This window comes from Adelges cooleyi, unplaced genomic scaffold (genome assembly GCF_023614345.1).
Source record: "Adelges cooleyi isolate 19-005CV unplaced genomic scaffold, UGA_ACOO_1.1 ACOO_flye_CR_arks_rails_tigmint_CR_PRNA_9, whole genome shotgun sequence".
In the NCBI taxonomy this organism is placed as follows: domain Eukaryota; kingdom Metazoa; phylum Arthropoda; class Insecta; order Hemiptera; family Adelgidae; genus Adelges; species Adelges cooleyi.
The window spans coordinates 14377769-14520651 of NW_026096579.1; the positions used below are offsets into that span (position 1 = coordinate 14377769).

Consider the following 142883-nt stretch of genomic DNA (forward strand, 5'->3'; position numbering starts at 1 on the left):
GGATTTTTAAACCATCACTGCTCATTAACGTTTTAAACAAATCTTTTATAGAAATCAATGGTCGTACTAGTAGTATTAGTAGAGCCAACTACAAGTAATTCAGAAAGTAAGAAACCAAGTGTCTTAATGTAACCATGTACTTTAATTTACATAAACAGCAAAATTATATATAGCTTTGAATACTAATTCGATTGTGCTCGGAAAAATCTGGCTAAGTTTAAAATTTGGTATAGTTTTTCGAAATATTTATTTAATCATATATTTTAGCTGAGCATAAATCATGAAATTAAACAAAATATTAATTTAGACAGTAATGAAAATACTCAACATATCACAGTAAGTACAGCACATTATATCAATGTTGGACGATTACCGACCAATTTATGTGTCGTTACCTCTAGTAAATCAGGTCCAGTAGTTCTGGACAGAAAATAAAAGCATCATTTATAAACTATGGTTAAGTTTCTAAGTTAAAAATAACTTTGCGTCAAAGTTTGAATTGTTAATTATTTGGATGAAATCCAGAAAAGTGACACTACTCCACTTATAATCGATAAACCTGAAATTCAACAAATTAATAATAGTGCTCTATTATGACGTTATACGGACATGGTAGGTAAAAATAATACAGTCTGTAATGATATAAATTATTTCATTATTATATTAAAGCCATTTATTTTATACTTAAAATATATGAAGAGTGAAAGTGTCAAACGTTCCAAGTGCCAAAGTATAAAAATTGAACTTTATAACTTGATTTGTATTTTATTCATTACCGGAAACACTTTAACATATTTTTGAGTTTTTAATATGATTGTTTATTTTATAAATAACTATTTTTCACTTGACAAATTTACAAAATTGTTTCCGGTAATGAATACAAATCAAATTATAAAGTACAATTTTTATAATTTGGCACTTGGAACGTTTGACACTTTCACTCTTCATATCAAATATACTTTTAATCATTATATTTTTTCCTTTGTGTAGTTTTAAATTGTAATACTTTTATTAATTTTAAATGTACATAGTAGTATTATACTACTATGTACTGTAAGTATATAATTGTTAAAAATTACCAACACTTTCTTCAGGTATATTAAAATGTATTATCTTCAGGTTTATGAGGTCCAACATTTTGCAATATTCCAAAAACAATAGCCTGCTGTTAATTTAGCTATATTTTTTTTTCAGGTAACAAGTGCTGTGTTAGCTTACTGTAGTGTGGCGATAATAATATTATTCCAGTGAAAACTAATATCACTACAATATTATAGTAAGTGATATTTTAGTTTTGTTTTAATCATCGTTTATAAATTGCCGTCACGTATTCGAGATACAAGATATTCTTCGTCCCCTTTTATTTTATATAACGGGATGCTGGAATGAATAAAGCAAATTCATTATTTCCTTAATATTGTATAATTATTAAAGTCTTGTTTTTACTTTTTTTTTGCTATAAATATGTTTACTCGAAAAAGGTGCTAAGAGATATTAATCATTCGCCATGGCCTATAATCATAAAAAATAATGATGGGTGTGGGCAATATTAAAAAAATTTGAATGTTATCATTTATCATAGTGCCATGAAAATTATTTCCCATGACATAAAAATGATGCCCAGGTCAGGCTATAATATTTTGGAAATCAACGTTCTTAAACATAAACAGCTGTTTTAAGTATTTCAACAATTTGTAATATTCTTAGAAAATATACTTTAATTTTGGAATACAGTACACTCGAAAAAAGTGTTAAGAAAATGTTTTTTTGCCGTTAGATTTCCTACTTGTACTTCTTATTGTAATAACTAGGCCATTTAGTTTTGAATCATATTTAAAAAAATAAAATAAAACATATCATCCCATTTTAAAATCAAAAGTTGATATAAAAAAAAAATAATTTGGCAGGGGGAATACTTACAAATTTGTGGAAAATTAAAATCAAATTATATAAAAAAAAACTGTGAAAAAAAAATATTAAATATTAAAACATAATCACCTTGTACATTGAAAGATCCCAAACGTTTGTTGTTCCTCTGGATCATAATTGACCATAATTAATTTATTTTTATTTTTTATGCAGAACATATTGTATACTGCAATTAGTTGTACATTTGGCAGAAGTTCGACTGAAGTTAATAACAAGCTTATTTAAAGTATAAAGTACCCCTGTTTTTTTTTTACCTTAATGTATATTATTTATAATTATAATTGAAATAACGATTTCAATAAAACGATAGGTTAGGATAGTTTTCATATAAAAAAAAAAGTGTTTTTTTCATTTGTAAACAACTGGAAAAGCTTTTCATCTCTATATTAGAGTTTTAAAAAAACTACACCGTTGGATGATAATAACGTTGTTTTATGTTGTACGGTGTATAACTGTATTTACTTATACTCTTTTAACAGTGTAATGTGTCTTTTTCTTGTCTCGGCTCGAGTGATTTATTTAATATATATATTTTTTTTCTTCTGCTTTGTGTTATAATAATATAACGGCGCTTGGCGGCACGGTAAACACTGATAAAATTAACTTAACAAGAAATAAATCCGAGCAAAACTTGGACGCATTTTTTTAATTTCCAGCGATTTTAACGTTATCGCTATTTAGTCGGTGTGAATTTAATTTAAAAAACGCCGAGTGTACCACCAACTGAGGGAATGTGAAGTTCCTTGAGACTATCGGAATTAAAAAGTTGTCCGTGTGATAGTGTGATAGGGTAGCCTCTCGTAAGGAGGAGATAAGGCGGTAAATCAAGCTGTAGCTCTTGGCCGCCCCGCAGATGTTCATCTCTCTCAGGTCGACAAAAGAAAACTATTTAAACCGTGTACATATACAAGACAACGGGTGGGATGCAAAGGAGGAACTTTTTTTCAGCCAGCCGCACTGACCGGCCAGGAAACAACATGTTTGCCGGGCTGAAATTCTTTTATGTAGGGTAGTTATAAATCCTCCCCTATAAACCACCGGCCCTGCCCGTAATTGAATCTCTTTTGTTGTCAGCCGGGCGATGGATACACGTCTATAAATATAGAGAATGAGAAAAAAAATTAATATAAGTTATTAGAGAGGTTAAAGGGAAATAATATAACGTACCTAAATACACGGTTTAGACTTTTCCTTTTGTCAGGGACTCTGACCGTTTTGTAATCATTTTTTTTCATTCCTTCCTTCCTTTTCATAACGATAACTTAAGTCTCTCTCCCCACTTTCTATGCACTCATACACCACAATACAACAACAGCCATAATCTGTTCATATTATATACTAAACACAAAACAAAACCTTACTTGTATGATCCGCGGCTATTATGCTGTTAATCGTATAAGCGCGTGCGTTCTTTATATTTTTCAGAAACACTTGAGCTATATATTTCAAAAAAAAAAAACTATATAAAATCAACATCGACTTATTTTTAGTTTCAGCTATCGAGGGATACACTCGACCAACAGCCGACGTTAAGTAAAATCATTTAAACATCTGTTTTAGTTGAAACGCACACATTTTAATCTTATAGTAAAATAAAAAAAAAAAAGCCAATTTAACTAAAAAATAAAAGCCAAAATATTATTATTATAAAAATATTATTACATGAAAAATATGTATATTACATAAAAATGAATTTGTTTCCCTTTTTTTTTTGTGACATTAATTTTATTTAAGTATTAACTTTTTGGGTAAAATATATATTTTTTCTTAACACTATATTGTAACAGATATTAAAAATAGTACATAGGTCAATTTAAGCAATGCTGCAAAACCACTTTGTTTCATGCAACATTATTCTTATAAATGTTGCAACAATGTTCTTATAAATAAAGCTTATAAATGTAACGTCTGATTTTTAATTATTTTGTGGAAAAATATTTTACATTAAGACTAACATGCAAATTGTGTAAATCGTTTACAAATGAGTACAATAATATGCATAAGCCTAACTTTAATTCCTTACCTTATGATTAAATATTAATCTTATTTTTTTATAGATAGCTCGGTGTTTAGATCTAAATAGATGCGGCACACGACCAATGGGTCCATCTTAGTTTAAGTCTCAAGTATTCAGAAGGTTCAATGGATCTGTAAAGCTCAAACTTTTCACTAAGCACCCAAAATATTTCTGATGTGTGTACAATATATAGAAATCTGGATAGTGTTAAAAAAGTTATCGTTGGTTCAGTAACATGAATATTAAGTCTTTCTTAAAATGTATGCCCAATTCTGTAATAGTCAATGCTCAACCCAAGAAATAAATACTTGATTGGCGACCTGACCTAACCTTGGCTGACAGGTATTTTAGTTAAAAACATAATTTCCAATGTGGACACTTAATGTTATAGTAATATGTATTATTTTACACTATAAAAACTCTACCAACAGCCCTCTCTCATAATTTATACTACACCGGGAAACGTTTAAATTACCATTTTGTAAACGAGCCTATATTATAATGCTCTGGCATGCGTTAGATTTGTTTTAATGGCGAGACGTCTTACAGAGGATTTAATGGATACGGTGCGGATGACAGAGGAGCAATAAGCTATGTGATATCACTAGGCAATGTAGTTAAAGAAAGCAATTACTGTTAATTTGTTTAGCCTTACTGGACGACGAGATGAACGGTAAATAATTATTCAACTCTGAAGAGAGAGAGAGAGAGAGAGAGACCATCGGGGTGGTAGTTAAATTTGAATATGGTAATGTGGGCTGGAATTGCATAACGACAAGAAATGTACACAGGTGAAAAAATCAAAACGTTCTAACCGTTTTAACGTCTCTGAGTACTTGAGAAAGGCATACATGTTCAATCCACGGCAAATCCCCTGATTGTGTGCTAGTAGACTTTCTAAAAGCCTCAAACTTATATGTAGGTAAACTTTTTTAATGTTTTGTCTAATAAAGTACGATTTTGGTTTCAAGTTACTTATTGTTTTCACTTCTTTTGACAATTTGCGTTTATTTAAGCATTGTTTGAAATATATTCAAAACATTCATTGAAATGTTGTTATGAGAATAATTGTATGTTAATACAATATTTTGCACTTATGAATTGGTCAAAATAATCTCAGTTTTAGAGTGGCTGTTTGGGGTGCAGTAAAATAACTTGGTTTCCATTAACTCATTAACTATTTGATATTTAAAATGTTTGTTGCAGTTGGTCCAGTGCCACCAAACCAAAGTAATTACAAATTCATCCAATAGAACTTATGTCTAGTTTTCAAGAAGAAGTTCTAACCGAGAAGTTTAACCTAACCGATTTCTTTACGTTGCAAGTCTATAAATAAAAAATTGAACCCATACAGCACTTAAGGCTAAAAGTGGTACAATTTTATTAACCCTTGAAATAATGTCTTTCACGTTGCAGCCAAATTGGTTTTTGTTGAAAATTTCGTGTAAGCAAACACAGTTTATTTACTGGAATTTGACAGCCTACTGCTATCCGTTAACCATTTCTTGCAATGCATGAATACTTAACAATTGTCCAGCAGATAGCACCACCGTGTATGTATTCTTAATGTAAAAACATCTTACCAAAATGCCACTATAAGTATACAGAATAACACACTGAGTGTAATATTATTCGAATAATGTGTGAATGTAAATTTCAATACTTCAATGGTTTCTAATGTATAATGTAAAACATCACAGAAAAGTCTATTCAATGGAAGTGTAATAAAACATTTGTTTTAACAATTGAGACACTTACCAAACCAAGGGCCTAGGTTGGCTTTTTTTTTGCAAAATCAAAAATAATATATATTGACATCAAATAATAAAACCAATACCCTCTCGGCCGTCGCTCAGAAGCTAACAGTATATCAATATGGAATGAACACAGTGTGGTCTCTGTCGAGTCGAACATATCGGTTAGGTTATGTTAGCTGGAGGTAAAGTAAAGTAATATTGATTTTTGATATTCTCCTGTACTTGAAATTTCTGTTTTTTTTTTATCTTAATGATTTGTATTCTATATATAGCGCCTGGAATCTGTGAACTGTGGTGGAATATAAGATTTTGATTTGCAGCCGCTGCCGTGAAATTGTTTAACTCAATACGGACTTACGGTCGGTTATGAATGGTTATAATAATATATTATATAGCTGTTTTGTCGGTGACAGAGGCTATAGAATTATTTACCAGGGTATCTGTTGACGTTGTCCATTATTCGGGATAAGTGAACCGGCATTAACGGATGTGACACTGCTGGCCTGCGGTCGAATCGATCAGAGATTGTGTCATGTCTTCTGGATAGGTCGCATCCCTCTACGTGACCAGGTTTCCGTCATAAGTATAAGACCATTGTCTTTGGGTATCCTAAAAATCACTCTTAAGCCCGGTCAAGTTTATTTATTGTTTTCCACCGACACTCTGGTAAGTTTATGTCGATGATCGTTATGCGAAAAACTTCTGCGCGTTTACCGTAATCGGATAACGATTTCCTTTGTTTTCAACCAATTTTTTTTTTATGTACAACAAAAACACAAGACTTTCTATAGTTCTCGAAACGTGTATGATGTTTCCGGTGCGGAAATGTTTTCTGTTATTTCTCGGTGTACATATATATACTTATTTATATTGCTTCCTTTAAGAGCAAGCTACGGTTCGCAGAGGAAATTTGTTTTTTCAATCTCGAAATGGGAATAAAAAGACGTGTCTGTCCGTATGTGAGCTCTCTAGTCTAAAAGTTGTAAAAGTTTTGTCTTTTTTTGCTGTTATCTGTCCTACTCACCTCATACCATAGATATAATCTATCTATAAACTAGATTACTAACTATTGATAAGAATTGGAGTCGACATGGGCTATTTTTGTGGGGCTTATGTATGTATAAAAATTAAAATAATATTAACATATCTTAGATTCGGTGCTATCAACTTAATTATTGTTATAAACATTGATAACAGTTATCAACATGTGATAAGGTTCTAATTGCCACAAAGATGGCGGAAAATGGTAACTTCAATTATCTCTATTGACAACAATAGATAACAAGCGATAACAAATAAATAGTGATGAAAATTTACAGTTATAAGTTAAGTAGATAACTAAGAATCACAGATAGACATATATATATATATGTATATTAAACACACATAAATCCCACAAAAAAGGCGGACGTCGACTTCTATTCTTATCAATAGTTAGCAATTTAGTTTATTATTATATTATAACTATATTGGTCATACCAGCTTTTGAGTCAAAAGTTTTGACCTATCAGTTTCATTTTAAAACCGGGTTCTTGATTAGTTATTTTTTTAAAAATAAATTAAATGTAACTTTTAAAGGAACTATTAGTTCTATGTATTATAATACTGGTTGAACCGTGGCCAAGTGATAGTAAAAAAAAACTACAACGCATGTCTATAATATTTTGTTCTTGTCACTAGACTAGAAGGAGAACGACATTTCTGCATTATTATATAATACATATATATATATATATAAATACTATTCCCTTGTGGTTTTTTTCTTAGTATTACAATACGATATGATTGGATATTTGCATCAACACGTCAAATAACATAGTGAAACGTGATGTTACATAAAAAAAAATCAATAACTCGGTTATTTTTACACAATTTTTTTTTATTATTATTAAAATGTGAAATGTAATTTTTTTTAACTGCACGAGTGCATGTGTATTGTGTGATTTAAAAAACTTCTTTTGCACCGACAAATTTAATCATATTTATATAATACACATTTTTTTCGTAAGCTGCTGAAAATTGTTTTATGAAATTCACTTACTGTCAGTAGAGTAACACAATGATCAATAATCGTGCTGGCATGTTAGATAAGCGTTATCCATTGAGAACTTGCCCAGGTCTGGTCTGGTACACCAAGAGTATCAATTAAGATGTTGTTGATAATTTTTATTAATCTATAAAATGGTATTGTGTAAAAAATTGCTTGCTGGGCGACTATCTAATTTGATTTTCAATAATAATTTCAGTATAACATAATATATTTTACTTTATATAGGTACTGTGGTAACTACCACAGTATATAACCATTACCATGATTTTTACTATAGTAAATAATGTACTGGTAAAAAAAAAATAAAGAGTTTTACTTATTAAAATTTTTCCAATAAACAGTTTTTCGTGACCGTTTATTTGTGACGATAAAAATAACATATTTTATAAATAAAACGACTGTTTCACGGTAAGTAGGTATAATAATAATAATAATAATTATCGATAACAACATTTATAATTGATATGGTAAAATATGTAATAACATGTTAAAAATGATAATGTTAATAAAAATTACATACCATAATATTATATTATACTTGATATTTACACATGTTACAAATTATATTGTTTTGATTATAAATACATGATTATACAAAACTATAATAATTTAAATGACCGACTTTAATAACAATAATAATAAAAGCCAACACACTCATTGACTAGAGAAGGTAACGCTATAGGAGAAATAAGAGTTTATGTACAAACATTGTTTTTATAATCAATGGTATACAAAATCTTAAAATTAATAAGTTTGATCTTAAAAATATCACAAATCAAAAACTTTATTAGTGATATAACTTAGTATATTATTATAGCTGTTTTCGTTAATAAATAACTTATAAGTTTAAAAAAAAAACACAATAAATTGTAGTTTATTACAAAAAAAATGTGTTTTCAGTTTTATCTTTGAGCAACATTTTTTTTTTTTTTTTGTTAGAAAACAATTATTGTTCAAAATAACGTTGTAAAATTCAAGAAAATTGAGTAGCATAATTTTTTTTAGAGACACTATGACAGGGTTGTTGGTTAAACGTGGAAATTGGCCGATATTGAAAACAATCTTAACTTGAATTACAATACCGTTAAAACAATTTATAGAAAAGAAAAAAAAATAACCAACCAAATGCTTTTGCCTGACATAAACGTACAATAAAATATAATATAACCATTTTGAATGAAACGCCAATTTTGTTTTATTGCCAACGATTTTTTTTGTCTAGACGTTAAGTACTGTGCTTGCTATGATTAGCGAGCAATAAAAAAAAACATTAACTTTAATACAAAATGTGTTATTCTCGTGAACGGTAAAATAACAACACTGTGATATGATTGAACATCCGTCAAACAATACTTTCTAGTTTTTTTAAACAATTTTTTTTTAACAAAACACCCTACAACCGTGGGCGGAGATTTGAGGGGGGGGGGCTTGAGATTCTAAAAATCTTAAAAAAAACCTTAAAACTTAAAACTAGCGATACGTTAATTTTGATTTCAACAAATCTCCCACTTACAAATGAACGCAGGTATTTTTAAAAGCACTAATTTTAAGTTTTAAGATTTTTTAGTATTCCAAGCCCACCCCCAACTTTCCTCCCACGTCTAGAAATAAAACACTGAGTTGACAATTAAAAGTATGTACATAAAAATTACATTTTATATGTATACATTATACAAACATACTTAATTATAAAGATTTACGTATTATTACTACTAGTTAGGTTTTATTAAGTTATGTTTTTTTTTTTATTGCCAGATATTCAACTGATCCCCTGGCGATCACCAGCAATGCAAACCCGGATATTATTGTCAGTGTTTGACCAAACGACCAACTTTGCACTCTAGTTGACCCGGAAGTGCTGGCCCGGTGACTACTGCTCTTGGTCTCCATCTCGATGTCGTTCATCCGTCTTCGAGTCTTGTCTATCGTCTTGCCTTCACCTGTCGACATGCACGCACAAAAATAATAATATATTATACAACACACATGCCCTATTATTATTGCATGTTAATTGAAACTATAATAATCATAGAACAAACAAAAAGTGTACATTCCGCCAATAGAGACAATCGAAGTTACCATTTTCTGCCATCTTTGTGGGAGTGATAACCTTATCACATGTTTATAACAATTACAAGATAAGTTGATAACACAGAATCACAGATATATATATATATATATATGTATTATTTTATACACACATAAATCCCACAAAAATGGCCGACGTCGACATCAATTCTTATCACTAGTTAGCAATCTAGTTTATTATAAATACAATATATATATATATTTATATATTTATATGTATATATTGTATATATACAATATATATATATATATATATATATATATATATTTATATATGTGCTATTATACAGAATAAACAGAAGGGAATCTTAGAGTTTATCAAAAAACCATCAGACGTATCGAGAATAGACAGTGATGCTAGAACGCAGATATTTGGTTTTTTTTTTAATTTTATGTGATCCATGTCTACACTGTTGATTTATTGAATGTCCTATAACAATTTCGTCGCCATTGTCCACGTTTGTCGAATGGCAACAGTAGAAATTATCTAGTTTCTCTTTTGTTTGTTCTGTGCTTTTAGAGATAACAGTTATTATTTCACCCTTCTGTATATTCTGTTTCAAAAAAAAAATAAAAATAAAGGTACTGTAAATTGTATTTCTAATAATTAGAAACCTCTATAATTAATTTGGAAAAGAGTAAATTTGATCGAGGGCTTTGTAATTATGGTCGAACAGAATATTGTGTTTTGTGTGAACGCATACGACACGGAAAAGGTTTAAAATTACCTTTGAAGCCATCCGGTTAGTAGTGCAGCGTTTTGCATATTATCTTTCTAATATATTATGTATTTAGGTGTTGTGGAGTTTTATCTAGCGGACGGCTTTAAATAAAATTAACGTCTAAAAAACAAGGTAAAAACTTTATGCAGGGACGATGTAAAAACAGAAAACGGTTGGAGTTTGACAAAAAAGCCATTTCCGCTTAACAGTCGCGTGCCTTTACGACGCTACCGGTAAGAATATATTCTTAAAAAAAAACAAAAGAGGTGTTCGAAATAAGTGTCGAACACCGAAAACGATCGACAAATCCGGTTTTGATCTTTTTTTTTATCGCCTCGCGTTCACCCTTTCATCCGGTCCGCGCTTTTTTATTGGGTTTTTTTTTTTTGCATAAACGTTTCCCATTCAACTCGAACCACCGCATCCCTTAAGGTGTATCTATATCTATACAAAAAAAATATCATATGGCAACAAATTGGGTCGTGGGAGTTAATGAAAATTCCATCGCAGTGTTATTTTACACATTACAGTTGCCATTCCGGTATGTCACACTAGGTACGTGCACTATTGTAATAATATTGTATGCCGGTAGCACATTTAAAATGGGAAAAAAATAGCAGGAACAACTCCGGCGATTTAATTTAATTTCCCTGTACTATATATTATGCGTAGGAATCCGATTTCCTTATATAGGTACAATAACAGTAAATACTATGATAATAACAATAATTATTAGGTATACATTAACGATAATGTTGTTATATAGAAAGAGTTTTTCCGTACAAAAAACGTCGTTACACCGAAAGTGTGCTATTCAAATTAAAACGCCCTTTTTTTTTATTGCCGGAAAGGGTAATAATAGCCAATGACCGTTATTTAGGTTGGTACCTATTTTTTTTAGAACGGGTTTTCCCATATTATACGGTTCGAGAATTCTATGAAAACCAGCCGACTTTTATATACTTTTAGTTTTTGCCAAAGTAAGTTTAAAACATTGTGTTGCAGTTAGTCTAATAGTTTCTAAAAAATAAAGAAAAAACTATAACAATTTGTTATTTGAACGCTCTAAAAGAGTATCAGCTCTGAAATGGTTCTGTAATAATAATACAATGCTTTACTCAAATCTAAAACTTCAATAAATTGTATGATACACTAAAGACCATTTTAATAACAAGTATTAATTATTTAGTCACCGAATTATTATATAGCTTTATTATGTCAGAGATAAAGTTGGTATTGTAAACATACCAAAGGTGGTTTCCAAAAACATTATGTTAGTTCCTTAAAACGGTATTGAATTAGTGTGAGATGAATAATTTCAAAATATTTATGAACTTTATAATAGAATATGTTAATAAGATGCGCTTTGTGTAAAAATCTCATTATTGTAAGAAAATGTATTATGAATCTCATTGTAGCATTGAGGGATTATAACAAAAATCTATCAACAGATGTATCACAATAGTCGGTAACAATATAATTTCATAATGGACTTGCAGTTCTGTGAAATGGAAAAAATAATTAGAATTTATTCAAAAAGTTGTATTCTCTGTGAAATGTGTGCAATACACATCTATATCGCATACAAACGGTTAAAGTTTCCATTGAAGTACTCAATATATTTTTGAACAAACTTCTTAATTTAATTTGTAATGTTCAAATAATATTTTAAAAGCTTGATATGAAGTTCAAAAAGTTATTAGCCTACGTTTTTTTAATACAACTTCTTGGTGCAATATATTTAATATTTGAGATTACTCGAAGTCATTAGAGTATTAAAGTTTAAAAAAAAAATAACGATTTGGCCAACACAAGTATTTAATCTAATAATTAAAACTTAATGGTTTGCCAAAGAATTAATTTACAACAGTAATGCAATCCGGGCAATATCGCTTTGATAAGACAAAAAATCATCTTTAAAATCCAAATAACTATAATATTATTTTATATTACATTTAACTTGAACGCTGGAAATTTTAATAAAATTTGAAGCAGTCAGCAATTGAATTATACAAAACAAATGGAAATAATGGATCTCGAGGGTGTCAATTTTTTATTTGATATAATTTTAATATATTTCATTAAGCTGAAATCCATTCACAAATATTTTGTAAGTAAAAAAAAATGTTGTTTGCCATTACCTTCTGCATCTTTATATTTCTTCCATTTTGTCAAAAGCGGCTTCACTATATAAAGATAAAAAAAATGATTCATTTAAAATATTGTAATAATTAAAATAAGAAATCACAATAAGATAAAGTAATGGTTTGGTGCGCAAAACCCTTTTTTGTTTACAATAAACTGTTTATTAAATATACATAAAAGCCCAATGAACATACAAATTAACAATTAAAAAATAAGAGCAATAATGTAAAATTAATTAAATAATATAACGGGATTTTTCATAAAAAAAAATTCTTTTCGAATATTATTGTAATATCATTTTACTCTGACTGAGGTTCCAATACAAAAAAAAAGGATAATTTTTTTAATTATAGTAATAATTATCATAATTTTTATGATAAATTCGAAAATGCATATCAAACATAGTTTATAGTGCTGATATTTTTAAAATATTGCTAAAATTACAATACAAAAGCTTTTTTACATGATTTTAATAGCATTGCTACGTCTAATACATTATTATTGAAAATTGTGAACCGTTAAATTGTTATTATACATCATTTTTAGTGATTCATTTTTATCCCGTTTAGATTTTTATTGAGGTACATTTATATACAAATGTTATTTATATTCACCTTAATAAACATATTAATTTCTCCAATACACAGAAAAACATAGAATCATGGGTATGTCTTCCCCCTCTCATCCCTTTCTTTCCCTCCCTGATCTATTCAATAGTCATCTCCTAACCTAACCTTAACCGTTTAATCCAAATTTAACCTAAACCCGGCTGATCTCTTATCGACTGCATAATATTATCAGTAGCCATTATTAGCTGCTCCTTATCACTATTATCAGGAGCTGTTGTCAGATGTCTCTTATCACTGTGATAACTTAACACGACCAATCATAACAGAACATCCATAATCGACGTATGCAATCAAATAAATCATACCCTGTTAATTTCAAAGAAACCCAATTTGACTCACCCGTTGTACTCTGGGCGTTCATGGTGCTTGTGGTAGCCGTAGTTGTAGTGGTAGTGACCGTGGTAGTGGTAGCAGCAGTGGTGGTAGTAGACGTGGTGGTCGTAGTCGGCGGAATCGTCGGTAATATTATTTCTGTAACTCAACGAGCACAATTAAAGAAAATACAAAAAAAACCGTACCTGTAATTTAGCAGAAATTCATTTCATTAGCTATGCGGCTACTATAGGGGACTCGAGAATGGGTTAAAGTAAAATAAATGAAATGTTTAATTAAAGAGAAGAGAACAAGGCGGAAAGTTCGATTCTTTTATATTACTCTCTCGGTATACGTGACTGTTTTAATCAAAGTTCCTCTCCCTCTTCCCATTGCTGTCCATTGTCGAACTATTCAAGACGCCTTTGTTTAAGCTGGGCGAATCCACCATGCATGGAGTGGCGAATGAATGCCAATTTTATTTCAGACTTTAAATAAACTGTGTTCACAAAGAACGGTGTCTGTATATTGTATTTAAACCGTTGATTCGGCATAAGGTATTTAACAAAGTATATCGACCAAATATTTTTGTTGTACCCTATATTATGACAACTTTGTTTTGTACAATCATTATTTACCACACAAAACGTTTGATTTGAATTAAATGCAATAATTTCAATGTTATATTACATTAAATAAGGTCACCGTGAGCTTGATATAGCTCAAAATATCCATATTATTTCAATATTGTGGATGGATAAACTGGAGAGGAGCGTCAGGTGTTTTATGTGACAGGAGGATGCTAACAGTGTTATATGGGTCGAAATGTTGGGCAGTAGACAAGAAAATTGAACAGAGAACGAGTGTGGCAGAGCTGAGAATACTAAGATGGATGAGTGGAGTGACTATAGAAGATGAGAAGATGAGAGAGAATAGGTTGAGATGTTTGGGCATGTTATGAGAAGAGGCAGAGGCAGTGAGAATATGAATGTTATGAAGATGAATGTAAAAAGTTTATTTGGTTTATGGTACCATTTACAACCACTAAAATATAATAAATTCATAAATGCATAGTTAATTGCCAAATAACCTATGCATACATATAAGCGAATGTCTTATCCCGAAATCTAATAAGGCCCAAAACTTGAGATTTAGTCGGCAGACTCTTTAGTGGCTGCGTAGACATTCGCTAAGAAACGATTTTCCAAAATCAACCCCTTAGGGTATGAAATGGGGGTTTAAAGTCTTACACCTATTTTAACTAAATATAATTGCTTACCAAATTGTCCATACCGAAGATAATGCAGATAATTCCTCGAGAAAGGACAAGAAGGCTTAATGGTTGGTGGGATGGAAATGGGATTGCGAACAGGTGTGAAAGGGATATAAAATGATAAATATACATTTTATAGCACACATAGTTAATAAGACTCCTATTATAGTAGCTAATTCTCAATTGATTTAAATATTTGTATTTTATTTGTACATGCATCTCAGTAGCCAATTGGAATCAGACATACAATTGGGAAATCGATAAATTCACCCCTAACATACATAAATAACGACTAAAAAAAGTCCAGATCAAAAGAGTCAGAAATCAGCTCAATCAAGGTATTACTTGCATATTATACTTTAATTTTAATAAACGGATTTACAAGTGTGTAGTTTTATTATATTAACTTATATTCTACATGTATTCAGAATGCAAGTTAAATTACTAGTATGTTCATTTCGAATCTCATGCAATAGTTAAATGTAATAATATAATTTGCATTATTGTTCAAGTTGTACGTTTTCTAAATAGAACTTTTGTGTAAACATTGGAGACCGTACATGTTCTTATACTTAATAAATAATAAAATTTAATATCAAACAAACAACACAGGGTATCTATATATTTTGTGTAAATAAGTTACTTTGAAAATATGAATACGCAATCTAACAAATAAAAAATACTTTTGCTCGAATATTATTTTTGATGTATTTTAAATAATTATTGTATTCCAAGAACCTAAGATTGAGATTACAAACTGGAAATTATTTTGGGAAATTATTACACAGGTATTTTGTCACCGTCACAAAGTTCCTTTTTACAGGTATTCTCGGTTATTGATTTCACATGTTTTCAATAAAATATAGTAAGAAATGAAATGTACAACGAGTCATTATGTAATCAGTAAGCAGGCTTATAGTGTTTATTTTATGAAGTTAGTTTAAGTATAACTCTTGAATTGTTTACTTAAAAAACAACGCCCGATAAGAACAGCTGAATGGTATATTATTTAACCAAGAAAAGGGAATAGTGATTCAAATTTCCCCAGAAAACAAATATTTATTTTACAATTTTTATCCGCAAGTAGTCGTAAAACTGGATAAAGTCTAAATTAAGTGCATCAAGTAATAAGAATAAATCACGTCATAAATGTTCGGCCATTTTTTATTTAGTATACAACTACGAGTATGGTAAAATGACTTGGATTTGAAACTCTCATCATCATAAATAAAATACAACTTTTTTTCTCTGAAATGACAGAAAAAAATTAATTAAAATGCTATCACGTCAGTGCGTCGATTGAGTGAAGGCGTTGGTGTAGAAAGATTATTTATCTACTACGGTTTTAGTTACAGAAAAACGTATATTTATATATTATTATAAACATCATACCGAAAAACGTCTTATGTGGTTACCAATGAGAATTCATAGAAGTTTTCCAAAACATAAATCACCGGGAATTTAAGTTTTGCTTACATAATAATATATACCCGAAAGAGACCGAGCCGAGTAATAAAGAAAATGGTTCTTGATACACCAAATTACTTCAAATTTGTGATCTAAATAAATTCGTATGTTTTCTTTCAAAGGAAGGTCGGTATGTTTAAGAATTTGGCAATTAATTAAAGTAATTTCCTTTTTTTTACACAGTAACAATCTAATACAGCAACACACGTTAGCTATTTCACGATAGTTTTTATTTATTGCTTATCAGATTTAATTCCAGGTGAATCTGATAAGCTTTATATAAAAAGTCTAGGACTGTTGCAACGGTGTCCATTGATTTCCAGACGCTGGCGTCGCTCATTGACCGCCGTACTTTCGTTTAATTATATCATAGAGTATAATATATTATATACAATATTAACTCAATGATTGTACTTAAGCCAACGTGCCTCGAATGAAAATGTGTGTAACGTTTAAGATTTAGGATAGCATTATTCGCTAATTACAATGTGATCCATCTGATGTAAGACACTCGTTTTCTCAGGGAAAATTTGAATATTTTAGACATCATTTTTTCCTAGGTACATATGTTACTATAACTTTCAATACGCTTCATATCTTATATGTAAAACAAGTATGGATCTATTTTTTTTAAAATTGGAACATATTTTTTTAATTCTATTAAATTAGCATAAACAATTTAAAAAAATTTTAGCGTTTGAATTTTTTGTTCTCATTAATTTGTTCGTTTGCTATGACTTTGCAAATCATGTTGGCACAATAAAATGTTTTGAGATAATGATAGACACTGATGTTCAAATGTTGTAAAAATCTAATCAATATTGATCTTAAATTCAAATCCTTACAATGGCATAGCAAACGAAGAAATTGATAAAAATTCAAAATTCAAACCATAACATTTTTTTAAAACAATTTTTTGTTTACATATTAATGGAATTAAAAACATATGTTCTTATTTGAAAAAACCAAGTCCATACTTCTTTTACGTGTAAGGGAATGGGGGGTAAAAATGTTCTAAGTATTGATAAATTTGTGTATCCATATTTTCTCAGGAAACGAGTGCACTAATTTCGTAAAAATTAAGTAAAAATGCTACTTTACTTTTACATGATGCACATTAAAATGTTAGGTTAGTCGATGATAGCATTGTCATATCACAGACAGGCGTTGTTTAGATGGATCACTCTGTATAATAATAGCACACCTATGGTGAAACATTTATAATAATTTTCCACCCTCAGTCGCGTCGGTTTACTATTATGAAATTACTCATGCCCAGAAGGTGTGTGCGTGCAAGGGCATTATGATAATGGTGCAAGCTCTGCCGAATAGATATTACCAGCACCTGTGTGTGATAACGCCATGTGTCGACGGCGGCCACGGGTCACGCGTCATTTATCCTCGTATATAAAGTACACCGGTTGAGTCTTTCTTCGTGTGGACATTGTACAAAAATAGCAAAGGGAAAAAAACAATTTTAACTGGAAGTTTTCGTTTTGTAAGGACATTCGAATCGAACTAATTTCCAGTGCACCTCTCTTTCCCTCTCACAGGTCTTATTGCTGACCCTTTTCTCTTTTAAACACAATGTGCATGTGCATGTGCATTACCAGCATAGATACATATTATATTAACTTGGATTGTGTTTACAATATTTTAGTGTGGTTTGAGACAAAACTTAGTGTAAGGTCTATTCAGTGTCTTAGCCGAAATTGTTTGGTCATCTTTGAGCCTATCTTTAATTTAACTACGTTTTTATAACCAACACATTTCAAAAGTAAAATGTATGTACATTTTTACAATCCTTTGTTGGATTATTAACAGTGTCTTACTATTTTTAACTGAGCGTAAAACAGCTTAATACATTTTTCTTAAATCCGTATAACATAGTTTCCAGAATGAAATTTTAATTATAATAAGCAAATAGTATGAACATTTATAAACAAAAAAAATGACTGCTTTAAATTAAGAGGTTAGAGGGTAATCAAAGGGTTTGTAAAAAAAGGCATTGAAAACAATTTTAATACCAAGTTTTTACACTATATTTTAAGAAAATTTGACACGAATATCAAATCATTAAGTATGGAGTATGGACCAAATTATCGGCTTGATTGTTGAACGATTTCTTACAAATATTGCCTTGCAGTGACCATCATTATTTTAAAATTGTACTTTAAGAGATACTACTGTTTTGTAAGGTTTTACCTGCCATACAGTTATATATTACCGTTAGTTATAAGTTGTTTTAACGTTTCGTCGTAGATTTTGTTTCTTCGAAACATCAATAATTTACTCTAGACGACGCGGTGCGGTAGCAAAGACCCAAACGAGTTCACGTTAATTGCAAAAGGGTATAAGTACTTGGAATTCTATGTTACTGCTATTACGGTTTAGTTTATCTGTTTAAAAATAAACGAGAACCGTTGGGAAGCAAAAGTTTGCCGGCTTTACCATCCTTATCCTCGTCCGATTGAAAACGTGCATGTAAGCTTTTGGCCCAGAAATTAAGTTTACCACCGCCCGTCGGTAACTTTGGCAGCTCGTTCAGGTACATAGACATATCATGTTTTCACATCTAATACAAATATTATTTTGCCCCAGGCTTCAGCAATATAAAAAAAAAATAGTTTTTTGTAAGCTTAAATTCAAGCAAGCAAAACTATATACTGAATTTAAATTGAACAACCACATATGTAATTTTCTACATTCTTGGTAGGTCTGCTTTGATACGCTGTCCAATAGTTTACCATATATTGATATTGCCTAGTAGTACACCGAGAATGGGGGATGGGATACAAGTCTTGTCTTCGACTTACCGTATACTCGTATTGATCCGTTTGCAAATCCCATGGAGTTGGTGGCCGAACACTTGTAAGTGCCTAGATCGTTGCGGTCTAAGAACTGTACCGTGAGCAACAGTCGTGTCTTGTAGCCGGTTTTGATTTCCTCTATGTAATACTTGGGTCTGGAAGAAAAAAAAAGTCATCCAGTTTAATTGTAAAAGTACATATTTTCAAAAATAAACCAAAGGCTCAACCATAATCATACAGATATTAATGATTTTCAAAGATTTTCTATCATGTATTTTTCATTTATGGCAGTATGATATATATATATTTAATACAATACATCATACGTTGCCGGTACAAGTAATATAATAAGGCACGTACATGTTGTTCACGACACTAAATTGGCACAACATGGACATGTTAATTATATTATTAAACACGGATGCTCTATATAAAAGTAAACATATGTAGTTGAAAAGTTTTCTACAACTTTAGTAATAATGTGTGCAAGTAAAATGAGCCTTCGTGTTGACGCAGTTCCTTCGCCATTATCTACATTAACTAGCAAAGCTGAAAGCTATGTATACTACAAAGGCAGACATTGTGATACTGGAAAGCACTACGATAACCAAGTGAATTATTTACGGATCGGACATTGTGAGTATCCAAATAAAAACTTCCATGCTCTGTCACGAAGCACATATGTTATAATATGTAATATTTTTGTTATATATGTGTTTTTTTAAAACATTTTGTAAATTATATTCTAGATAATATCATAGAATTTGTTTAAAGTAAAATTTGATTTTTAATCGTTCAATCGTTCCTTTTATTGGCTCCTAACCTTTAGGGCCATTTTGTGCTTACCGGGCTTCGGAGAACCGAGTTCAAGTATGAAACAATCAAGTTTGACGCCATATTAACTGTATCATTGGAATGCATAGTGAAACGTTTAAAGGGGATATGCAAGGTACAACTATTGGAATATACATATTGAATTCCGCAAAGACTTCTTGACATGTAAGATTACTAGAGTATCAGCTATCGATGAAACATTATACTATAGTAATTAGTTTGCTCATTAGACCAAAGGACGACGATTCTGTTTTAATTGATTGTCAATATACATAGCTTGTATATTGACTATTCCGGGAATTTTATAGTTTGTAATGTACATTGAGGATTATATATTTGCCTATCAAGTAGCCTACAAAGTACAAAATTCATGTGAAACTATAATATGTGTACACATATTATATGTATAAATATTATATATGTATATACTATTAATATGTTAGGGTGATCTTTATTTTTGACTTTATGTTATATCCCTTTTCAAATAAGTGAAACAAACACTCTAAAGGTTTACGGTTCTTAATTTAATCTCGACTAAATCTAACTTCACTGCAAGGTTTACTTCAAGAATATAGTTGTGGAAAACACATTTAGAAAAACCATTTTGGATCATAGCCGAACTTAAGGCAAAGTTCTTGCTCTCAAACATGGAAAAAAGGGATTCTAATACAAATCTTGAAAAAATTGATTATTTGTTTACCTAGCACCAACCTTATTTTTGCAAAAACCCATAGGACCCACCTTAATGTATATAGTAGGGTACTATATTTAAATTTTATAAGTTTACCAATGACATATTTTAAATTGGAGGTTTTTTAATACAATCTGTTCAAATGCTTAAAAAGTTCAAAGAAATAAGGAGAATGTTAAGATTGGAATTCGACAAAAGGATCCATGTTTAGAGCATGATGTTTTATATATGACCATATTTTAGGTTGCCACAGCAACATAGTACGTGGCAAGTTTAAGCGGCGTTGCTCAAAGTATTATAATACCAGCAAAGGCTTCACTCGTGTCGATCAAGTCTCGGGAAGATAGATTATGGTTGCTGATTGTAATTTAACCGAACCAAAATATAAATAATTCAAAGGCGACGCGACTTAAATTTAATTCATTTCAGCTGCTGTGAAATTGGAAAATTCTGCGCCAAAACTGCCAAGTCGTCCACTCACATAATGCGAACTTTATATACATATGTATACATACCTACTCAAAACAAATGTTTTATTTGTTAACCAGTTAATTTTGGGTTGAATGAAAAAAATGTAAAAATTTCAATACATTTAAAAGTGACTAAGAGCTGTTTGTCTGTTTCCTTAAGAGGACGCTACCCACCCGTAATTTATCCACGAAAAATGGTTTTGCGGGGGACAAGAATGTGAGGGTGGTATTTAGAGTAGCCGTATACAATTATTACAATGGATAGAGAAGAACTTTATCTAAGGGGTAGCATTTTTAGTTTTGTGATAACTTAAGCACAATCAAATATCTTCATTCGTAAATATTCATTATTTTTTCCTTTTTTAATTTGCTTATAAAAAAATATTAAGTATAGATATCGAAAAAATTAAAACGTTACCCCATGGATAAATTTCTTCTCTATACATTTTGAAAATTTAATAAATTTACTTTTAATACTGGCCTCACATACTTGTCCCGCGCAAAGCAGTTTTGATGGGAAAAAAATTGTAATTTATCCTATAGACGTGACTGTGATGGTCTGACAAAAAAAATAACATTCAACAAAGTATCCTCGTTACTGTATTAATAAGTATACATTATAGTTCAAACTCTAATTTAAGATTTTTCAACAAATTGCCAATATTTTACTCCTTAGAAATGGTCCTCTTAAAACGCTTGAAGATGATATCTTTTTTTTCTTTTAACTATGTATATATTTTTTTCTACTTTTTAGCGATAATATTTTTGAAGTAGGCTCGTTAGAAATAGGACAAAAAATAATTGCTTCCTTATTAGTTTATTAACTTAAAAAAAAAACAGATTTTTAATTTTTAAATAAACATTTAAGTAGTTAATCGAAAACATTTTCTTTATTAACTTTTCTGGAGTTTCTTTCAACATATTTTCAACAAGCTCACTTCGAATATTGTAACTTAAAAAGAGTAAACAATTAAAAAAGATATTATCAACTTTATACGTGTCAATCGAATGGATAAGACAAAATAGCTTTGAGACACCTTTAAATATTATGCGATCAAGTTCAAATTTTGAAATTTCCTTTCTTTAACACTAAAATTAACGATTTTTCGGGACCTAAAAAAATTGGTTTTTCTTTGGTTCGGTCTAATGTATATACAGGGTAATTTTTTATACAGTGAGCCACTCAATATTTCATTGGGTTTAACTTTAACATGGATATGTTATTGGAGGTGAGAAGGGGAGATAAAAGATTAATTAAGAGATGGTCCAGATGGATAATGAGATGGTCCAGTTGGAACTAAAAAAAACTTAAAAACTGAGATAGAACTGAGATGAGGTATGAGATTAGAGATAAGAGATTAAATTTGAAAGATGGTCCAGTTGGATGCTGAGATGGTTCAGCTAGATGCTAGAGGCGAGGAGAGGGTGATGAGAGATTAGAGATAAAATAATTTTTTAAGACGAGTCTGCAACCACAAAAGATCATTTTCATGTCTTGTTAAAGTACCGAATAAAAAATTTAACATCCCCATCACCATCCCATCTTTTATCTCTTATCAGATAACAGCGTAATGCTTTATTTGTAACACTTTTTTCGGTTATGTGCCTGAGCAAAGACAGTGAAAATGTCAAAAATAGAGGTAAGCGATTAGTGTCAAGAGACGGTCCAGCTGGATGCTGGAGGCGAGGAGGGGGAGGTAAAAGATTATAGTTAAGAGATTAGAGATGAAAATAGAGATAACGGACCCGGCTGTATATTATATGTACGTTTTATATAGAATACGAATGTATACGGGTGTGTAATAACGGATACATATTATATATAAAAAAAACGTTTTCTGATAAAAAAACCGACAGGGGTGCATTCGCACAGTGCGGCGGTGTGACGATGGCGGCTGCGGAAACCGCTTGAAGAAGAATGATGACGGTCGACCACCTTCTCCTCCCTCTGCCCCTCGCCCGCTTCAGTGCACTTCGACATAGCAATTGTCGTGCTTTGGGGGCCCTAAGTATGTAAACCACGCACAAACGCGCATACACACACACGGACAAACGAAATGGAGAGAACCTTCGGGTCGGACTGTCACTATGTTTAATGGCGTGAAAATATGCGCGACCGACGACAAAGCCAACGCCATCGTCTGTGTGTGTGGTGTATGTATAATATTTTATTATGCCACTGTGTTTCCGCCAAAATCGCACAATATTTCCAGTGGATTTTAATTACAACGACAAACGGCGGCGGGGCAATCGTTTGGCCGTTTGATAATGGCCGTTTCTCATTTTGTACACTATATACCAACGACTTCCCCTCTGACCGCCCCTATCGCCCGGATCTTCGTTGAAATTATTTCTATAATAATATATTATACTACTCATGTAAAACATTAACAATACAACATGTGTGTGTGTATTCCTATTATATTGTACTATATTGCATGCATCGATTGGCGGCCGTATAAATATACAGGGCGCTTCACCAGTGAAGTATTTACAATTTTCTTCTGGAAAAAAAAAAAATCGCGTAAATCTTGCCCACGGATCTGTTTATTTTTGGCCGATTTCAATATTGCAAAACATACAAGTTCTTTGACAGCTTAAATAGGTTGTGTAGGAAAGAGTTTTTTTGATTTTTTTATGTAAAAAAAAATGGGTTTTAATACTGAAAAAATTGCAGATTTAATTTATTTTATTTGCAAAAAACTGAAATTTTCAAATAGAAATCTGCACCAAAAATTCAGGTTGTGGCTGCTGTTTAGCAATAATGGTCAAACTGTCGCTTTTTTGGGGGGTTTGTGGAAGTTTATAAAATTTAACTATTCTTAAATTGATTCAATGAGACTTGGATGGACCTTCGCTTCGCCCCATCCATCACAGCTACTTTCAGCTATTGTTTATAAGTGGTTTTTTTCTATGTTTTCTGTGATCCGAGTTTCTGTTACTTTGCATGTACCAAATAATTAATTTAGATACTAATTCCCGTGTCTGTGTAATACAAATGAGGTATACAAGGGCAACCCCAGGCCTAGATTTAACGGTCTGCCGATTCGTTAACGACAAAAACAATGGTAATAACGACTATCGAGATTATTATCGTTTCATACAGCGTATACAGTACATTATATTATACCGTTGAAGGATGATTGGACGACGGGGGATGATTTTTTTTTTTTTTGGTTGGTATTATATTTGTGCTATCCATGCGGAATGCACCGCGTTTGCCATTGAAACGATACTAATCCGCTCAGCCGAATTATCTGCATTGTATATACATACATGCACACGTGTTATACTTAACCTATACTTACCTAACTATATATATATATATATATATATATATATCTATACCGATGCCAGAGAGAAAACAGCAGCTGATGCTCGGATGGCTTAACGATTGTGGCAGATAAAAAAATGATATATGTATCGTACAACGTCCTAATACAATATGATTTCCGGCGGTTTTATGTTGACACGGTATGACTCTTAAGGCGCGAGGTGTATGTTAACTCCTCTACACTCTTCGATTAAGACGTTGGACTCGTATAATATAATTCGGTGTACCAATATTGTGTTTTTATTTTTTCTGATTGGATAAATAATTCCTGCTGTCGAGCGGTGTGTCTGTCCTAATTGTCCCAAGACGTGATCCGACTCGACTATTAAACATCTAATGTTATTAAATAACAAGCTGAGGGGGGGGGGACAGTAAAAATGTCCATCTTTGCCTCGGTTTCAGCGCAGCACCGGGGTACAGTATTATACTAGTATACAAACGCCAAGTCTACAGAACGTTTATTTGTTTTAACGCTATTTTATTGTTATTTTTACCCCCCTCAAAACACCAAATTCTAAACAGAAGATTTTCTTAATTAAAAATGTGGAGTACCGCTACTGCAGTAGTGGGTTTTCCACGAACATTATTATATTGGCGGAAAAGCTTCTTTCCCAGTTGAGTCCGATATATATTTATATATATATATCGATATATATATTTTAACCGTCAAATGCTAATAGATGTCGGACGCTAATAATAATTTTTTTCAAAGATTTAAACAATACAATTACCAACGGGTTACATTTTTGGGAAGGAATGTAAAGGAATTTTTTGAACCAAACTACTTAATGAATAGTGTGGTTGACGTCCAAATATAGTGCATTATTGAACACTCAAAAGCAACACGAGAAGATAACAATTACTATTATCAATATCTGTTGAAGACTATTGACAGATTTCAGTACTTACCCTCCAAGAATCATCTCTCCTTTAGTGTTGGACCAGTAATTGACGGAGTTCGGAAACGATTCTACAAAACATTCCAGACGAACGTTTGTACGCAGAGGTGCGCCCAAAAGCTGATTCGTAACTCTGATTATTGGAGCAACTATAAAAATTGTATAAAATACAAAATATATAATTATAATATACTGTTTGATAAAAAAAAATAATGATAATAATAAAGCCATACGGGGCGTTAAGTAGTGTGTTTAAAATGCTAGGGGTATTTAAAACCATAAACCCGATAAATTATTATCAGGTATTATTATTTTTGGAGATCAAAGCATGTAAAAATATAATTTTTTAGCAAAAGGTATGCTGTATATTATTTGTTTTACAGTAAAAATTTGTCTACCAAATTATATTTTTACATGCTTCAATCTCCCAAAATAATGCTTTTTTAACATGCATTTTCTGTTTTGTTAATCATTTTAATTTGTATTAGTCAAATCAAATTTTAATAATTAATTTTTGCATTTCAAAAGTTGGTTATCATAAAAAAATATTTTTTTCCTAGCACATATGTCATATTTAATTGAAATATAATTCATATGAAGTTATAAAAACTTTATTTTAGACATTTAATTAAAAACTGTTATTAATAAGAACATTTTTTAAAGATTACGATTATTTATCAGATGTATAAAAGCACTATCACAATGATTTAAAAGATAAGCGTACAATTTATATAAATTTCTGTCAGACCAATTTTTTTTACATATCTTAAACGCCAACTAGTTACATTTTCTTTAACAATAATTTTCTATAGTAGAATTTATCCCTTAAATATTAATATTATATTTAGCGTTATAACCAATACAAAATTGACTAATATTATTTAAAAACAATATTGTAAATAATGATTATTCTATGAAAAAAAAATACATGTATTTCCATGTTATTAACCTGAGCGTTTTGGTGTTGTTTTTATGTGATAAATACATTTATTTTATTTGCATAAAAATTGAATATAATTTTACTAATTTTCCTATTACAACGGGCAAACCACCAATATTCTCAATAGGGTTTCTTCGGTATATCTAATAAACACATCGAAGCATTTGGGGTTTTGTCACCCCCCCCCCCCCCCAAAGGGTCTACAACCGGAAATACTCACAGTTAATGTTCAACGTGATCCTCTTGCTAACAGCCGGTGGTACATCGTTGGATGCTATACACAAATAATGACCCATTTGGCTGCGATCGACTCTGTTGAGTAACAGCGGTTCACCACGTACCTTTTCCACTGTCGAGCACAATAAATTACCAAATATTATATTAAACACCGAAATGGAATATCAAGAATACATTATAAATTTCAATGTCTAACACAATTATCTACTGACTATTGTCTATATTGTATGGACAGTCTCTCATATTCCATTTATATTATTAAGAATTTAAATGTTATGTAGAAATAATTATTGTACATGCAAGCTAATAACTTATGATTGTTTGTAGCCTAATTTAATTATTCAATAAAAACAACTATTTACTATAAAAAAGAACTCTACGAACAGAATACTATGTATTGTGCCGCAAATCATATTAAGTTTGTTTTACCAGCGAAATATGTAATTTAACAGACATAGTGTTAAATTGAAAGTTGTCAAAAATGTGATATTCTACAAGCTTTCGGATGGCTTATGATGGATTAAGAACATACTCATTTAATCGACAGTTGTCATATTTGTATTGCGTAAAATTTAAGAAATTTTTTTTCAATACGAATAATTCACATTCTAAAAGTATCCTAAAGTAATTATTATTTACAGGCATACTAACATATATATATTTTTCATTACTGCAATATGTGTACATATGAAAAATAATTAAAGTAAATCTAGACAATTCAGAACAATTATTTTACAGTTGGTATTAATAAAATTGGAAATTGGCAAAATTAACTGGTAAAATAAAATCATTGTTAGTTTACAAAAAAAAATTAGTTTTCAGCATTTAAACGCCATTGGTCCGCCATTTTAGATGTAAATACTAACTATAACTCTAAAAACTCTCTCATTTTTAACATGCTTATATTAGCTTCACTTGTATGTATGTTTGTTTGTATGTAACTATTTAAGTATAGTTTAAAAAAACTAAAAAACACGCTTAAATAGTAAAATAAACTAAAAAGTAGAAAATAATTTTCATTATAGAAATCAATTAATACTATTTATTTTTTATTAATTAATTTCTATATTGAAAATTATTTTCTACTTTTTAGGTTATTTTACTATTTAAGCGTGTTTTTTAGTTTTTTTTAACTATATTTATTGTAAAAGATATACAATTTTGGAAATATTTATAAAAATATTATTATGCAGTTTTTTTATTATTTTTAAGGTATTGTTGGTATTTCTTTAATAGTTTTATTTTCATACACTATTTCATAATCATCTTATTTTCCCAATTTAAGACTCTAAAACCACTTCAGACAAAATAAAATGATTTATGGCAGATAAATTGTATAATGTAGAAATATAATAAAAACATACGATAAAAAATTAACTAATCATAAAATGTACTCTCATGGCTAAATTTCTAAGATGGCTAAGATCTTGCTAAAGTTTGTCTATACCTACTGGCTAATTTAAAGTATTTATAAATAAGATTTTATAGCGTTAAACAAAAATCGAGCTCTTGTCGTTTCATTATTACTTATTATAATGTAAAGGTCTTTTAGCTGAAGTTCTCAATATTTTAACAATACACCCATTTGTAGATTATACCATACTGAATCCGCATGTGTAAACACCACCTCAGCATATTAACTTAACCGTTAATCGGATCCATTGTCAAAATGAACAATATGCATAACGAACAACAATTAATACACTACATCGGTCATGGTCTGTCACACATGTTGACTGAACAAACAAAATTTGGACTGACGGTCCGCGCTAAAATGATTGCAGCTGTGTCATTTAAGGTAATGAGACTGAAGGGCTTTTGACATAGAAAATAACACAAGTCCTTTTAAAATATATGTTGTCCAATTTTATAGCGGAAACCGTGTGTTCTTTGACATTAAAAAGTGTGTCAACGGCCATAATTCAAAATTTAGTTACCTAGGCCAAGGCTAATTTTCATACAAGACTAAGCAGTCCAACCCTATTGTGGGTTTAGCCATTTTTGTTTTATTATTATCAATTTTAAATGAAACGCTGTCATATTCCAATTACCCATGATCTTCTTTGCTTTGTTCTTGAGGGCTATTTTTTGTCCATCTTCTCTTCTCCAAGTTATCTTTGGCGCCGGATTACCTTTTGCCTTGCAGCCCAACGTGGCGTTTTCGCCTTCTTTTATCGTGACATCTGATATAGTCTCTTCGTCTTTGATATCTGGAGGAACTATGCAAAACAAAACAAAAGCACAGAATAATATTAAGATACGTGTAGTAATAACAAATATTAATACCGTTGTACACAATATGGGGTTGAGACGTTTATTTGTAATCAAGAAATCCAATCGCCTGGGCAATTTTGATTTTTTGCCCCACTAAAGGGATTCGAGGTTAAACCTGAACTCGGCTAAAACCGTTTATAAAAATAACTTGCTTTGTCGTACACGTGCAGGGCATTGGCACACACACATCAAGGTTGTGTTATAATCCTAGCCCGTGGGTGACCCCCAAGCACAACATGATCTCTCCTTCGATATCCATTTCCCTTGCATTTATCACTTTGTACAATATCGTTTTACACGATACACATTTGTTTTCGGGTTGTGTCCATAATATATTAACACCAGTTATATAGTATTTTGGTATACATAGCTAATATTCATATATTTAATGTTTATAATACCTTTTACGTCTACACATCCGATTTGTTTCTTCATGACTTGTGTGTTTATCTGGCACATATAACAACCTTTGTCCGACCTCTGTAGTTGCCGGATCTTTAATCTCCAAAATGTATTATTGTCCACGTCGATATCGATTCTTCGATTTTCGGTTACCACTCGCTCGTGTAAGCTGAGAATAGTTTGATCCTCGGCTTTTAACCAGCCAACCTAGAATATAATAATACGCAATGAAATAGCAACATCTTTAATACAAAGTCAGTACAGAATTTTAATCATCTATTGGTGTATCTACAAACACATAAAATCCCAGACTTTTGAAACAATTTCTAATTTGTAAGACCATAGTGTACCAAAGTTTAAACTTTAGTAAAAAGATATTTTTTTGTTTTGTTAACTTTATTTAAATTAAAGTTTATTAACTTCTATGAATGTAAAATGAATTATGAAAAAGTCGGTTCGAATGATTGTTAAAAGTTCATTAACATTACCATATTTTATTTGTGGAATGTATAAAAACTGTATTAGGAAGACACAAATTCATATGTCTTCAATTGTTACAAAAGCATACAGACATATCTGTATATCTTATATTTTGTCACTTTGAGTTATACCAATTTTAAAACATATCAGTGAGTTACACCAAAATTAACAAAAAGTGTCTAATCAAGTTACTTTGTCTTATTTTATTTTATTATAGAAGGTATTTAGTATGATATAATGGTGTTTAGATAAATATAAATATTTCATTTCTTATGTTATACTTTACTAGCACTGAAATTATTTATAGGTAGTTAAAATATGAGTTATTTTTAAACTTGTGGCGAAATTCATCATTAGTACTGGTATAATAATTATATGTATTGAGATGATAAAATCGTGTAAAAGTGTATTTAAGAGTTGGTTCAAGAAGACAAATTGAAGAGTTAAGAAAAATAGAACACAAGTTTTAACAATAAAAATCACTATAATGAATCATTTTCTTGATATATTTTATCCTAAACGAACTTATTCGTTTAATATTTTAATGAACTCAAAGAAGATAATTGTTTCCTTATATTATATTATACAGTTTTATTGGCTAAAAATAAATATTATATCATTCATTTATTTGATTTATTATAATAGAAAAAACATAGTTCAAAAAGGAAATTTTGTTTCAGAAAAGTATTGAATACGTGTTGGTTTTTTTTCAAAGATGCTTTAATTCTATTTTTTTGAAAAATATTTTTATACATGGCAACAGTTTCGTTGTATCCCGAACATTATAGGGCTTTGTGGATGAACTGACAAGTGACAAATTATGTTGCTATACTAAGCAAGTGTTTGAAAGATATATTGCTGTATTTATTTACTATTAAATATTACATATTATTTTTTTGTGAAAACACTCTTATACAATATTTATTATTGTCACAGTAAACTCTTAAGATTGTATTCAACCATTAAATGCATATATGCCATGCTAACATCATAAACTATTAATTACAGTACATGTGTGCCCCGGTGATCAAGGATGGTTTCTTAGTCACAATACATTACATTACAAAGTCCTTAAGAAATTGTTTCAAATAACCAAACGCTGATCTAATGTAATATGTCAATAATTAGTCTTCTAAAAAAAAGCGCTTTTGTGTGAGTTCATTTATGTAAGTTTACATTTTTTCAATGTTTGAAAATAACTTATAAAGTAAATTTACATTCGAGTTAATCAATAATTTTATTGACATAAAAACAATTACAGCACTAGCACGATAAAAATATTATAAAATAAATTGTTTTCCGTTTAATGTTTGTACTGAAAGCTTGTCATTACTAAAAAAATATTATACCTATTTATTTTTTTGTAGTGTTATGCCTTTTTAAAACCGTGTGCCCAGGCGACATCTGGTTTAATTAACGATAGGATGTGTGTGTAATTGTGTATATATTTTTATAGTTATTTCAATATGTGATTATTCAAAATGTGAGTAAGCGAGGTGGTAATTAAAATTGACCGTGAAAAAAAAATTGGTAATTTTCAATATAATGATTCATAACAATCAATTAGCATATTAAAGTGTTTTTTTTTCAAAACAATAATATGTTTTGAGGATACAAATTATTTTGTTCGTGTTTTCTGTTTGTCACAGCCAATTGCACGTCACTAACATTGATTGAAAGTAAATACTAAATATTTAAACAGGAAATGCCAATGATTGTCACAACGCATATTTCATGGGATAAATACTCTTGGTAAAAAAAAAATACAACATTGTTCAATCAACGATTACGTTGGTTAGTATCGATTTCAACAGACCACACCCGCTTGTTTCCTACAATGGCACTGCTGGACCGACATGTTTTAATTGTGTTGCTGCTATCGTTATGTGTATTTATAACAGTAAGTGGAAATAATTTACAAGAGTTAAAATAGTTTTACAATTTTAATATACTTTGTTTTGTTGTCAATTTCATTCTATGGCTGTTTTTGTAACCGACAATTAAAATTTTTTATCCACATATGGCTTGTTCTAAAATTGGCTTTACATTATTAGTGGTATTGAAACAAACGTTGAATATGGCCAGCCATTGATTATGATAGCCATTGTTTTGAAATAAACATCTTCAGATGGGTAATTTAGAAACCAAGCAAAATTTCCATTATCAGTTTACATCAGTTATAATCTTGTTATTTGTGATAACAGTGTATTGGTATTATGATAACAGCCGTTGTTGATTGATAATGATAAGGTTTTCATATTTTATACGGTGACATATGTATTTTGCTCTCATCCTACAGCCGTTTGAAACCCCACTATTATTTTTGGGACACCCTGTATTATGATGTTTGGTTCATGTGCAGTGTAATTTGAATTTTATTCATTAGTGAATCCTTCGATGACCGTAAACTATATAATATTTAATTGTAATAATGGACAATTTGTTTGTATTCCTTAGGAAATTTCGAATGCGCCTTTGGAAAAACGGTGTTCTGGGAAAAGTTACAAGCAAAAATGCGCTCCAAAGTCGTCTTGCTACAAATGTGTAGAGGAAAAACAATGTTGTCAACCACAGCCTCAAAAGTGTTACTATGAACCGTCTTATGAACGGTCTTGTGAACCGTCTTGTGAACGGTCTTGTGAACCGTCTTGTGAACGGTCTTGTGAACCGTGTTGTGAACGGTCTTACAAAAAACCGTGTTATAGTAAATGTAAATAACTTTTAACGAAATAAAAAATCTATATATCAATTATATTTATATGAAACATCTTGGCAAATCGAGATAAATTGTAAATCTGTATATACACACTTCAACGATAATAACAATTATGGATTCCCTAACGAAACCAGCGCATAGCAAAATGTGCTTTTGACATTTTAGACAATAATAGTAATCAGAATGCCTTTGGCTTAGAAACGAAATTGTTGTACGGTATATATTAATAGCTATGCGACAACTATGAAACGGCGCAATAAATAGGCAATATAGCTACAAGAATGAGTGGCGTTAACCGTTTTAACAATATTATCTTACCTTGTGTTCGCCAATGTTTTTCACTGAACACACCAGAACTGCTTCCCGGCCCAAAGCCACTGTCACGTTACTCATTGCACTCAGGAATTCCGGTTCTACCGTGTCCTTTTGGGTTTCTAAAACAAAAATTTCAAACAAAACATAATATTAATAATAACGTTGCATAACGTGTGTAGTCAGCTTATTAGAAATATTAATGTTTACTAAACGTTTCCTCGAGGTTTGTTGCAAATAATTTCAAACATAGTACTTATACTAGGCTATTGCTTATGCTGTATTTGGAGTGATATACCGCTATATTTATTATGAAAATATTTTGTAAAAGCCTCATCTCGTAAAATGTTATAGAAATAACTTAACAAAATAATATTTTGTAAACAATAATTTACAAAATAAATAATAATAATGTGTGTTTGAAAAGTTAATATGTAATTTTTCACCATAGGCGGCAGACACACTCATATGCTTAAAAAACAAATCATTTTGGGATGACATAAAATAAAATTTTTTTTTTTTTAAAGTGTATACTGCACATTCAATTGGATGTTCAATATAGTACCCGGTATACGATTTTTATATATGTAATTGTGTGCAACGATACGGTTGGGTTACATTCATGTCGAATGTCTAATAGGGCAAGTGTGTAGTACTTCCGGAGGCATAGCACTTTACAGATGATTTAACAACCGAGCAAGCAGCAGGACTACTATAGTACAATATTATGCTCTTACGGGTTAACCATTTCAGCCTATACAGACAATCCGTACAGACTGATTACTGCTGTTTAAAATTGTACTATTGAATAAATGCTGATAATATGGTATTGTACAGTGTTAGTGACCAAACAAAAAACAGATCTTATCATTTATAACTTCTTATATGAGATTCCCACGTTGTGAAATACAAACAAAACACAAACATATGAAACCAAAAGAGAAAACCCAAAACCGAGGGTGGAGGTGTTTCCTGGATAAAGAAGAAGTCCAGAAGACATTATTAACTGTTTTAGTTAAAAAGCTTCAAAAACAGTAATCCAAAACTGGGGATTGGAAATCACCATGTTCAAGAGGGGGGTGGAGGTTGAATATTTTAAAGTGTTTGTATTTGTTTAAAACTTTACCTAAACAAGCCAACGGCGGTCATGTCGAGCACGGTTAGGTGGTGCTGATAATTCTCGTGTGTTTGTTGTTGTCGTTGTTGATGATGATAATATTATTATTATCATATTGTTAAATACTATTAGCCGACACGATGTGATGGTCGACGATTAGTATATGTACTGGGGTTGTCCGAACGGATGGGATTGGGACTGACTAATTCGGGGCGTTTAGTCTAAAGCGACGTGGGACCTTTTTCGGTTAGCGGTTTTGGCCGGTTGATAAAGAGTAATAATTCCAGCGGCCGCAGCATCGTCCATTAGTTTTACTACCGCGTAAAACAAAACCGAGGGCTTGGAAACAACAACAAAAAAAAAATACTGCCCCAAAGATATATATTTTTAACGCCAGTCAACGTCCACGTACCGGCACAAAAATGACCCTGCAAATGGACGGTCGCCCCGAATTACCAGCACACACACAAGAGTCATAAAATATGAACGCGCCAGGTTTTCGCATCACTTGGTAAACCACACTGTGTGACGTGTGTATAGTGTATAATAATAATAAAAATATACATAAAAAACCCACCGTAATCGACCGACTACCACAATCGTCGCCAAACACAAAATATAGCACCACGCTGTCACGTCAAGGAATAAGTATAAGCTATATAGAGACACACATTAAACGAAACCAGATAGTGCACTCTAAAAAAATATAAATAAGAACTTCAAAAATCTCAGGTCGGTGTGACCAAAGAAATTGTATCAATTTCTTATTGAACATTGCACATCTGTGCAATGTTGTCACCACGTTAGTGATAAGAAACAGCTTATTACGGATGGTTATAAGAGACAGCCGATCACATATATATATACCGAAAATGGTAACTTGAATTATCTCTATTGGTGGCATGTACACTTAACAATTTAGTTTATTATATATATATATATATATATATGTACACACATAAATTCCGCAAAAACGGCAGACGTCGGCCTCCATTCTATTCACTAATTAGCAATCTAGTTTATTATATATATGCAACCGATAAAAGAATACTGATAAGAGACAGATGATAAGTGATCAGTGATAACATATCAGTGTAAAAGAAACGTTTGATAACAACTCCTGATAAAAGAATCGTGATAAAAGACAGCTGATAAATGAGATCAGGTAGGTTTTATTTAGATTTGGGCTAAATATAGTTAGTTAAACATAAATGGTTTAGATTACAAAGAAGGAGAAGATTTTTGGAAAGATCATGGAGGGGAGGGGGGAAACATATTATTTTATGTTTTTTTCTTGTGTATCTTTATTATTTTTTAGGCGATGGAGTATCATAACACATTATAACTATCGCCAAAATTAGTATTAATATTCCATATCAATTTACTCAAGTAAAGTCGTTCAATTGTCCATACAAAAATAACGACAACTTTTAATCATTGCCTACGGTAAACATCTATTTTTTATACTATACTGCGTGTACAGTATATTATAATTTTGTATACAAGCAATACCACTGTTATAGAAATAACTTCTTTTTTATTTTGTTACTTCAGATACAATTACAATAAATAATAGCGAAATAACCGATTAAAGTATATTGTAAAGGTGTTTTCTTTTTACGGTTCATTCGCTTGTTGGTAAATTCATCCATTTTTTTTTCACTCTGTTCCCTTCGAATTCCTTTATATAGCAAACGACGTGTTATTTACTACAGGAAGTTCCAGAAAGTTATGATTTATGATCCACCGACCGAACATAGCCCTTTCCCCTTTTTCATGGAAAGCAATGGCTTGTTTTTTTTTTGGTCGAATGGGTTGATTTTTATGAGGCACTTACTTGTTCTTTGTACACAATTACATCATCCGTCACTTTGCCCCAAAATATCGTATAAAAATAAATTGAATAGTACCAAAAACACCAGACACAAGACGAGAAAACGAATTGAAACGATTTCAAATTTAAAGTAAATAATAAAAAATAATGGAGACCATGATTTAGCATGTATTACCGAGTAGGATAACACCGAATTTTTGTCATAATAATCACAATCTAAAACACAATAGGTTATGTCAAGTCAGCAAAGTAAGCAAGTCGCCTATTCAATCAGTTAAAATAAAATAACAACAAATACACGTTTTCTGAAAACATAATTATTTTATAGATTATTATAAATTATTAAAGTTGTAATAGATAAATAAAGTTATTGAAAATTGCAACCATTAATTTGATAATAAATCGTTTGATTTTTTAATATTTTCTTGCACAAAAAAAAATTATTTTAAATTAATACGTTTTATCAATATAAATGTATCTTTATAAAATGTAAGATTTCCTTTATTCGTTGTGTAAATACTTGAAAATATTATATTGGCCGTTAGAAATACCATTAACGGTCCTTATAATGTAATATGTATTTATTATTAGCGACCAATAAAAAACTTCAGATAGGTACAATATCAATACTGTATATCAAACTATTTATTTAACATACATATTGTTGTTATTTTAGTTAAATTCAAATGATTTGTTGACTAACTATATGTTAAGAGTTTATTTGTTAACAGTTATTGAAACCGACTTTTGTGTTTTTAAAATAAAAATATTTCCAAATGGAACTATTACTGTTGTCTATTGATGAATTGCACCGAGCAAAATCAGTCGTACCACCACCTCGGGACGGGTTCAGGATTACCAACGGAAACGGCTGCATACAATGCGCTGCACAGCGGTTAGGTATAAGATTATAGAACATAAATAAAGGTTTTAAATGCCATTTATTTAAAACTTTCCGACCGTATCGTTGTTCGCAATCTATTAAAACCCGCTTTTCGCATCCAAAGTCGACTGTGGTGGCAGCCGTACACCATCAACAGTTTGACCTACATAATAATATATAACACATCCGGTTAGTCACCACACACAGAAGACATACATAGATAATACGGTAGTCACACTAACGAGGACGTATGTAGAAAGTATATTATATTATTTTACTTAGGTGTACCCCTGTGTGCTCGTCATGCCTTTATCTTGTTGTTGCTGGTTTTTTTTTGCTTAACGTCTCGCAGTGACTTTCTTTCCTTAAGCCAAAGGCGAGCTCGTTAAAATCGTCTTTTACAAGAGTTTCGCCGTCGTAATTGTTGATTATTTTCCTCCCTTTCATGATATCACTGACGAATTACACAACGTTTTTATTGTCTTTTTTTATCCATCCTTTATCCGTTACTACTCAGAGGGTGGCCATAGTAGTTTTAATGTGACGCGAACAGTGGGTTTAATGCCAGTCGGTCGTTAGAAGAAAAAAAATACTATACCGTTCAGTATATCGCGTGGTGATAAGACATCAATGATTACGGTATCTCTAAAAAAAACGATTGTATTTTAAGATAAGGGGTAAAAAATGATTTTATCATAGAGAGGTACCAATCGCTTATCAATGACGACTTTTTTTCCTTTTGTGTGGCCATACTGGTTTTAGTCCTTCCGTTTACATCACTATCGCATACAATCTAGTATATAATGTTAGTTCATCTATATAGATATATATGTGAGTGTGTTTATACGAGGCACGGGCTATATTGGAAACTTTCAAACCAGTTGTTTTTTTGCGTTTCTGTGAAATATTTGTTTTACTTTAATCAGGAGACATAATATTGAAAATATATCAATAATATATTTTCCAAAAACGCATCAGTCCTATAAAACATTCCTATAAACTACATGTGGCTAATGTATTAGGAAACCGTACCCATTGAGTTATCATCTAGACGGTCTCAAGTCGTCTATCGACTTCCGGATGTCTATTTTACTTGAAGAGACATAAGTATTTCCAAAGAAATAGACCGCCTCAAAGCGACTCAGACCTTCCCAGGAACTCTTTATCAATTTTAATAATAAAACATAACTTCTTGTTCGAAAAGAATTAAAAAAAAGAAATAGGCAAAACGGACATGCTGACATTAATATGATTGATGTTCGTGTACATTACTCGACTTTTGCATTTAAACAATAATAACTTGACCAATCAAATACTTTTTGGGTTCAACAGGTACGATCGGACTGCTTAATATGTAAAACATTCGAGACGCTTATTTATAATAAGAGCCGAAATTCAAATTTTGTTTTTTTCAGGAGACACGAAAAACTAGTTTTCTAGGTACACTTTTTTGTTAACGAAAACTTTATAATTTCGCCTGATTTATTACCATTTAACGGGTTGATTTAATTTTTAAAATATTAATTCAAAATTTTAATTTAGCCTAAAGTTGTAAAATTGAGCCTTTGTTCTTCTTTGGTTTCTATAATAACACTTTTTACAACATTTTTCCAGTAAAAATAAAATTATGTTTTCTTATTAAAGTATGCATACTGGGCCAATATTCTACCGCAATATTAAATTTAAAAAAAAGAAAATTTTTATAAGAAAAACCACGTTTTGCAAAAAAAGCCGAATTGGGCCCTTGTTCTAATAAGTGTCACGTTTATCCTGAAAATCTACTTTTAGAATGAATGCATCTAGATTATATAATATGTATAAGGTTTATTAAAAAAAAAAACAATTTCACAAATAAACAAAGTGGTTGTAGTGAAATTCGACACACTTTGTGCATGTTATTAAAGGGGCAGTTTTAGAAACTTAATTTTTATTCAACAATATAATTTTATGCAAAAGAGGTCTGGAGTGTACGTTAAGTGCTCGCTCGAATCGTAAACCCATATTTAATGTTAACAACACTGAACGCTTCTGAACGAGGCAATAAAAACACTTTACAATCATTAATAACGGTCCATTAATGAAAAATTTCTCTTCCCTTCCGCAATATGTACGGAATTCGTGATTTATGGACAAAAAACAAATACATATTATTGTATAACATCCGAAATACCAAATATTGAACGCAAAATAATTATATGGGCCGTTTATTGTGACCACTTTTACATAATAAACTTCATATGTTTGCCAACGGCTGTCGTATTCCAAAAATATTTATTTTTACCACAACACTACACTATTTAGCCGGTTTCACCAACATTTGTTAAGAATTTATAACTTATTGTTAATTATACTTATCAACCATTTAGTGAAAATTGGGTTTCATCGAGATTTGTGTTATAATATTATTATGTCTTGCCTGTCCTAAGTCTAACAATGAAAATAATTCGTGATTTGTAAAACAATTCGCGTTAAAAGAAAGTAAAATAAAATGCCAAACAATACCAAAGTACAAACTATCAAATTAAATAATACTATCACTTATCAGTTACCTATCACATATCTTAATAACCAATGAGAACGTTGGAATCTAGGTAACCGCATTGGTAACCCAACTTACGTTTTGTTAACTTAACAAATAAAATTTAACAGTAATAATGTTATGGTGAAACTTATTTTATTTAACCAGGTGTTGAACTTAAATGAATTGTCAGCTAACATTGTGTTAAGATTGTATTTAACAATAGTTGGTAAAACCGGTATATGTATTATTATCTTGTTATACTGAAAATGCTCTTAGTTATACCATTGGGTATAACCATTAACTCAATGGTTATACGTTAAATATTTTTTTTTCTTGTAAGTGTTTAGTATTTTTATTGTGAGAATTTCTCATAACGTCGGTTGTTAAAATAAAAACCTGTAAATATTTTTTATTCACAAATAAAATAATAATTATTAAATATAATCGTAAAATGTAAAATAATACAAAAGGTAAATTTGTGTGTGCAAAAAAAAGTCGTCAAACAAGTTTTTATAGGCTAAGCAAATTAAAAAAAAAAAATGTTTTATTTTCTAGAGTTTTTTGTTGCAATTATATGTTTTCATGAAATGTTGTAAGAGAAAAAGTCATGAAGATACTGAGGAAAACAGCTGAGTCTTAAGATATAAAAGAAAAGTGTTACAAATTTTGACAACCAACAAAATTTAGCTTAGCTAAAAGCTTCAGCTCATAATAAAGAGGTATTTTTTAAAATGTTTTATTAATTAATTCTCTGATGTTAAAAAAAAATTCCCTTTTCAAAACTTTAATCGATATTTGGGTCGTTCAATGTAAAATATAAAACACTGATGTATTGTTTTTCATACACATTAATTTACAAAAAGCTCAATTCAATTATAAGGAGATAATTCACTTTTGCAATGAACGATACGTAATAATATTATATAAAGCGTTTTTTAATGCCCAGTGTTGTTTTTTTGATATAATATAATTGTGTATGATTTATCATTATTCTGTCCATATGAGTTATATTACATGCATTAGAAGTTAGGAACGATAAAATCTACATAGATTATGCAAAATAATAGATTGCCATAATATATTGTGGACAAACCGCTTCCACATTTGTGATTAGCAATTGGTTTTAAATTGAATTACTATAAATTACCTATTAATAGTACCCCTCAGTGGTTGTGAAACTTTAGCCAATACCGACGGCAAACTAATTTCATTTTCACACGGATATTGAATAATAATATTATTATTAATTTCCAATCGGTTTGGCGTCAGAGCCGCTCATGTGTAAAAACTATGAAACATTATACCAAATAACAATTTTCTTAAAAAAAAAATGTAGAAAAGCTAAATAAAGAAAAAGTTTCCATCCCTTCTATGAGAAAGGGTTTAGTTAGGATGTGTATTTTGGTTTGTCAACGTTTACAAATTTGAAACCAATTCGACCATTATTAAAAAACAGTTAGAGCGCTGTAATTTTAAGTTGAAGAATATTATGTGATTTGTTTGGGTGTTTTTTTTTAAATTTATTATGGGAAGAGGTGAATTTTAAAAAAATGTCTCCCAAAAAGTATCTTTTGGGTACGATTTTGGTATATAGTTGAAAAAGTATATAATAATAATAAAAAAACAACATTGTAAAATCAATACCTTCTCAGCTCTTATAATGTACTTTTTTTTTATATAGCCTTTTTTTAATGAAATATTCAGCTCAGCAATTAAAATAATTATTTGTACTCGTATATTATATATTACAGTGTTAATCTATAATAAAATACTGTGCATATTAATGGCGCTTGGCTCAAAATCCACGCCTACTAGATAATTGAATTATTAGTTATTATTAAGCATATTAGTGTATATTTATTGAATCTAGCTGCACAACACGATCAGGGTGTTGGAATGGAGTCAATGGAAATTTAACCGAATTGGATAAACGTGGAAAAGACATTATCAATTGAATATTCGAGTCACGTGGCGTCATTGGCGTGCTCATCTCTGCTAACCACTATCTATTCACACACACCGACGAAGACGCGTTAAGTATTTTGCACCTGAGAACACAACATTTAAAGTAGTTCTCCTATTCATATTAACCATCATCGCACATATTGTATTCACGGGACGTGCAACCGGCAGGTAATTTTCCTATTAGCTTTGGATAACTAAGCGTTTTATATGCATTATACACGGTCGTTGCCGGAATACAGTATTAACAAGAGCGAGTGCCGTCTTCGAGACTGACGGTGTGTGTGTGTGTGTGTGTAATCTGTATAATATAATTTAATCTTTGTTTTCGCATAAATACAACCCGGACGGGTTTAGGTGGGCTATATTATACATTTAAGGTAATTTATATTTGCATGTGAAATATCACTGTCAATCATAGACGCAACAAGACCTACATTTTTTTTGGGGGGGGGGGGCTAAAATGATGTATACCTGACTAAACATAGTTGTATTATCTTTAAACCAATAATATATTTTTAAGGATTATTCTGTAGCTAATATAGTTACTATTGAAATAATTTAAACAAATTGGGTTATTAAAGAAAAACTATCAGTTAATGCATCATTTTTTAGATAATACTATTTGTACTATGTCCACCTTTCGAAAATACATATAAATCTTTTGAACTACTTAAGCACTGTTTGAATTTTAAAGGAGGTACGGCAGTTATGCTTGGAATAAAAATGATGCACCACTAAATTCCAAACGAATATGTGTGTTTATAAATTAAACTATTTTTATCAGTAAGGCTATTATTATATATATAGCTTAGTATAACTATAGCTCAAAATAGGCTATAACCATATTATTAATATATATTCTAGTCACCTATAAAAAAAAATTTGAATTATTTTATTTTATTGCGTTGGAAGGTTTTAATTAAGGTATGGATTTTATTGATAGGCTATTGGCGATAAACTTACAAAATGTGTACAGATAATACATATAATTCTGTAAACATAATAATATATATATTTTTTTAATATGGGTCTTATAACTTATGTTTGTTTTAATTTCAGTAAAGAACATTAAATTTGTTTTGATTACCAACCGCTTAAGCTAACTTAATATTAAAATATTATGATGTTTTATATGATAACATTTAAGTTATGATGTTTTTCAAAACTGCAATAACAGAGGTAAAGCCTATATTTCACTAAATATTGTATACAGGCAATTCAAAAAAAAAAAAAATTATTGTTTAAAAAAAAGTCTTATGGAAACATTGAAAAGCCTGTTAGACTTCACTTTACAATTATTTTAAAACTTATTATAACACAATTATACGAAGAAAGTATAATAAAAAATATGTTTTATAGGTGTCGAAACTTCAGAGTGTAATTAATTTCAACTATATTAATTATTGTGATAATCAGATAATGAAAACTTTATCTTTTATCATCTTTAATACCCTCGTGGTACATTTAGCAAGATAAAGATCATTCCCGTCACTTCTTAGTATTAATGAAATTTGCTTTCAAAAAAAATATTGATTTTTCTTTATTAATTTTCGATTGTTATAATTAATAAACTATTCTTTTATGCCTGTGATGGTCATAAAATCTTAAAACAGCTGTATTGATACTTAAGACAATTCCTGATGTAATACAATTATTAAACAAAAGTATGACTTCAAAAACAATACACAGTTTACACAATGCACAATTTAGAAATAATTAAGTTTATGTTTCTTGTCAATAACTTGGTTTTTGTTTCTTTCGAACCCGGCACATAAGTTTTTTTTTTTTACTTGAAAACAATAATGTCTTTATTTCGGATTACCAATGTTTTGAGGTCTTGTCAAAATATTCAAACTATTTGCATTTCTGACAGCAGAACTTGAAACGAAAGATCTTTTTTTTTCTTTATTATAAATTATGTTGTCAAAAAATACTGACGTCAAAAGGAAAGATGTTTAATTTGATTATAGACAACAAAAGCGATTTTTTTTTTTCAAGAGTAAAAGAAATAATGCGTTTGTGATTCGCGAGAGTGCTTGTGTACGCAAATTAAAAACAAAACAATATACATTGTGTTTAAAAAATAGTCATTAACGATACTCTTTATTTTTTATATATATAAAAAATACAAGATAAATTAATTAAACAAAGCATGCCTTTATAAAAATAAACAAATTACATTATGTCAACATTTTTAATGTGTAGTATAATAGCAATTATTCAGTATTTATTTATTATTATTTCAAAAATACCGATAAAACAGAATAGAGTAGATTAATAAAAATAATTTTTAAATGTTTATTATAGTTATCAATCAAATATATTTAATTCATGATGATTGATAATTTGATTTAAAATTTTTAACTATTGCTATATTATTTAATCAGCTGTCAAACTCTCTTAATGTAAATAATATGCTATACAAACTTTTAAACTGTAAATGATGAGAGTTATTGATCAACAAAAAATATATTAACTGACATGAGTCATGAAAAATCTCTAGATTTATGTGTATCTTAAGTATTTTGTTGTTGTGAATGAGAGCAGTAAAAAAAAAAAACTCGAATACTTAAACGGTAATGGAATGTGCGATTTGCACAAATAAAGAGGAAGACGTCTGGGGATATTTCCAACGAAATTGTCTGGAAAGATTATAGGAGTTTATTGGCGTTATGATCTTTTATACACCCCTGGAAATAAATACAAATATAGGTACAGACGGAAATAATATTACTCAAGCAGTATTCATTTTGTTTATTATAACCATTATTTTTTATTCCTCAAACGAATATTGTTTATGATGAACTTTCTGTCAGAAATTAAATGTTCTATAAACAGATTTATACTTATAACACCTGTCAAAAACTTGTAAGGAATATTTGTAGAAAACAATTTCTGGCAATAAAGTTACAATGAACAACATAAAAAACCACTAAGCCAAATTAATAGAACCTAGACAACTTTTTAGACAGAAAAAATCATAAAATGTATCTTTATAAACTCGACAGTACAGTTAAAAAAAAACTATCTACCGAGTATCCACACTACAAGCGGATACATTAGCACATGTATATGTATTTATATTCAAGTATAGGAGCCTGAAATTTGTTGGTACTTTTCTTATCTCTAATCCCTAATCTCATACATCTAATCTCTAATCCTTTATCTCTACTTTTCTCTTTAATTTAGTGTCCCTAATACCTTATTTCTAATCTATTATCTCTATTTTATCTCTAATATAGTATCTCTAATACCTGACATCAAATACATTATCTCTATTTTTATCTCTAATTTAGTGTCCTTAATATTTATTTCTAATCTCTTACCTTTTACCCATTATCCCTATTTTTGTCTCTAATCTATTACCTCTAATCTCCCCCTCCTTCCTACGCTGCCGCCGACTTCCAGCGTTACGTTTCGGACAAATGTTTAGAACGACTCCCAGCGATAAAACATAATATACATGTTAAAAAAACAATAAACGACGCATTTATATATTATTCAGCTGGGCAATTTATACAATATCTCCTTGCAATAGGTAGGTGGGTAGGTGGAAAATGCGCTCAACACAGAGTACATCCATATTGTCTCTACCAAAAGGACAGGTACCTATATCGACGTTCTCGGTCATGCAATTAAGTTTACCACAAATTATTCGCCGTTCCCGAGGACAGTACCTACCTATACAGTCACGTGTCCGTGGGGACCATTAGAAACTAATAAAGGCCAAAGAGAAAAGAAAACGTTGTTATAAATTCGGAAGAACACAAAGTGACAACAGGAAGAGAACATAATATAACGGCGTTCGGTTGGACTAGGTTTCTTAGGAAGACATAAGAAGGGTCGTTACACGCCCGGAAGGACTAATACGCGTCTGGGCACAATAAAAAGCACACTAGAGTGCGACCGGGTAGAAAACAGATGCGAACACCCGGACAGACACGTTACATTTTCCCCCCTTTATACATACATACAGCCTACAGGCGCATCTACCTACTTAGACCCCAAGACGTACCGTTCACCACCGTCTGATGTAATATAGTGTACCAGTATTGTGTTACAGAAACTATTTTCATTAATACTTTTCCCCCAAATTAATTATTTTAACTACTATTCTCGTGTATAACGAATTTTTTCCAGAAATGTATTGGCCTGTGTTGTTTAACTTAACTGGAATGATTAAAAAAAGTTACCACTAGCATAACCACTAGTGTTGCTTAATATTGAGACGCTTATTAGAACAAGTGGCCAATTTCAAATTTTAGCTTTTTTCAGGAGCCACAAAAAACTGGTGTTTTAGGTAAATTTTTTTTTAACGAAAACTTTTAACTGTTCCTAATTTATATTATCATTGTATGGGTTGATTTAGTTTGTAAAATTTTAATTTGAATTTAGCCAAAGGAGTTTTACAACTTTATTGGGCCTTTGTTCAAATCAAAACTTTTTAAATTGAAAATTAATATATATTTAATAAAAAAAAAACACTTGTTCTGCGTATGAAATGTAGTATTTGTATTCAATAGCATGTACAATATTATATTAACATGCGCCAGAGCTTGTATGTTAAAAGAAATTAAGTATATTTATGAAAAATGCTGTAGAACTTATCAGTGATTCGGTAAATGTCATTTTATCCATTTTTAAGGTATAAATATAAATTATAATAGTAAATTAGGTGTATATGTTTTATTGTGTTTCACAAGTTAATTAACAATTCTATGTACAGTAATTGCTAGAAAGACTTTTATGTTTTACACAGTTTGTGATTCAGATGGCTAGGTTATTAACAAGGGCTTACTTTCAACTGTATTAAACATTTTTGTTTTAGAATATATTATTTTGAAAGTCATGCCATCGGTTATGTCGAGTCTCAGTCGAATCCCACAAGTCTAAGAAGGTCTAAGTTGGTTTGTCGAATAATATTACAATATAAATAATATGTACGCGTTGAAACATAATATGATAAGACAAACTCTGAGAATTCCGAAATCCTTATATGCGTCTAATTCATTTGCTGGGATCCGTGGGCTCGTTATCGCTTTAAGACGTTAAATCTCACAGGAAGGGTGGGTTCTTCGAAATTTTGTCCCATTTGTGCTATACCGCCATTACAAAGTTAATAGGCGATAAGCAAAACGTACTTACGATATCTTATTTGTTGAGCACAAAGACAAAGTGTATATTCTGTTCCATTGCCATTGGATAACTTTTTAGTAATAATTATACATTACAGCGTTTATTTGCCTGGCAAATAACTTAACAGCCGTTGTACATATTACTTAGACACTATAAAGAATTTTATTGTTGGTACCTACCAATGTAAGTATAGGGAAAAACGCATCCCTCTGTACTTACAATCGATCCCGGAAAAAGTAGCTGGTAGTTTTACCTACCTATTGTATTATGTTGCCCCGGAGGCTCGTTCTAGTCGAGGTTTTATGTGGCTATTGAAAACAAAACAAAAAGTTACTGAACCCAATCCGTGTTTAACGGTGGTAATACCTATCCTGGGCTGTATACACTGTAGGGATGTTGGAGTGACAAGTCATTGACCTTATCGTGCACACAAACAGAAACTTCTATACCACTATTAAACCCCGCAAGTCCAACAGCACATATTAACTCAACGCATCGTTATCATCGATTGATGCGATCGTCGAGGTAAGTGTTAAAAAATACAAGAAGAAATTCCTGAAAAACTAAAAACAAAATTTAGCACCAAAAATAAAATAAACCATTACATAATGCTTGGCAATTGTGTTCAGAACATTCAAGAATTTTATAATTAAATTTAGCGTACCTCCTTAGAGTTGTGATTATGTTTTCTTTGTAAAAAAAAATTACGTTGAATGTTTTGTCAGAATTGCAAGCTGCTCTTCAGAAGTCTCGTGCTAATATCTTTAAGAATTTCTTTTATTTCTTTTAAAGTTGGCATTTACATATAATACGGTTTAAACGCTCGAAAATGAATCCAATAACCCAATTACTGTTTTATGATAATCGTATTAAATAAGAAAATTAAGTTATTTTTTTTAAATATTGTACACGAGTAAAATTGATACTATAAGTTTTCAGGCTTCGTTTTAAAATACTAAAAAAAAATATGCATTGAATTGTGAGCAATTTATAAAAATTATGTTGTTTGTTTCAGTAGATTCATATATTGAAATGTTGTACTTTTTTTAGCCGTTTAAGCCTCACATGATAAATATGGGTACACGTACTATGTAAATATCATAATTATATTTAAAAAAAAAAGGTTCTAGACAACTCCACAAAAAGTTATAACAACTATACGCTTTTTATAACTGTAGTTTTGATGCGGTGCAGAGAAGATTGTTTTTACAATGATGTGTTTTTCATTTTTTCTTTTTGTGTCTGGACGACGTTATCTTTTAAACAACTTAACCGATTTCTGAAACTTTTAGGATTTAAGGTGTGAAAACTAGACAGAAAATAGATACATAGTGTGGACTTCAACGTATTAATTTTTATCAAAAACCTAAGTTTTTTTTTTTTTTAATTAAGGAAAACCACCAAAAAATAGGGAACAGTAACACTTTGACTGTAGTCCATTTCTAGGTTGCTTAATGTGTGAGTGAATCAACAGTTAACATAGGTTACATGGTACTAGGTACCTATTTAAAAAGTATTTTATCTATATTGTTAATTGACCAACCCTAATCGCGTGTCCACCCCGAATAGTAAAAATACATTTGTAAGAACATCTTTGTGGTTTGCTACAATGTTTTAATTTTTTTATTTCTACAATAATTGTAGATTCACTTCATTTTTAGAGGGCCATATAGTTCTGCAACCTCTTCCTCTCCTAATATACCCTCCCTCCCCACTGTACTGGCTTAATTTTTTTGTTTTTACATTACTAATGTTTATATAAGTAAGGACACCCGGGGCGTAACGAGGAAACCAGACAAACCTACATACATAATAATAAGTGCATATGGCTTATATAATATGCAGTATATATATATATTGTATTGTATACACGTGTATGTGTGTTTATATAGGATGATACACCGCCCTGTACGATTTATGACCCGACGAGTCGGTTTTTTAATCTAACCGTTTTGTCTGCGGCCGTACATTTATTTACCGAAGAAAATAAATAAAGACTGACCGCTAATGAGGTCTAATTTCACTGCAAAACGCCGAGATTTCCGCAACGTATCTGTCACTGTCATTGTGCACATCAATTCACACCATGTGCTTACACCAAGTTTGCTACATATTTATTATACGGCCAAACGTCTGTTCCTTTAAAAGTAAACCCAAGATTTTTTACAGTTTACAGCTAACACGTGCGACAATTAGGTACCACCACTCGATTAGCACACACACAATTAACACAGCGTTAGATTTTTGTCCTACAGTTAAAGTTTAAAAGGTCATATTGTCTAGGAAAATATATAAAAATGATTAATATTAGTTATTTGATAACAAACACAAGTAAATAAAACTAGAACACAAAGTTATCATTATTGTATTGTTATTCTTATATGTTATTAATTAATTAAATATAAAACTAAATACTGCAATTTATTTGATATATCTTTATTTATGTTAAAACCAATAATTTTACCGAGTAATAAAATCTAATGTCATGTCGATCATATAGGCACAACTAAGGGGGTGCTAGTGGGACTTTAGCACATGACATGAATATCGCTTATACTTATCAAGTATAGCTTAACTGCGTCTGTCGATAGATCCACGTTGAGGAATATAAAAAATAAAATTGCGGTAAATTCATGTCCACTTCACTTGGTATCACATTAGACATATCTTGAGGTTATGTATGTAAGTAAAATTAAAAAGTCTGTCGAATCAGTTAAAATAAAATTGAATATCCATGTTAATAATGAATTTTTAATTTATTTATTTTGTTCTTGAAACCATCCATCCGATGATAAAATTGATGTATTATACCGTTCAGTATATTTTGTGTGTTCAACTGTGGTGCGGCGGCTGATCGCTGTTTGATTTTCAAAATAGTTAATGTTAATGCTATGTACACCCTCTGGGAACCATAAAACAAACTCGTGGTTGCTAATAATATCACTGTCAGTGTATCGGTAGCTGACTGTTAAGGTTAGAAAAGATGTATTGTCTGCCGACATATACCTCTACTAGATATATTTCTTGATTTCGGCGTACCAAAGTTTCGCACGCAGTGACGGCCAACTAGAATTTATGGCAAACAAAACAACATATAAAGAACCCAAAATTGCATTAGTAATACATAAAACCAATTAATGTGAGTATCTGCCCGGTGTCTGGTAGTAAAATATAGAAATAATAGAAATATTTAACACATCGGTATGTGTGTGTGTGTTCACAGCCAATTAAAAAAATAAATGTAAAACAATCAGGAAAATCTTTAAAAAAAAAAACCAAAGTTGCAACGTCAAAGATAGTACTAAAATAAATCTCCATAGAATGTAGTTGATACAGTTTGGTTAAGTTGTTTTATTTTTATTTTTTACATTTACCAAGGAAATATTTGCATTATTTTTAAGAACAAATTGATTGAATCGTATGAATAATATGTAATTTGTATGATATAAAATTCTATGATATAATACTAAGCTATACACAGGTACACTATTGTAAATATATATAACTATTTTAATAAACAATAAATCGCACAAGATCCACGGCAATGAATAGAAATCAATCATCGGTTGTTGTTGTTGCAGTATTAAAATTCAAAAAAATAATACTGATTTTTAGTAAAAAAAAAAACACATCAATATAAAATTAGTATACAATTTTTCGATGCTGATAGATAATATTATATTATATGTACAAACATGATTGCGACGACAATGTGTGTTAATATTTAGTCGTCTTACGTCAGCAGTGTCGTTCCTAGAAAGGTATTTAAATCGTTTCCGGTAGCATATTCTATTTAATTACTTTTTACAGAGTTATTACTTTGCCTCTGTTTGTAATTAAAACTAGTACAACAAAATACCACTAAGCAAAATAAAAAAAAATTCCACCTAGTCACAGAGAATGAAGTGAGAAAATTTCAACAATTTTTAAAACACAATATATTTTATAACTCCAGACGGGTTTTGCGTTATTGAGAACAAAATATCTAAAACAAAAATAAATTGTACAATGATTTTTCAGAGATCTCTTTTTTGGCCATATTGTGTATTACCTAGTAAAATATGAATGTAAGAGTGCTGATAAAACAAGTATTTACTTCAACAATAGCCACAATAACTTCCATTTCTCAAATTAAACTTAACAGAGTCAAACCTGTCCAACACAGATGTTGAATTAAAGGTATAATATCGTCGAACAAGATGGAATAATACTATACATATTTTAATAAGTTAACTGGATAACTGAATAATAAGACATTTTTTTTTTTGCTATTCGGTTCTGCATTAGACAGTTTTTCACGGTAGCATGTTTAAACTTTTAATACACATTTCACACCCCTATAGGACCCTAAAGAACTTTATTTCTTAAATAAACTTAAAAGTATGTACTAAACATGACATTCGCAATTTCATTTAATCAATATTGTAAAATCGTTTCAGACTAAACTGTCATCAGAGACAAGTCTGAAATTACCATAATACTTTAATTTTAGCTAAGTAATTGAATATTTCATTTAGTGTCAGTGTATTACTTTGAAAATGTCTTACTATAAGCGTATAAATTACATTGTGAATATACTCTACAAGCTTTTCGTTTGGCAAACACTATTTACAAAGTATTTGTACAACTAGTGGTTTTGCCAATTAGATAATATAGATAACATAATGTGTAATTGTTTATGTTATAAAAAGTAATTGTTCGCATAATTAACGCAAAATTATTTTAATCATATTTTAATTGTAATATTATTAATTAATTAGTATATCAATAAGAATATAATTATCATAGTTAAATTCACAAACACAAACGTCGAACAATAAAAAATACACATTAAATTAATTAATCTATAAAACAGATATTTTTATATAAAAGTATTCAAGTATGATTTATGCAATTAAAAAATTATACTAATTACAACCGTGGCCTTACTTTTAGTACTTATTAAAAAAAATGTAAAAATTATAGGATTTTTTTTTATTATTACTTAACACTAATTGTTTAATTATTATTAACTTGTGTCATCGGGTTATACCTTTAAGTATACTTGTAATATTCTAAGTATGATAAAATTATTATTTTTGTTTGTTTTTAATTTTTGGATTAGATTTTATAGGTTTATTTTAAATTGCATGGAAGAACATAGCAGAAAGAATACGTTAAGAAAAGAAGTTATCGACGGTTTTAATTTTACCAATAAATTAAAATAGTATTTATCCAGTTGAGGTTTACAAAAAAATGTACATCTTACCTTGAGTTCTATTTTCGCCCTGTCTTTGTCAGTCCCAGTCCATAATCTAAGTTTACTATTTTGTCATAATTTTGCTATTAAGGCCATTAGGCTATTGTCAGTTTTTTTTAAGGACAAATATAATTCAGTATAATTGTTCTATAAAAAAATAATTACTGTGTTTTGGTGTTGAGATGATATCAGTAAACTGTGTTTTTTGCTCGAAAATAAAAATACACCATTGTAAAAACATAATATCTTCTCAGAACCGCGTCGAAACTTAAATCAACATTTTTTTAATTTTCTTATATTATATAACTTAGTTAGTTTTGCTCACACAACTTCACGGGTAAAAAATTATTGTTGGCTGTTTAGTGACAACCAGATTTTATAGAGTTACCTATAATAACATTTCTGTCAAATAAATAAACATTTGGTCAAGACAAGTTTGATTTTGTTGGAAGAACTACTAAAGTATTACATTTTATAATTTGTTAACTTTGTTTTTGTCCCAAATTTAAAACGCTACCGCCGTTTAAACAAAAATAAATATTAAAGGCAGACAAAATATTGGCAAAACTATGCGTTTTGGCACATTAACATAAAGAGATATGTGCATGCGAGTGGGATAGAGTTCGATTAGCTTGCATTAACGACCCGGCACAAGCAAACAGACAAGAAAAAACCGACTTGAACCTAATGCACCATCCGTGAATTTATTTAAATCCTAATACACGATGAACACTATTAGTCAGTTTTGCGGCTACAGAAAATAGCATAATAAAATATAAAAGGGATTTTCTTTCTTTAACACACCCATAATCACAGTAGACTGTGTCCAAAAAATGGTAAGAAATCTCTAAAATCTCAGGTGCCTAGCTCAACTATTCATAAAGTACTCCCTTGTGACTTTTTGCATTTGCATTTGGTTAAATTAAAAAAAAAAAATATATATATAAGGAAGTACTCTAATGAGTCCAGCAGGGATCTGAAACTTTAGGTATTTCTTATTTTTATAATAGGCTGTTTTGGATTGAAGAGAAAACAAAAACCAAAATAGTTTACTATACAAGGTGATCAAACCTTTGCTTGTAGCAATATAATTAACAATAATAATAATATGCTTATATTGTACTTGTGTGTGTGTAAAATAACTATCCGGGACCCGTGTAATTGATAACCAATATGTCTATGCCAACAGCAACTGCTGCACTGAACTAGTCACTCTAGAATTGGTTATTAACACAACATGTTACCATTTATACATATTTTGTTCTCATTTTTTCCGGCTGACTTATCTTCCAAATTATGACTAGTGTCTTGCACTAGCTCTAAATCCTCAATACCTTTCCACAATTCCATTATTTTCTTTGTCCTGATTATTTTCTACAGCGATACCAGTGTTAAAATCAAATTATCTACTTGACTTTGGACCAGATAGAATAATTTCTGACTTGATATCCTTGTGAAGAGATCAAACTGCGCTGGACCGTCAATAATGTTGGCTATAGCTTGGTAAGTAGTTAAACTATAACTAAATCCGTCTTATAATGCAATTTTATAGTTACAGTAATCAAAAAAAGTACGCAGGCAAAATAGTGTTTGATTTTGAATTTCTCAATCAAGTTCAAGTTTTTTATTTTAATAATATTAACCAAAAACCATCATTATTGAGAGCATTTAAAAATCATTTTTGTAGAATATGTTTTATATTTGTTTTTTAATTAGCAAATGCGTTCCAACGTGTTAAAACGGCTGATAGTTTGTGCGGTTTTAAAACTAATTCTAGTATTTTTTCAGTGTTTATTTTAAATTATATTTTAACTAGGTATTTATATACAACAAAAGAAATTCTGCACGAATAAGACAATTTAATTATCCAAACATAATATGATAAAATATCCAAATACATATACAAAAAAAATACATTATTCATAAATTTTGATAAAATTTCCGTTACAAATTTAAATTCAAATTGCACAAACAGAAACAATTAAGCGACAAGCTTGAGTCAGCACACAGAAAAATATGGAGTGTTTTTTTTTGTTTTTTTCCTATGCACAAACAAGTTCATAGGTAATCGAAAAAACATCTTGAAAAACTCATTACGGGAAAATAATAATATGAAATGAAGTGTTTTTTTTTTTCGGTCCTCGAGTAAAAGGTTCGGCGTGTACACGGTAAACAACTTTATCTGATTATATATTAACAAATAGCCGAGTAAATTAAAATGTCGACTACTTTGATCCTCTACTCGTACACAGCATACATAATGAAAATAATGGATTTTTCTTTACGACAACCCGACAAAAAAAAAACGAGGATAGGAAAAGAGTAAGAAACCTTATATAATAATAAGATGTTAAATGTTCAAAGTATTCGGGCAACAATTTAACGACGGACGTCGATATAGAAACGCATTTTTTTTCATTTTACAACTTTAAGAGATACCAACCTATCTATATGTATACTTGTTGGTATAAAATAGTCCTATTTTAAAATACTAATCGATTTTTCTTCAAAAATACTAATCTAATCAAAAAGTTGCTTATTAGAGACTTTGAGAGTACAAAGGGGGACGTTAATTTTTTTTTTAAATATCGTCCAAAATTCAAAATGGCTGACTGACGGTCAAAAAAAATTTTTTTTTTTAATGAAAACCATGTATTTTTTGTTAACCAAACAAATTTTCTTATCAAAACTAACAACTTTTGAAGGAAAAATTTTTCGGTAACACCCATAATTTAAATGGTAAGGTTAGGTGTTCTTTAGCTATTTTTAGTTTCGTTATTTTACTTTGATGCATATGGTAACCGTGTCATGTGTAATGGTTTGTGCGGTAACCATGGTATGTTTATAATTTCCCAACGTAACCTAACCTTACCATTACATTGTCATTATCGTTAACGTTATCCTCTTTTCTGTGTATCACAAAGACAAAAACCATGATTTCCGCACATACCAGGGTTACTACACATGTCAAGGTTGCCGTATGCATCGAAATAAAATAACAAAACTAAAAATAGCTTAACTTAATTTACAAATTATCGATTTTACCATTTAAATAATGGGTTTTACCGAAACATTTTTCTTACAAAAGTTGTTAGTTTTGATAAGAACATTTTTTTCGGTTAACAAAAAATACATGGTTTCCGTTTAAAAAAAAAACTTCTTTTTGACCGTAAGTCGGTTATTTTGAATTTTAGACCATATTTTTTTTTCTTACGTCCTCCTTTGTACTCTAAAAGTCTCTAATAAGCAACTTTTTAATTTGATTAGTATTTTTAGAGAAAAATCGATTAGTATTTTAAAATTAGGTACCCTGTATATATATATGAAATATAATATTTGTAGGACTCTCTACGTTGATGGCGGCGGCGTTGCGGTAGATAGGACAATTTATCCTACCTATAAAAAAAAACAGAAAGAAAATAGCCGGTAATCGCACGACGGGTAGTTGTTGTTGGCTGTATATTATGTCTTTTGACCGGCCGGGAACAGGTCTATTCCAGGGAAACCCGTGTGATAAAATAATATAAGAGACGTCGGTAAAAAATTTCGCCAGATTGAATCGACATTATGCAAACTCTAATACAAGGCGAGTTATTGTTATTTTATACCGGGATAGTAGGCCGCCGGGATGGCAATAAACTATATATATATAACGGATGTGTCTTACGGGAGCAAAAGGGGAAAAATCAATTTTACCCTCTTCCTGAGGATTATCGAAAAGCAACGACTTATGGTTATTATCGTATTTCTTTTTTAATCGTCGTCATCTTTCTCTCTCTCTCTCTCTATATATATATATATATATATAGACACTCTGTTCGTCTTTGCAAATATACTTATTTTATATTCCACTACCCCCTCCCCCCCCCAACCCAAACTGCAAATTTTTGAAAAACCCAAACCGATGCGCTTAAGTAGGTCGTGGTATTTTTTCCACTTCTACCGAACGACTGCAGAAATTTTTGTAATTTTTCGTTTTGAAAATGTTTTTCTTCATGCCATATTCAATATTAGACAACACTTGAATTTTTATCTTTTTTAGTGTTTTCTAGTAAAAGCTTTATCGACTTTTGAAACTTGAATGATAGTTTATGAACTTCCTAAATTAAGAATAATTTTCCAGTTTTGAGAAAATATTTTGAAAAAGAAATGAATTCAAAACTGGTTATCGATCAGTCAAAATGTTCAGCAAATTATTCTTAATTTTAAAATTAAATCCAATAGTTTATATGTTACCATTGAAGTTCTAAAAATGGGTGCAGCTCTAGAAAATAGTAAAGAAAATACAAATTAGAGTAATGTCTAATATTGTAGTATAACATAAACAATTAATATGCGTTAAAAAAAATACAATTATAAAATTGCAATTATTCCAATAATTGGTGTTAAACGATTCACCAGGTACAAATCATTTTAACAATGTGACAAGGAATAGCTCTTTATTCTTTGTAGATGATTTAAGATTTAACTACAAAAAGCTCATGTTTTTATTTTTGCAGAAGAATTTCCCAAAGAGTTCACGAGAATACATTAAAAAAATTATTTTTTTTTTATAAAATGATAGAAGACATGATATTGTTGTTAAGCCCATTCGCTGTAAGATTACCGTGTAAGGATTAAGTACTTTTGGCCTACTTTCAATTCTAGTTGTCCGTTCTGGAACATTGCATTTATATAATATGATATTAAAAAAAAATATAATAATAATCGCAATTTTCACAAAGAGAAAAATAGGAAAAAAAAACGTTAAGTGCCGTGTAGCATATTGTGTACCTAACATGTACTTTGGCCGTATACATGTTACACTGAAAACAATAAAATTTAATGAAACTTATAGTTTGTTCGCAGGCTGGATTAAAAAGTTTAATAAAAACACCGGGTTTCGGATTAAAGCTTATCGTTTTTATTTTAAAACTTTCAACTTTTTTTTTATATTTAGAAACGGAAAATCCCGTTTAAAGTTAAATATACTCGCTAACAACCTCTTTAACAGTATACCTTGTTATTTATTTTTTTTATTTTGTAGTTTTTTTTTTTATATGTTAACAAAATCGTACAAGAGTGCGTGTTAATAAAACGACAGTGGCAGCTACTGCTAGCAACTATACTTTACTGGCTTCATAATTGTTTTTTTAAATATACATATATAATATGTAATAAGTCTTGCTACTTGTTTTAAAATCATAAATAAAATATACACACACATAATTTTTTATGTATATTTAAATATATTTAAATTAAAAATTAATAATTTAATTTAATTATATTATAACTGTTAATGTTTTACTCTTTCCCTTTTCCTTTATCCGACTTAGTGACGTTGGCTATACTTCCAAAAGAGTATTGGCCATCTAAATCTGGCTTCTATATTTTATTAATTATTAGTAAGATGGCCGCTGTGAAAATATCCTTGCGATAATCCTACTATAACTGTTTCTAAATGCTCCTTTCGTTTAGTGCCCGCTGATGCAGCTCACCCTCCCTTAATTATTAGTGGACATTATTTTTTCTAGTTATAATCCGCACCATTTGAGTATAATATATAAAAAAAAGGCACACAAACAATTTAAATTAACTAATGATCTTAACGCGTGTAATGAATTTTCTTGTCTTAGAGAGCACCGAGTAAGCTGGAACCTAAGAACTTATGGTGTTGATTTCAATTAAGGCTGACTTGACATCAACTAACCCTAGTTTAGTGTTTAAGAGTACATTCACAGTGGCTCATGTGTACACAATTGACTGTGCGAGTGCATTTAATACTAATAAAAATAAATTGCCAAAAGCGATGGAGCTATTTACGGTACTTTTGGCTTTTTTTGGAACGAATCCAGGTTCATAACATTATTTTAATCGTCGGAACGAAGGGATAAATATGAATAATTGCCAGGTAAAAAGAATTTCACAACCATGCCAGTTTTGGCGAACAAAATATTATACATTCCTACAAGAATTTTTCAAAAGTTTCAATTTATGTGAATAGGAAAGTTTTCCGGGTCCGGTAGACAGTGTATGTATATTTATAATTTTTACTTATGATAAACCTTTACCTTACTCGGTTAGGTCTGTACAAATCACACGGTACGTGCCTTTTACCGTATGAAATAATAATAATACATCTACAATTATTTTCATTCGACGCTATTTTTGAGAACACAACAACAACGTTCTTAAATATTTAATTAGTCTTTATAAAATAAAAATCTATAACAGTAGCAGTAATTTTTCGGGTATATCTTTACTGAATTTTGTTTGAAAATTTGATTGATAATTGTAAAATATGTAATATGTATTTTTTTTTTAATAATGTAAAGGTTAACAGATAGTGTATTTTAAGAATATTAGGAATGATATTTAATTATGGAAAGATTATGCGTTAAGGGCTAATTTTTTTTACAGTTTCTTAAGACTCTTTAGCTTAATCTATATTTCAGATTTCAAAAGCAACGGTGAAAATACGCTGGCATTGCTGGAACTCGGCCGGCACGCTTGCATGTACATCAGGCATATTATATAGCGTTGGTCGCGTGTCGAGGAGAATATTAATTATTAAACGGTCATGAGCAGCTGGGTTTGAATTGTTTATTTGATTTTTGAAAGATACCCGGAAAACTACACCTAGGAAAAGGAATAGCGGTTGTTTTTCCACAAGGGCAAAAAGGGAAAAGTACCTACGCGGACCAAACATTTACAAAACGAAAAGTTTTCAACGTTAATTTTTAATCACATCCGTAAATATACCACTGTGCAGAGACTGTGTTTGCCGTTGGGTTGGTTGCAATGTCCGCATATAAATTCAGCTGAAAAGTTTGCTGGGAAATAACATTCTGGCGTGCCCTCGTCACGTCCGGCCAGGTGCTCTCGAACGGCAGCAATATTGAACCAATTGGCCAATCATATCAGGCCAGTGTGGATTAGTAAAAATCCTAAGGATTATATCTTAATCCTTATAGGAGATCCTGTGCGTGAGCGACATAACGTTAAACCGATCAGCCGAATCCAGTAATTGGTACACCCAAAATTATTATTCCACCAGACCCCCCGAGTATACTTAGACCTCGGCACGTGTGGCTAACCAAAATTAGAAATAAATAGCTTCAAACGTCTGCCGATCAGACGACCGAAGACATCTTCGACATTTTTGGGGGTTCAAGAAATTGGGCTGGAACTCAACTGAACCGTGCGGTTAGTTTTCAACGTCTCACGGTCAGAGTGAAGAATATTTTTTATAGTATAGTATGTATTCTATTGTCATGAAAAAATTATTTTGTAAACTGATGTGGGCTCAATGTGTGTCAACTAATAGGTGGTTTAAATTTGTCGAAGACGTTTGTCAAAAGCGCCATAAACGAAAGACCGGTGCCGGTCACGATTACTGTATACTAAAAAAAGTAAATAAATAATAATATGTACGGTATTCGTTATTTGTGTGTATACACAGGGTGACTTTTTTTTTATCGTAAGCCAGTCAATATCTCAATGGGTTTGATGTTATTAATGCCATTTTTTATTTTCATATAATGTGATCTCAATTTTCCACAAATAATGTTCCTACCACCCTATTAGACTAATTATTTTTATATCAACTTTATAAATCTACATGGTAACGCATATACTTCGTTAACTTATTAAATTGAAAATAATGTACTAAACATTTTGACTGGTCGACAACCAATTTTGGATAACTATTTTTGAAGTTATTCAAGTTTCAAGTGTAGGGCAAGAGAAATGAAGGAGCGTAGTATTACTTCTATCCTAACTTTTAAAACTCTTATAACTAGTCAAAATTCTTAATTTTACACCGTATACTATACAGTATGCAACAAAAGTGCAATGTTAAAGATATTGGAGCGGTTCGCGATAAAACGATCACCCTGTATATTTATGTGTAATTGTAATCAACGCATCCCTCTAGCGGCTATTCAACGCACAATCCGTTTACGACCGGCCCGTTAAGTCGGTATTTTAAAGATGTAATAAAAAAAAAAAGTAAAATTCATTTCGCAGCAATCACGTTCGGCGTAGGTCCAGACACGTCTCAGGCCCGGTAATTGTGCTAGTTTATTCTCCCTGCCCGTCCTATAAAAGGGGTTTTTATTAATTTTATCGGCATCCAACTTTTGTGTGTGTTTACTCTGATCAAGAAAGTCCGGTGGCTGCGGTTTAATTAAAAATTTCCACTCAAAGTGAACCCCCCGCGGACGAGAAAGCACACACACGCAGAGCATCCGCGAGGTCAGGTCAGGGCAAATAAATTTTATTGTTATTCCAGGTACCCACGAAAAGTATATGGCTGCTGAACCCAGACTTGGACAATCTTATCGTTCGTCTTGAACGTACACTGTTTTTTTTTTGTATACAATGATTTAGAATTTTCTCTGTGAACGCTATCAGTAGCTAATAAACATGCCAACCTCTTAACTTGGCAAAGGGTTAATTATTAAATATCAAAAGTAACAGTACATGGAAAGTTATATTATATTATATATAAAATATATGTACCTTTAAAGATACAATGCCAAGATAAGGGCTAAGCAACAAAAAGGTGACTTGAGCAATCAGTCTAACTAATGTTAACCGTTTCTCCTGAAAACGTATGTAGCGCAAAGCTTATTAAACACGCCATCATCAAAGTATATTATAATTTGTTTGTTAATTAAAATTTTGTTGAGTTGATTCAAGTATGGAATACTCAACATTAAGTATTCATTCTAGTTACATTCAACAAGACTTGGTTAATTTTTAACATCACACAAATATTTGAAAATATTTTCTATCGTTTTAACTTGCACTGGCACACTATTGGAGTGATTTAAGTATGAGTTTTAAAAATTAAACATAAACTGTGTTGTTTGTACCTGTATTGCAACGGACCAGTGGCAAGGCGATTACAAAGCAGACCCATGCTGGTAAACCAAAGGCGGTGGCACATGCCATGTCTTCGGATGGTCACTCAAGAAAGCAGATTTACCACAATACGTATGTGTCCACAGAATCCATCATTTTCTTGGCTAAGGTTCTGAAACAAACGCAAAAACATATATATTTCTTATATTCGTACAATGTGTGAGAGTAGTCTAATAGAACAATGCGGTGTTAAATAAAAAAAAAAATTTGCATTTCGGATGTTGTTATTATATTATTGCAATAATAAAAACCGGTGATTTATACCGTCTCGGTTGTCGTTTTTGCCAAAACGCCGTAGCTGCAGGTATGTAGGTAGGTATATAATATAATACGGGCTAAGCCAAACGGAGGGGTTTTTTTTTTGTGAACCGAGCTCTGTTTTAGGACTACAGGAAAATTGGGGCCAATAAATCTTTCCAAACCAAACACGCCCCCCCCCCCCGTCGCTTTAACGTTGTTGTTTCGTCGGTACTCCTGCCGGAAACAAGCTGCACCGCCAACAAACGTTATTTAATCAGACTGCACACACATATTTACATAATCAAATGTATTTTAATGGGGATTCAAATTCCAAATTGAAAACCTAATTAAATAGGCAGTATAACATCAACAACAACAACGGTAAGTAAACAGTTTCCGTGTACCTACTGCTAAGATAATGTTAATCGAAACATTTATACAAGTTAAATTATATTATAATATATAATTATTTAGACCTGAAAAGTGTGTATATTCTAGCTGCTGAGAAGGTGTACTGTTTTTACAATGATGGGTTTTTTCGGTCTGGACTTACAAGTCTATGGATCATATAAATCTTACATGAAAGGTACTTTGTTGGGCCAAACCCTTAAAATATTTACCTATTTTCCTTCAAAATAGATAAAAAAAAACCCAAAAATGTAAATATTTTTCAACTTATAGCATGCTATAACTTTTTAATAAAAAGTAGTCAAATTTCTATGAAATATGGATAAAGAACTGTCGATAAACTTTAACAAACCAAACAAAGCCCTAGAAGACGTTTCTCCTACAAAGGGTGGGAACTATTTTTTCCTAATGTTTTTAATTGCCATCAATGGGCAACAAAATATAACCTTAATCTTATCCACTCTAATCCTAAAATTGTTTAGCACATTATTGTCACAACAATGCTTTTACCGATACTATTATTTTTACACATAATTTTTTCAATTATTTTGAGATTAATGTGGTGGTTTTTTTACTTTTCTAAAAAAAGTTTTTGAGTTTAAAATATTAGAAATATTTTCAAATTTCGGGCAACGCGAAAAAACCTACTTTTTAGAGTATAAACCTGATTCTTAGTCATTTTTTTTTTTTTTTTTTGAAGGCACTCATCGACTTAGCATTTGCATAATACACAACATTATCATCACCGTCGACACAGCAGCAGCAGGATTTACTATAGGACACGTCATAAGAGACAATGGGGAAAATTATGGAAATGAGTGCGATGCTTACAATGCTAAGCTATATAATAGTACACAAGCCGTCTTGAGATAATCGCCGGTATCAGTGTGTATGGGTTAATTAGTCGGATTTAATTACAGCTGCAAGCCGGCTCGACCGGATGGATTTAAAACTCAACTCGTCAGCGTCATTGTCTCGTCACGGCGTTTAAGTATGTACGGTTTCCCCGGACCTGATAATGAGATGTGTAGTAGCTGATAATATAATGTGTATAATCTAGTGCCAGCACGCCAAAGCAGTCGGATAATTGCATCCTCGTTGTACTTACGCTAATGACTATGGGGGTAGTGCAGGGTGGAAAAGCAGCTTAAGAGAACTAACCGAACCGCTTTGTGTGTACAACCGAACAAGTAAAATATACTAAGCAACGGGAGTACTCGTTAGAAAAACCAATCATGGTGTAGGTACATTCCGAATGGGCAACAATTAAATTTTATTTCTGGTCAAATGCTTTACAAGCTGCGAGGAATATATCTTAGGGCCGTTCGTATTTATAGTCAGTTCTTAAGCAATGCTTGTTCTTAAGAACTGACTATAAATACGGCCCTTAGTGTCTTCCACTGGAAAGAAGTGTTCACGGCGCCGAGAAGACGCTAAAACACTTAAATACTGTCGTAAAGACAATAATTGTTTTTAAGGAAATAAATTTTAAGTTTTAACTCTAACAACACTTGGAAAATACATACATGTATTCACACAGAATTGTTATCATTTTCCTCTTAAGTCTGAAGACTCAGCTGTTTCATCAGTATCTTATGATTTTTTCTTAGAACGTTTCATAAAAAAAAAATGGCAACAAGAAGATCTCGAAAATCATCATCATCATCAAGCTATTTTAAATTTGCTAATCCTATAAAAATTTACTTAAAGACCTTTTTTCCATACCAAAATTTACCTCTTATATTCTTTTACATTCTACGACTATTTTCAATAATAAGGTATGTTATTTTCTGTATAAACAATATTTACAGTGTAATTTTTTATTTTAACAAACGATGTTGGGATAAATTCTCTCAATAAAAATACAAAAAACACATACATGAAACCTGCAATTCTCAACTCCCATAAATATATTACAATTTACAGTCTAGAAAATTATAGTATAGTGTTGTAATAAAAACAAATGTTGCTGGAACGCCAGTCATTGCCAAACATATTATAAAGTTTAATTATTTAAAAAAAAAAGTCTAATTAAATTAATATGTATGACCTGTGTCATGACGAAATGTGTAGTGCACACATTATACTATTTGAATGTATTCAGCAAATAAGAATTTGACGTTTCTTATGTTAGCAAAATATACAACTGCATAAAACTGCGTCTCTGCTGTTAAAAGTATAAAAAGTACAGTTTAAAACATGCAAATTATTCGAGTTATGTAAAAACATATTATACTAAACGCAATTGAGGAAGACAGTAGCTACAGTAATAAAAACCCTCTCGGGCAATTTGTAAACATAAAATGCAGGAGGAAATTAATTAAATTATATTCATTTTAACGCATTATATATATATATGTATAGCAGTATAATCGTTTCTCTTTAATGTTTATAATGGAACAAATCGATTAGGATTAAACATGCTTAATAGTTCAACGGACAAAACACTTGGCTGTAGCTGATATTTTTACATCAATAAAAAAAATGTAATATATTATAATTTATTTTCTAAAAATGGTTTTTTTATATCGTTTAACAATGGACAAAATATGACTTTTAAAAGGCCATTTTTTAGTTTTATTTTTTTATGATAGAAATTATCAGAGTACAGGAAAATAATTATCATGTTTTTCTAAGAATACTATATCTAACAAAAATGTCATATTTTCTACTCTTTTGATTAATTAATTTATACACAGATGTCAAAGTTCAAAAATTAACGTCAACCATATTTAAGATTTCTTGTTGCCTTAACCTGAATTTGTTCTTATTGTATTACCATCATTGTCACTCTCACTCATAAAGGATCAGTGGCATTTATTGAATTGGTTTAGAACCATCAATTATTATCCTATGCATAATTCTAGAAGTCATGAACATTGATATTATAGCAGGTTAGCTGATAATTGCCTCAACGCCAATGATCCTTCATGACTTTGTAACATTTAGAGTGAGTGCCATGCAAATTGGCACTTTTCTGACCGAGTAAGTTTTTTGGGACCATCAAAAGTTTCCCATTATTATCCCACAGCCTTTTGCCGTATCAATATTATAAGAGCTAGTTATTCCGTTATACATTAACTAACTTGAACTAACATTCGAATCTACCAAATAAGTGTTGTTAGTATGAAAAACTGCATGAGAAATTTTCTATTTTCAACGGTTAATTTTTGAAACTTAACTATAAAGTTCAGGTAGGCCTAATAAATTATCACATGTACAATGCTTGAGATGTCTCCGATTTAGTAATCTTAGACTAATAGTGGCCATTGCATTGACAAATAGGTATATTTAAAAACGACTTTGAGTCATTTAAAAAAGGATGTCTTCGAGTTTATAAAAATAAAACTTGATAGCTATTGAAATTGTGTCCTTCGCGGAAGCAGCTTCGATTATTATGAGGTCAAAATGGTTTTATACCCAGAAACTACTTTAAATAAGATGTTTGATAAAAACGTTTTCCTGTCCCAGCCAAACCCATTTCCTTCGTTTTGCCCTTAAAAGTCCTCAAGTTCTCTAAACTGTAGTTTTTAAAACATATTTATCAAAAACGATTAAAAGATTGAATTCTATGTGTAAAACATTAAACACAGGAAATAACAGTTAAACTGAAAACGAATTTCTAGCACACACAGCCATTTGTACAAATTTATTTTGTTTCACCTTTAAAATTCTAGTTGTACAAAAAAATGCAATTTAATTTTGCTGGTTATCGACCAGTCCAAATTTTTAGTACATTATTCTCAATTAAAAATGTTAAAAAAATATATGCGTTACTATTAAGTTTAAAAAATTGCTATAAAAAAAACTAGATTGTGAGGGGAGAAAAAACAAAAAAAATTGTAAAAAATTTAATTCATATTTTATAAACACAATATGAAAAAAAAAATGTGATGTCTTATTAACCCCTATGAGATATTGAGGGCTCACGATTAAATGATCACCATATAGTAACACTGTAGTATAATATAAATACTAATAATATATTATAGTAAACATTATGGTAGCTTCGGCGAGGAGCTTAGAAGGTATTGATTTTACAACGATATGTTTTTATCATTATTTTCAACTCAACAGATCAGAAATCGTACCTAAAAGGTACTCTTTGGGTCCGAAATTTAAAAAGTTTACCAACTCAAAGAATGTGTCTACCTATTTCTCAAATTAACTTACATATATTTTTTTTTCGATTCTTAGTCTGTAGAAGACAATAGAAATAAAATAAGGACTTTTTTTTTTTGCTTTTATTAGATAACAATATGATGATGGCTCGACAATTGCATAGGAAAATAAGGACTTGACATTGGCCGGATTGGCGTTTGTTTTAACCGCATAAAGATATGAAACAAACACCTGTCGATGGTGGACTGGCGTTTTAAAATCGCCGCCCTCTCCCCACTACAAACCCTTCACTCGAGGGTTAATTTCTTTGGGTATAGGATTTAGGTATCTCATCAATATTCATGCGGCCATGATCGTCTCGATGACGGCACCGTGTAAAACAAAGTGTTGCTGGGAGATTATATTGTGCCAAGATCCGGTTAGGACAGGCGGTGTATGTATTGCCATCTATGTAAACCGAGTAAGGTCTCCGAGGGGGTTATCATATTATTATTATTATTATTATTATAATCATTTTACTCGTACACAATTTATCCGTGGGTGTTGGATTATCAATGTTGTGTACAAACCATACAGCCTTCCCCTTTTTTTGAAGGGGAGGGGACATGCAGTAATCCCGGGTACGTGCGTTTTTCCCTATACCAGCCCGAATGTGAGTAATAATAACAACAACAACGATATTGTGTATTATGTATACACACTATGTATGTATAAAACCAACACGAGGGGTCTGAAAAATAACAATTACACATTTTGCCACTGGGATAACCAAGTGCACGTTTTAATAGGGGAATTGTTAACTACGACTTAAGGGGACGTGATTCCACCTCCCTATTTATTAATGAGTTAGGTATATCTTAATTTAAAGCTTAAATATTGTAATGTGTTACATTATTAGATTTATTAAAACATCTCTGCACTTAAAATATGTTGTCTACAGGAAGCTTCTTGAAAACAGACCGCATGCAATTACCTAAACGACAAGCTAAATTTTGTGGATTAACACAGGAAAGAGGGATCTATTTCTATAGTTGAACTTATTTTTTTTTTGTATAAAAACTTATTATAGTAAACACCTTGCAATCAGCTGTTCAGGACTGATAATGTTTTATTGAAAACCATTTAAGATATTTATGAGACTTTTGACCACTTGCTATTTAAAGATAACCTTTAATTGTATTAAATAAATATTGATTCGTACATAATTAACTTGTTTAATGTTCATACTTGTAATATGTATTCTTATTTAGACGTTTCCCTAATTTTAGAAAGACAAACTTTTAAATTTGGATTTTAAAGTTTACTTTGAATAAATATATACATATTGTTCACTCAAAACATTATCATTTTAAATAATTTTTAGTAAAAATATTAAATTTTGTTTTTAATAATAAGGCAAAAACTACAATTTATTTATGTATTCAGTCTTAGAATGTGTAATCAAAATAATGTTTATTTGTTATTTAAAAATTTGAGACATAAAATTAGTTTGATACTCCTTTTATTACAGTCAGGTAAAATAGTATCAGTTTAACACAAACTGATGTTGTGAATTTACAGAAATTATCAATTTATTTGTAAACAATATAATAATAAATAACGATGGTATAAAAATGGACTTCCATTCGGTTTCAATTACTGTAAATACGTTTTTGGGTAACCTTGTAAGTCAAAACACATTTTATACAGTAAGACGCCAAAACACTAAAAAAGGAACTTACCTTTTTATAGGCGTTTATTATAATAAATTACACTTAATGTACATCCTGATTTATTTACTTAGTCAGATCTTATAACAAAGTCGACATTCAGAATTTTCCAGTTACCAACTGCAAGTTTCATGTATATATTTTTTTTAAATATATTTTTTAGTCGGCTATAAAAAAAAATCTAATAATTATAATAACGTTAAATATGTTTCTTGGGCCATAATAGTGGAACTAATTGCTAATAAAATATTATGTTCTTAGTTGAACGTCACACGAGCAGTTTAAACTGAAAATAAATATCATGTTAAGGTATAATTATATAACAGCTATAATAATATGACGTGATTACTTTGGCCTATGACTTTTATTCTTGTCACAACAATCAGCACATGTCCTAATAACAGACCAAAACACCTTACAGCCTTGACTGTATCAAGTATAAAAGGTACGTGATCCATGGCCGGTGTCGGTAGTGTGACAACCGGTGTAAATCATATTGAAAAACGCAAAAGCTGTGCTGCAGTTCACATTAAAATGAACTCCAAAATTCCGACTGGGTTCGTGTGTCTCGTGGCAGTGTTCTCGGTCGCATCGTCGGCTGCTACTAAAAGTGCAAACGAAGAAATTAAACTATCTCAAGAGGACCTAAAAAAGTACATAGCGATAATGGAAAGCGTTAATGTCGAGCAAGTCGTCAACAACGAAAGATTACTTAACACCCACTTGAAATGTTTTATAAACGAAGGGCCTTGCGTTCCACAGTTCAAAGACCTGAAGAGTAAGTATAAAACCCAATATGCATTCACTGTACAAAGTTTCTAGCTTGCAATATATACTATATATATATATATATATATATATACGTAACACTTAAAAAATATATTATGGAATGTTACACAACGCCTTTTTAATTAAATTTTCACTTTTCAGACTACCTTAGTTATTTATTTTTCATTATCAACCTATAGCTGATGAATACCTCCACTAACCTTGTGTAAAATATATAATAAATATGCATAGAGAAAGGTTAAATTAAAAAAAAGTTTCAATCCAAAATTCCCAAAACTGCATTCTAAAGCAGAACTCTGGTGCACACCTACTGTACCCTTAAAATCTGCTGTTACTCCACACATACTTTTGACACTTGTAATTGAATACATATCCTCTATCAAACTAATAACCTAAAAGTTTAAATACCTAAAAAAAATCTTCATTGTACTAAATTCCTTTTTATTTTTACAGAAGTGTTACCGGCATTGGTAAAAGACAATTGCTCGCTGTGTACCGATAGCCAAAAAGAATTAGCCAAGAAAGTGAGAGAGCAAATTAAGACCAAGCATCCAAAAGAATTTGAAAAATTCGTCAAACTGTATGATCCCGACGGTGTGTTATCGAAACAGAGATAATAAGAAAACAAATACGTTCAAGAAAAACCTAAAGATATTCAATCCGAACTTCTTGGTATACACAAAAAGCAACAGTTTACTTTAATAATACATTATGTATAAAATATAACTTAATGTAGTTATTACACACAGGTAATTAAACAATTATTCTGATGTACTAATTACAGTGGATTTTTTAATAATATTATTGTCAATAGTATAATTTGTTGTCTTATTTTCATGATTCAAATATATTCAATGATATTAATGTTTGGATGATTAAAAAACTGATTAATATTTTTTATAATTTGGAGATTTTAACTTTAAGAGTGTTATTTTTAGAATTGGCAAACAAAAACAGTCAACGGCATTGTATAGAAATAAATATAGATTTTTTTTTTTTGGTTCTTCTTCAAATTTATTATATACTTTATTATTTTAGTTCATGGAAAATGAGTTGTTATTACAGTGTTATATTATATTTATTTATGTATATTCATATGTATATTTGAATTTCGATTATTACAAAAGTAAAGCCCCCTCCGAACAAAAAAAAAACACATAAGTTTTTATTTAAAGAAATTCGGATGAACTGAATAAAAACAAAAATATTATAAGGTGAAATTTCTTTCTTTCAAAAAAAAAATAATAATTACGCTATAATAATATTTGCACAGCCATATTGGTTTTTTGGAATCGCCCAGAACTGATCGGTTATTGAATAAATTGCTATGGAAAATATAATATAATATCCTTTCTGGAGTTTCTGGAGTAGCTCGCTGTTTTTTATTCAATACTAAAAATAACAAAATCTTAATATTCAATTCCACCGAAACACAAATACATTTCAAACGGCCCGACGACTGATGTACCTCAATCGTTAAGTATTCTTTTCCAAACAATTATTATAGTATAATATTAACAAAAACGTCGACAGTGTAAATTGAAAATAGTTTTCAAAAAAAAAATCGCGTTATGACTTAAAAAACTTCTTTCAAACTTATTCCAATTTTATATAATCGCTTATCACACTACATATTGACCTCGAGTATACTTACATTATTCTGGCTGTATAGTCTCCATATGTTTCCTACACACTACTAATAAAATGCCCAACAACTAAGTTATTTCATAATTAGGTATACTTTATTAGTTCAGGAATTAATTCCTAAATAGTTTTTAATATTCCCATAGCTGTTATTCTTGGACTACATTAAAGCAATAGACAAAATAAAAAACTACAACCGTTTAAAAATAAAAATATATTATATTGTATAGTTTAAAAAAAACAGCACAGTAGAAATATGGTATACAGGGTGATTCATTCGAGGACGTTAAGGATAAAAAATAAATTAATATGTTAAGTAATAATTTTGAATGTCACTCGTATTGTCTCCTAAAATACAAATCTATTTTAAAGTTTTTTTTTTTTTAGAAAACATTTTTATTATTAAAATTAAAATTACTAGATATTAACACCTTATTATTTTAGTATTTAGACAAAGGTCTATTAACTTTTGAAACTTAAATGGGAGATCTATTTAATTAATTTTATGAAAGTAGAATAATTTGCTGAAAATTTTCACTTGTCGATAACCAAGTTTTGGATAATTACTTTTTAAAGGTGCAAGTGCCGCTTGAGTAACCCTTCCTCCTGTCCTAAACTTTAAACTTTATTAACTTTAAAAGTAATTATCCAAAATTGGTTATCGACCAGTCAGCATTTTCGGCAAAATAATACTTCATTTAAAAAGTTAATTATATAATATATATTATACATAAGTTACCGTTTAAGTATTGAAACTAGGTAGAGCTCTGGGAAAAAATCCAAAAAGGTAAACATTTGATTATTGTCAAATTACATAAACTAAATTGTCTCCAAAAAGAAAACAAATCGTTGTATAAAACATTTATTACGTGTGCTTTTTAGTTAACTTATATGTTACTTTTGAGTTTGGGTTTTTTTTATAAAGCATAATTTATACAGTTTATAAACTTAATAAGATTATATTAATTTAACCAATGTAAGTACGCCTAGAATAGTTGTGTACTTCAACAGCCGGCGATATGCGACAAGTCACCCGGAATAATCGCTCCTCCCCCCCCCCTCCGTTAGTGGTTGATAAGCGACCGAACAGGAGGACAGCAGAAAGGGTAGGGGACGGGGTTGTTTATTATTAATAACTTAACGGGTTTTGGAAATCAATATTGAAGGGCGAATCAAGACGAATAAAGTATTAAACTATCTATTTTTTTCCCTTTTGCTTGGCGAATTGTTGTCTCCGGCGCTATATCTCTCTCTGTCTCTGCGCATCTTCTTCTATCTGTCTCGCCTTACCGTTGGCCCATTCGATTTCTTTGTAGACGTTGTTGTATCCGAGGAGAAAACCTATTAATCCAGGTGTTGGCGGCAATAAATCGTCTTTTGTCGCCCTTTGCGAAAAAATCTAGTTGATATATGTCGCGAGCAAAGTAAATACGAGATTTCACACTACCTTAGACGGTGCCGGGTAAATAGGGGAGAGAGGGAGACTGAAAAACGACCAAATCCCATTGTACTTAAGGGTGTCGTGCCGTATGTACAAGTATATATACACAGACACGAACGGTCCAATAGTTATTTTTATCTTATATTTTTATGTAACACCATCGTTATTGGAAAGCTCAGAGCTTGGTATTTGTTATTTTTATTTAACCATAACTATCTAATCTTAACGAAACAGCCGAGTCACAATTATATTGTAATTGTTTTCATTTTGGTTTTGACATTTTCATGTCTTAGCTCTGGCACGTAACCGAAAAAACTGTTAGTCGCCAAAAACTTGTTACTAAAAACTGTTACGCTATTATCTGATAAGAGTTAAGAGATGAGGAATGGGGTTGGGGGTGGGAGTGGGTGCATATATGTTGTATTCATAACGTTCAAAATAGAACTGAATAATAAATTCAATAATTTAAGAGGCCGAATTCTCTATGAATTGTTTTAGGCCAGATATTATGAAAAAACTAAAATATTAGCCAGAAACTTGATATGTTTTAATATACTAGCCACCTTGGATACTAGCTTGATGAGACGAGAGAAAATGCTCTTTCGTGGTTATAAACGTGTCCAGTATTATTTACATTTATTCGTATTGACTTTCATTCATACCTACAAACAGTGTTTTTTAGGTAAAGGCTTGTCGTTGGCATATGCAGACTAGATGAATAGTCCTTGTTTTTGAAAGCGAAGCCCCCAAAAGGCTTCAAATTCTGATTTATTTTTTAGATTTTTATCGTTCTCCCTTTGTCTTTATTGTGTAGGTTAATAGTTAAGGCTTTTCGTTGAAATAGAAATATAGAAAATGCAAAATAGTCTTTTTCGGAGAGGGTGTAAAGACTACACTGATAAACCCTAACAAGTGTCGATAGAGCTGGCACATGGCTTTATATTTCTTTTCCAACAGCCCTTCTAACACATACCTCGGCAAGGTATGTGAACGAGTAGGGTGAGAATAAGCAACCTTTATCTCGCACTAAAGGGAATATCAATCCTAAACCCCAATCCGACCGTTTTCGACACTTTATCCACTGCACTGCACATGTCAGAAAACATTTAAACTAAACACATCCAACGAAATTCCATTAGGGAAAGTACCAATGGGCTATTGGTATATAATAATAAATTTATATCAATTAAAATAATCTCCCAGTGTCAAACCAACAGTTCTCAATTAGCTCAAAGTACTGGCCCAATAAGTAATATTTGTTGGAATCATTCAAAATTAGTTCTTTGAATAGAAACTAAATAGAAATTATTACAAAAAGAGACATTTCATATAATTTTTTGGACAAGTTATTTTGTTGTTTTTCTGTAAATCGTTACATCAACAAAAAATAAATATTTCCTTCAGAAAAACATCTATGTACGTTTTGCTCAGACTAATTGGCGAAATATCAACAACAACAAAAAATCACTGGACAAATTAAGCCACTATCGAAACAGGTTCTCACAAATGTACGTTTTCCAAAAAACATTTAATTAGTACTACATATTATTTCTACCTGCGTCGTCAGGAAATTCTGCTGAAAGAACAATATAAGAAAACAGTACACGTCTTATTAGATCACATCGATGGTTGAACTATATGGTGGCAAACAGCACATAGGAAGCAAACAAACACAAGCATAAAAAAATATTTACAAAGAAGCAACATAAGACCAAAACAAAATCTTTATGTACTCCTCTATAAATCCCACACAAACACCTATCGTGGAAGAGTAAGTAACTATCTGTTTCAGTAAGTAAGTATATATATATATATATATATATATATAAATGTCATGACAGACACGAGAGATCATTGACTAATAATGAACATTTAATTATTGAATAACAACATTTTTTCAAAAGATTAACAATACTTTAAAAGTTTATTTTTTGTTAATTTTTTCTTCGGGAATTTTAGGAAATGTAAAGTTTGTGTTAAATATTTTTTAATTACAGTTTTAATATTTCAACTTAATTAAAACTAAGACGTTATCGATTTATACATATATAACATTATTAGGCAAAAGTGTTTCTAGAACTATTAGGTGACAACCAGACATTCAGCTATGCATTATCTAGATAAATATTATTTAAGGTATCTTTTATCTTATCTCAATCAAAAAAAAAATTACCTCTTGAACAATTATCTAGATAGTAAATTTGTTAAGGTTTGGGTGTTTTCATTGAGCGAATTTAGCATTAATTTTAAACCGTTATTTCATAGTTAAATTATTATAGCTATACATCTTATGACACTCGATAATAAGATAATTATGCAATATTAATAAAATATGACGACAGTGTTATAATATATTATCAATCCAAATGTTTACATAATATAATAAACAATTACAAATTGTAAATACTTACCTTTATTTTTTATTGTGAATCGATACAATTAGTATTACTAGATTAATACAAAGTTATTACTGTACATCAATGACAAGAACAATGATTTAATTACTTGAGCAACCCATCAGACTGTGCATCCTACTTAATACTAAAAAGAAGATTAAATGTATTGTAAACTACTATTACAAATTTGAAACCCTACTTTATATGCTTTTAACTGTCGATTTATCCGGTGGTGTTCCAAAGTAAAAACATATCTCTTATCTCTCTTATCTTATCAGATAAATCAGCTGATATTTTCGTTATGATAAGAAATGAAAAAAACCGTCGATTTTCCGTGTGTGTACCAAAGCAAAGACATAAAATTAAAAATCCTGTCCCAAGTTCGATCATTGTAGTTTAAGTCGTTTATTTAAAAACGACTTAAAAATTCTTATGGTTGGCCATTTGAAGTGATATAACTAAATACTCTGTAAATAGTGTATATTTTTTTTCATAATTTACTTTAGAATATGTTACAGAATCTTTCAAAATAAACAAATTACACGTGTATAAATAAAAACAATTTTTTCTTTGCTATTCTATAATCAGGAAGAGTATTTTCGGCAAATATGCCGGCTACTTACACTAATGGTATTTGTGCAAACCCTCAGCGGGAGACCGATGTCTGTTGTGTTGCTCAAGTAAATAATTCATGGCTACCCCACGACTGCCACCGACTAGTATAATAGAATAGAAAAAAACTTTTTCTTCGGTCAAAAGAAAAAAAAAACCCAGTCTATACCTATATTTATATATATATAGAAAATACTCTAGGGAAATGTATAAAGCACGTTCGAGACCTTTTCTACACAAGCCCAGTCGCAGTTTAAAAAATTCTTAATGAAATCTAAAAATATCGCACTCGATGGAAATGCTGATCATTTTTTAAGCTATTTATTGAAAATCGGTTACCGACAATAATTGTTTTCGTTAAAAATGCACAAAAAAGAGTAGAATTACCGTTTAAATAGCTATTTGTCGATCAAACTTAAATCATCAACATGTTTTTTGTAATGTTTAAAAGCAAAATTATAAAACTAACAGTCAACGTGTCGTTTTAAAATATAACGCTAAAAAAACTTTTAATTAGCGGGGTAATAAATTATAAGCAAATCGGGCAAAAGAAAACTTTAACAATTTTCGTGTCTTATTTGATTTTGTAATAAATTAAAACGTTATGGTGAAAAAGTCTGTAATTGAAACTAAAAACGGCTAATTATCGTTTACACTATCTTCCCCCTTCGACCCTTTAAACTATAGTGTTTACAAATCGGTCAAGTCTCTAAAAGGTATTTAATGTTTGATGTTGCACTACAATTAACAAAGATATAATACGAAAACATATAATGTATTATTTACAGCCACAGAACGTTGTGAAATTGTATTTGGGAGCTTAAAAATGGTCACATGGCATACAATATTATACAACAGGTCTTGTACACGTACAACACATTTGTCCTGGAAATGGTCGTAAAATCATAATTACGTGCTGAGATAACGCAAAACGGTCCTACACACACACACACATTTGCAATAAAAAACTAACTATCTGGGGCGACATTACAGAATTAATACATTCCAAATGTACAACAAACAAAAAGACAACGTTTAACAACACACACATTTATATGTATACATAACAAAAGTAGCCTTAGTTTTAAAAAATATTGAATTGTTAATATATTAAATGTAAAGTCATTAGTACAAGTCATTAAAACAGTCAGGAGCAATAAAAACCGTGGTGTTTATAGCGAGAGGAGTATAAAAATAATTTTAAATGAAAATCTCAAAAATATTCACCGGAACAAAAGTTATTTCATTTGTCGTGTTTTTGTGTATACACATAAAAAAAAACCTCAGTTTAGGTAATATTGCACATTCTAATTTGTTTTGTACATTTTTTTGTAATAAACTATTGCCAGTATTATACTATTATCTAAAAACTAAGATAAAAAATACAAAAAGTAATTGAAATAAGTGATTTAAAGTAGCCATCGCGCATTAGTTGGAAAGGTCTACTAACTAAAGTTCCATAATCGATACTTCATTTATAAGAATAACTTTCCTAAGAGTTGCTAAATGTGATTATGCTACATTTGAATGTTGGCAATAACGCATTAGCTGAGCAAATAGGATAAACAGCATACCTTTTGTACAATTTGTAAACTTTCAAAATTATGTATTAAAGAAAACTTGAGCGTTACATTGAACATATTATATTGTAGTATTTCACCTGTTAAAACGCCATAATGGGTTAACGATAAATTTCACAGGGATGTTTACACCTGTCTTTTTTTTCTTTCTCTAAACGTGCAATCAATCATTTGCCCTTGTCAAAACGTTTTAAACTGGGTCTGCAAAAACTGTAAACAAATATTGATCCTTATAATTATTTTTTTTTTGTGTCCGGCATTTATTTAACAATAATAATTTTAGGTACACACATTGTTCGCAATCCTTTTTTCAGCAACGCAAAAAAATTATTAAATTTACAAATTAAAATAGGTATATTCGTCTTATATTTATAGCGATATTGGTTTTAAATAAGCAATTTTTACCAGCCAATCCCTATTACAACCCCTGAACAGATCATTTGATAAAATTGTATTAATAGAAAAATATTTTAATATTAAAATTCGTTCATTTTTATATTAGACTACGTTTTTTAATAAAACACCTAAGCAACATCTGTTTTAAATAATAAAAACTAAAAAACATTTGCCATGAATGAGTGAGATATTTTCTTGTGCTTAATCACAAGTCAAAAACATCAAATTTCGGATTGAATATTTTATTGCTCAATAATTCATTGTAAATACATATTTTCCCATTAATTTGTTGTTATTTTAATTGGAGTGATTGAATCAAAGACATCCAAAAATATCTGAAGGGCTTTCATGATTTATGTGTACTTTACTTTTTTTGATTTTGCCTTATAATATGTATTTTAATTAATTTTTACTTAATTATAACAGTTTTAATTAAAACAAAATAGGTTAATATATTTTTTCTCTAAATATTTGCTTGTAATTAATCTTTATTGAAACATTACAAGTGACAAATGTACACAATGTAACTGACATTTGAACCAAGAAATAATTTTTACATGAAAAATATATAATACTAAATAAAAATACAAAAGTAATTCTCATGATTTTACTTACTATTTTAGGCATCCTGAATCCAAAAACTTTCAAACAAGATGTCAAACATGGTAATAGTGTCGGTTAAGGTAATTCGATATCAATAATATATGTTGGTTTAAATCAAAATATTTTAATATATTTTAACCAAAATAGTTGCCTAGTCTTCAACCAAATTAAACATAATATTATATTAGTTGTAGTTAAAAATTAAGATAACATAAGTAATTGACTCAGCTTTAATAATATCATTAAAATACATTTATATTAGACTTGGGATTTTATATTTTATGTTTGTCTTAACCGTATAAAAAAAAAAGAGTATTATTTTTTTAAGCTTAAACTAAAATAAATTAATACGACACAAATACATTACAGTGTTTAACAGACTACTATAACGTTTAGATCCACAAAAGTTTTTGTTAACAATTTACAACCACCTTTAAGTAATTTACCCAGTTCATATAAATCAAACGTTGCCCAGGAACTTATGAATTTATAAATCTTTATTAACTTAGCGTTTATAGTGTGAAAACCACCGAGACAAAAATGTTTTTATTTTCAAAATAATTGTTTGTGTCTTAAACAAGAAAACCGCTATTTTATGTTACAAACAAATATTGGCGTTATCATATTTAATCATATTTGGTTTTCTCTTATATTAATAAACAATTGTATTAACTTACTGGTGTATGTAACTTACCTTTCATTTAAAAAATAAATTAAATAATACTATTATAAAAAACATGTATCCGTAGTGAAAATAAATTGAAAATATTTGTAAGTGAAAAATCAACATGTATTATGTGCCATTTTAGATAATGTGTTTCTAGACAGATGTTAGAATTGTGAAATGAACAATAAAAGTCTTCACTGGCAGATAGATATTTTAAGTACAACAAAAATGAACCTAACCGCTCTGTGGATTAGTTCAAGTGTTCACGGTGTATTTGACATATTTTTACATGCAACATTGGAAATAGACACCACTTATAAAGTAACAGAAAATAGCAAGTTTCTTCTGCTTCTGTTATATTCCAAAAATATATAAGCACAAATGCAATATGGTATAAAAGCAAAATAAACATATTATGAACAAGTGACACTTTATCAGTGTTCTCCAAATATGACAACCATTTAAAACGCAAGACATAACACAGCCAAAAACTTCATTTTCTACTTGAAAATAGTATATATTGTATTAATTGATTATTTTAAGCGCAAACATTTTGTATTAGACATTTAAATAAAAGACATTTCAGAAATATATAAATTTACATTTAATTTGTTAAATATGGGTACATATTTTAAGTCAAAGTGCATAAAACAATAATAAACAGCATGTCATTTATTTCTTTTGAAACACTATTAAATAAAAAATAATTATAAGTTCTCAGATTTCTGATTGGACCATTTAAATTAAAGGACAGAATGTTTAAAAATAACAATATTCTTCTTATGGTAAAATATAATTAGCCGGTTTCACCAACATTTGTTAAGAATTAAACTTATTGTTAATTATATATAACAACTAGGTAGTGAAAATTGGTTTTCATCAAGATTTGTTAGCCTTAACACATTGTTAAAACTATTGTTAAACTAATCGCCCGAAATCGGCTTGTTAAAAAGTTAATCTGCATGTTAAAATGTATTGTAGTACTTATATATATATGATATTTATATTAATATAGTTTAGACATTTTTTTTTAATTTTTGATGACTGAGTATACTAGTAATATATAATAATGAATTAAACATTTGATGAGGAATTTCTTTATAATGAGTATTTAGAAAACAATAGAAAAGACAAATTCGATAACCAGGTAAGCAGAAGTTATTTTATGTAGGTAGATTAGGTAAAAAGTAATGACACAGACTTGCATTATAGGTTCAAATATCATAATTTATTGTATTTTTTAATTTAGATAATATTATTATGTCTTGCCTGTCCTGAGTATAACAATGAAAAATATTCTTATCACTACCTACTTTTTTTAGGCCTTCAAAATAGAAAAAATTATTTTAATGACCTTGATTACCAACAATTTTTAGAAAAGTATAGACTATCTAAACAATGTGTTAAGAAATTATGTATAAATAATTTATATGATTCGAAACGTTAAAAGAAAGTAAAATAAAATGCCAAACAATAACAAAGTACAAACTGTCAAATTAAAAAATACAATCACTTATCAGTTACCTATCACATATCTTAATAACCAATAAGAACGTTGAAATCGAGGTAACCGCTTTGGTAACCCAACTAACGTTTTGTTAACTAAACAAATAGAATTTAAGAATAATAATGTTATGGTGAAACTTATTTTATTTGCCCAAATGTTAAATTTAAATGAATTGTTAACTATAAACTAACAATGTGTATTTAACAATAGTTGGTGAAACCGGCTGAATATAAAATTAATCTTAAATCCATTTATATTACTCCATTGAAAGTGTTTTTTTTTAATTCTCACAATAACAACAGTATGGCGGATAGATTCTTGCTGATTCGCGAACAATCCAAAATCTTAAGGGGCCATAGCCTAAGGAAATCTTGAAAGGTCTTCGTGACGGGACGATGAGATGAAGCATTCAATCGTATACCATAAGTCACTCGATATATGATATATAATATAATAAAACGAACGACGCGTACCCAATCATGGAACCCAATATAATACAGATGGCCTTCTTATTGCAAATGACATATTGAACTTTTATATTGAGCTTATACGCTAAAAGTTTTCCTCTCAACAAAACCTGCTCCCTTATTAAATTAGTGATCTATTTGATGACGATAAACGTTCACTAGTAAACGGTCAATCGCACGTGAATCATTCATTTATGAAAAGTGTTTAGTCACAATTTTGTAGAAAATTATATATTTTTTTAATAAATATGTTCTGTACCTAACCCTTTGATGGCCAATTTTTTTTTAAACAGATTAAATTATCAGGAATTTGGAAAAAAATAACTAACAGACTATATATAGATATATATGTATCTAAAAAAATGATATTTTATTAAATCTGGCAGCTTATTACTATTCAAAAACACTTTAAAAAAATTGATTATAATTAAGAATTATCGAAAAAGTCAATTATCAAATAGTGTTAATCTAAGTCTAGGTCACATTAATGTTTTATACATTTAAAAAATTGTACTATTTTATGTACATAGTTTCTTCGAGACTAATAACCTAGATAATGTAGCCTTTAAATAAACTCAATAAAAAATTAAAATCTAGTAGATACCAATATCTCCTTAACAACTGTTAAGAGCCACCTAAATAAAATGCATTTCTATTAAAAAAAATAAAACTATGTAATAAACATGTTGCACTTTTGCTACAATGAGCACTGAAGGGCTTACAACCGGTATTTTAAACATTTCTTAAAAAAAACAAAAAAGTGTTGTTTTTAATTATGATTTTCTATTTATATCGTTGGTCTTACCCGCACTGCCAAAGTTATACAATGATTTGTATTTTTTGATATCTCATTAACTATAGTTTTAACTGAATTCAATAAATTCAACGTTAACAGAGAATAATATTGAAAAAGCTTATGTCTCCTCTGTAAAAGTTGAGAAAAAATGTATAATATATTTTTAAGAGTTTGAAACGTGGCGAAAAAAGTAAACAATTCCTCTTTTTTTTTCTCATAAATATTCTTTAGACATGTCTATATCTGGGAAAATCCAAGATTTATCTCTAATCTTTTGCTCTTGAATATGAAGAATTTTTGTATACGCTAAACCTGATGTTTTGGGAGTTTTAGTTGAGTAATTTGTGTTCGAATAAAAACATTGAAAGTTATACAAATATTTCAATTATGTGTACTTTAATTTTTTTTAACGAAGAAAATATATTATTATTGTAAGCTCTTAACTTGTGAAAAAGCTAGTTTAAGTTTTATGCGGCGAAATGAAAATTATTAGACGGCGCTTTGGTTAGACAATTTCGGTACACGCTTGTGTTTATAAAATATTAGTTGTATAATATGTTTGTTGTTAACTAATACTTTTTTTTATGTTTTTAATGATCAAGCCTACTTGCTGAGAAGAATTCTGGGAATCAAACATATACATATAGTGCTCGTACATAACATACACATTGCACTTGAACATATTATTATTATATTATTACCCTAGTTCTTCCTCGGGCGGATAAAAATTCGTTTTCCCCATGAAATAACTTTTCAGTATTATTTTCCAATGTACCCGTGTACCTTAATTAGGATTCACCGAAGTTAGACTAGTAAAATGTAATAAATGTGTATCATTAAAATAATTACATGTTCATTGTACTTAACACACGGTTTTATCTAAATAATCATCTTGCTAACATATTATTCGAGTGAAAGTTATTTGACTAATTTGCACGCTATAACTTTTTCAAAAAAGAAAAGGCGAACTACTTTTAAAATTGTATGGTTTGTTTTTATAATATATAATATATACTGTACTGTAATAGATGCATATTGGAAAACTAAAATCATAAACCCTTTCTTTAAAAGGGTTGGAACTTTTTCTTTCTTGACCTTTTTTGTAGGGTAGTTTTAGGACTTGCAAACTTTTGTTTTATTTTATAAAAATTTTAAAAAAATCCACATTAATTTCAAAAATAGTATAATTGCATTGTTTATTAAGACCACTCTAATCGTTTCATTACAATTGTTGTTTGATATTAAATAAATAACTAATTAAGTTGATAAAACGATTTGAAAACTGCAAACTTTGTTTGAAAACATGTTGGAAAATAAAGTTTTTGGTCATACAGTTAAGCTGTGGAAGAAAATAGTAGAACTATGGGATTACCTCATGGTCGTGTTGCATTGTTCATTGAGCATTTAATAAAAGTAGAAAAACCTTTTAGTAATTTGGCATTACGACAAAGGTATTTATCAAGAGATTCGGGCTTACTCTTACTTATATATGAACCTATGTAGAATGCAAGTATAAAAATATAGTACATGGTAAAAATACAATTTATCGGTAAGACAAAAAAAAAACTATTCCGGACATTGTTTTACAGAGTTATCGAAATACATATAGATATAATATGAGTATTGTTATCTTAATAAACTTAAGAAAAATCTGTTGTTTTTAGAGAAATATAACTGAAATAAGCCATTCAAGCACATCAACAGTACAGGTTACCAACCAGAGTTATGAAAACAAAATGTGATCACTAATAGTGTTTCCTGTTGTTATCCGACATTCCAGCAACATGTTTAAACTAGCTCTTTCTCAAGTTTAGAGCTTACAATAATAATACTAAGTTTTCTTCGTTAAAAAAAATAAAAGTACACATAATTGAAATATTTGTATAGCTTGCAATACTGTTATTCTAACACAAATTACTCAACTTCAAATTACTCAATTCCATAAACATTAAGTTTTTAACATATACAAATTGTTCCTGTTCAAGAGCAAAAGATTAGAGATAATATCTTGGATTTTCCCAGAAAGACATGCCTAAAGAATATTTATGAGAAAAAAAATAGGAACTGTGTACTTTTTTTGCCATGTTTCAAACTCTTAAAAATATATTATACATTTTTCTCAACTTTTACAGAGTAGGCATAAACTTGTTCAATATTATTCTCTGTAAACGTTGAATTTATGGAATTCAGTTAAAACTAGAGTTATAAATGTATCAAAAAACACACATCATTGTATATAACTTAGGCGGTAGGTAAGACCAAAGATATACATAGAAAATCATAATTAAAAACAACACTTTTTTATGTTTTTTTAAGAAATGTTTAAAATACCGGTTGTAAGCCCTTCAGTGCTCATTGTAGCAAAAGTGCAACATGTTTATTACATAGTTTTATTTTTTTTAATAGAAATGCATTTTATTTAGGTGGCTCTTAACAGTTGTTAAAGAAGATATTGGTATCTACTAGATTTTAATTTTTTATTGAGTTTATTTAAAGGCTTCAACATCTAGGTTATAAGCTTCGAAGAAAACAATGTACATAAAATAATACAATTTTTTAAATGTATAAAACGCATTAATGTGACATAGGCTTAAACCAACACTATTTGATGATCGACTTTTTCGATAATTTTGGGTTATAATCAATTTTTTATTATTATTATATATTAATAATAAGCTGCCAGATTTAAAAAAATGTAATTATTTCAAATATATATATATATATATACTCTTTTTAGTTATTTTTTCCAAATTCCTGATAATTTAATTTGTATGAAAATTGGCCATCGAAGGGTTGGGTTAGGTTAGGTTAGAAGGGTGAGGTAAAAGGGTAGAATATAGAATAAAGTGTTATTATTGCATATACAAATCCGATATTTTTTTAATCTTATTTAGAATATTTTTCATTCTATTTCAATAAAACTTTACCCCGTCGAGAACCGTTAAAAAGGCAGGATTTTCACACAGAAAAAGTTCAATCTGGATCGACTTACCTTATCGTATGGATCGGCCAGTCGTTTGGGACAATTATTTTAGTAGAATATTTCTTGAGATAAATCGGATACGACGACCACAAAGTTGGACACGATTTTTGAGGCGGTTAGACACGTTTAAAAGTGCACACGGCGCAGCCACAGGACACGCTCGTCTCAAAAACCGCGGACCAGACGACTGTGGCAGCCGCACACGCTTCGCCGTTTTTGGACCATGCCGGGGCTCCGCCTCTCGGTCTCACCGCCAACCCACAGGGACAGACAATCTCAACACATTACACTATTACACTTCTTATTCACACGTCTTCACACGCGGTCGTCTTCGCGGTTTCACACGTCCAAAGTCGAAGAAAGATCCGACCGTCCACGCAGTCCATAGATCACCTCGAACCCCCTACCTACCCCATCCCTACATTTCCCCTTAAGGAATTTGTTGCACGACCGATCCGTTGTCAAATTGTTCACCCCCAAAAACCCCATCCCTCGCCCTTAGTTTTCCTCGATTGACCTTCCGGTATGTTTGCATAATATGCTCTATCGAAAGAAAAAACCTAAAAAAGAGTTATTTTTAATTATGATTTTCTAACCCATTGCCAAAGTTATACAATGATTTGTATTTTTTGATATTTTTTTAACTCTAGTTTCAACTGAAATTCCATAAATCTAACGTTTACAGAGAATAATATTGAAAAAGCTTATGCCTACTCTGTAAAAGTTGAGAAAAATGTATAATATATTTTTAAGAGTTTGAAACGTGGCGAAAAAAAGTAAACAATTCCTCTTTTTTTTTCTCATAAATATTCTTTAGACATGTCTTTCTGGGAAAATCCAAGATATTATCTCTAATCTTTTGCTCTTGAATATGAAGAATTTTTGTATACGCTAAACCCTGATGTTTTGGGAGTTTTAGTTGAGTTATTTGTGTTCGAATAAATACATTATACAAATATTTCAATTATGTGTACTTTAATTTTTTTTAAACGAAGAAAACTTATTATTATTGTAAGCTCTGAACTTGCGAAAGAGCTCGTTTAAACATGTTGTTGGAATGTCATGTAAACCCAGGTAGAACTATTAGAAATTAGTGATCACATTTTGTTTTCATAACTCCGGTTGGAAACCTCCACTGTTGATATGCTCTTTTCAAGTAAAACTGTACGTGAAAATCAGTTATTATTAATTTCTCGAAAGGTTTACTATTTGGACTAAACCCCTTTCATAAATAATCGGTACAATCCACACACAGTCAGTTGTAACTAGGTTTTTTTTTGTTCTTCACCGATCCCAAGTCCGACGAATATTACCAATTTCCCATTCCACCAGTCTTACTTGAAGAACAACAGCCCAAGTTAACATATAAAAATCCTTTAAACGGGCATATATTATTTGCCATAATATATGCCAAATGATGTTTGTGGTAAAAATCTGATATAAACATTATTATCCCCGAATTTTGTTAATTTGTTTTGAAATCTCGTTTTTCGCCTAACCAATAAATGATATATAAGATTTATATTTTTATAATAAACTGTCGTTGATTTGAAGGAACTGATCGACTTGTAGGTTTTCTTCAAATATAAACGTGTTTAGACTACTTTGATATTATGTATCTTGTATGAAATATCTGAAAATTAGATTAGTCTATTTGTTTAAAAATCCCTAAAAATGTGTTTGACATATTATCAACAGCTGTGTTTTGAGAGGTTTACTGTTTTGGTTCTATGCAAATAAAATTGTCTAATTTAAAACTATACATTTGTTAAATAAAATATAATTTAAGAAATTGTCTTAAGAGGTTGACATTTTTTTCTATCTTGTAGATTTTGAAGAACACTACAAAATTTAAATTATTTTAAAAGTGAACTAATAGCTAATCAAAATTTAGGTAGAACATAAAATATTTTTAAAAAAAAACCAATTAACCATCTTTCTAATACAGCTTTTTTCTCTCATGAAAGAGTACTACAGAGTTCGGTTTAAACAATATATGTACTTACTGGGAAAACTTTATCCACCAATAAGCCTAATTATACACACTGAATGTGTTCCATATTCTACTTGAACAATTATCTTTTACCTTAGTTCTGTAGAAACTTTTGTGGCAATTGATATTTATCTATGAAACTTTGTATAGTTCTCTAATACAGACACAATTATGCGGTTATAAAGTTACTGAGGTAAATTCCACAATTACCATTGAATTCATAAATTATTTATATTATTATTATTGTTACTATTGTTAGGCGGATACATTAATAATAATAATTTATTTATTTTTAATTTTATTGTTCATTTTACAAAAAATATATTAATCTTAATTATTTACCAAAATAGTTTTCAAAACTATTATCGTTTACGTAAACTATTTCCACAGAGTACTATATGCAATTCTATTTTTTACTTATACAAACTGCAATCACTTTGAATCACCAGATATATATTATATACAATGAAAACTGGACATTACAGCTCGGTGCGAAGAAAATGAAGAAAAACAAAAAAAAACAATTAGCAAAGCAAGACTACTATTGTATACTGTTAAACATTTTCAAGCAAATACATTAGCTCACCTTATTTTTGTACTTTAAAAAATATAGGTTTAAATAGTTTGAATATATTATCAAGCAGAAATATATAATATCAATATTAACACATCTTTAAAAATCAACCCCTTGTAAGTAGTAATGCAGCCGGTTTCACCAACTATTATTAAATACACTCTTAACATAATGTTAGTTAACAATTCAAATGAATTTAACATCTAGTTAAATTAAATAAGTTTCACCATAACATTATTACTATTAAATTAAATTTGTTAAGTTAACAGAACGGTAGTTGGGCTACCAAAGCGGTTACCTTTTTTCCAACGTCCTCATTGGTTATCACAAAATTTGATAACTGATAAGTGATATCAATATAATTTTATAATCAAAAATCTCAAATAGTAATGTATAATTCGATCTATGGCATTTTTTAACATGCCAATTGAATTTTTAACAAGCTGATTTCGGCTGATTAACTAACAATCGTTTTAACAACGTGTTAAGGCTAACAAATCTCGATGAAACCCAATTTTCACTAACTAATTGTTAAATATAACTAACAATAAGTAAGTCCTTAACAAATGTTGGTGAAATCGGCTGATGATATTTTTGCAGAGTTTGCACAGTCCTGAGGAAATCCGGAGCATTAATTAAAAGCAAGTATAATATAATATAGTAATTTCACAAAATAAACTTATGCAGTTACTGTGCAGCAGCAGGTGTTAATCGCGTCTTCGACACTAAGACTGCGACGATGAAAGACGTGTAACGGTTATTCGGCAGAGAGTTTAGTTAAGGTGGCTAGTGTAGGTATATGTGTGTTTTAATTATACCGGAAAATTCCTAATTACACTTGGCTTTTAAACAAAAAAATACCGGTAAAACGACGACCGTTTGTCGTTGGAATTCCAATCTAAATTACTTGTTCTCTCTCTCGCTTTGCTCTGTTTTTCTCTGCTTACAACACAGTTGTTGTACACATACACAAGGAGCGAGCGGCTTCATTTTGAGAATGCAACGGCGGGGAACGACGTTAAAGTTTTTGTATTAAAAAGGGCCGTGACGATTCCTTAAGACGGCGTGTAAAAATGTCGCCATGTTCCGCCGGGGCGAGCACGTCGTCTTGTAACTGAAAACCGATAATTTACGACTCGAGTTGTGCACAGCAATTTCTCGAAATGAACTCCAAACAGTTTAACCTGTGTGTGTGTGTCAATCGTCAAAATTACATTTTTTCCCGGCTCGCCTTACCGTGTCGCGAAACGTTAAAACTAAACGAAACCAATGCCGGGTTGCACCAAATATTTACACAGAGGTGTAAACTCGTTTAACTGGGGTTAAAATAAATTCTATTGCATAAAAACCACGTTTTAAATTTTATATGTTGTTAAAAATGTACTTTATCACGAGTTAAATTAGAAGGTCATTTATCGCTGTGTAAAAATGTATGTATAGTTAAATTTTGTTATCAATGGTTTGCGTTAAAATGGCGATAATAGAATTGTGTGTTATCAGTTTATCATTGATGTGATAATAATATCAACTCCTAATTCTGATACTATTTATTCGATAACCATACTGGTATACTGGTAATAACCTAACTATAAAACAACGTTTTAGCAACACTCATGAAACCTAACACAAAGTAGGTAGCATGTTTCTTATGTTAGGACTTACATTAAATAACATTTATTTTTTAAATACCAGTCTTTTGGTCTTTAATTATAAAAAAAACACGTTAAATGCAAACCCAGCGAACAGGGAAATTTTCATTTATTTTTTATACTAAAAGCAAATCCCAGTGCTTAAACCTAAAATCCTACCTACAGCCGTTAAGGCATATTCACACTGGTATCTGCCTAAATTTTCTTCTACGTATGGTGTTGGCCGTTTCAATAGTATTTTCGCAAATACTTTATAAGCTGAGTTAAGCGGTGACATACCTTTATAATTTTCACAGTTTGACTTATCGCCTTTTTTATGTATTGGTGTGATTTTTAATGGTTTTCAGACTTGGGTTGAAGCTAAAATTATGTTAGGTATATAATTCAACTGAAAGTCTATGTACGACCCGTTAGCATTTTAAGTCATTTTCATACTCAATACTTTGTCGTTAGTACTGATTCCGGCATAATATATATATCACTGTAAGCTGTTAAACACTGTCGAAACTTAAAATACAAAAAATTGTCTACAGCTCCTTTGTCTTTCCGTTTGGAGCTATCAAAGGCAAGACGTTCGTCTTGTTTGTGTACTTAAAACGACACATGTCGTTATCTAATCTGGATCCAAAAACACATTATTCTCTTTCTTGAAAACACAACGTGTAGCGGATAATAGAGTTGTTTCATGTGAATACCCTCGAGGAGGAAACGCTTTTCGCGATTATTGTTGTTTCATAATAACAATATATTATTTAATGACTAGCCTACGGTGTTCCGAAATTCCAACTCGACGCAAATACCGTTTCTTAATAATAATAATAATTTCCAATAAGATATTAATGTTGCTAAGAATATATTGCAACATGCAGCAAACGTGTCGTTTGAGAATTTTGGCTATTTTCAGCCACGTTTGGCTTTTAGACTTGGTCAATTTTTCAAACGATTCTTTGATTTTGCACACTTCTAACTACTTGGAGTTATGTTAATTTTCCAATTATCTTTATCATTTATCTTTAATATAGTCATCTATATTTGGCCTAAATATTATGGTGGCTATTAGCATATAGACAGTTCAAGCGTATTGATTGTGTTAGCGTTGTGAACTCAACAATTTAAGATCAGATAATACCATATAAGCTATTGACAATCCATAAATAATTTATAAATACAAATCAAGCCTACCTACCAGAAATAAACGTAAAATATAATATATTTGTTGACAATTTATATTGTGTGGTTGTGTAAGTTTCATAAGGACTATAGTAGTGAATTAATTAGACTGATTTCAATACAGCGTTGTTCTCCATGAATTTGGTGTTTGCAATAATTATTAGAAAAAGCAATTCAAACTTTAACCGTACTCAACCCACTTGTTTGGACGTTTTATAAAGATCATTCGAAGTAAATTTATTCAATACATCTAATATAAATAGATTATGTTATATTTTAATAATGTAATTATGGTTGTAAAATATACACATGTATGTGAACTTTTTCAAATAATATATTATTACTAAAAGTAAACTAGTGTTTTTTTTATATGTACAACTAAAATATGTATTGTAATATTTTACACATTATAATACAGTAAATTTTATGCACTAAAAAAACTTGGCAAGGGTTGTGCATCTTTATGATATACACATCCTTCTTTATGATCCTTTACCACAAGTAAAATGATCAAATACTCGGAAAAAGCTATTTGTTTATTTTTTTAAACTCATCCCACCTAAAATACTAAAACATGTTCGGTCTAAATTTTGGCACAACTATTGCAAAGGAAATAACATAAATTATTTCCTCTTGTCTGGACATTGTGAATAATATGGATGTGCCGTATAATCCGGTTAACGTGTAACCCGTTCATGTAAGTAAAACAAAATTGTAGATCATTTTTTTGTTTTATTTGCCATTAGAATATTGCACAAGTTTAATCCAAGTATAAACAGAAGATTTACATAAAACATATTTATTTAATTTTAAAGAATGTTTTAAAAACAAGAAAGTATTGTAAGTATTTAAATGTCTATTATTCTTTTGTGGTTAAAGTTTATTAAATTTTTTTTTTTTTTCATTGTAAACATTGTATTGATGGTAATATTATTCAAAATAAACAAGTTAGTGAAATTGATTGTAGGCATTGACTATGTTTCACAGGTAGGTACAGATATAAAGTTATAACCGTTATACGCTTTACTGAAGTACTGAAGTTAATAATTAAACTTTAGAATAGCCTTGTTTTGCCGCACCTAATGGAATGTCTAATGAACACTCCCGAATGTACAAGAGTATTGATTAATATATGCAGAACGAGATTTGTCTCATAATAATAAAAGCATCGAAAAAGCGTTTGTGTTTGTTTATTGATCAGATAGGTACACTCAATACAGGGTTTCCCAAAAATAATGGTGGGGTTTCAAAAGGCCGTAGGTTGTGAAGTATTGCTCCTACAGCGTGTTCAACTAACAATGTGTTAAGCGTGTATTTAACAATAGTTGATGAAACCGGCTGCCTGTATTGTATAAGTTATTTCCAAGGAGTTTTCAACATAAATAATTATAAGTATCAACGATGGGGCGATTGGATCCGGTGAATCGCACGAATCTCTCCAAACGCCTTGCAAGTGCAAAAATACCATAAATCGCCCGGAAAACAGCACCCGGCACTACCTACCTACCTAGACACACACACATATTATTATTATTATTATTATTATATAAAGCCACTATATTCTCTCATACGGTTAATTTGCATAAGTCGTTTACCGGCGTGCGTGAGGTTGAGATTTATGAACCTCGGTGTGTGTGGTCGACCGTTGTGAATTCACCGTGTCTCTGGAAATTGGAAACTTTTCTGACTGCTTTTGAACGTGTGACCTTACTGGAGTGCGTGTCTCCATGTTAAGTGCGAAAGTCGTACTTAACACACACACACACACACATTCATAAGGAGATGTACCGAAGATAATAATTTCGTTTGGGTTTTGCCGGCAAAGTTATTGTTTACGGCCGCAGTGGGATAACGGGCCGTTTTGTCGGCAAGTGGAAATAAAAGAGACCGGGTTTTCTTAGCAAGGTTCAGATGTACATGCTAGTGCATAAAAAAAAACCACCATATCCAATAGTGATTGATCGCCGCAAATTATTCAACGTGCCAATAGCACACACACACCCGGCTGGCTAGTCGATAACACACCGTGATTGAACATCTTAGTTATTTTTCGGTCCCTCGGCGAACCGTAAATAATACTGGAAATAATTCTCCCCTATGCCACCTATAGGCATATTTCGATTATCGTCGTTAAGCGTGTAAAACTTGTTAAAAAAAAAAAAAAAACCGGTAAAAAACTGTTGAAAAGTGTTCGCCTTATGATCGATGATCCATTTTCAATTTTACTACTTAAATCTCATTGTAAAGGGCTGTCCAATCCTTTACAAGAGATAAATCAGACAACCATCCACGCACTAATGTAACACTGTCATAGTGCCTAATTATTATAAAACTACCTCCTGTCTAGAGAGAAAATGGTCTTGGACAATACTGTTAATCAAAAAAAAAATATATTAAATGGTAAATATTCCTTGCAGATATCAATAATAATCATCAAGCTGTAGCGTTGTAATTTTTAAAAAGAAAATGTAAACAGTTTTGTTTTCCATAATATTTTCATTATAAACAAATATTGACATTTACATATTATGCTTTTAGCTTTTAGCTACGATAAGAAGCTAAAACGGAATTGTCTTTACAATGATACATTTTTTTTAAATATTTTTAAGCAGGGCCTAAGATTAATTTATAGAATATAATCCCTTTATCAATGTCTTTAAATATACAGTAAACAGATAAAAAATCGCACACCAACAGTAGTACTTTAAGAGGTCAGAAATCGAATAAATTCATCTCTTTAAATCATGAAAATTATATCGTTCGACTTAATTCGAAGCTCTAAGACTTGTGACTCTAAACTATGTGTGGCTCTGTTTCTTATTTTATTTGTACAGACAATCATTGTTTGATGTTTATTGGCCGTCTACTCTCTTGCAATTACTATTGAAATACAGCAGCTTTGAAAATTGCTATACTCACACAAACTTTGAACGTTGAAAGGAAAATAGTAGTATCATAAATTATTGAAAATTGCACAACCGGGAATCATAAAAATCTAAAAACAACAAATACCGGTATAGAAAGCAATCTTCAGAAATTATAGCTTGGTAAGAATTATCCTTCTTGAAGCAATCGAATCTTGTAACACACTAGAAATTCGTGGCAAGTACAATTTGTCTTAAGATTCAAAGTCAAAGATTTTTCCAATTAATAATTACATTATATTATTATTTTTAATCGTGTCATTAAGTACTTGTTTTCTCTATTGTTTTTTTTCTTTTAATTAAATAATACGATTGTTATTTTGTTACAAATACACTTTTTAATACTACTTTTGTGTAACCACTATTATTATGAGTTTGATAAAGATGTGATTAGATACAATTATTCTGATTTAATTGAATTCAACATTTAATTATTGCTGCTATAGAAATTTCAGTTTTTTTTATGTAGGTTTAATTAAAAATGAGGTGTTTTTTTTGTGTGTTTGCTTTTTATGACTTTTGCGTTTATTCGGGTCAAATTGTGTAAGCATTATGTTGATAAAAAAATATAAAGAATATAATTTCTCATATTTAAACGATGTTATGTTTTTTTAACTTTTCAGACTAAGAGATCATTGTTTTCCTAAGACGCTCAATGTTTAGTATGTTAAAAAAAAATGTAAAAATAACTTTTTATCATAATTTTTTAAAACTTATTATAATACCCATGTTTAAATTTTATATAAACGGTCAGTTGATTAAAAAGTTGTTTGTGTCTCCAGTTTTAAAACATCAAATCTAAGAACTTTCAAACATATTGGATCATAGTATACTTTGTAGCGTTATTGTTTATTTTTATCATGATGTGGCCCATTGTAATAACTAATAACTTTTTATTTGAGTAATTTATCTTTATTGAACCGTTAGAGTAAATTTCAATTTCCCGGTTTTCGGTTCGTTTCTCTGATCTACCTTATAATATACATTTTGTGACTTAATACACTTTTGCTTTGGGGTACGGTTATTATTTATGTTATCCATACAGGTATGTCTCGGCAACTGAACCGCAGCTTTGATTCGCTACAAAGCTTGTGTTTTTTGTATAATATATTTCGCTCTCATTTTTTTTTTTTTTTATTACATAATTAACATAAAAACGTGATTTAAATGCATGAGTTTTTTTTATATATTAAAATAAATTTGAATTTGACAGTAACGCGATAATACAAACTACGTTGTCTATGATTTGCAGCTCTGGTTCGTTAAAGTTTGTTCATACTTGTACTTACCAGTTACCTATATAATGAATATAGGAACTATTTTGATGGGATTATACCAACTCGATTGTGATTCAGCGATAACCGTTTAGATGTGCAATGTTCAATTGAAAATCAAATGACAACATAGCCAAACGATGACAAATTTGACAAGATAAAAAAAAACAAATCCTATTCGGACGATGTATAATATACAAATTATTATTATTATTATTATTATTTTATTGCTGTGATTTGTCTGGTGCGTTTGCGAAGGGGTTACACATAATAATATTTATGTTGTTTTTTTAACATTGCCTGTTTTATATTCATTGGTGGCCGAACACGATGCATCAAGATTACAGAACACAATATTCAGAAGATCTGCTCATAAATTTAGCGCAGAAACGTGCAACGCAACAATTATTGTGCTGAATGGAAAATATAAAAAAAGACTAAATCATCACATGTCCGGTATAAATGAATTAGGCAGTTAACAAAAAAAAAATGTCACATGATCTACCGGTATATTATGATGCCTACTTACATTTGCTTCGTTACAATTAATCAGTGTAGCGATATGATTTTTATATTCCATTTAAAAACGGCTTACTTTTACCTAGCTTAAAATCTCTCTGAATAACATAATATATAATGCTAAACAATTATTATTCAAAGGACAGTTGTTGCATTATTTAAAAAACTTTACACTCATTTAGTGTTGGTCCAGTGACAATTTAATGGTGTTTATATTTACCACGGATAAACAACCATAATCAAACATAACCAAACAGTGTTGCCAGCTCAATTATGCTAGGTAAGAATACAATTCAGCAAACCGCCATGTAGGTATAGTTTTTATTTTTTTTGCATGCAATGTATGTCGACTTGTCAAATGCAATGCACGGCTCTGAGTATTTTTAAAAGTAAATGTTGGTATGGTTCGTGTAACATAGCATCGCCTATTAAGTTCTGTTGTAGATAACAAATCATGTTGATGGTTAATTTGAATAGCGTTTGTTAAATTTAAAGATACACCTATGCAGAGATATTGTTATCCGTTTAAAAGCTACTTGCACAATGTTCTATTTATTTGTTTATAGAATTCAAAAGGATTATACTTACACATAATATAATTGTTGATAATATTCTGATAGGTGAACCCTCTTCTTGGTTTTCTTTTTTTTTAAGATTAATTTTTTCAGCTTGATGCCCGTGCGAAAACTAGTGTCAGGCCTAAGAACTTTGGTAACATTAACTGTATTACATTCTTCACTTAAATTCTAAGTAAAACAAGTTACAACAGCTATTGCACTCACGTCTCATATACATTATATTTTACGGCCGAAGCGTTTGTTAAGTTATGTAAATGTATGTTGTAATATGTGGAAAGTTTAACGGCATGTAATCTGATTATGCACACAAAATATCACATCATTAAATTTGAATTACACTTAAGGTTTTTGGTATATCACGTCGGTGCATTTTGTGACAGGAGTTAGCTGTTATCCTGTAGATGGAAACTGATTTTTTAAAGAAGACCAACACACAGCTAAATTTAACTAATTTTCATTCGGTATTTCTTAAAAAACGAGTTATAATATTCCCTTGGAAATTACAAAATAAGACACGTTACATATTATTAGGCCATTTTCTTGATTTACATTAATTTACTAGTCACTTGTATAACATTGTTATGATGTATTCTATTCATCTTATTACAATAATTTCATTGAATACACAGAAAATCGATGAATAACCATGTCTCAACCTACGTTATATCTCATTTTTGAAATCATTGTTACATCCTTGATTATGAAGTAGAGATTTTAATTTGTTTCCACACAATATTTGATTGATTTTGATTATTTGTTATCCGAAAAACTAAATGTTAAAAAAGAGTGACCAACTTTTAGCGATAATTCTTACCTCATAAAATATTTATATAATCAGCTTTGATAAAATAAACGGAATTTGTTTTATTTTTCTTCTTCGCCTTATCCTGCATGAACGAAATCGACCGCTTCTCGCCTCGTTTGTTGCCATTGTTATACTTAAAAATCTAAATAATTTCGTTTTCGTTTTCCGGTGAGATGAAATTCAAATGAACACACACGATGCGTTAGGTTAAGAGAAATGTTTAATTCATTAACAGAGGCAACCCTGTTAAAATATAATGATAGACTCGCGGTTCACTTGAGCTCTGGTCAACGGCGACAGTCTGACTTTGACAGTCAAAACGAGTACAATAATTAACTACTATTCGGTATTTTTCTCGCTTTTCCCGTGCAAGCTGTGGTTTCTTTGGTAGGGTTCTTCTAATTTTACACGGTTTGCTCGACAGCGGCATAACAACAATAATTATTACAAAAGAAGAAAAGTTTACACGTGACGGTTTTAATGCTGAAGCGGCGGCTGTGGCTGGTGTGATTTGTATTCAACCGAATAAGGAACATAATTTAAATAATAGAAAACTTTATCATATTTTCTTTTTCCGCGGTGGTGGAAAATTGGTATGCTTTGCCGGTTTGTGACGGCTCCGGTCACGTCGGAAACCCGCCCAGAGAGATTCGCAGTCTCTGAATCAATTCGTATTACACACGAGCACCCGTTACACGTTAAGCAACAGCTGATGCGGTCCGGGGCCATTTGCAAGTAAAATAATATTATATTATACACACCGGCAAATGTTAATACACAAGCAAAAGCACACGTGGCACACACTCTGTGACGTGCGATAACGTGTCGTGCCCAGAACTTACAGATATTATTACACATAAAATTATATCAAGCGTTCTCTCATCTAACACATACACACAAACATTTTGTCGTTCACACGGTTGCGACAACGTCCTAAAATTAGTTTCTTTAAAACATTACAAAAAAATAGCCACTAAACCGATAGCATAGCGCACGGGTACAGATTAAATAAAACCTCAGATAGGTAATGCACTATCAGTTACCATTTCCGCCATCTTTGTGGAAATTACAACCTTATCACGTGTTTATAACTGTTATCACTGTTTATAACAATTACGAGTTAAGTTTATAGCACAGAATCACAGATATATTAATATATATATATATATATATATAAATAAATATACTATTTTATACACACACGAATCCCACAAAAACGGCCGACGACAACTTCAATTCTTGTCACTAGTTAGCAATCTAGTTTATTATATATATCTGTGAAGATTAAAAACAAGAGATATGTGATAAGAGATAATTGATAAAATATAAGAGGCACAGATTATTTACTGAATTTATATGCATTGTGAGTTTGACAGACTTATGTATTGTACAAAAAAATGTAAAGCTTTTTTTCTTTTTCTCCGGAAAACCAGTAAACATTAATATAAGCTCTGTACTTCCTTAAACTTAATATTATGAATTTTTCAGATTTTTGTAATATAAAAACAAGAAATATTACAGACATAACTAACTATGAGTTAATATTACTTTAATGTTTATAATTTATATTTTTAAAAAAATTTTATTTGATTGCGCAAGTATTACTTTTAGTTTATAATCTTTTAACAAATTTCATAAGAAATACATGTATATACTATTAAAGTTTCTGGACCTCACTCGATATTTCGTTTAAGGACAATCGTTTATCTAAATCCGGGCATGCTTAAAGATAACGACGCTATTGTTTTTATACTTATTAAACTAAGCAATTAGAAAATACCTCGTGAGAACATATTAATTATTTGCGAGTCAACGGTGAACATAATATTATAGACGGACAGAGATTGCCAAAGTAAGTTTTCTGTATGAATAGGTACCCAAGTAATCACAGTATTTACTAAATATCTTACACATGGTTAGACCGTACATAATTAACTTGTTTCCCGTCAAACCAGTAAATTATTATATATTATATAATGTTACAATATAATGATTATAGAATGCTTATAGTTGTACGGTTGAAGTATTTGAGAGGAATGCGAAAACAATTGATAGAAATATGTGACCATCACCAAAACCAAATTACATACAACCATTACTTTCTAAAAATATAGATATAGTTGGTCTAACTTTCATTAATCGGCGTTCAATATTCATACTTATTGTACATTCAACATTAAAAATCTTAACATGAGATTAGAGTTTATTTATGTTTTGAATTAGTACCTATTACAAAAAGAATTCTCAAATTTAAAAGTTAACCTAACCGTAACAATTTATAGAATAGACAATATAATATAATATTTTATTAGTGATATTAAATAACTTATTGATGAAGAGTTCCTACCTCTTCATCAGCAGAAAAGTAGTATTTAATACAATATACATATATGTATAGCATGGGCGGGTGCAATTAATTGACACTAGAAAAAAAATGGCACCTCAGTTATTAGAAAAAAATTAATATAAAGATGATTACTCTTTTTTTTAAGATTAAAATTACAAGCGAATATACTCAGTTGGTTTTCCAGAAACGATTACAAATTGCTGTTAATTATTTTATTTTTTTGGAGAAATATAAAAAAAAACATTGTAATCGAATTTGATGGCTCAAAGTAAGTAAGTACTGTAATTTATTTGGTTGTGTATACACAAGCAGCAATATGACGCGGTGTATATGAAGAAACTCGAGATGTTTATAGCAATATAAGGGCAATATACAATTTCTGTATGTGCGTTTACTTAAAGAGGAATAAGTTGGGATTGGTTTTGCTTAAGGCGATATGTATTGACATTCCGGCTGTAAAGAAATGAAATCGGAACATGAAAGTTTGTAGTACGAAACCGGCAAATAGATAACGTTAAGTTGAGGTGCAAAAGAAAATCGACTTGTTCCACAGCTTTTGTATTCGCAAAAGAGGAATTCTAAAAGAGAAATACTTTCGTTGAATGTTCAAAGTTTGTTGTATATAGATTAAAGCGAATTTGAAGAGCATTAGATCGGTGCCAAAGTTTGACAAGACATACATTTAAAAGCTCTTCAAAGTAAGTCTTTCCAAGTCCAAAAATGGCACTGGGATTAGAAACTAAGTTTAAGTGTCTACCTCGGATTTATTAATTATAATATACATATGGCATGTATGATGAAAACAGATATATGGGATCATTACTTATTTTTTTATTATAATAATAGTTGATTAAATTATTAATTGCATGTATTATTAAATCCATATATATATATATATATATATATATATATATATGTATTATATATATATATATAATTATATATTGTTATATAATATAATCTTTTATGTATCAAAGAAATTTAACAATAATACAGGTGATTCATTTAAGACGAGACAGTGTAGTTATACATTTCTTTATCATCAACTTTTGAAAATTAAATAGTAACGTATTATGTTTAATTCACTTTTCAATTTAAGAATAATGTTGATTGGTCGATAACTAGTTTTGGATAATTACTTAAAAACTATAAAATTGCAATTATTTTAAGAAATATTGAATGTCTTATCTCAAATGAATCACTCTGCACGTGTCTGTGATAGAAAAGGTAGAAAGCTTAAAGGGATTTGTTTACCAGGGTGCTTCTTAAATACTAATTACAAACAAAAAATTAGTATTTTTTTAAAATGATAAGTAAATTATAGAAAACATTTTTAAAAAAGGGCTCAGTCCGTATACAATAATAATAATAATAATTATGTGAACTTCAAGTATTAACTTTTTTGATTACTAACGTTTCATCCTACTATAGCTCTATGCTTGTAATTTCTTTAGGTGGCATTAAGTTATTAAGGAATCGATCGATAACTACACCTATTGCTGTGGTCGTTACATACATGTACAAGTGTTAAGATTTTGATAATCGGAGAGGCTTTAACCTGAAAACAAAAATATCTTGTCAAAAATAAAAACTACAAAATTACTATATTATTTTTGTATAGAAAACGAGCGTCTTAATTGTCTGTACTTGTTATTGCACCATTGCACGGATATGGTATTTGAATTTGAATTTGCTCTGGAATCGTTAGTTGTGATTTTTTATCATAACATAAAAAATATAATATATTTATATATATATATATATATATCAACTGGTACGAAATAAACGTATTGTTATGACAGAGGGAGAAAAAAAAACGCTTCGCTGCCAGGTTTTTTTGCCAGGCTCTTCTCCTCTCCTCTGCTCTCCTGTATTTTATACAATTCACGGGCCAAGGGGTACAAATAGGAGGCCAGGATAGGGGGGAGGTAGTAGTATCTCGATTACTATGGACCATTATTGGAGATGTTCGTTCGTCTGGATTATCGTATATTTCTATAGGCCCATCAAATGCCACCGGGAACAGACAGGACGCGTGGATGCAGTCCAGAATTTTCCCACAGCATAACGTACCAATGTAATCTACTTCAGTGTCAGCGACGAGCCTCTATGGGGGTTATCGTTACACTATATAGCAAAGGGAATCGTACCTATAACTCATCGTTATCATTATTGTTGTTCAACTATAAAAAAAAAAACGTTCACAAGTAAGTTTGGATTATACATAATATTATTTTTCAAGTCGTTTTCGTTTCAATTGCAAATTAATGGGGAGGAGGGGAGGGGGGGAATTTTGCTAATACCACAAGTCTGTCATGTTTAAAACTTTATCTTATATTGCATAATATACAACATAGCTGATTCCATTGACTAGACTGAATGTAATAAGTTAGTTTTGTGATAGTGCGATAGTTTTATATAAATAGAAATCGAAAACTCAAACGACAGAGTGTGAGTCATGCATTAACAAATATGGAAAAATGTCAGCTGCTAGCTAACGAAAATCTCAGGAATAGGAAAAAGCGCTTGCCAAAACCTATGTGTATTATTATTATGTGGTATTGAGACTTGGACAATCACGGATCAAGATAAAAACAAATTAGAAGCCGTGTGGAAGTAAGGACTTTTATATACTACTTTTGGTAACCAAAATGCATTATACATTTTTTGGGAGATATTTTCACTTAATTCAAATCTGGTCTCTCTGATCACCGTTTTGTGGTTTATTCAGTAAGTTCTCTTTCTACGTTTGTATAATTTTCAACAGTTTATTACCCCATATTTTACTAATAATTTATTTGCTAAATTAAAAAAAAATCAATTAATTTTGTTTCTTGTTCCAAAAACAAATAAACATTTTTTTGTGCAGTGACCTTTAAAGCGACGCACACGTGTTGCGCCCAAAAAAGCAGAAAGCTAAAATTAGTGATAGAAATCCGAAAACCAGATTTTTTTTCAAAAGAAAAAACGTTATTTAAGCCACTTCATAATCTTATAAATATTTAATTATTTTTACTGTATAAAGCTGTGTACTCAAGTAAAATATTTTTGATGAAAATGTTTTATATAAAACCCATCACCAAATAGATTGATTTTGGATGTCGGATTTGTTGATATCCGAAAGCAATTAATAGTCAAAGTTCAATGTTTTTTTTTTAAATTTTCATCGAAACATTTTACTTAAGTACACAGTTTTATATTATAGTAATATTTATACGATTTTAATTGGCTTAAATAGTAAAAAAAAAGTACTATATTCATAGTGTTTTTATTTCTAATGATATTTATGGTGTAAAGAAATAATAAATATTTATGTGTTTTATGTTTCAATAGATTGTTTATTTCTAATTGCTAACAGTAAAATCACTTTTCTTTGAAATTTCTCTCATTATTCACTTTTTTTTTGTAACCACTATCGTGGATTAAATTATTTTACAAGTTAAATAGATAATACAAATTTTACACAAAACCAGTTACTTATTAACAGCTATACTTATCTACTAAATTATTGATTAAACGATTTTGCAACTAATACCAGCCAGAAGAAAGAAAAAATATATTTATAATTACAGGAAGATTAATATAGTAATAATAATAAAAACATAAATTTTTCTGCTGGCTTTACCAAGTGGAATAAAGATAAACAGTATAATGCATTGTACAACGCCACTCTGTCATATATTTAACTATGATTTGATCTAATATTTTAAATAAATAGCGAATAAACAAGGAACGAAATTATATTTGAACAAAATATGCATCATCGATATTTATTTTTCGTGCATGGGTAAGTAGTATACACACATTATTGTTATAAACTCTTGTCAATCAGTTCTACAAACAAACATATACTACCGATTTCCCTACGATTGTCTTGTTGAATTTTTTGCTATCGAAGAGATAATAGAGTAAAAATTGAACTCTTGTATTTTAGATTCCTGGAAAACTGTTTGCTTTTGTAGCAATCAGTTTGTGATTATCTACATAGTGCTTTCAAATCATACACACACAGACGTCCTTGATGAGAGCATTTCCATTCAGCAAATACAAACAGCTTGTGTTTCTTCACTGAGTAAGCGAAAACACTTTTTCACATCCAGCCAGTAATACGTTTTAAAATTGCATACTCTAAAGTTTAAAAATATAATTTTTTGAAAACACTTATTTGTATTGTAAAAAATGTAAAAAATCAATGCCAATTATTAATGGTTATAAATCCTATGGTTAAATTATAGATTAAATAACACCAGAAAGTGCACTCTAGAAAAATGGAAATATGTAAACGAACTTTAATAATCTCATGTCAGTGTGACCAAACAATGAAAAAAATAATCCTTTTGTTATACACTGTGGACAATGCAATGTTATCAAACATCTGTAATGTTATCACCATCGACCGTCTTTAATAAACTACTTGTTATCAGTATTTCTTATCAGTTTACGTTGTTATAGCGTGTACAATATTTTCGGCACTATAATTTGGCCCTACTTCATTTCAGTTTAAACCAATCAAAAATCGTTATTTGAAAATCTATCGTTTTACTGCGAAGCAAACTATATGTGGTTGTATTTAATCTGTGATTAAATTGTCATCACGGTACAGTTATAAGACCTAATTATTATCTTTTTCTAAATAAGCGAATCGACTGTTAACTGCAAGTTAAATAAAGCGATTTGGGCTGCAAATTGTTTTTGTATCATACCGGCCGACGTGTCAGCTCTAACCAAAAAGGTTTTGTTTGGCGACTATTAAAGTGACATATTATAGTATGAGGGTGGTTTTCTGGGTAAACGCAACGGCCAGCGCAAATACAGTAATAGAAACGTAGTTGCGCATACATTTGGAAAAGGCAATAATATTGTTTTTCAACTGTCCTCAGTAGAAAGGTCGAAAATTAGTGAATATTTATTGATATAAGCCGCATATGCACTGTCTCGGTCGAATGTGGTTTTGATTGTTAGACATACAAGTAGAGATATATAGGGAGATGACTTTTTGCTCTCGACTCACACCCCTTTCCTAATTCGCCCTATATGATAACCTCTTGGCACCGTCCACCATGCTGTACGGTATAATAGCGTTTATTAACATATTAAACACTTCTACGGGCAAGTCCAGATAATTCTGTTTGATAAAGTAGTCGACGGCAAAACTTGCTTGCTTACGCCCTTTGTGCGTATCCGTTAGCTGTCAAATACAGTTCCAAGTCAAAATAATCATATTGTTTAGCTAAACTTTCTGCGTTTAATTGCCCTTTATAATTGGCCACAAAACTGTTTTTTTTTATCTAGTAGGTTCATAGTCGAAAAAACATCTACCGTTCCTTGTTGAGATATTATTATCTGCTATTCTGTTTTATAACAAAGAAATTGTCGAATGCAACTTATATTTTAGTGTTTTTTTTTTTTTACTGCTAGGCCATTGGCTATAACTTTAGTTAATGGATTTAATAAAGTTTAGTTATTAGAAGAAATTACAAGTTGGTTCTGATTAAATTGAATGACATCGTTTTTTGAAAGTTAAAGTTTAAAGTTAATAAATTTGAACGTCAGTTACATAATAAACTATGTTTTAATTATAGTTTGCTTATTATTGTTTAATAAGTAAATTAACGAACAAAAAAAAATAAAGAAATAATTTACGATAATTCTTACGTACATTTTCTCAAATTATTTTTATCATATAATAAAATATATTTGTTTGCAACTTAAAACGTATAATAATGGAATATTGGTAAACTAAAATACCCAATTATAATATTTCAAAAAAATTGTATTTGTGGAGAAAAAAACAAAAAATAAAGTAATTGGTTTGTAAACAAAAATTACACAGCTTTATAGGAAATATAAACTTCAAAGCTAGACAAAAGTTACAGAGATATAATATATTTATGATATTTTTTTTTTACATAATATATACTTTGTACATTTTTTTTTTGCTTACTATTATTCAATGTAACCAATTTTATAGTTGCATGCAGAATGTAAAATAAATACATACTAACGTCCTACAATTGTCGAAATTGTGTAATTCTTTGAATATAAACGTTGGTACTTAACCCAAATAATTGTAAAACGTTTACCTCTTTATTGCCCCTATTCCTCACCTTGCCAAAGGCCATAAGATCTTTTTATAACATTTTATCTCTCTGTAATTACGTTTTATTATAATGCCGGCAGTTTAAACGTGAACAAACGTTCACTTATTAGCTCATGGTGCGCAGAATACGTTTAAGTGTAATTAATGTAATAATAGTTCTTATCCTTTCATCAAAAATGGGTTGTTGGACATTTTTCTAAATAAAATATTCAAACAAACTTGTTTATTTCTTAGTTCTTTAAACCTCAAGAAAAAAAGAAGCTTCAGGTGAGATTCAATGTCATTCACGCAAGGTTTGTTAATTACTTCACTAAAAGTAGATTAATTCATTGAAATAAAGTTTTTGCTTCTTCGCTTTATTGATTTCTTCAATTTTTTGACGCACTTATCAATTATTGTTAGGTACATCTCTCCGTTTAAACATTTTTGTCATCTTTTGATTTTTCATAACAGTTTTTCCATAGATTGTATGCGTTGTCTAAATCGACTTATTTTGACTGGAGACATTTTTAAGTTTAAGTAAAGAATTACCATTTGTAAAATTTCACATTAAAAAACTAAATTGCAAATAAAAATTACAATTTTCAATTTGTTTTTTTAACCCCTTCAGCTTCATTTCGCTCGTCTGCCTTAGAGCTACAAAGTATAGCAGAGCTTTTGTTAAAGCTTTTTTAATTTCAGAAAATCTAACTTTCAGCGCAAAAACCGCATCATAACGACCAGCCCTTGACCAAGTCTGATAACATCTAATCCATTCTTATCACTAGTTAGCAATCTAGTTAGACAACTGATAAGAGATAAGAGATAACACATCCGTGTTTATCCGTGGAGCAAAAAAAAACTACTATGTAGGTTTTTATAATATATTCTATTTTTTTTCTCTTAAACTACTTAATGCCTCGGTGTTTCTTGAATGTATAACGTTTAAGGTTTTAGTTTATTATTGTATATTATGTAACGCAATGCGTGGTGTCAAGTGTCAACCGTTATTGTTTTCGGCTCAAAGAAAACCCGACATATTTTACTGTCAAGCCAGCGCATATTATGCACGTTTATTGTGTTTAAATACCTTTCACCGTTTTTGAAAACTGCTAAACCGATATCCGAACCGAATAATAATAATATTGTTTAACGCGGCACATACATATTATAATAATGCGATTCGGTGTGTATGTGAACGGATCTGTTGTTTTATTTATGAACCCGTATGTGTGGGAAATATTATATTAAAACTACCGCCAAGAAAAAGGAAAAGACACGCTGTCTACAATATATACAAGACGCGCAGAAGCATATTATTAGCTGTTGTATACACAAACACACACATATTATATATTAAAGCGAGACATTTGGCCAAACACAAACTTGTGAGGCGTGGTAAATTTAAGACATGGACTTAACCTCTGGAAACTCTGTCCGAATCGAAAAACAGAAATACATTATGTCGTTTGCCAATAGAGTAAATGTGTTTTTGTTATTTATCTATTTGTTTTTTTTTCACTTTACTTTACTTACAAACAGAGTTCTTCGAGAGACTGATGTGCCGTTATCGTCGCGTCTACAGTCGGTAGAAATCTTTAAATTATTTATATAAAAAAAACCACACACAACTTAAGTGTATTGCCAGCTTGGTGTATTTCATGTTAAAGTAATAGATATTATAAGACAGAGTTTGGCGGCACTGTCTTGTAACGATTTTTTGAGAAAAAAAAACCAATCGTTTATCGAATTATATGTAAAAAATAAGACTATTTTGGCAAAACTTAAATTAAAAATTGTCAGGCTTACACAAAATTAGTAAAATTTTTACACAACTTTTTTTTTTAAATCTTTAAGTACAAAAATTAAAACGGCTTCGACGGTATGTTTAGCTAATAATTTGGTTTTCACTAGGAAAAAGGACAACGCAGTGTTGATAACAAGTCACCGACAAGTTAGACGACTGTTTTTTACTAAGAAAAACTTTTGTTTTTTTGTTTTTCAATCAATAAAATATTGTACTACATGATGAAACAATGTAATAATTATACAACTGCAATCTTAAGTAGTTATTTAATATGTGATTTTTGTCAACAGACCTCAGAAACCAAGCAGTCATTCATATCAGTGTTCAAATAATATTGGTAATCAACCGGTTATCAAAATGATTAGAACGTATTGTCATTAGATAGTTAACTATATTGTTTATTCATAAAAAAAATTTTTAAAAAAATATCATAATCTTAATAGATATTTTAGGCAATACTACATTATGGAAATATAATCTAATATTCAAAACCAAAGTTGATTGAATTAGACGGTAAAAGTAAAAACTACTTAGGTCTTAAGTTTTACAAATAAAATGCTCGTCTCTGTTCCTAATGTCCACGCGTTAATACGGTTGCGTTTTCTTTGAGTATTTTTTGCAAATACAAAAAGGATTTACTACAATATTTCAGAACAATAGATCTGTTAACCAGTGGGATATAAAAGCATTTGATATTGCCTGGACATGTCGTTTGTAACAAAGGTCTTGTTACTACTTTGTACATCATATTTATCATAGCATAACAATCTCATCTTTAAAAAATAACGGAAAAGTTAACAGTTATTTAGTATTTACATTGGTATGTAAATGTTGTCAAAGGTCTACGTTCGAAATAATAAAGTATCACAAGACGGGCAAAATATAATACAGTACTACGTCGTTTATTAGTTTATTTTGCACAAATATAAACACATTTAATTGTTATAAACAAAAAATGTTCAAAAACTCATTATAAAGTTATTACATGTTTTAATTTTAAAACAAAACTTTCAGTTTATTCCAAAGGAAAAAAATAATACATATAGATCATAGCTGTAAAAGTTACATAGTTGTATAAGTTTTTTAATTTTTACCCGATTTTTATAAAAATATGAGAGAAGGAGAAGATTAAGAAATATTCTTTCAGTATAAGCAAATTTCATACTTGAAAACAAATCAAACTCTACTTACGGGTCGGACCATAGCAGCAGGAAACTTTTCCCTATTCTCCCTTATACCACGTAGTAAATCTTATTTAATATTTTCCATAAAGACCTATACTCTAGTGGTATGCTTTTTGAGTATGTGTACAGCGTTTCTTGTCTAATGGTTGACTTCTATATTTGTGAATCAATATCTTATCAAGTTTGGCGTTTATTGTTTTTGTTTGGTACTCGAGAAAAGCCTAAACCAGCAATAATGACTTGCGGTCGTGGATACAGTACGTTTGTTAAACTATTGTTTAAATAAGATGTTATTAAAATGTCTTTTATAAGTTTTAAGACAACATAATTGCAGCGTACAGAAATTATAATCATGCATGCCGAGGTAGGTAAACTTTTGTGTAAATATTACTTAATAATTTCTATATTAATAAAAATTACATGCAGTTGAACAATTAAGAAAATTTCCAAACATTTTTTCTTGAGTACAATTACGATTTAAGTAGGAAAAATTTGAATAATAGCATTCAATAAGACGTTTCTGTATATCGTTAAAAATATAGTTTTGGTTGTAATATTGAAAAACTTTCATAAACAAATACTAATAATATAAGTACATAGCCGTAAAGAGAAGGTTGGAAACTTTATTTTAAATAACACACTGAAATCCATTAGATACGCCAACTTTATATAAATACTGTTCATAAGAACTTGACAAGTATTCAATGCATTGAAATTTGTTTATTCTATCGACTTAACCCATTTATGACTATAGGTTAAACTTATCCATTTGTGCGGTATAATACAGTGTGTTTTTTTTTATTCAATGTCTCACTGGGTTTAATTAATAATTAATCTTTTTTTTTCATAGTGTTTTCATATAATGTGATCTCAAATTTCCATTAATTTGCATGTTCTTACTGCCTTCTCAAACAAATTATTTTTATATCAGTTAATACAGGGCGATTCGTTAAAGATGTGACTCTCATTTTCTCACCGTTAAGTACTGTTAAATGTTAATGCCCGGTTGCATCAAACTTGTCGTTATCTATTGGTTATCGAATAAATGGTATCAGCAGTAGGAGTTAATATTATAATCATACAGAGTCTAATCAATGATAAACTGATAACCCACATTTCCATTATCACCACTTAAACGCAAAACATTGATAACAAAATTTAACTACATTTTTTACACAGCGATAAATGACTCTCTAATTTAACTCTTGATAAAGTACATTTTTAACAACAGATAAAATTTAAAACATGGTTTATGCAACAGAATTTATTTTAACTCCAGTTAAACTAGATTATCTCTGTGTAAATATTTGGTGCAATCCGGCATAAGCCTGAAATCTGCACGTCACAACCGACACTCGATGGCATCTTCGATAATAATAGGAAAACTTACATTACAACACAAATTCAATTGGGCACTGAGCGAAGCGTTTGTATTATACCATTCGGCGTGGTGTTAATTAATAGATTGGTTGAAATGCATTCAGTAGTTGTCTGTTGCAGTGCGACCAATTATTACCGACCAGAACAATACAAAAATGTGTACAATATTACTTAACTCAAGTAACTTGTGTGCATATTACCTCCAAAACAACAACGTTAAAATAATGTCACAGCTACTGTCAAAAACAATTTCGACTCCACGCGCTTATATACAAAGGTAAACAACGTTGATCGTTGTCATAATGATATAATTTTCTTCGAACAGCACTTACAAATTACTTCGTGTCGGCTCAGCTACTCAAAACTAATTTACAAACAAGTATATAATATGTTTGGTTTTTTTTTTTTGTGGTAACATAATACATATGTATATTATACGTCGTAAACTTTGTCTTTTGTCGCGACATTACTTAAAGCTACCTGAGAATATCATGAATTTTAAAATATGCTGTATTTTAGTATAAGACATAATGACAAATTGTGTGTAGAAATAACTGTGTTTTCAAAGAACTGTTTTGATGTGATCATAAATCAAAATTTGCCATACTCACAGGAAATATAAAAGTAATTATGTAATTATTTTTGAATACATTTGTGCATATAGCAGAACCGTTTTCAGTGCTCAACTTGAGTATCCATGGACACTTTTTTAGCGGTATATATATTTGGTTTGTAAAAGTTTTCAAATAAAACTCGAATGAGTGTTATCAAATCACACGACTCTACACGACAATAGTTTTACAGGTTAAATAAAACTAGATTTTAATCCCTCTGTCTTACAGCGTGATCAAAGAAATTAGCCATTTTCGATCGACTTGTTATCAGTATTTCTTATCAGTTTACGTTATTGTTAGTAAATAACGTGTACAATATTTTCGACACTATAATTTAGCCGTACTGCATTATAAGTTTAAACCATTTGAAAATCTATCGTTTTACCGTCAAATGGTATCACTATGTGGTTTTATATTTTTATCTGTGATAGTTGTGTAAATATTTACTACCCTCTTATCTTATCTATTAGCTAGCGTGTTGTCGAAAAAGACAGTATAGGAGAAAGTAAAGGCATAGTGAAAATAACCATATAACACTATGCCATATAATCAAAACGTTCAAATAACTGTAAAATGGTAGTATACTGTCGAGCGTTTTGAGAAAATTACATTTTTCATCGATGTCAGTTGTTATGTTTTCTGTGATTAATATCGTCGCTTCCTAGCATTAATCTCTTGTACGTTTTTTCCTCCTAGAAATTCTACTATATTTCTCTGATTTGTATACTTACCACGTATCTATGAAAAATCACTATTTATCCAGATAATTTTTCACGTTCTACCTCTGACCATATATAAACTAAACCCATCGCTTTAATCATACGTCGGTCAATCCATTTTTTTTTTTTTTGCTTGTACCCTTTACATTACAGCCATTTACAACGTCCGTGATATTATCATTCCTGTAAGAATGAAACATAATATTATTATATATTTTATAACTTATAATATAACATACATGTATGAACTAGAAATATTTTTTTGAATTCGGGGCATGTGAAATTAATGTATGATAATCTTTGGTGCTTTCCTTATCATTTTGTTCTTCAAGTACCCTAACCTTCACCCGTCATGGTTTTAAAATTAGCGTCAATTGTCTTTTCCACTCCAAGACACCTCTTGTCCTAGGTGTTATTTTATAAACCAAAGTACAGCTGTGATAAAAAAAAGTGATACAAAGTCAAAATATTGTGGTAACTACTTATAAATGTTATAATACTCTCAAAGTTAATAATTTTTTCTATTTATGACACTTGTATTATTTTATTTTTATTTTTAAGCATGTAAATATAATATTGTGCATGAAATTGAAAAAAAAATGTTACATTTCAAAAAAAAAAATTTTCTTATCTTCTTTTAATTCTATAACCAAATCAATTTTAATTTTTCGCTTATTTGCATATAAAAGATTTTTTTTTAAAGCCCTTTTTATTGAACAAAAAAATCTTCAAAAATTTTACTTTTGATATAAAATTAGATTAAAAATCTAAAAAGAAAAAAACCCAAAAATTATCTTTTCATCCAAACAATCCATTCTCGAGAGAAGAACATAAACAAAATAATTCAGATTTTTTTTAATCACCCTAATAATATATAAATACATATATAATTATAAATAGTAATATATATATATATATAATAAAAATAAAGAAGTAACTTGTTAAAATCGATTATTGTGTCGCAGTTATTCGAACAATTAATATTTTGTAACATTTTAAATAAAGACCAAAGTAGTTTTCAACTCATATTACACAAAGCACAGAGTGTATGACTTGATCTTCCCCACCTTCAAGTATAAAAACATTGTACGTATGTATATAGGTATGTTGTACTCGAACACGGGCTGGACTAGGCTTATACACATTTGTAGAGGGTTAGCTAGTTTAACTGTTGTTCTTTCTGAACTTTTATAAACTCCTTTGGAAACATCCAATAAAACGCACATTTATTTGCAAAGTTGACAGAGTATGTTTTTGCCCGGTGCACAGCTTGTATCGCCCGAACAACCGTAACTTGTATACATTGCTTATTGATGTTTCGATTAATTACTTGAACAAAGTTTAGTGTCAACAACACATGTGTTGACATAAACCATACAGACCACACCACTACTGTATTACCCAACCGTTTTCTGAAGCTCGTCCTTCATACCCTGTTGTACAATTTGCAATTTGACTGTTTAAAAAGTGTATTTTTATCAATGCTTGAAATATTCTTCGAGTGACAAATCACAAGTCTACCTATTGCTAAATATTATAAACAAATATCCAAAGTAAGCAATAAGTACACCGATTCACATGAGTTTCACATAAGCTTCCTATTTATTTAAATAAATTAAATAAACTTTGAAAATAGATGACAATTTAATTGTTGGTCGAATATCTAAATTGATCTTTGAAGATTTGAATAATTGTTGGAATTCCAATCACAAATCTACTAATTACACCGTTAGAATTATTATAATTTATACAATTTGATAACTGCATTACAAATAATGGTTCAACAGAGGCGAAAGGCCAACTTTTAATTGGATCTCACGTTTTCAATAACATAATAGAGCATTCAACGAAGGTTTTTTTTTTTACTCAAAGTTCAATAATCTTGAAATTTCTGAAGAAGGAAAACCATTTACACAGCATTGCTCTTGGTTTAATTTTATTATTATGATATAAAGTATAAAAAAAACTAGCAAACACCAAACCAAGTACCTACAGTAAAGCCCAACATAATACAAACAAATTGTAGTAAGAAATTAACAAAATTGAATCAAAGCAATAATTATTAAATCAAACCAAGCTCATTATAAATTAGAACATTAAGAAATTACCTTAATAGGTTCCATTATTCATATATTCATATCGAATCGTTTGATTGTGAAGAAATCACTCTCAGATTTAATAATTCTGTTGATCTAACTTTGACGAGTTCTTACTGTGCTTGGATTAGACTACACCTGATCATATTGTACTTGGGTTAGATTGTGATAGCAGTTTTCTTATTTTTTATTGTAATAGGATAAGATTTGGTTAGGTTAGGTTTCTTAATTTTACATAGTCGACAAATGAGGCATGTCCATATGTTTTATAAAAATTCATAATATGATTTTTAACAAATTAATACAATATTGGTACAATACAACAAAATGAGCATAATACGGAATAAATACAAGGCACGGAACAGAAGTTACGTAACGTTCTTATTAAAAACACTTTGGCAGAGTTTCAGAGCTTTAACATGATAAATGTTCACACTTTTTTAATTAATCACTTAATAGTAATATATATATATTTAAAATAATTCTACAACAATTTTAAAATCATTACAAGTCTTACATGCCATTGCGTTTTTCTATTCAAAGACATGCGACTCTCGAGTTAAATTGCCTACTCGATGAAACCTCGTTGAATTAGCGCGTTCACACATCCTGCTTAGTATATTGTATGGAATTTTAGCGTAGGTAGATGTATACATATATATATATATATATATATACATATTCTACATACATAGTAGAGCACTCGTTGAGTTACAATGCTCGTTGGTGATAAACTTTGACACACACTCGGCACACTCGCCTACTGTTTCCATCCATTCTTTTGGCGCCACGGGTTTGGCCCTGCGACAATAAGTAAATTAGGTATTTCGCTATTTGCATTCGACATGCGGAAATTCCCAGTGGTGCCATCGCTTTGTATGTAACTTAACGTGTACTCCGTCGGTGGCATATAAAATGTTTTAAAAAAACAACACCATATAATAGTTTTATATTTGCTTACTCCTATTATTATATTTCCTGTCACCGTCACACGTCTGCAGAGTCTTAGAATCGAGTAAACTAACATCTTCTTTTGCTAGTTTCCCAAACAAACTATAGGTAATGTTTTTGTATACACATCCGACAGAAATCCTTCCTTGGACTTCAACATAATCAACTTGTAGTCAGCAATCACAAAATGGAAATAAAACAACAGTAAAAATTCCTTAGTGCACACTTATTGAAGCGCTCAGATGCCAAACCGACTAACTCTACTTTTTTTTCAAATTGCGAATATTAGCATGGTCGGATTAAAAAAGTGTACAATTTTCAGTGGCCAAGATAAATAACTCCATAATTGAATTTTTCCCTACTAGAGTGCGCTATGAAAATTGGCAATTGTACTTACATACATTGTTTCAAATAACTTTATCTGCCTGTCCTGAAAATTTTCATTTTATCGAGTTAATCAGTTTGGCTTTTAGGCACCTCTATTACAGGTCTACTTTTTGATATCAACGGATAGAAATTTTAATAATTGTTTTTTTAAAAAAAGTCTCTGTATTTATGTCGACTATTATATTGTGTATTTTTTAAGTTAATACAAGTTTTTTTTATAGGAAATATTAATAATTCTATGTCGCCACCGTGTAAACTGAAAACGTGCACAACTCGATAATTTTCTGTTTAACACTATACCGACCAATGTATTTATGTATATGTATTATGTGAATTTAATAGTTTACTAAAGCAGAGTTTTCATGTAAATCAATTTCATGCTAGAGATACGAATTAACACGATTTGCACATATTATATGTTGTAGGTACGATGGAAGAGGTTTTGTGTTTAGTTCCCTCAACTCGGTCGGATGATTCCAACGGCATCGTTGTATGTATGGGGATATATATATATATATATTATAATACAATAAACTGGCATACCATTATACGATTTCAAATTAAACGAAAACTTGTCCATAACAAGTGTGTGCTCAATAATAGAAGCAGAGAAGTTAGGTACTTATCAAAAAAAAAATAATGCATAATTCATATTTTCAGTACTGTTGTTTGAGTGTGCTTGTAATTAAATATTTGATGCGTTTATAGTTTCAAAACCAGCTAAAAGAAATGATGAAAAAATGTTTTTGGTATGAAAAACTGTATACAAAATATAAAGATAACTAACTCAAACCGTATTAGGAAAATCTTGGTGGGTTTTAAAATCGCTCATCTGAAAAGATGATTTGTTGTTTGTGAACATTTTCAATAATTGCCTCATTTTTATTGTACATTTCACAAGAAAGTTAAATTTACAACAACGAAACGTTTGTTAACCATCTGTCAGCCTGATTATAAGCTAAGGCAATGGTATATTTAGTTACCATTTACTAATGTTAAATCCCACCCAACAGATTTACATTGTTTAATATCATTTTATTTTGACACAATGCACATATTATTATCTTGTAATACAATTGTTAATCAGGCGTTTTGGATATGTAAAATAGGTACATGAATGTATTCGACAAGCTATTAGCGATAGGCAAATGCCTATCGTTTCATATCAGATTAATATTATGTTCTATAACAATATTGTATGTACTTGATGGGCTTGGTCCGAAAGGCCTAACCTCACAGAATACTCCTATTGTTACACAAGTTGTATTATATACAGTTTGACGAGCTTTTGATTGAAAAAGTTTAAAAAAAAAAAGAATTTTTCAGCCAAGTCTGTAACCACGAAAGAGCATTTTCATGTATCTAAGGTGGCTAGTAAACATATCAAGTTTCTAGCTAATATTTTAGTGTTTTCATAATATCTGGCCTAAAACAATTCATAGGAATATGACCTCTTAAATTATTGAATTTATTTTTCAGTTCTAGCTTGAACGTTGTGAATAAAATATCTCTTATCTCTTATCAGATAACAGCGTAACGCTTTTTATGTAATGCTTTTTTCGGCTATGTGCCAGAGCAAAGACATGAAAATGCCAAAACTTCATATTAATAAAATAGATTTGCTTAAAAAAAATGAATGAATGTTATTAAATAGCACCTGTACTATAAATAAAAATGTTTGATATTTGGCTATTTCAATATTAGAGTAATGTTTGAGGTATATAAAACAATTTAAATTTATAAAATACTAAATTAATTAAATACAATTTTAGATTATATCATTGTAAATTTAAAAATAAAATATTTCATCTTTTTTTTTAGTTTGACTTTGGAAATAATTTTTAAAAAAGTATATTGAATTATAATAATATGATCTTAGTATTTATATTATATTACTTTATCAAACGAACGTGAGTAACTTCTTGGGGTTAACACCGTTAAAAATAATAATTGTACATATTCTGAGACATGTAATTAAAGATCTACTACTGTACAATATAGATAAGAGTAGTGTTATCCGGAGGAACGAATTGATGGTTGGTGGAAACCTCTGTGTGTGCTTAGTCGGTCGAAGAACTGCTCGCGCGTTCTTATATTAATGACACAATATGACAACAAATCGACGTAGGCCGAACAAAATAAGAACGTGGCAAACACTTAGACAAACAGGCTTATACGTCACATTATGTGTGTGAGTAGTGTTAACGTTCTACTTGTCACAACACCAGTCGTAGGGGATATCGTGTGGGGATCACACGCACAATATATATTATATACTTGACACCACATGGTAGAGTACACAAGAACGTGGGCACTGTATTTACAAAAAAAAGAATTCCAATTTCGTCTCGAGTATTAAAAAAGAAAAATTCTCGACTGGAAAACCACCGCGAGGGCGTCGAAAATAAATATAAATAAACTACAACACGGTTTCTTGGCGGCGCAAATTCCTTGCAAATCAGTGTCGCACGGGCAAACGGTTGGAATGTCTTGGAGATTATCGTGCTGGCGAAATAAAAAATAAACGGTCTCGTAAAATACATCAGACGTCGTGTCGTTCCTTAAATTCTCCAGACGTTTCTCGAGACGTTCTCCTTAATCAGCACCGTCCACCCCCTCAAGACGGGGTTTTCTTCCACAACGGTAAGACGGCGAGGGAGCCGCGTGAAAAGAACAATTTTATCACAATCATTATATGATTACTGTACATAGTTATCCACCGTCTCCGCTCTATAATCACTCCTCGCACTCCACTTCTGAGACTTTGGGACGACATCATCTTGGAGAATAACGACTTCATAAATGAATATGCATTAGTTATTTTCTTTAGATATGTACACGTTTTGCTCGGATCGCCCGTGAGATTACGGTGAATAAGCACGCTGTACAGGGTGTATCAAAAATAATGATGGGGTTTCAAACGGCTGTAGGTTGTGAAGTATTGGACCTACAGCTCTCTGGTAAGGTTTGAATGAAAGAGAGAGGGAGTTGTCAAGTTTCGAATGTCTGTCACTAAACGTCTTTCCACGTTCCAGTTTGTGGCAGCCATTCGAAACTTGACAACTCCCTCTTTCATGCAAGCCCTACAGAGCGCTGTAGGTCCAATACTTCACAACCTACAGCCGTTTGAAACCCCACCATTCTTTTTGGTACACCCTGTATTATAACACAGTTGAATTCGATTGTTCAGCTTGTGAACCCCACCCCCTCTCCCCCCTGCTGATTTATATAGGGCATTTAGAGCACGTGTACTCACGTAACACTCAGCACGCTTTAGGACTCCGAGTAACACACTGCAGTGGCCTATTTAAAGGAACGTGATACCACCCATTTATTAAGCAGTTAGGTATAGGCAATTTTGTTTGCAAAATCTTAATTTAAACCTTTAATTGTAATGTGTAATTATAAGATTAATAATTAAAATTCCCACAAAACATACATAGTTAAGTTCTCAAACTGATTTGTCCAATAAGCAGCAGATAGTTTAACAATTTAATTGTATTTAACAAAATTTGATTATTAAATGTGTAAGACATTGTTAATTGTTCAAAAGAGCTGATATCTTAAAGGATTTCGGTGGGGTCACACAGGTTGCATGTACGAAAACAAATGCATCACAGTTAGGTCAATTGTGGAAGGGACTGTTAAGCACATACTACATGAAATATAAGTTGTGTGGTTATTTAATGGCGTCAAGTTGATTTTTGAAATTGACCTATATGTACTTACTCAAAAGTATCTGTTTTATTGTTTTACAATACTATAACGGTTGTAAATATACACACTCATTTATACATATTAGACAGTGCATATATTTGGTCGTTAAAGATAAAGCTAGTATATCCCACGGGAAACGGATGTAATACGTGTACATGTGATGCGCTATCAACCGTTTCATCTAATAACTTACCTTAAGAAAGTTCCTCTTTTTTGTTAATGTCTGCTAAGAAACGCTTTCTTTGGGATTTTTTAAACTTTGTTCTCCCCAAGACTATAAACAAATTAGGTTTTTTTTTACCAGTCGTTCATAGAATATTTACGAAAGTGGCTTTCGTCACGACCTTCGCGTTTCTCTTTAAAGATTTTTATTTTAGATCTCTGCGTTCAATCTAACCTATATATAGCTATATCCAAGTGTTCAAATCCGGATTTGAAGTGATACCGTTCTGAGGTTAAAATTACCGTGTGTTTTTTTATAAAATAATCACTTAATAAAGACGGCGTTTAAGGATTTCTCGATAGCCGACAAAAAGACTAATCTCGATACGGCTATCTTCTATGTTGTCTAATGCCGGGTTGCACCAAATATTTACACAGAGATAATCTAGTTTAACTGGAGTTAAAATAAATTCTGTTGCATAAACCATGTTTTAAATTTTATCTTTTGTTAAAAATATGCTTTATCACGAGTTAAATTAGAGAGTCATTTACCGCTGTGTAAAAATTGTATGTATAGTTAAATTTTGTTATCAATGTTTTGCGTTAAAGTGGTGATAATGGAAATGTGCATTATCAGTTTATCGTTGATTAGACCCTGTACCTATGATAATAATATTAACTACTACTGCTGATACCATTTACTCGATAACCAATAAACTGGAAATAACATGAATATAAAACAACGTTTGAGCAACACTTGTAAATATTTTAACACATGTTAATTTAACAAAAGATAAAATTTAACAAATTATAGTCTTATCCTCTATAGTCTGTCTACGATGGTGGTGGAGGGCGGGCAAAAGTGTACTGAGGTGACATGGCTTATGATTACTTATGTACATAAGTACATGTATATGTATGTATGTATGATGTACCACCGAGTCTACTTTGGCAAGATAAATGTTTTGTGCGTTTGTGTGACGGGGTTAAGCCCCGGGACGCCTCGGTGTGTATTTTAAACTGGGCTGCCTCTCACCCCTTCCCCAAAATCGACGGGATAGGAAATGTGTAACAGATAAAAAAGTTAGAAAAAACCGTTATATCGAATAAACGTCACTATACCTACACGACCGCAGACGTACCAATTGTACATAATATATCATATTTACAACAAGGGGAGGGTACACAGGCAGAGTGTGTGTGTGTGTTCAATGATGTGCCAGAAATCCGTCAAATGCAGCGGGTGCCGCCCACGCTGGATCGTATGTATATTTATCACCGGGATCCGGATAATATAAAAGGTGCCCGGCGGCCCGTTTACCCCTCGGGCTGCTGATGTTATCATTATGCTATATCGCGGTTGTCGCCATAATATAGTAATAATATGTATAGGTACACAGCATTATACACTGGACCGACAATGCCGCCGTCTTCCCATTCCGTTTCATCGTCGTGTCTAATATTACAACAACAACTCCGTTTCCGATCAACGACCCCCCCCCCACCCCCATAGAGAATACCTGCGGTAATCCTTATGTATATCTCTACTATTAATGAATTATTGCACTAAACTCAATATTAAACAGAACGCGTATACTTGCCTCTGGTCGGCTGCCATCAAATATACGACGACGGAGCTCTGTTATCATCGTATAATCATCATCCACAGATTGCTAACTAATAACCTTAAACATTACACACACAAGAAACACCGAGGCACCTAGTTTAAGAAAAACAAAATAGAATATTAGTAGATACCTATAAAAACCTAGTTATTTTCTTCGCTCCACGGATAAACATGGATTTGTTATCTCTTATCTCTTATCACTTATCTCCACAGATATATATATATAATAAACTAGATTGCTAACTAGTAATAAGAATTGAAGTCGACGTCTTCCGTTTTTGTGGAATTTGAGTGTATAAAATAATATATATTTATATAAATCTGTAATTCTGCGCTATAAACTTAACTTGTGATTGTTATAAACACGTGACAAGGTTCTAATTCCCACAAAGATGATGGAAAATATTAACTACATTATTATTGTCTCTATTGGCGGCATGTAATCTAGTCTATTTTAAATATCTGTGCTTATCTCTAGCTAAAAATTTGAAATTGTAACGCGAACATAGCGACATGAAATTTCTTCTACCCAGCCCAATAACATATTATCCATGTTAATATTATTTATCTGTATGTTATATGATTTATGAACCCTCTGTTGAAACAAATGACAAGTTGGTTTTCTACCCTTACCTATTATTATATTATTTATTATATTCTACTACTTATGCACAATTGCTATAAACATATTTTCATGTGTTAAGGTTCTAATTCCCACTAAGATGGTGGAAAATAGTAACTTCAGTTATATCAATTGGCGGCATGTACATTTAGCAATCTAGTTTATTATTATTATATGTTTACAATCAGCTGATCGGATCACTGTATCCCTGTGGTATGAAAAATGATACAGTAGATCTTACTATTGTCGGGACCCCCCGGCAAGCTAGGCTTCTAAAAAGAAAGAAAAAATTGTGTAAAAGAAATCCGCGGATTTTTAAAAATTAAAAACATGCTCTATCGGATTGAATTGTGAATCTAAACCTTTCTCGAATCAACTTATTAATCGCGCACACAAAATGAAACATGAATAAAAAATAAATAAAATAAGGTGGTCGCAATTTTGTTTTTGCAGTGTACTTTTGTTTATAAAACATTATATACCATTTACATTATATAGTTTTATTTTATGGATATGCTATTTATTAATAATAACGGTGACTGCTAGGAAGCAGAAAACAGTACCAGGAGTTAAGAAGAAAAACGAACGTTAGAGCGCCTTATCGATGGCGGTCTATGGCGTTGTCTCAAGCAATAATTAAGACCGGCGGCCGTTAATCTCGTTTTGTGATAGATATCTCTCATGAACTCCTGGTACAAAATAGACATTTTTCACCGTATTAAACACAATTCCGGTGGCCACAATCCACGGTTAACAAACACTAAAAAAACCTAACCTTATAATAAGTACCCCGAAAAAATGGAAAATTGGCGTTACAGATAAAAAATAAAACGGGTTCTGACGATGGTAATAGAAACTATTGATTTTTGGAATAATTATGAAAATTAATACCAGGCTCGCTATTTACATATAAACATGCTACATAAATCATTCTATCAAAAATCTGATTTATTCTTGGTTTTCAACAAACAATTTCTCATATATATATACATATCTGTGTCATGACCTAACCTAACATTTCAATATGTCATCGTCAATCGGTGCCGTTTACTCTTGATGAAATGTCTTTCATGTTGTCGATGTCGCTTATTTTTAGGCAGGCTAATATTGTTTTAGTATATACTTTTGTTTACATCAAAATTAATTGAAACGCTCAGAGTTTAAATAATAATAATTTCAAACAAACAAATTGACAGTTTCTGAATAAAAAAAAATTATTTTCAAAACTTATTCGAGTTTCGTCTATTACGGTCGAATCTGCAACTATGAAACAAGCTAGCAACACAATAATTGACAGCTTAAAGTACATTGTATCTATCTACTGTGAACAAACTGTTTAACTGAGCGACAAAACGAATGGATTTTACTCTCTATAGCCGCCGGTTATAATACATATAAAGAAATGGAAAACAACATTTAAAATAATAAATCATTTTATCAAATATATTTGCTAGTAAATGGTTCGAGCTATGCGAGCTGTGACGTTGTTACAAATGTTTATTTACACAGTTATATATATTTATGTTGTACACGTCGTGTACAGATATGTAAGTGTGGTGGTTAAAGATTTTTACAAAATCATAATAATGCAAAATAATAATGCCATATCGTTATAATAGGTATGCAATAAACTCCTGTGCCGTCTAACGTCGAAACTATGAATTTTTACTTCTAATATTTGCATGTAATATACTGGAAAATATCAGTTTTCTATTGCTGTACTGTTTTTTCCAGTACAATAGTGAACAATTTTTATTCTTAATTCCTTATTACGCCCAACCTTGTCATTCTACACATCCGTCTCGTGCAATAGTATTATATTTATTCCACTAATGAAGACTTTTATGTATACGATTAGAGAATACGTTCAGTATTGAATTCCAAAATGTTAGCAATAAAGTAAATCTCCAACTATGAATGTATCCTTTTAGTTAAAAATAACCCACCAAATTGTAGTCGGGGCACAGTGGGAATATTCAAGGTATGTACTTTGTTGGCCAAAATTTATATTGTAATTGTATTACAATATAATTAAATCCTATTAAATATAATTTTATTGTAATGTAATTTATATTGAAATTTGTATGAAATATGGTCTAAACAGAGACGTTGACTCATTAAAAAAAAATTTTATTTGTCCGTCGGTTTTGGTCCGTGGCCCGGATTTGGCGACGGTAGAATTTTTGTACTTGAAACCGTTTTGGGAAGACCAACAACAAGAATTTCTGCTGTTGTTTGGACCGATAACAGAGGCCAATGTCAATTGAAGCCGGGTGGAACGACGACCCCGTCTCGAGGTGACAGTTACCGGAGAATTTTTGGAAAACGGTACTTGGATTTACCACCCTTACGGCGCCTACAACACCAACGGTTGTTGATCAAAATCGTCGACGCCAGACTGTATTGTTACCTGACGGTCGCACTGGGAATTTTCGAAAAACAACTGTCCACACTAGGCGAACCTGACTTTGAGCGAATCAAAGACGATATATTTCAGGTTGTCCAGCGAGTGTGCAACTTGACGGCGTTCAAAGACGAATTTCTCGTGGTATTCATATCGGAATTGAAGTATGCAAGAGCTACCGACACCGACGTGATCAAAGACATTTCGGCAAGACTCAAGACAAAAGGCAACGAGATCCTTACAGATTTGAACGGTGCTGCACCACACACCGTCCATGTAGTCGATTGGCTTAGTCTTAACGTCACCGACAGCCACCAACAGCTGCTGTCTACCGACGATTTGATAACAACAGTCATCGGCGATTTCAACGACTATTTGTACGAATTAAAACGATTGTGCTTGCCGTTCAAATATAAAACGCTTTTGCATTTTGCCGATGTAATCAAATGGACGACCGCTCTATATTTATATGATTAAAATGAGAAGCTCAGATTCCAAACCGATTAACTCCACTTTTTTTTAAATTGCGAATAGTAGCATGGTTAGATTACAAAAGTGTATAGATTTCAGTGGCCAAGATAAATAAATCCATAGTTGAATTTTCACCACTAAAGTGCGCTAAGTACATTGGCAATTGTACTTACATACATTGTTTCAAATAACTTAAACTGCCTGTCCTCAAAAATGTAATTTTATCGAGTTAATCAGTTTGGCTTCTGAGTGCCTCAAATGTTGTACATCAACAACACAATCCAACGACATAAAAAAATATCTACAAATTACATTTTTAATTTTACTTATCAGTCCAATTTTAAGATGTTAAATTAAAAAAAAAATACTTAAAATAAAATAAAGAACAATTAATACCCTTTCTAAACTTTTTTTAATAATTACCCTTTGAGTGCGGTTTTCGTTCAATAGACTTGCTAGTTGCTACACGAATAAATTAGTCTGAAATCACTAACATTTTTTTAAGGATTTAACGTATTGTTAATTATATTTAACAATTTATTGGTTAGTGAAAATTGGGTTTCATCGAGATTTGTTAGCCTTAACACGTTGTCAGCTTGTTAAAAATTGAATTGGCATGTTAAAATGCCATAGATCGAATTATACGTTACTATTTGAGATTTGATTTTAAAATTATATTGTTATCACTTATTAGTGATCACATTTTGTGATTCAAGGTAACCACTTTGGTAACCCAACTACCATTTAGTTAACTTAACAAAGAGAATTTATTAATAATAATAATGTTATGGTGAAACTTACTTAATTTAACCAGATGTTCACTAACATTATGTTAAGAGTGTACTTAATAATAATTGGTGAAACCAGCTGTCCAAGATAACGCTTTTGTCTATTTAAGTAATAGCATTGGGTATAGATCAATGGGATTAGGTTTAGGTCATCCATTTGTAACAATATGTCCTAACCATCACTGTCCTGCACAGATGTCTAGTTGTAGCGAGCACCTTAAGTTCACATCACTGTTGCAAAAACGCTTGCTTTTCTGGTTGTATTACAGAGTAGCATCGTTGATTGTACATACTATAGAATATTATAGTCTAGACGTTTTAACGTTGTCCCTTGGAATGTGAAAGCAAGTCCTGATTGTAGTCTCGTGCGTTGAAAACCACATTAACCACTGGAATCGATTATGCTTCACAGAACCGACGGGTCTAATATGAATTAACTTGCATGTGACAAACCCTTCAAATCTAATTGACCGGTGATCGAATCAGACCCTTCCCTTCGACCCACCCCTCAACACAGAGTAAAATTGTCACTATATGGTACAAACTAGTGATTGCATTAGTCGACCATACGGCGGTTGCATCCGTTTACTACTCTAAAAGCAAATTATATTTATAAGTTAAATTCTAAGCAAATTCCTTTATTAGTATCCGCTTCTGGAAACGTTACAACTTACACGTGTGTATATACAATATTAACAAAACAAAAGAGTAGCCTAAACAGTATGTGTGGAAAATACATATACATGATAAGGTTTGAAATGTAGCTGAAAATAAAGTTGTTAATTAGGTGTCAGCTCATTATAGATTAAACTAACAAGCTTATTTATTCAAATAATGAATAATTCGGGTTATTTGTTCAACTAAATTATTCCGTTCAATTAACGAAATTTGATTTTAAAAAATGGATAAAATTCGAATAATGTCCAATATTGTAAAACGATAAAAACTAGTTTCTCCAAAAACCTACAAAATTGCAATTATTTTAAGAGGAAACGAGTGTCTTGCCCTTCATAAATCACCATGTATACCACGGGCTTTTCTTTTTAAATAATACAGCAGTATATCTCTTAAATACATTTTGTTGAATTAATTTTTACATCTTTTGGACAAGTTGCTTCTAATGAGCTTATAATCAACTTTCTATATATTATAAATTAAGAGAAAACCGAAAATTAAGCATTTATAAGATGTAACCTACAGACTTTTTTCAAATTTAAATCATTATACAGCGTGGGTATGAAATCCATTCTACCTGTATATTTTTATCTTATATTAAGGCTAAGAAAAATACTTATCTTCTGGCTATTAGTGTATAGAATTTAGTTTTTTCAAGTTTTTCCATGTTCTTCAACAATGTGTGATGGCGGTCAATTATTATTAATTATTATTATAATACACATCCCTTTGTATATTGTTACGTTTAGTCGTTTATATTTATTGTATATAAAAAATTAAAAAACAATAATATATTTAAATTCTAAATAATTATAATCAATAACGCCATAGGCTCCTCACTGTCGGCCTCGGGTGCTCAGGCGCCGCCTTTCTTGTCTTTAAGATCCCCAGTACTCTTGGACTCTTGTGATTGGTATTCTTTAATGATTTTAGAGTACTCGGTTGGGTAATTGGTTTGTAAGTGCGACAGGACGCGTTCCACTTGTTTTACTTCGGTCGGCGAGCATTTAGCGCACATTCCTCTTAAGACCAACGGGGCGCTTACTAAAAATTACAAAATAACAGATTATGGTGATCTTTCCATCGCCAAAGATGTGAACAAATTTTGGTTGATTTTTAAATTGTAACAAATACACATACCTTTGAGTTTCCTGCCAATGGGATCACACGGTCCGGTACCAGTTGCACATTTCAACTGTCTCTCGACAAAACGTCGGTCCTTGAGAGCGCTTTCAAGAACGTCGTTGGGAACTTGGGGAAAGGGAGTGCTCGACTGAGACTGTTGCCCTCCTTGGATTGGAGTGGCTCTTTTCACTGGACCACCTTCCGGTCTACCCAAGACGCCGCATATGCAAATTGCAACTACAAATATCTGTGTCGATAAAAAAATACATCAATTATTACAATACAATAGTGATACAATTCAAATTAGCGATATTTCACACTAATTTTTTACGACTCCAATATTTTCCATCCATATGGCCACTTTATTAAAATATATATTTTTTCATAGCACTGATGTCAAATATTTCATAACGACTTAGTAAAAAAATATATTTTTAATAGCACTGATCATCCAGAATAATAAAATAAAATGTTAATATTTTATGTATATTTTATTTTATGTGTCATTTTATATCTGCATAGGTCATCATATTTCAAGTACATCTATAAATAGAAAATATCCAACAGCTATTACGAAATGGTACACCGAACGACCGCAACTCGAATCTCCTTACAGAATTGAAACTGAACCATCTTGAGTAGTCAAAATGTTATCTAAAATCACTTTTACTAACAATTATTTAAATTAAAAACAATACCCGAAACTCATACAAATTAACCGGTAAGAATTTAATAAAATCCTCTTTTTTCTTAAATATTGCCCATACAAAACTCTTTAAACCAGACCGCGTGCAATCTCCTTGAAAAGTAATATTAACAGCTTACAACAACTGAACTGTTGTATTTTACACAATATTTATCTTGGAATTATATATTTTGAAATCGGTATCATTGAGGACTTACACGCTAGTTAAATAAATTTTTATAAATTATTTTTTAAGTCATTTCAGTTTTAGAGTATATCTGTTCTGGACCAAAAAACAATGCAATTTAGAAAATGTAGTTTTGTTTGAAATAAAGTGATTTGGAATTATTCAATAACAATAATACCGACAGCGTTATTGGACACGCTAGGGTTGATTTATTTTTTTTTCAGCCTATTAAAAGTGATTTATGCAAACGTGCAAATTATATTATATTATTTATTGACTATTTTATATGTAGGGATTGGCATTTTTCTAAATCGAATCAAATTAACCCTTGACGTTTATATTAGGTGGAAAAACGTCACGGACACACCTATCAAATCCATAATACGCATATGCAGTGCTCTTTGTTAATATTCTAATAGCCATCATACTCCGTCATTAACGTTTGTATATTAAATAGGTAATAATATTTTATAGATTCCAGCCATACATAACAGCCGTCATGTGGGCCAACGACAATATTGGCTTCCAAGTCGATTTATGAGTGGAAAATAAAAATTAAATTATGAAAATTGCCCGTCTGTGACGCAAAACCCGGAAAATTGACGGCTTTCCCTGGCCTGCCCCACCCTCTTCCCTTACCGGTAATACAATTTTTATAATATTTAACCGAGGATCCAAGGGGTGGGAAAACTTCTACCGCCGTTTTTAGCCGTCTCCGCAATATTTATCGGAATTGGATTTAAAAAATAAAAAAAAAACACCGAAAGTGGCTTAACCCGGCCAGAGGAGGAACCCAATAAGTATATTTTTTATAATGGTCTGCGGTTAGGTGGTGGTGTATTTATGCGACAGGAGGTGCCAAAACCTCAAATCGTTAACCAAAGAAACCGACGAAGGGAAGATGAGAAATACAGAGTGATCCAACTAACGTAAGACACTCATTTTCTCTGAAAATATGAATATTTTGAGAATTTTTTTTCCCCTTAACTTTTAGGTACATATTTTACTACATTTTTCAATATTTTAAACATTTTTATCACTAATCCTTATACGCCAAAAGGGAGGATTTTTTTTTAAACGGCAACATGTTTTTAATTACATAAATTTGTAGGCAAAACAATTTAAAATATGTTAGCGTTTGAATTTTTCATTTATCAGCTGTTCATTATCTATGACTTTGTTAAGATACTACATTTACTCTTAATAATTATCATATTTCTTCGGTTTTCCAAAACCGGTAGCACATAAAATTCATATTCTTTTATAATACATTCGCATTGTCCAATTGGCGATAACATTCTAACAACTCTAGGAAGTCACTATAAACGATTTTGAAATAATTATAGACCAACGGTTCTTATCTACAGATTACTTAGACTACAAGTTATTTATTTTGTGCGTTGTATAAAAACTACTCGTCTTTGTAGTAACGATTGAAAATATTAAGAAATACAGTCAAAAAATCAAATCTTTAAAAAGTCATAACAAATGAACAAATAAATTAAAATTCAAAATTCAAACGCTAACATATTTTTTTATTTTTTGTCTGATAAAATGGTGTCTTACGTTAGTTGGATCACCCTGTATATGAGAGAGAGAGAGAAAATTCAAATAATAATCTGTCATAACCCCATTTGATTTCCTCTCGACGGAATCGCCTTATTTATATTATATATATTTTTATGTCGGCGAACGTTTACTCTATACTTACTTAGGTTTTAAAAAACAACAAACGATTCCAAACGTTATTCTCATGTATTGGCGTTGAAAAAAAAAGTCCAACTTTTCCTTTTCCTTTGGTACAAAAATAAAAAAACATTAATAAAATATGCGTTACAAATTTTTTTCCCAAAACTTCTTTTTACCGTGAACCTTTTAGTCGCAAGTTAATGATGAATAAAACATGAGGCGGCGACGACGACGGTTTAGTGCTCTGAAGAAATTCAAGAAACGACAACAATAATTCCAGTTATTGTGTTATTTTAAGATTTTTACATATTTGATCACTTTAGTATAATGAATAGTTTTTTTTCAGATAGAATAAAATGTTTTTTTTAATATACAACGGTACATTACAAGGCGAATATTATGATACAAACAACTGGTATAGCATTTAAACTCTATCGTTATAGTAGATCTGTGCCTTTGAAATGCGCCTCTAGGCCGTTAAGGTTTTATAAATAGAATCACTGCTTGAAACGCACAAAATGTGTTCATTTAAACATAATACGTGCAAAAACTGATCACACTGGAATAAGCAGTAAAATTATTGGATTACCATAAAATTTGGTCGTATTAAATCCCCCCCCCCCCCCAAAAAAATATGATATAACCAATGAATATTGTCATAATAATGCACACTACAATACAAATTCAAAATCTCAAGCAAACGAAATTAATATATGGGCATCATATCACGTTTTTTTTCTGACTAAATTAATAAAACTTTAACAGAAACTGACACTTTTTTTTGTAATCAACTTTTCGTTTTACATACAAACAAGTTTGTATATTAATGTTGAACTTGCACAGCTCACGCGTTTGAAAAAAATAAACAATTTGAATAATATTATTACTTTTTGTTCGAAATTTAAAACAAAACCGACGCTATTATTAGTTTATTGTAATATTATCAAAGTAAGGTAATATTGTGAAAAAACTACTTTCCAAAATATGTCTTATAGAAATATCATAACGGACTTTGTTGTAATTAAATTTAACAGTTTATTTGTATTTTATATTTATTCAAAATTATTAATCTAATTTCCGGATTTTTGAAATGAGCATCTCAGAAGACATAATGGATTTAACACTAAACTGGTTATTAAAACGCATTGTTCATAATGTCACTCTGCTTGTTAAATCTATTACAGATGTTGTTTGATGTTTGACATTAAAAATTCGCCCATTAAAAATACTTGCTTGAACAGAATGTATTAATGACTTTATATTTTTATGAAAACAATCACTTGGATGGATTTATAGTCATTAACTCGTTATTAATTTGCAATTATCAACCGGGACATTGTTGTCAATGAATAATGCCTTTTACGGTTTAACCGGGAAATCATTAGTAAAGCCAAACATATTACACTATTTTAATAGACTTATTTTTGTCGACCTATTAACATTAACTAAAATAACACATTCCTGTGGATACAGAGGGGATGGGGGGGCTATAGGGTCTGAAGTCCCTCTCTAATGTACTTAAGTTGTATGCATAAAAAAGCGTTATAGCTTATTTAATTTTTGTCTACCCCCCCCCCCTTTTTAATCCACCCCTGAAAACAACTACCAAAGTAAATGCTTGTATAATGAAATCTATGTGTGTGTAAACCCTTAAGGTAACGATTGTTATTATTGAAAAAGTTCAAAGTTCAAGTTATGAGTTATTTTACAATACAGAAACACATATATTCAGTTTTAAATAAATAAATACATATTTAGTAGGTACACTTGTATATTTACATATTATTGTGTCTATGTTAAATTTCTAAAACAGGTTACACGTTTAACTAATACTCTAAAGACTTAAATACAATATAATATATTAAACGGCGGAGACATGAACGACAAAACAATGCTTACTTGCCATAACATGAAACATTTCGCTCACCCTAAGAACAATAGTACAACACTATTTATACGATTATTAATATTCTAACTGCTTTATATAGTTTAGTAAATTATAATATTATTAATAAGAAATAAATTAAAAATTTCATTTACTCACTCTCATGGTGTAAAAGGTCTGCGACATGGTTGATGGCTAAACGGTGTGCCTGCACGACAAAATATGACAATATAATGAATCAATTAAAAGAAACAACACTATACTAGTGAAGGTATCCGACTCTGGCTGGTTCTTATAGTTTTCCCTACTCGGCTCCATAAGATGTACAACGACTACACGCACGCACACAAATGACTAATACACCACAAATGGACTAACCTTTATGATATTAATCATTTTTCTAATAGGTATAGGTACTTTCTAGACCATTTTCATTGTTTAAGCAATTGTGGCTACTCGAATGCATCACCTATGACCAATACAATACTGTGTAAAATAAATGTATATGCCCAAACTGTAGTGTTTAATACATATAGTACATATCATATCAGACAAGTTTGAGAAAATATTATGATCACGTTATAATAGACGGCTGTAATGGTCGTTGGTCAAAAGACCGCCACAACTCAAATTGTTTGGGTTTTTTTGAGATAAGGCTAGCTGTGATTTTTATCTACAAAACGGTCTAACGCCAAAAACCAAATGTGGCAAAAGTTTAATGTTTTTTGAAAACTTTTTGCTAAATAGCCATAATAATATAGTTATGTCTCGGAATAGAAATGACATTTTTCATACTATGTTATACATTAAAAAATATTTTTCAAAAGTAGGATATAAAACAGGTTTATTATTGTATAAACTTTAGTAGGGAACTTAAAATTCCTATAAACGGGTCGATTTAATTTTTTAAATATTCATTTTTAATTTAAATTCAACCTAAGGAAAGTTATTAAAAGTTGTTATTGGGCCTTTGTTCTAATCAAAACTTTTGAAATTTTAAGTTTATATTTATTTAATAAAAAAAAACACTTGTTCTGTGTATGAAATTTAAGATTTTCATTCAATATCATGCAAAATACTATATTATCATGCTTAAAAAATAAAAGTGTCATCATATCGAAAACAATTATATTAACTTTGAGAATATCGCAACACTTAAAAGTAGTTATCACAATATCATACTTTGTAAGACGTTTTTAATCACAACTGTACTTTGGTTTAACAAATCAACACCTATTGGGCCCTTTTTCTAGTAAAATAAAATTATGTTTTCTTATTAATAAGTATGATCCGGTATGCATATAGTACTTGGTCAATATTCTACCACAATATCAAATTTAAAAAATAAGAAAAAACGCATTTGACAAAGAACCCGAATGGGGGCTCTTGTTCTAAAAATTTTCTCAATTGTCAATATTTAAATATTATAATCAATTATGTGTAAATCAACGGTAAATTTGAGTTTTAGTAGTATATAAATGATATAGACAATGTTACTCGACTGAAGAAATATATCAGCTAGAATAATACTCAATACTTAGTGACATGAATCATGATTGTTATTTCAACACTTTGTTTAACTTACTATTATAATTTAATATATTTACAGGTAACATAATTATGAGTGAATAATTTTTCCAAAAAAAAAAAATATATATTTCTCAACTATAACGAACTTATTGATGTTATGTTTTTTTTAATAACTCTAAAAGTTGCACATTACTATTCAGTACAAGCCAAGAAGCGTTCAAATCAAAGTAAAGTCACGCTAAATGTATAAAGTATCCAACATTAATGTCATAATCTATGTAGAACGTGTCTGTTACTTAAAAGGATTAATGCCTGGCTGTGCTTTTGCTAAACCTCATTAAAAAAAAACTCGCAGATTTTCACCCTTTGAATACGATTCAGACTTAATTAAAAAAACCGTCCCCGTAACGTTTGACCGCGTGTAATTACATTTTTTATTAATTCGACATATATTACTGAAGCAAAATATTTTTTTTTTTATTCATAAAAATTAATTATCGAACCTGTAGAAAACTGGATTTTGTTGTTAATTGTTTCTTGTATACTATTCGAGAAACTTTAATTACTAAAAGAGTGGTTTCTTGTGGGTTTTTTTTGAAAATTTTACTATGTGTTTTTCCCGTGGTAAACGAACGGTTTTACCGAAAAATCAATGTCGTGTCGGTCTGCAGGTGCCGGCATCAATCGTGTGGCGGGTCTTTAAAATATCATTTAAGAATTTATATAAGAAATATGTCGACAAGGCCGTTTGCCCGTTTAAAACGCCATTAATATAATTTGCTCGGCCCGCAGATTCGGGGACGGCAATTATAATTATTGTTGCTATTGCTCGTTATGATGTAAATATATCCAGCTAATTAGGTACTCTGCCTTTTTCGAATACTTCAACAAGCATCCCAACATTGTAACCCGTAACCTATCTTTTCACTTAGAATTGCGTTTTCAACAGTTGGCACCATTGCTGAGTTGAATGCTAGCATAAAGGCATAAATACACAAAAATTGAAAAATAATTAATAAACAATTCAATTTGTATTATTGAAACAAAAAAACGACCGCTGTAATGAGATAATTTTTTTTAATAAGCGACAAAAATCAATTCTAACCAGTTTTTTAGTCTAATGTCCGGTTGTACCAAATATTTACACAGAGACAAACTCGTTTAACTGGAGTTAAAATAAATTCTGTTGCATAAATTATGTTTTAAATTTTATCTGTTGTTAAAAATATACTTTATCACGAGTTAAATTAGAGGGTCATTTATCGCTGTGTAAAAATGTATGTATAGTTAAATTTTGTTTCAATGTTTTGCGTTAAAGTGGTGATAATGAAAATGTGCGTTATCAGTTTATCATTGATTAGATCCTGTATGATAATAGTATTAACTCCTACTGCTGATACCATTTATTCGATAACCAGTATACTGGTAATATAAAACCTGAATATAAAACACCATTGAGCAACACTCGTAAATTTAACACATGTTAGTTTAACAAAAGTTAGTTTATTAGGCTGGTAAATAACTTACCAATAGATAACGACAAGTTTGGTGCAACCGGGCATTAATGCATTAAAAAAAAAAACCCAAATGAATTGTGCAAATGTATTTTATTTTCAAATAACACACAACATCAAAATATTTTTTGCGATTTTTGCGCCGTCTGTAGAAGTCTAACCGTGTTCCTTAATAATAATAAAAGAATGATAATAATTAAGATTACACTCAAGATAATACATTTAGAATATAAATACATACACATGACTCACAGTCACCGCCGGTGTGCCGTATTCTCTGGACGGGTTTCTTACAACGACACTTTTGGCAGCCGCCAAGTTTCTAACGCTCTTTCCGATTCTCATGCTCATCGAACCTCTCATCTTGGTTTGTCTTTCTTTGCGCTTTTGAACGTTAACATATTCCTGTTAAAGTATAACAAATCACAATAATAATATACAAATAAAAATAAAAACAGATAAACTGCCTCCTGATTTTACATCGAATCGTTTTTTAATCTCGTTTTTGATTTTCGCATATTTGGCCAATATTTCTTTTAATCGTTTCTTGGTTAAATTGAGATTTTTATGAGCTTCCATCAATTCCAATTCTACTTTGCAGATTTTACGGTACAAAAACTTTTCCTCGTCCGGAACAACAATGTTCATGTCGCTATCGTACGACTCTTCTTTTTTGCTATGTCGGTTTTCTAAGCGACCACAAACAACACATTACCATATTTGTATCTATTAGTTGAATTTCATAGTAAAATAATTTTACTTTGAATTTCAGACATGTAAGTTCGCATTTTAGTGAAATCCTCTTGAACGCTCAGAGTTTTTTCTATAGCAGTAACCAACGTCCTAGTAAAAACATTAAAAAAAAAAACCAAAAGATCAGATCTATTTAACAAGATCATCATTTCAAGGAAAGCCAATATAAGGGCACGTTAATGTATTATTGAGTAGTCACATATATGGTGGTGGTTTCAAACTAAAATTGTCTGTACTCCTTAAGTCTAATAATAATTATAAATAAGACATTTTCAAAAAGGAAACTAACCAAACAATTTTGCCAATGTTTAAAATATATTTGCAACGTTATTTTACATTAAATTTTAATTTGGTCTCAATTTTTTCGGTTTTATAGAAATATTATTAAGTTTTAAATCTTTCTAACGGTTTTCTCGGTAGAACTATTATGGGATTTTATAAGCATTAGGTTTAAACTTAAAATATTGTTAAACGTACGTTAGTAAAAATAACCTCTTATACGAAGCAAAATGAAAACGACCTCCTTCTAAATTTACTTAATACTTTGAAGGCGTCAGAAGCGTCTTAACGAAAATATGATACTCCTCCGTTCACGTCTAAGTATGAAAGGTAGGTAAATTTGTATCATCCATATTTTTTTTTAACAAAAACTACTGTTTTTTAAGCAAATAACTAAACGTTATAGACTACTGTTATAATTCCAAAAACTCTTGACATTGTAAATCGTTTCTATAGCTCTAAGCCGACTCACTACTGAAACGTTAAGCTACACAATAGTTGTGTGGTGGAACGCCTAACAAACTAATACCATTGAGTATATATTATACTCAATGCTAATACTTAACACAATATTAAGATTTAAGAGGGTGTTGTAGATTTACTTGTAAGTAGTGTCGATCTGGCCTGCCACTTGTTTCTGTTCTCTCAGAGTTACTTCACTTTCTTTAGCAAAGTTCACCCATAACTTGTCCAACGCCATTGCGCTATGGGGCGTAAGGACGTCCGTCATGGATTTCCTCAAGTCTTCAGTCTGCAACAAAGTAAAAAAAAAAATTACCCTATATAATACACAAAACAGAAATACCTAATTTATTCAGTGTGTTAAAAATACCATTTTAGTCATTAAGTTCGTCTCTATTAACGTAAAACTTTTAGTACGGAACGGCTCTGTTGCTGCTGCTGCTAAAATAAAATAAAATATATATTATAATTAACAATTTTGACTTCAGTGTTCAAATCTACATTGTTCAAGGCAACATTTTACCGGTAAGTCCAATTTTCTTATAGGTACAAATGACTACAAAAATTTAGTTTGAAAACTGACTACTGGAATAATACTATAGACTTTATACTAGGTTGTACAATGTCAGTTTTTATTTTTAAATTAAAAATTCATATTTGTAATTAGCATTTCAATTTGAAAAATAATTAACATAACACTAATTTTCCTGCATACGAGTATAGTTCATTGACTCAGTCTGTTATTTCTGTTTCAATTAAACGTATAGTTTTTAAGTATCATAATTTTTAATTTTAATAGTATTAGTACCAATTTATATTGACTTCTGTGCACACCACAAATAAACAATAATATAATGTATACCTGTTTTATGGAAATTTAAAAATAACACCAATAAATAGAATTTGAAATATTACCGTTTGAGATAAGTTCAATTTCTTCCATATCTTTGTGCGACGATCTAAAGAAATACGACGTATTATGATAATAGCACAGCAAAATCTAGCAAATTCCTAGCAAGTGTTCGGTATGACTTTTATAGTCCTGATATAATGTGGCAGTACCGACTTGACCCATATATTTTACTCTTGACTTGTTTATATTACTTTTTGAGTTCAGCTTGCTTTTGGTACTCTTCTTTGAAAACGGATAGCAACACGGTGGCTTCCGCATAGTCCAATCGGCGCGTCTCGATTTTATTGCCCGCATATAAGATGTCCTTTGCCATATTTCTTAACGATTCCAATTTACCGACGCTCATGTTGCCCATAAACGTGCTGCCTCTCAGATGTTCCATAACGAGTAATTCGCATTGTAAATGTGTCATTTGTTGCTAAACAAATTACTTCATAGGACAACTTATTAAATAAGTCACTGACGGTCTAAGAATTTACCAGTAAATCAACCGGATCGTCGGGATGCGATATGCACAATTTTGTCTCTGTAGTTGGTACCTTACGGATTGCTTCGCCTAGTTTTAAAGTCGTTAGATTGGCAATCATGCACTTGGCTTCGGGTCGGACATAACATATTAGCCTAACGTTAAAACAAACTATATCATTTTTGGCTCAGCTAATTAACTTATAGTTATTAATTGATTAATAGCGAGGGTCGAAGGTTTGAACTCTAAGCATAGAAGGAGTAAACGTCTTCAAGTTGGTGGCAATGTGAGAATTTAAGAAAGAACAGCAAAGTAATACATGCGATCAAGATGAAAGGTTTGAATAATAATACTTCGACAAGAACCAACCGTAACCCGAATGTTAAGCTACTTACCTAGTTAGGAATATTAGGTTATGTTAAATTGTGGTAGGTGACGATGTAAATGAAACAAATACACATATAGTTGTCTAACACTAAACGCATCAATCTATATTTGAGTACATGTAACTGCAATAACTACTTAACTTAACAATACAGAATAGTCGTATATTACAATTAATTTCCCAATAAGAAAGACAATATGTCTTTCTTATTGGGAAATTAATTGTATATTATCTTAGATTTTGTTGCAAAAAAAATATATATCCATACTTAGAAAACCCTCCATTTTCTTAGACAATACGCCTTTCCTAATCTAACCTTTATTGTTTTAAAAATAATGTAACTTTAAAAATTTGAATTATTTTACATTCAAACCTTACACTAGGTTAACTGCTTAGGTAAAAGCAATGTCTTGTGAGTTGACTTAACATGTTTTATTCATTGAACACGCTATACAAACCTGTACAAATGTTTTGTTGTAAAATCTTTGTTGCTTAGAATTCCGTTTGATCGCACAAAAAAGTGATTAATTCGTATATATTAATAAAGTCCTATCTCTGAAATAATAAAGTGACATTTTGTTCCATTGCTCAGCGAGGAAAACGCCATAAAATATATTTGCAAGAAAATTAAAGACGATCATAAATAACGTTTTACCGGAAACGACATCGTTAACATGTACATGATGCACATACCGCTATTACTTTAATGAAACTATATCATCAAACCATTATTTACCGAGTCTCTTAAAGGCATATTATTATTATTATAAACTAGTGTAATATATTTTACTGAAATTACACGAAACCGTGCCGCCAGTTTGGGATGATTTGAATTAGGTACAACCAGAGAATATTAGAAACGATTATTATTGAATCATTCAAACAAATAAGATGTAGGGGAAGGTAGGGGAACTATTAACTTGTTAGGTGTTATGTATATAAGTTTCAGATTTTTAAAATAAAGTTAAATATATTTTTAAAATTTATTTTTTTAAAAAGTGCAAATGACCAATGGCAGTAATGCCAGTCACCAAAAAACACATGTAAAATGATAGGGAAATAATTAAGTTTCTAAAAAACATACAAATTATGATCAAAATATCATGTTATCAGTACAGACCTATTATACAATGATATTGTTCAAAGACATTGTATGTTCAATGGAAATATTAGTTAGGTAAGGTTATTACATAAGTTATGTTAGACCGTTATTACCCCATCAGTTTTGACTGGTATTACCCCTATCAGACTTTTTTTTAAATACATGTATTTACTTAAAAGCTGTAATATTTAGGTATATTATGAGCAAATAAATGCAATCCTTGTCAGTTTGTGATATATTAGAAGCAGTCAATATAGTAAAAAATTAGAAACTCTTAATTAGAGATGAGTTTTATTTTGGAAAAACATTACAAAAAAAAGTGATGAAAAAAATTGATAATTATTTTTTGGTGGGAAAAAAGTTGTTTATCATTTTGAAACATCTGGTATTAGGTTCTGATAACAACAGTTATCAAATTATGTGCTCATCTAAATTTTAGCTATCATATTTTAAGAGATATACCATTGACCGGTATTACCCACTGACTGGTATTCCCTCGTTCTCCCCTACGCGATAATATTAAAATATGATCGTAACGTTCAAAGTTACGAGACAAGTAATATAAATATTTTAAGTAACATACATATTATAGTAATCCCTCGGGGAATATATTAAAAACATAAAACTTCTCAAGAGTTGTGCGCCTATCTAAGCGAAACACGACGGTGGAATCTTTTTAATATCATGTTTTGTACATTGCAATCGTTTATTGCTTACGGTTAAAGACGCCTCGGCTCCTTCTAAAACAATTGCTTTTCTCAAAAATCCCACTCACCTAAGTGCAGTGTATCGTTTTAAAAACGAACGGTGACAATATTTCAACAACGGCATCGTAGCGTGTCCGTAAGGATTTTCAAAACAACGTTTCCTTTTAAGATTGACGGATCTAACGTGATCCAGAAACATGCTCAACTCCAACATTGCTTTGTTAGCTTGGCTTTGATGATGGTTCTGTTCGGTTAGGACTCGAGCCGTCCCTACGCCGGCCATGTCGATGATATGTATCTATTGTAACATAATATTGCATGTTAAAATGTATTGTAGTACTTATATATATATATATATATAATATTTACATTATTATAGTTCAGAAATTGTTTTATCATTTTTGTTGACTGAGTATACTAGTAATATATAATAATGAATTAAACATTTGATGAGGAATTTCTTTATATTGAGTATTTAGAAAACAATAGAAAAGACAACTTCGATAACCCTTTATTAGGTAAGCAGAAGTTATTTTATGTAGGTAGATTAGGTAAAAAGGAATGGCACAGACTTGCATTAGAGTTTCATATATCATAATTTATTGTATTTTGTAATTTAGATAATATTATTATGTCTTGCCTGTCCTGAGTATAACAATGGAAATAGTTCTTAGGACTACCTACTTTTTTTTTAGGCCTTCAAAATAGAAAAAATTCTTTTAATGGCCTTCACCAACAATTTTTAGTAAGGTATAGACTATCTAAACAATGTGTTAAAAATTATATATAAATTATTTATATGAACCGAAACGTTAAAAGAAAGTAAAATAAATTGCCAAATAATAACAAAGTACAAACTGACAAATTAATTAATACAATCACTTATCAGTTATCTCATATCTTAATAAACAATGAGAACGTTGGAATCGAGGTAACCGCTTTGGTAATCCAACTAACGTTTTGTTAACTTAACAAATAGAATTTAACAATAATAATGTTATGGTGAAACTTATTTTATTTGCCTAAATGTTAAATTTAAATGAGTTGTTAACTATAAACTAACAATGTGTATTTAACAATAGTTGGTGAAACCGACTGTTCAAGTTGTAATTCATTGTTGTCGAATAACAATTTATGATATTAATATTTTGCAACTTGTAACCCAACCTAGATAGCCACAATTTAGAATAATAATCGGTTAATGATAGCTGACCTTTCCAAGCTTTGATCTGTCTTTTAACAGTGCCGAACTGTAGACGGTCACTACAAAACTGCCAACGTGTACGGATATTCCATTATCGTCGACTGTGGTTCGTTTGAGGTGTGCCGAGTTTAACATTCGTTTGGCTTCTTCAAACGATTCGATATTCTGCATAGATACGTCCTGAAGAAAAACAATGACAGCATAGATTACACTGCTGTCATAATTACAGAAAGTATTCGAATCATCACATAGGTTTAAACGTTTCCAATTATTGACTTAGGTCCCGAAAGCAACGAATCGATTTTATTCCGTTCTAGACATTCGACTTACATATTTTGGAAAAAACACCATATAAATGTCAACAAAAAACAAGTATAATGTAAACTACACACGAACATGGATTTTTTCTGTGATTGGAAAGCAAGATTTTATAGTAATATTTCTTTTAGAATTTTACTTTTGTCGTGGACGACCGGTCTTGTGAACTTGACAATAAATCGAATACACGGTTGTCTTTGAATTCCACGCAGCTCATCTTGTACGACGAGGCTTTGTTGTGCCGTCTCGCGAAAATGTCTTTCAATAGTCTCGGAGCGATACCTTCATTCTAGGCATAACCGAATAATATAACCGTCATTGACAAGAAAAAAAAATGTAAATACAACATGAAATGCTCAGCGAATAAGGGGTAAGTGTCAGTGCAATGTCTGGAAGAAAATTGTCCAATTAATAAATTTATATTTTATGTACTATTGTACCTAGTTGCTTAAAATAATCTAAGACAATTACTTACAACCCCTTTTGTTATATAAAACCCACCCTAATTTAACAAAATAATGTCAACGAGGCACCTTTTGTGTATTGTATGTTCCATTGACTATCGAAAGGGGTTAGGTGTATGTATCCAACAAATGGGATTTTTGATAAATTAGATTAAAACAAAAAGTGAACGCACTTGGTGTCCAATTCCGATTATTCCAAACGTCTTGCCCGAACAGTGTGCACCGCATGCTAATACAACACCGTCTCGACCTGAATGCAAGCTAATTATGAACAAAATAAAGGTGTTAGTCCTGTCTTAATAATATACAAAACGCTAAAAATTAAACAATACAGGGTGATCCATCTGATGTAAGACACTTATTTTCTCATAGAATACGAATATTTCAAAAATCATTTTTTCCCTATACTTGAAGGTACATATTTTTTACTTGTATATTTTTCAATATGTTCAAGGTACTTGTTATCTGCATCCCTTACACGTAAATTAAGTGAAAATATGTTTTTTTCACTTCCATTAATATGTAGACGAACAATTACAAGTACATATTATATAAGGTGTTCAATAAATATGAAAGCAACTGATTTTTAACCAAAATTATAATTTCTCAAGTAATTGGCGCATCGAATTTCAAATACAATTGAATAGCTTTCTGCAGTCCGTGAAAGTTTTAACACACCAATGGAATACCTAAAAATTGGTTATATTATTAATTACTTAAATTTACTTGGTGTATTCATTAAAGTTTGTCTACATTATCAAGCACCAATCTAAAATATTTATGTTAAAAAATTCTCATGGAAATAGTTCAATGTTATTATTCCCTGCGGATGAATCAATACTAATTAAATATTTTTTTTTTTTTTAGAACACCTGTTGACGACGGTGAGCAGTATCTTAGGATAGGTCAGGTTAGATTAAGTGCATAAACCAGCACAGTAGAAATCAGTTCAGTTAGAAGTAAGAAAGGTACAGGCAATATTTAAGAAAAAAATAAGTTTCAATCGATTTCGACCATATCAGTAAATTTTTACCGGTTATTTTGTACAAGTTTCAATGTATTATTTTTAAATCAAGCCATTTTGGTTTATTTTAGACCAAAAGGCCAGACAGAATTTCGACTACTTAAGATGGTCCGATTTCAATTCTGCAAAGAGATTCGAGTTCTTTGGCTACTTCACCGTGCTATGTAGGTGTCGGATTTTTATTTAAAATTTTAAGTTTCTTGTATTTAAATTAATTAAATTTGCAATAATTTCAATATTAAAACCCAATTTGTTTACTTAAAAAAAAGCATAAAATCTGTTTTTCTAAATAACCTAGTTGCCATAGAAATTTATATTGGACCGTCTTAAGTAGTGGACATTTTTTCTGGTTTGCAATGCTCAAATAAAAATGATGACACATTAATATATATTGAAGGGTTTGACGTGATGTTTCGTTATGCCAATTGGGTATTTTTTTTTTTTTTTTGTTCTGGAAGGATTTATTAAAACTAGTGTCAATAATATTGTATTGAACGAAACAGCAGTCACGGTGCAGCTTGTGTCACACAATGTACATAATAAAAACAGTATAAATATCGCCCCAAAAGGGAAAATTAAATAGTAGCGTTTTACGAGAGAGACGTTAAATTTTTAACGGCGCAAGCATCGGCAAAAGCAATTACATTATTACATGTTAAAACCTTCAAAAACCGCGACGTCCCATTTAATGTTTCTGAGCGACAGCCTTTGTGAGACGCTTGTACACAGCACGGATAATAATAATTAAAAGCCAGCTACAGATGTATATATATATATATATTGGACCCATATAAAGATAGGTTGTCGATTGTCAAAAGTTGGAATTTTTTCAACGAAAATTGTTAATGATGAAAACTATGAGCTAAGAGTACTTACTTAGAGTTGAGTTAGGTACCTGAAAATATTGGAGATTTCTTATTTGAATAGACTACTATATTGAATGCCAGGGTCAGCCGCAGGGAAAACATAAAAAAATCCGTCTATATTGGCGACCACATTGCACTATATTGGTTACAGGTAATAATGTGTATTATATTCAGGCCATACGATCCTAATATCCAATCAATAATTATTCAGTTAAAAATATGCTGTTAAAATTACCAAACTATTTAACAATAGAAGCCCAACATATTATGAACTTCAAGTCGGCATGCCCTAGTGTATAGAGATAAAACAAGTTTGTTATTCAGATAATAATATTTCCTCTTGTATATTCCTAAACACTCTGGAAACGTTAAAAATATAACACAATAGCTATGCAGAGTGTTTACGGTCAGGAAAACAATTTCATAATGATTTCATATTGTCGGTAGGCAGGTAGGTAGGTAGGTTACCATTCGATACAAAATATTAATTCCTATATAATCCTTGAGAGAGAGGACTTAAAAATGTACATTGGCTATTAAGCTGTTATTATCGCGTATTAACATTTCAATATGATAAATATAATGTACAACAATGTATTATTATCGTCGATGCGAGGTATTAAGTTTTCCAAAGATTAAGTAGATATATTGTTTGTTAAATTGCGGGCACAGTTTTCCATCATATTATAACGTTATAATCCTTATATTGTTTTTAAGTCTATTTAAAACAAGTAGGTACCGTCCGGTAACAATGAACAGTTATACATTATTCTTTATAGTTGGTACAAATCCATATTTAAAGGATACTACAAGGAAAGCGGCCTGAGTGTGCGTTTGTCAGAGAAATTGTCTAGTCAATTATCAATTACAAATACTTAGCAATAGTCTCCTATGAATTATACAAAATATACTGCTGCAAGCCAGATATCACACTATGTCATAGTTTTACCGTTAGAAGATATATATATATATATATATATATATATGTATATATTTGTTTGACAAAATTCTTCTCCGAGTCTCTCTCTGTCTCCAAGCTGCCTCCCCTCTTGAGTCCAGGTCTACCTAGCGATTAGAATGACTCCAATGTTGCTTAAACTGTGGCACTATATTCATGACTACGCATATTCTCAAGTAATAGTAAGTAATTAGTAACTGAAAATATTACAATGACCAAAAAACATACCTAATATATAATTTATTTTACAAAACCAGCGAACGAGTATATTAAATAATTACTGCAATAAATCGTGTTTGACCGAACATATAAGTACAACTTTACAAGTAAAACTTTTTTAATTAAAGAATCAAACAACTGGGGCTCTTTACAAATAGTGCTTTCCAAATCAATGATCGTTCCGCATCGGTAGGTAACGGTCTGTTGTAAAAAATATGTTCTTTAGTTTTTACATTCATTATAGTTTACTGTTTGTGGATGTAGTGATATTACTACATACAGGGTGATTCATGCGAACTACGAACCAGTCGACCAGTCTATTATCTTAGAAGATAATATTAGATTTTTTTTTTTAATTATTGTTTTTCAGACATTCAAAATAATTAGTTAGTTAAATTTTATACATTGTGTCACTAAGACCTGAGAAACGAAATAACTTTTGTTATGAAGTGAATATTCCATTCTATTCCCATCCCACTCTTTAAACTTTAATAAGTGATTATCCAAAATTGGTTATCGACCGGTCAAAATTCTCAGCAAATTATTCTCAATAAAATGGTTCTTGAATTTTTTTTTTTTTTAAATAACAAAAAATAATAAAATTAAACAGTTGAGAGTAATACAATACATTTTCCATTAAAATCGTCATAATTCAAAACTTATAAATGTTAAATAAAAAAATTCTCAAAACAGACATTAAAATACTACCGTTAAAATATTTATATAGGTTTATAGTTTTTTTAATTAATTACAACGACTTAAAGTTAGTCGGTTTAATACTATATAAGCAATGACTAAAAATGTATTTATATGTATCTTTAAACCATATTGGTTCTATCAATAAACAGTAACAAGATTAAATGGAGAAAATATGGTGTCCAAGAAGGCTAAGAAATACAACATTAACATAATACAAATTCCGAATTAATCAGACACATCACTAAAATAGAATGCTATCAACACAGTTTTTTTATAATATTTTGAAATTAACATAATTTTCAATATTCAAATTATGTCTAGTGCAAAATTGTACAGATGAATATACGCATTAGGACAATATTTTTCAAATGTAGGATATAAAACAGGTTTATTATTGTATAAACTTTAATAGCGAATTTAAAATGACTATAAACTGGTCGATTTAATTTTTTAAATATTAATTTTTAATTTAAATTCAGTCTAAAGGATTGTTTAAAAGTTGTAATATTGAGCCTTTGTTTTAATCAAAACTTTTAAAATTGAAAGTTTATATTTATTTAATAAAAACACTTGTTCTGTGTATGAAATGTAACATTTTTATCCAATATCAGAGCTTAAAAAATAAAAGTGTCCTATAGAAAACAATTATATTACAACTTTAAGAATATTGCAACACTTAAAAGTAGTTATCACAATATCATATTTTGTAAGACATTTTTAATCACAGCTGTACTTTGGTTTAACGAATCAACACATATTAATAGGCCCTTTTTCTGGTAAAATAAAATTATGTTTTCTTATTCATAAGTATGATCCGGTATGCTTAGTCCCAGACCAATATTCTAGCACAATATCAAATGGGGGGAAAAAAGCAATTTTTAATAAGAAAACACGCATTTTTTGCTAAAAATAAAAAACCTTATTGGATTTCCTTGTTCTAATAAGTGTCTCTGGATAGGATTGTATCGGTTGATCTGGTTTTAACTCACTTTTCGATTAACCCTTTGACCACCACGTTGTAAACGGCCGACTGACAGCGGTTCTGGAAGATGTCGTCGGCCCAGAAGTTCAGATGTCTTACGCTGTTGCCTTGTGGCCTGAAGTGATCCGAAGAGGCTGGTCCTGGTTTCAATCGCAACAGCTGCAACGTTCAATTGGAATGAATTATTATTATTAAATTCCT

The 142883-nt window shown here is 30.4% G+C and overlaps 3 protein-coding genes across 4 annotated transcripts; 1 reads left to right on the plus strand and 2 right to left on the minus strand.

Moving 5' to 3' along the window:
- Positions 1 to 8683: 8683 nt before the first annotated feature.
- On the minus strand, positions 8684 to 82920 carry LOC126846777 (lachesin-like). 2 transcript variants are annotated; one of them, XM_050586567.1, is made up of 11 exons: positions 82760 to 82920; positions 60342 to 60502; positions 32795 to 32910; positions 29280 to 29487; positions 28656 to 28823; positions 26588 to 26716; positions 25438 to 25576; positions 19206 to 19354; positions 13677 to 13808; positions 12705 to 12749; positions 8684 to 9693 (listed from the first exon to the last, which is right to left on the minus strand). In XM_050586567.1, exons 2-11 carry the CDS (start codon positions 60418 to 60420, stop codon positions 9485 to 9487), a joined length of 1374 nt encoding a protein of 457 aa, XP_050442524.1. In that variant the 5' UTR covers positions 60421 to 60502; positions 82760 to 82920; the 3' UTR covers positions 8684 to 9484. The 2 variants fall into 2 exon arrangements, with proteins under 2 accessions (XP_050442524.1, XP_050442525.1); XM_050586568.1 differs by lacking the exon at positions 12705 to 12749.
- On the plus strand, positions 67252 to 68606 carry LOC126846778 (putative odorant-binding protein A10). Its single transcript, XM_050586569.1, has 2 exons — positions 67252 to 67647; positions 68112 to 68606. The coding sequence occupies exons 1-2, from the start codon at positions 67326 to 67328 to the stop codon at positions 68273 to 68275; spliced, it is 486 nt and encodes a 161-aa protein (XP_050442526.1). The 5' UTR covers positions 67252 to 67325; the 3' UTR covers positions 68276 to 68606.
- Positions 82921 to 123104: 40184 nt separating the features above from the next.
- LOC126846203 (ejaculatory bulb-specific protein 3-like) lies at positions 123105 to 128071 on the minus strand. Its single transcript, XM_050585451.1, has 3 exons — positions 127997 to 128071; positions 123407 to 123638; positions 123105 to 123310 (listed from the first exon to the last, which is right to left on the minus strand). Exons 1-3 carry the CDS (start codon positions 128021 to 128023, stop codon positions 123123 to 123125), a joined length of 447 nt encoding a protein of 148 aa, XP_050441408.1. The 5' UTR covers positions 128024 to 128071; the 3' UTR covers positions 123105 to 123122.
- Between the last annotated feature and the right edge of the window lie 14812 nt (positions 128072 to 142883).

Bases quoted from the DNA above. Each gene is read 5' to 3' on its own strand.
- LOC126846203 (XM_050585451.1), bottom strand. From the start codon at position 128,023: ATGTCGCAGACCTTTTACACCATGAGA. The intron at 123,639-127,996 runs GTGAGTAAATGA...TTATCGACACAG, and splicing joins AGACCTTTTACACCATGAGA to ATATTTGTAGTTGCAATTTG. The intron at 123,311-123,406 runs GTATGTGTATTT...TGTAATTTTTAG, and splicing joins CATTGGCAGGAAACTCAAAG to TAAGCGCCCCGTTGGTCTTA.
- LOC126846778 (XM_050586569.1), top strand. From the start codon at position 67,326: ATGGCCGGTGTCGGTAGTGTGACAACCGGTGTAAATCATATTGAAAAA. The intron at 67,648-68,111 runs GTAAGTATAAAA...TTATTTTTACAG, and splicing joins ACAGTTCAAAGACCTGAAGA to AAGTGTTACCGGCATTGGTA.
- LOC126846777 (XM_050586567.1), bottom strand. From the start codon at position 60,420: ATGGCATGTGCCACCGCCTTTGGTTTACCAGCATGGGTCTGCTTTGTA. The intron at 28,824-29,279 runs GTATTATAAACA...TGTTTTGCATAG, and splicing joins CGGATGTGTAGACGTAAAAG to TTCCTCCAGATATCAAAGAC. The intron at 25,577-26,587 runs GTGAGTATTTCC...CAATTTTTATAG, and splicing joins GATCACGTTGAACATTAACT to TTGCTCCAATAATCAGAGTT.